This window comes from Copidosoma floridanum, unplaced genomic scaffold (assembly GCF_036245765.1).
Source record: "Copidosoma floridanum isolate Cflo_tuat_1 unplaced genomic scaffold, Cflo_Japanese_pri ptg000019l, whole genome shotgun sequence".
NCBI classification, from domain to species: Eukaryota; Metazoa; Arthropoda; class Insecta; order Hymenoptera; family Encyrtidae; genus Copidosoma; species Copidosoma floridanum.
In genome coordinates, this window is record NW_028321896.1 from 11,425,359 (window position 1) to 11,568,372 (window position 143,014).

General features: G+C 39.0%; 7 protein-coding genes and 1 non-coding gene across 12 annotated transcripts; 5 read left to right on the forward strand and 3 right to left on the reverse strand.

Moving 5' to 3' along the window:
- The first annotated feature begins 363 nt into the window (after nt 1-363).
- Nucleotides 364-7,942, forward strand: SdhA (succinate dehydrogenase, subunit A (flavoprotein)). Of its 2 annotated transcripts, XM_014355156.3 has the most exons (10): nt 364-844; nt 935-1,082; nt 2,475-2,898; nt 4,935-5,333; nt 5,400-5,568; nt 5,644-5,810; nt 5,883-6,109; nt 6,185-6,329; nt 6,390-6,694; nt 6,770-7,942. In XM_014355156.3, exons 2-10 carry the CDS (start codon nt 1,023-1,025, stop codon nt 6,854-6,856), a joined length of 1,983 nt encoding a protein of 660 aa, XP_014210642.2. In that variant the 5' UTR covers nt 364-844; nt 935-1,022; the 3' UTR covers nt 6,857-7,942. The 2 variants fall into 2 exon arrangements, with proteins under 2 accessions (XP_014210642.2, XP_023247259.2); XM_023391491.2 differs by having other exon boundaries at nt 364-1,082.
- LOC149374540 (uncharacterized) lies at nt 3,289-4,574 on the reverse strand. The gene is made up of 5 exons (XM_089593514.1): nt 4,330-4,574; nt 4,192-4,269; nt 4,000-4,123; nt 3,661-3,918; nt 3,289-3,390 (listed from the first exon to the last, which is right to left on the reverse strand). Exons 1-5 carry the CDS (start codon nt 4,572-4,574, stop codon nt 3,289-3,291), a joined length of 807 nt encoding a protein of 268 aa, XP_089449640.1.
- A 203-nt stretch (nt 7,943-8,145) lies between the features above and the next one.
- Nucleotides 8,146-70,090, reverse strand: Pino (protein pinocchio). 2 transcript variants are annotated; one of them, XM_014355200.2, is made up of 6 exons: nt 69,739-70,090; nt 66,605-66,781; nt 16,841-16,907; nt 13,057-13,185; nt 11,147-11,276; nt 8,146-10,800 (listed from the first exon to the last, which is right to left on the reverse strand). In XM_014355200.2, the coding sequence occupies exons 2-6, from the start codon at nt 66,753-66,755 to the stop codon at nt 10,690-10,692; spliced, it is 588 nt and encodes a 195-aa protein (XP_014210686.1). In that variant the 5' UTR covers nt 66,756-66,781; nt 69,739-70,090; the 3' UTR covers nt 8,146-10,689. The 2 variants fall into 2 exon arrangements, with proteins under 2 accessions (XP_014210686.1, XP_089449610.1); XM_089593484.1 differs by lacking the exons at nt 66,605-66,781; nt 69,739-70,090 and adding an exon at nt 29,376-29,957.
- On the forward strand, nt 43,622-45,684 carry LOC149374541 (odorant receptor 46a-like). The gene is made up of 5 exons (XM_089593483.1): nt 43,622-43,992; nt 44,655-45,044; nt 45,121-45,325; nt 45,408-45,563; nt 45,631-45,684. Exons 1-5 carry the CDS (start codon nt 43,622-43,624, stop codon nt 45,682-45,684), a joined length of 1,176 nt encoding a protein of 391 aa, XP_089449609.1.
- Nucleotides 47,391-51,911, forward strand: LOC149374542 (uncharacterized). Its single transcript, XM_089593515.1, has 7 exons — nt 47,391-47,396; nt 47,526-47,549; nt 47,594-47,601; nt 47,669-48,018; nt 51,381-51,481; nt 51,592-51,747; nt 51,858-51,911. The coding sequence occupies exons 1-7, from the start codon at nt 47,391-47,393 to the stop codon at nt 51,909-51,911; spliced, it is 699 nt and encodes a 232-aa protein (XP_089449641.1).
- On the forward strand, nt 54,024-54,094 carry TRNAG-GCC (transfer RNA glycine (anticodon GCC)). Its single transcript has one exon. It is a non-coding gene; the product is annotated as a tRNA-Gly (tRNA).
- An 11,701-nt stretch (nt 70,091-81,791) lies between the features above and the next one.
- Nucleotides 81,792-87,500, forward strand: Mvb12 (multivesicular body subunit 12-like Mvb12). Of its 3 annotated transcripts, none has more exons than XM_014355177.2 (9): nt 81,792-82,245; nt 82,317-82,542; nt 84,500-84,634; nt 84,750-84,948; nt 85,028-85,169; nt 86,194-86,277; nt 86,375-86,723; nt 86,822-86,872; nt 86,953-87,500. In XM_014355177.2, the coding sequence occupies exons 3-9, from the start codon at nt 84,509-84,511 to the stop codon at nt 86,986-86,988; spliced, it is 987 nt and encodes a 328-aa protein (XP_014210663.1). In that variant the 5' UTR covers nt 81,792-82,245; nt 82,317-82,542; nt 84,500-84,508; the 3' UTR covers nt 86,989-87,500. The 3 variants fall into 3 exon arrangements, with proteins under 3 accessions (XP_014210663.1, XP_014210662.1, XP_089448897.1); XM_014355176.2 differs by having other exon boundaries at nt 81,792-82,204; XM_089592771.1 differs by having other exon boundaries at nt 81,792-82,204; nt 86,825-86,872.
- Nucleotides 87,501-88,295: 795 nt separating this feature from the next.
- LOC106640981 (uncharacterized) lies at nt 88,296-101,998 on the reverse strand. The gene is made up of 6 exons (XM_089592743.1): nt 101,620-101,998; nt 91,112-91,495; nt 90,511-91,022; nt 90,073-90,442; nt 89,806-90,008; nt 88,296-89,646 (listed from the first exon to the last, which is right to left on the reverse strand). Exons 2-6 carry the CDS (start codon nt 91,493-91,495, stop codon nt 88,503-88,505), a joined length of 2,613 nt encoding a protein of 870 aa, XP_089448869.1. The 5' UTR covers nt 101,620-101,998; the 3' UTR covers nt 88,296-88,502.
- Nucleotides 101,999-143,014: the final 41,016 nt, after the last annotated feature.

Sequence of the window (143,014 nt, forward strand, 5' to 3'; positions counted from 1 at the left end):
TGAATTTCCCGCTTTGAGCGTCGCAGTAGTAGCACTTGCAGCATATGACATATCAACCGTACTCTAACCTCTTTGATAAGGCAAAAGAATAAACTTACCTAATTTATTTCCTCGAAAGCAGATTGTTGCACACTAAATCAAACCGTGTAACTGGATGCTCGATCAGCTGAATAAAACTTAACACTAATTACGTTTAAAAACAACAATGACGAGATAGACGAACGAACAAGTATCTTCAAGTAGAGAGACACACTGTCACGAATTCTTCTAAAAAGTAATTTGAAGATTGGCAGAATTGGATTGTCTGCTTCTTTTGGTGGACGCGGGTGATGCGTGTACGCGGCGAGTTTCGTTATCACAGAGCATCACTGCTGCAGGTATATATCTGTTCTGCTCACGAGTAATATAAGCTGGAAAAAAAGAGCAGCAAAGCAATTAGCGCGTATACTAAGCACAAACAAGAAAAATTGACAAATTGTATCAGTGATCAGTATTTCTTCTATAGCAACGTTACTCTATAAATTTCATTGACTATCCGACAAAAATACTCACTAAGATAGTAGGTGTGTATAAATTTATTTGGCGCAAGTCCGCTGCGGGGGCTGCGGGTGGCGTCAAAAACATATACATATATACAACTTTTACCACGAAGAATATACGACGTCGTAGTATAGTATACAGCACGTAGTCCACTCTATTATACGTCGCCGAGGCGTATAGAGACTTGGAATAAAAAGCTCAACGTCACACACGTTGCCGTGCGAGAAGTGCGCGAGGTGTGTGCACGTTCTTCCGGCTTGTGCCCGCTTTTCCCTTTTCCTTCGTTAATGTTATCGTCGTTGCAGTGAGTGTGCACTATCTTTGACTGTGCGTGTGTGTTTTCGTTTTTTTATTTTTTTTTTTTTTTAACGCAAAAGCCCGAAATACATTGTAGTTTGTCTCATCGAGAAATTCCCGAGCAACAATAACAGCTGAAGAAACCCAGGTAGTTTACCTCAAGCCAAGGAGGGACGAGGGGCAAGATGAACGGATTGCTGAGGATCTCGAACGTCCTGACCAAGGGCTTACCCTCGACGACGCTGGTAAACCTTTTTTGCACTTATTTCAAGTATATATCGTGCAATTACGTAATTTCCTCGTGCGTCCACGGGGAGCCTCTCTTCGCCTCCCACACGAATGCCGCCGTCTCTCTCTCACTCCCACATTCCCTGTTATTTTTTTACAACATCACCTTCATTGTTTTCCACTTTGCCACGTTCCATTTAACAGTTGCTTACATCTATATGCCGATTAATTCCGCAAGGGAGTTACGTAAGGTATACATACAGGTACATCCAAATGCAAAAGCAAAAAGGCCCGTTTGACATCATAGCGTGCGCCAAAATTGTTATTCATGCAAAAAATCTGATTACTGGTCTTTTTTTTATCATGCATCCGTCACGTCGTCAGCCGATAATCGGTAGAATTGACCTGATGTTTTTGTATTCTCAATAATGACACGAAATAGATGAGGGGTGTGTGAGTGTACTTGTTTACAATCCTCGCGCGTCCCATGATTATTTTTTTCTTTTTCAAGAGACCAGCTGCTCTGCTGCTGGCTGGTTAAGTACATACACGTATGTGTACTTGGCTATGATTTCAGTTGCCTTCAATTTTCGGAGTTTTTTTTTTCTCTTTTTACCATTTTTGTTTTATTGAACACATTTATAAAGCAAAACTGACAGTTTTTCGGCAATAAGTATATATGTAATATATGGTTAGTGTATTCACGAGGAATTTACATCTATTAGTACCTATGTGACGATTAGATAAACGAATTAGCATTTAAATTTCAAACCAAGTATCGTGTATTGTGCAATATTGTGAAAATTTATGCAACAAATCTTTCAATGTTATTATTTGACAAACTTATATTATGTAAAATTATATAATAGTTATTTCACAAGCTCTACAATTTAAACAACAAAGTATCACTGATCAAATAATGTAGTTGTCTTGTTATTAAACTCTAAAATGTAAATTGATTTACATGATTGATAATTATGATTTAAAAGTACTCTTGAAACACTTTATGTAATAGCTACTTTACTATCAGTTGTCAGGAGTTGCTCAATGTATTCCGTGTTTATTTATGTAGTCGATTATATTTTCTTAACTCATCCGATACTCTCAAAGACTATGATAAGAACTAACCGACAGCTATTCAATTTAAGCTCTTCCCTTTCAACAACTTTTCCTTCAATTTATCTCCAAGAAACAACTGATTTAATTCAGTTTATCCATAATTGATTTTCTTTCAATTAAATTGAAAAGAATCCTTATTGCCATTCCTATCAACAACAACAATCATTCTTGACAAAATATTTGGAATTCCAGAAACAATGTAATATTTACACACAAAAGTTTTGGATTTGAGATGTGGTCCAAAAGACCAACTGTTTTCTAATGTATGGGGAAAAAAATTTTGTTTATAGAACAAACTAGGCCTACCTATAATCAGTCAGCGTTCTCTACACTACACACCAAATAGTAGTGCTAAGGTATCCGATGGAGTTTCCAAAAATTACCCCCTAGTCGAACATACTTACGATGCAGTGGTTGTGGGTGCTGGTGGTGCTGGTCTGCGAGCGGCTTATGGCCTTGTCGAGGAAGGTTTCAGAACAGCTGTCATCACAAAATTGTTTCCTACAAGATCACATACGGTCGCCGCTCAGGGAGGCATTAACGCGGCGCTTGGTAATATGGAGGATGACAATTGGCAGTGGCACATGTACGACACTGTCAAGGGCTCGGATTGGCTTGGCGATCAAGATGCCATCCACTACATGACCCGAGAGGCCCCCAAAGCTGTCATTGAATTGGAAAATTGCGGCATGCCGTTCAGTCGCACGCAGGACGGTAAGTTAATCAAGAATTTAATGTCGTTGCGGCTTGTAGAGAGCTGTCATCGGCCATTAAGACTTTATTCAATCTCATCGTTGAGTGATTTATTACCTATCAAAGGAAGATACGAATGATCTTTGATCTTTCATTCAAAACAATAATGCGCTTTTATTAATTTTTTGCTCCAAGCTATCAGCGTAATTGGTATGCATATAAAAAAAGTACTTTGCATCTCACGAGCTTCAACATCAAACGTATCTCCCTTTCAAAAGCCAAGAAGATAATTACGAGTCGGTAAAGAAAAAAAAAAATAAAATAAAAAAGAAACATAATTTCTGAGAGCAAAAAATGTTTGTACACAAAACACTTTGGACAGAGTAGTCGAATTTTTTTGTTTTATTATGCTTAAAAACTCTCGGCATCGCTCATCGGGGCAGTGGTCGCAGTATCGGTATCCGAGTCGCTCGTTACTTGAACGAAATAACTATCTGAAGTAGTAGAAGAAGCCTTGACAAGCAAAAAAAAAAAAAAATAATAATAAGAGTAAACAACGGTGATCAAGAAAAAATGATGAAAAAAAAAAATAAACAAAAAAAAAAAAAAAAACAAGAACAAGCCATGCATCACTCACAAGAACAACAGTTTGGTTTGGTTATTTTTTTTTACCGGACACAATATAGTAGCAATACTCGTAGTGGTGTTTTATATTATGGTCTTGGGTTATTTTATGAAATTTTTAAACATTATATAGCCAAGGATTAATAGGGTGATCACAACCTGGGTCGTCTTCTGGTAGATTTGCTTGCGCTTCGTCTCTGCTTTTCTCTTCGAGACGCGATGCATCCCCGACTTTCTCTGTGTCTGCTGCTGCGACGACTGCGTCGACTCGCCGGATTGACCGATTTTCTGTTGCTTCAAGTGCTTAACCGTATTCGCGGCCTCGACGTACGGCTGCTTCTCCTCGGCCGTCATGGTTTTCCAACGCTGGCCGCAGTATTTGAACAAATTTCTACCCACCAGCCCTCTCGTCTGATCCTGAAATTATTATTATTATTTATTTTTTTTTTTCTCTTCACATTGTACCACGAAAGTTGCGCATTCTATGGTGACACGTACCTTTCTCGTGTCTTGCATAAAGTTCACGAACGCGTTCGCACTTCGCCAACTCTGTTTCGACCGAGGAGGCTTCTTCTGCGTCTCGTGGGCCGGACTCTTGGTGGGCTCCGTGTTTGGCAGGTTTCTAAAACCAGCGAAGGATAAGGCCAATCTCGCGAACCGTGGTCCCTCGGCGAAACGCCATCAACTCACCTGCTCAGCGATTTCCGAGATCTCGTGCCCGGTCGACTGCTCTCTTGCCGATTTTCCTCTTGGCTGTCGACGGCAGTGCTGAAACGAAACACCGGCTCTCAAATGAATCGCGTCGAGGCGACCGGTGATGAAAATTACCTGTTCTGCGACCTCCGGCTCTTCGTGCCGGGACGATTTTCTTGTGGATTTTGCTCGCGATTTCCCTCGTGGTTATCGACGTCCGTGCTAACCTGGGGCATCGCGTCCCTCCGATTTTCGGCCTGATTTTTATACCCGAGGCCCGCCGCATTTGCGTTACTCTCATCCTCATCTTCGTCCGCGTCCTGGTACTCCTGCTCGTCCTCTTGCTCGTCGTCGCTGTCCCTCAAGCCGTCCACGTTCATGTTTCGTCGTGCGTCGTTTCAAGTGTCAAAGTCAATAATGTGTCGAGGTCTCCGGGAATTTTTATCTTTTTGTTTCTTCACGTCATTGGTAATTAATTGGTCCCGTGGTAATTTTAAGCCGGTGCAGTTTGGTTGGGTACTTGAGTGTCTTTGATGTGGAATTTTGAAGTTGAGGAGAAACCAAGAGAAAGAAAGTGCTGATGTAACGAATTTTTTTTCACATATGTACACACTCGCTGTTGGCACGCTGTGCTTTTCTTTTGTCACCGAGACTTTTGAAGTTGGCTACCATCGCCCAAACCCTACAATATACCGCCACGCTAGTTTCAAACAAGTAAGGACATTCGATCTTTGTTGCAGGTAAAATCTATCAGCGAGCCTTTGGCGGCCAGTCCCTGAAATTCGGCAAAGGTGGCCAGGCCCATCGGTGCTGTTGCGTGGCCGATCGTACCGGTCACTCGCTCCTCCACACGCTCTACGGGAAATCCCTGAGTTACGACTGCAACTACTTCGTCGAGTACTTTGCCCTCGACTTGATCATGGAGGAAGGCGAGTGCCGGGGTGTGCTTGCCCTGTGTCTGGAGGACGGCACGCTTCACCGGTTCCACGCCAAGAACACCGTCCTCGCGACTGGAGGCTACGGTCGCGCTTACTTCTCGTGTACGTCGGCGCACACCTGCACCGGCGACGGCACTGCCATGGTCTCAAGGGCTGGACTGCCCAATCAGGACCTCGAGTTTGTACAATTCCATCCGACCGGTGAGCCATTTTTTTTTTTTTCTACTTGTCCATTTCGTTGGAGCATTTTGATAATCGATTGGGCAGGTATTTACGGCGCTGGCTGTCTAATTACCGAGGGGAGCCGAGGCGAGGGTGGCTACTTGGTCAATAGCGAGGGCGAAAGGTTCATGGAACGCTACGCTCCGGTGGCGAAGGATCTCGCGTCGCGAGACGTAGTTTCGAGATCTATGACCATCGAGATTCGAGAGGGCAGGTAGGCAACACGGATTGGCTTTTTTCGTTTTTGCTTTGAAAGACAAAAAAGTGAATGACGATGAACATTTCGCAGAGGAGTAGGACCAGAGAAAGACCACATCTACCTTCAGCTGCACCATTTGCCACCGGAGCAGTTGGCTGCCAGGCTCCCAGGTATTTCGGAAACTGCTATGATCTTTGCTGGTGTCGACGTCACGCGCGAGCCCATACCTGTGATCCCAACTGTTCACTATAACATGGGTAAGTGGCAATAACGCTCTTCTTGTTGTTCGTCGACTGTTTTTCTTATTTAGTTTATGCGTGATGTCTAAGGTGGTGTACCCACAAACTACAGAGGACAAGTTCTGACATCCAAGAACAACCAAGACGTTGTTGTTCCTGGCTTGTATGCATGCGGGGAGTCTGCTTGCGCGTCTGTCCACGGGGCTAATCGACTGGGTGCTAACTCGCTACTCGATTTGGTCGTGTTCGGCAGAGCTTGCGCCAAAACGATCGCCGAAGAGAATAAGCCCGGCGAAAAGATCGGTACCATTAGACCTGTTAGTTTGATTTGAATACGTTCTTACCGAATTATTGTGAAATCTTTGTGAAACGCATATAATTATTTTTTCAAGGACGCTGGAGAGGAATCGGTGGCGAATCTTGATCGAATAAGGTATGCGAACGGAAACGTTACAACTGCTGAATTAAGACTGAACATGCAGAAGACCATGCAAACTCATGCCGCGGTCTTTAGGCAGGCTGATACTTTACAAGAAGGTAACGAGTATTTTTCATCATTTTTAAGAGCTTGGTTTAGAACTTTTATTAATGTTTTAGGGTGCAAAAAGATGTCGTCTTTGTACAAAAAATTGGATGACTTGATGGTCGTTGACAGATCGATGATTTGGAATTCAGATTTAGTTGAAACCCTCGAGCTGCAAAATTTGATGCTCAACGCGATGCAAACCATCTACGCGGCCGAAAATCGTAAAGAGAGTCGTGGGGCTCATGCCCGGGAGGACTTTAAAGATCGAATTGACGAATACGACTACAGCAAACCCCTTGAGGGGCAGGTAGCGAAACCTGTGGATCAACACTGGCGAAAGCATACTCTCACAGATATTGACATCAAGACTGGAGATGTTAGTTTTAATTTCTAATGAATGAAATCTTTCATCTATCCATTGTACAAATCTAACAAACATTTTATTTTTCAGGTTAAAATCCACTACAGGGGTGTCATTGACCACACTCTTGACTCTAAGGAATGTGCCACTGTACCACCCGCGATTCGTTCCTATTAAGCTAATTATGTGAGGATTATCTTGAATGTAGTTTTTCACTTTCACGAGCTGGTAATTTGGTTAAGTAATTAAAAAAAAAAAAAAAAAAAAAAAATATCGAAAGAAAAATAAGAAAAAAGATGGGAATGAGTCTCGATAGTTACCCAATTATTTACAAAATAATTTATCCCAGTAAACAGATTCTAATCAAATAATCCAAATCTATAAAAACCTATCTATGCCCCTCTCAACTAAGATGTCACGTTAACCATTAATTGTTTTCCTTTGCTGGTGCTGAGAGAAATACTCGCGGCGATAGACACCAAAATTCGGTGCAAAGTCGAACGATTATTTATACACATCTTTGAAATCTAGCCTTACTTTACCAGATAATAATAGAATAATATTACAGCAATCTTATAAGGAATTTGATATGAAGCTTTATATCTTATATAGATATTGAATTTTGAAGTCAAAGTAAAATCTGAAAATTTGTAAATCGTTAAATCCATGTAAATTAAGTAGAAACCCCTTAAAAGATTGTCAGTAAGATGCACAACTTGTAATGCATTAAGCAGAGCGGCTTTTACTTAAATGTCTCCAAGAAAGTAATCTAAAAGATCGTGAAAAGTATGGAAGGATCTATATTAATAAAAAAAAAATATTGTTTTGGCTGCAACGTTTACTGCAACCATTGTAAATAAATATTTGTAATTCATGAGGAATTTTTTTTTTATGTGTCAAAGAAGTCACAAGTTTTTAAAAATTTTTATGAAATTGTCACTATTGTCATCAAATTTTATTTATTTTACTTTATCAATCATTGTAAAAGCCAATTATATGAGCCAATATTAGAAATATAATAATCACTGTAAGCGCTCATAGGCAATATTTTTAAGTTTTATTTTACTTTTCAAACATTTTGAATTTTTACCTGTAATAAGTCGTAAAAAGAAACGAAGAACACATCGATATTTCCTAACATCCCACAACTTAAATCTGCATGTATTTTATGCAGCTAGTTATTATGTGTTAAAAAAATGTATAATAAATTATTTTCGTTGCAACCTTCTTGTTAATTGAATAAAACTTAAGTGACGACATAAACACGAACTTAGTTTTCATTCATATATACTTTTGAACCATCATCTTTGATAGTATGAACAGATTACAGTGTATCATGAAATACGTGCATATGTGATAAAAAATTTTGTTGATAATGAAAAACAAGACAAAATAATTTCCTCATTCACTTATTTTTTTTTGAAATGTAATTGAATAAAAAAAATAATAATAAAGAGTACACATGATTTAAAATGTACTTTAGACAAGTAGGATTTATTGAGCCCAATTTTCAATAGTATTCGGTTATAAATAAAATCTTACAACTGTATTTAATGGTAAAAATTACAATCAGAAATACATTTTTCATAGCATCAAATTAAAATTCGCTTCAAGAGTTAATACTTCAGGAAACTTTTTTTTTTTTTTACAACAATAAAATTCTGTTTAAAACTAAAATGACGAACGAGATGAACGACTACATATATGAATCTATGAGGTAAATAATATGTACGAAAGAAAAACGCTTTTTTTACGTAATAAAAAAAAAAAAAAAAAAAAATGACATGGATAAATTACAATAAGATACATGTGTTCATGATACCTCGGGTTTTCTTCCATCAAAAAATTGTGCACGAAGGCTTCACGATGACATAAATGCTTTCCTTTTAAGTCATTTCTTTAATAATTCTGTTTGTTTGTTTGTTTTTTTTTTTCGCTCGATGAACTACACACAACACTTAAGTCGACATTTCGTTATAGGTTTTTACGTTATTAATTTTTTTCTAGATGCTCAAGAGGTCCAACAATCTCGTAACCAATGCGTTTCGGAAAAACAGAAAAGTGTTTGTACTTTGTACACTATTTTACAATTGGTTTCGCCTCTTTACATATCCTTTTTTTCAAACATATATACGTATATTTCGTACAAAAATTTCCAGGAAGTACATTTACATGATGAGGTACAACGGATCAGCCGAAAAAACATTATTAAAAAATCGTCAGAAACAGCATATCAGTGTTATCGGGAAAACAAACCTCTGTATTAGCAGATATTAGTCTTATCGGTTTCAATTAGCCTAATAATGTATATTCACATAACATACAAACGAGTCCCGTCTCCGCAGCGTCCGCGTCGATGAAATCGATTCTCGCTCGAAGTGTAAGTCTCTTACTTTATTTTTATTTATTTACTTCTTATTATTACTAAAACGCGCTACTATAGATTTTAATATTGATTTTTTTTTTCTTTCTTTTTTTTTTTTTTTTTTCAGTGGACACGATTTAAAACAGCCAGTTTTCCATTTCCTTCCAACTGCAGGTGCTGTACGTTTGTTTTTCATTCAAAAATATAAGCAGTTGAATGAAAAAAAAAAAAAAAAAAAAATTTCTCTTGAATCTACACCTATTGTAGTACAATAACAATAATAATAATAATTTAAAAAACAAAACCGTTTCTCGAGACATGCGAATTTCATCTTCCGTGTGAACTTAATTGACTATCGTCGATCGAGAGTATCAGCAACCGCACAACCCTTGGGTTTTTTTGACTGTTTGGAGAACGAAATTCTCAAGAGTTTTTTTGTTTTGCTCCTGTGTCCTCTCTTTTCAAAAACGCTGTTGCACGCGACGTAGGAGTATTTTCGATTTTGTTGCGCAAAAGATGAAAGGGAAAGGAGAGTAGAAACGAAGGTAGAGGAGTGAAGTTAAAAAAAATTAAAAATCAATCAACCATCGAACGGGTGTTGACGCTGTGACGCAAACCGAATTGACTACAAGGAAATTGTACAGTCACGCGGTCTCTTTTTTAAAAATCTTTTCTTCAAGGTACGCAAGTTCAACTCCTATACGCATCTGTAAAAAAAGTTTCGAATGGCGAATATGAGATGTAATTTAAAGCTCACTTTTTCGGGCGTCAAAACAAAATCTAGCAGTTATTTTCCACACATTTCAGCCAACGGTACGAAGATCGACTTTTACAATTATTTCACACAATGCGAGCTCCTCACTGTCCCCATGGACGAAGCAAACTCGCGCAGCTTTTGATTTTTTTCTTTCTTTATTGATACTTTGTAAATATAACGCGGTAAACATCATTAACAATATATACGTAATAACGATGACGGTACAGTTGTTTTTCTCGAATAAAAAAAAAAAAAAAAAAAAAGACCGCGGGTGACGATATGCTTTATTATACAATACGAGCGCGTGCTTGTAGGTTTTTTTTTTCCAATTATTTGAACGAAAAATGAAAATTGCACCACACGACAATCCCTCTTTCTTTGAACTTGTTGGCCAGTAATTACTTTTATTCGAGAGAAAAAATTCTCAGCCAAACTTTCGACGAAAAAGAAAGAGAGAGAGAGAGAGAGAGAGAGAGAGAGAGAGAGAAAACACAATCACTCGCACGACCCGCCAAACATACATTTTACACGATACGGTGAAGATGCAGTTTTGCGTAACATAATGCACAACGTACGCATTTTACCAGTACATATTTATAATATATGAATATATAATAAGTATACGTGTAATGATGACAACGATGATAAAACATAATCTGAACGGCCTGTATGTATATGAACGTATTGTGATATAATATATTATTAAGTCTTGTGCACGGTTTAGCTGCTGCTGGCACCTGTACTCCTCCCGATGGTCATCCTCTACGACGACGGCGACGCGGACGCGGGCGTGACAAATGTCGACGTGGCCGACGACTGCTGCTCCTTAGTGATCGATGAGCCGGGGTCGTCGGCGGCAATGTTGTCGCGGGTGGGTTCCGGGCTCACTCACGAGGTTGCCCTCAGCTTTTCGAGGGCCGGTACCAATGACTCCTCGAGCGCGGGACCGCAACTCAGGCCACACTCACCGATCCATCTGGCCTTGCCGCTCGCGTGGGACTGCAAAATTCATGATTGTTATTATTACCATTATCGTTGTATCGACAAATGAGCCAATTGGAGCGCAATGGAAGGGGCTCATCTATTTATATTTTGTTGTTGTTGTGTATTGCCCCTTTCACGGGATTATCGGTAAAGTTCGAGGTCAGCCCGTGCATTCATAGGTATACATACTTATTTAATCAAGCGCTCGAAACTGAAGTGATACCAATTACAGTATAGGTATCATCAAAGCTTAGACCTTCAACTGTACCGATTTCCCAAGAGCCGGCTTATCGGGAGACTATATGTATATAATGTCGCTCCCGTGTGTGTGTGTGTGTCCAGTGCAAATAAATTTACTGACCATCGTAATGTCTCGCTTCCAGACGGTGTGGCAGCGGCCATCGCAGAGCGGACAGGGCCGCTGAAGGGAGTAACCACCGCACTCGCTGCAGTCCAACGACACGTGCTCCTCGCTCCACGAGACTCCGCATCTATGGACAGAAAAACAAAAAAAATAAATAAATAACCGGATGTCGTTAAACGCGAATCACCTTTATTTAAAGCGCAAAAGTATACATACATTGGAGGGATGTGGGGGGGCATTGGGAATGATAATTACGGGCGAGAAGGATTTTCCGTTTCAACGATCGATCGGCGTTTGTTTTACATTATGTATATTTCTTACTACACCGGGAACTGCCGCGACGCGATTGATCGCTGGTTTCACGTAACAATGGTCTCTTACGCGCACGGGTTTTTTCAAGCTTTCCGAGGTAAAAGTGTCCCTGTACATCGGTTGGGCGTCACAGGTGTGGGAGGTGGTGATTTTTACCCGGTCAAACCGCGGTTCGAGTCACTTTTGCGCTTCTGGTGACTATTTTGCATCTGTACATGCTCCACTAAGGCTTTTTTTCTTTTTTCAAGTTGCAATGTCCAAAACGCGATTTAATGACCATGACGTCAACGGCACAATGACGGAAGAAGGAGGAGAAGGGAAAAAAACGCTGGGGGGAAAAAGCTTCGAAAGAAAACAGTGTACCGGATCACGCCGGTTTCGATTGTCGCTTCGAAGCCCGTGTGTGTATACGCGTGTACCAAAGAGAGGCGCCAACGAATTGCGTAATTACAGAGGGAAAGATGTATGCCCCGACATCAAAGTGGAACGAAGACGCCGGCTGTGTATACCGTATAGACACGAGAGCTATTCGTCATTCGATCGCGTCTGTATGGCCATCAAACGCATTCCTGACCCTTTTTTTTTTCTACTTCTTACTCGTTGGTCTATAATGTATGGTTTGTCATCTTGGAAAAACACATCGGCCACCAGCAGATACATTTTTTGGTATGCAGGAGCTCATCTCGATTTGCATCTCTAAGTGAGCCAAAAAATTGACTCCACATATCATAAAAAAAAAAAAAGTACAACAATGGATTCTCGAAGAAAATCGGACCCCTTACGAAGACGGAGGAGCTGCAATATTCTCGGAATCTTTGATTGCAAAGTGAAAATGGAGCATCTTTACCTCGAAAAGAGCCCAGTTGCGATTTAATTACCCGCGCAAAGTTTACCAGCTCCAACGTAGGAGGAAGGCCATACTATTATCCGTTGGTATACTCTCATCTCCCTCCTTGGCTTTTGGGTTCTAGGAAGCGAAGAAGACAGCAAACAATGTTGTACGCGTATATCCATGTCTTTATGTAATAACACGCTACGAAAACGTGCGACCATTACACGTATATACAATAATGTGTGTATCGCATGGAATAAGAATTAGAATAATTCTAATTAAGACTTGAAAAGGACTGCCTTAAGTGCAGTCGAAACGTTGTCAACTGAATAAAAGACTGAACAGTAAGCCCTTGGAGTTTATTAATTTTTCGTATCATTTTCACTGTTCTTGGAGTCCTATTATTAAGAATTAGAATGTTGTTTGATCCACGATGGACTTGTAAACGAGATTAAACAACAAGTGAAAGACAAAAATAAACGTGATGTTGAACAACAATATACCGTCCCCCTTGAAGGTGGAGTGTGACACGTATAGGTACATTTAATAAGCACAATTTGAAAGTATCGCGTGTCTCATGTAGCGCATTGGAAGCTGTAGTGTGGGTCGTTGAGCCCACGCTCGTTTCGCGAAAACAACTTGAATTGAATTGTTAAGCGTGGGTGCGTGGCATGTGTGTCCGCGTTTCTGGTTTCGGGGAAATGTCTTTTTTTTTTTTTTTTTTTTTATCCCTGGGTTCGACATACAACAAGCATATACTCACGAGAAGCAAGAGTTGAGCTGGGCGCGCAGTTCCTCGATCGTCATGATTGTGTCCTGGTACTGAGGATGCGAGCCTAACGATTCCTCGATGCTGCCGCAGGTACTGTGGCAGGAGAGGGAGATGTTGCTCCTGAAATCAAAAGGAAAACCTCGTGTTGATTCTTCGCCTCGTTTTGGTTTATACGATCATTCGCCAACAACGACAAAAAAAGGTAACATCGGCGACGAGCCTATCCTTGTACTCTGATGCACGGCTCAACCGATTGTCACGTTGTTACCGAACCACGTACGTCAGATACCAACAAAATCACTCCTGACGCTTATATACATGTTTATATACACACCCGATAACGACTCAACTATTGTTTGTACATGTATACCTTTTTTCCCCCTTCTTTTTCTCTTGAAACTCAAAATATACCATAGGATTCTAATCGGTATCAATTTATCGCCCCTCTAATGAGCCTCATCATCGCGATCGCGATCTTAGCTCATTAAAAAAAAAAAGAATAGAAGATCCAGCAGGTGCAAAATGCAAAAAAAAAAAAAAAACAGTGGTACATGATATCATGTTGCAAAAAAAAAAAAAAAAAAAAAAAATCCACACACATTGCGTTACGTAAACTAACTGGTTCTTTTCGGCGATCGATCGTTTAGTCACTCATCTTATAAGGTAAGTGCAGTTTTTAAAATCTATTTGGGTGAATATTTCCATGTCCATATAGCGATAAACCCGCGAAATTCGGGGTATTGCGCGAAATTTCGAAATCGAATATTAGAGCTCTAAGCTATTTTAAAGTGAAACGCGTAGGTAAAGTGGATTAATTGCCGTTCTTGGTCATCCGTCATCCCGACGGCAGCGGCGCGATACAAGCAGCTGTCGTGTCTTTTGCCCGCCCGTGGCTGTACGCGACGTGTGTATGTGTGTAGATGCTTTTTTACTATTGTCACGTGTACCTGTACTCGACGTATGTATATACATATTTTATTTACCCGCAAAGACCAAGGTTACCCGGAAAATTTAGTGAAAACCAAATGAGTGTATTATATATCGTATCAAATTTACATTCAGAGGGTCCGTTTGTGCAATTAGTTTTAGTTTTGCAACAACGAACAATTGAAAATCTCCAATAAATCATCCCATCCGATTCACCCTCATTGTACACGCAAACCCGAGTATATAGGGGGTTGGGCCACGGACCTTCTTGTGTGTGCACCCAGCCAACAACGGCGTCACACTTTGCATCATGTGGATATCGTCATGCATCAAGCCTTGAACTTGGAAAGGAGGTGGAGGAGAAATCGAGAATCTTCTCCCGCGAGACACACTACTACACAGCTGTACACGTGAAAATGCAAATTTCAAGCGTCAGCTTCGTGCATGTACCCTTGTATAGAACCAAACCTCTTGCACGCAAAACTACTTACGTTACGTATATGTACGTGTATTCGTATTACGCTCCAACACGCGGTCACGTGCATGTGGCTTAACTAGGATAGCGTAAAGTCGTTACACGTGCCACTTGCGTTGAAGAAAAAAAAAAAAAAAAAAAAAAAAAGTGTCTAGTGTATGTATGAGAAGAAAAGAAAAAAAAGGTAGAGATAAAAGAGTGACAAGACAATCTTTCCTGCACCCGTGATCTGTGCATACTTATACTGTTCTTAAACTTATACTTATCCGAGATACACATGTAACGTGAATTATCATGCGATCGGACGATTTTTGTCGAATCCGTGATGCTTTCCCCCTCCCCTATATCGTGAAAACCGATCTGCCGATTTTCCGCGTTGCAATACAGACTAAGATCTATTTTTTTTTTTTTTTTTTTTTTTGTTAACTGAAAATATCGCCGATAACTGCAAAAGTCTGGTGCAAAGGAGAAAGGATTCTTGTCTTTGACGTATACATTCATTTTCTAATCCCCGTCGCGGCGCGAAAATCGTTTGTAATCGGATAACGTCGGGGCATTTTGGCACGTGTACTGTGCCCCACGTACCTACCTACATACATGTAACCCTCGCAAAATAAATTGGTGTTTCGGGTGCTCTTGAACCTGACATTCAAACGAACGTACATACACGTGTCTTTATCCTCTTCTTATTTTTATTGTGTCATTATGCAACTAACCAAGTAACAAGCCGCGATTTATTAACGATTTTTTTTTTCTTTTTTTTTTTTTCCTTCGGTAATGTTTGTTCACGTCTCTTTGATTTTCAAGCGGGTCCCGATGTAAAAAACCGTAGTACATAAATGTGCACGATTTTGGTGAACTCAATCAATCGACTGCGATCGGTACTGATTCAATCATGGGTACCTATTGGATGCCATCGCAACTCTAATCTTTCCAAAGCGATAAGGTTATCTATCAGTGTACCGCCCGCCTTGACAGATACACCGTATGAATAAATAAATCACAATAAATCGCGCTCGACGCGTCTACTTGCAAGTTACACGTATAGCGTCGACGTAACTGCAGCCGATCCGCACACGATCTTTCGTAACTTCGTCGTTGCGAAACGCGCGTACAGCGAGTGACAAAAATCTCTCGCGTGGCGGGGTATGTTGAGCGGTTTCGTTGGCAATTTTTATGATATCCTCGGGATTGCTCGACCTTGTCGTTTTTAGTGGCCGGAAGTGGATTTGTTTGTTTGTTTGTATTCGTTGCAAGTAGATCCTTTAGCACGGTAGGAAGCAGCGCAACAACGAAAAATCCCCCGGTGACATCTATTCTGTACGATTCATTTCCGCGTAATGCAGAAAAAAAAACGAAGATTCAAGATTCACTTCCTGCGAATCGTTGAGTAGAAAAAAAAAAAAAAAAAAAAAAAAGAAAAAAATGTGCTTTTCATTGTTCTTTTTCTCCTTGTACTTCCACGCTCTGTCGCGGATATGTTATTTCACGGATACGCAGATGCATCCCTTGTCTTTCCAATCGATTCCTGATGGGAATTAATAATTAATAATCGATTTTCTATATGTATATACTAGCAAACAAATATATGCAATTTGCGCTGTTCTGATTTTAAAATCAAAGAGAGAGATGGAGCATGTCGCGCACAAGCATCGCATTTGCAAACGGCACTTAGTCATCCGCGTGCATTTATACACCTGTGTACAATAGTGCGAGCGAATCATCCTGAAAAAAGACCCGATTGAAATTTCAAACGCGTCGTGCGCTTGTATCCCCGTATATATAAGTGTAACAAAGTAAAGCGCACCTACTACTCGGATGTTTATATATGTATATAACTATATACGCGTATACACTTTTTTGTTCGTCCTCTATTGTTAGTCCAAGATATACTGCGTGGCTTGATTTAGAAATAATATAATATGCTTATACTCGAGTATAGCGCGCGTTTCAGTTGAACATGAGTTTCTATATTTAGGCACCCGCGAGGTGCAGAATTGTATGGGTAAAGGTTGAAAAGGAAACGGTTCTATTTTAACGGTGCGTAGTCGTATACGTCTATTAAATAAAAGGGTTACTATCGCACACGAGTTGAAATGACGTTTTTTTTTTTTTTTTTTTTTTTTTTAAATACATCAATTCATCGCATGTTCATCATATGTATGTTCAATTTCAAAGCAAGAAATTCAATTTCATTGCCAACAGCGAGAAAGACTGTAATAATTCAAATATACGTGTATACACACATATACATGTATATAGCAGCATCAGCAGCGTAGGTAACTATACAGTACGGATGGCAGCTCACGAACTGCGTGTAATAGATTGAGGAAAAGATAGTAATCGGCGTAATTAGTTTCGTGTGAAACTTACCCGTGACGAGAGAGATTTTCAGTGGTCGTTTGAAAGGTCGTGGCCGACATGTTGTTTCCGCGTGCGCCTGTAACATAAACAACAATACGAACAAACATTAATCATATTTTCTTAATAATAATTATCCTTATTCTTAATAATAATTATATAATAATTATCTATATTATGTGCTTGATAAAAAACAAAAATTGTAACTACACACTTTAAACCGTGTAACTTAGCATTGCTTGGATTTACGGTGTGGTAGAAAATATATTTCAAAAGTTACAATTCTTTATTGAACAAAGAAATCACGTGAGCTTCCGTTATCAGAACTTTCATGCGTTTTTCTATTTTTTGTGTGGCTCCATCTCAATTCCCTCAAAAATAAGATAATGCTGGTGCCTCTGGCCATTTTACACGCCGGTGAGCTTATCAGGGGACACTATACATGCCGATAAAAGTTATCTCTGATGCGCTAGACGATCGGTCGAAGGTCGTCGAGCAAGGACCAGCTATTCCGAGAAAAAAGGCAAAGTCCTGCTCGCGGCTAAATCAGACAGCCGAAGACAGCGTCGAAGCTTTTATTTTTATCATGATGGGACTTGGCACCGGTGGGGAGACTCGCGGCCGGAAACGGTGTTTTTTGTACTTGAATTACATATACTTACTTACCCAATCCCGAAAGAAAAGTGTACCAGAGGCCCGCGAATTCGTACTCGGATAGTACGGAAGAATTAGTCAAAATGAATGGCATTTTAGATAGTTGTAGAGTAGATATAGACGAAGCGAAATACGTTTCAAAAATGTACCTATGTTGGCTAACAACTTTTTTATGACCATTTTTCGAGAGGACATTTTTTCGCGAAAAGTTTAAAGCCGATTAAGTTGAAATTTTGTGTGTATGGTAAGGGCTATGATATCTGTCTTGTATTAAAATTTTAGCTCTAAATATTTTATAGAATGCAAGTTATTGAATTTCGAAAAAATGGCTCAAAGTGACAGTTTTTTGCGATTTGTGAAAAAACGGCTAAATCCAACTGAACCCAACGCGGCTCATTTTGTTCGTCTTAAAATTGTACATCTTTTTCACACAACACTTTTTTATGTACGATCCTTCGGTTTCCTTCTAGACGTGAAAAACATGTTTTGGCCATTTTTTGGGGGGCTTTTGCTGATATTTCTACTTGTTAAATTCCATTTGAAACTACTACCCAATGTTTTTTCGAGCTAGTCAGAATTTCAGGAATATCGTTATGCTTTTTAGCTAATTCTACCATACTAAGACCCTCGAACGTCATTTTTGTATGCGTGCGTACGCGCATATACACGCCAATATATATAATGTAGTATCTGTACGATGTGACGTGCAATCGAGCCTTTGAAAGGAAGAGAGAGAGAGAAAGGTCATCGATTTTACGCGAAAATATAAGAGGTAGCCCCTTTCGGGTCGACGTGCATATATATAGTATGACAAGGAGAAGAAGAACTGATGCATCAAGGTCATCGTACATATACATACGCTGTTTTCTTTTGTCCATTGGCGTGCCGACTGGAGTTGAGACGCGATTTATTACACACGATATCACCGTCATCTTTGCCGATGATGCGAGTTATGGGCCAACTCATAAGTTAAATGGGCACCTGAATGGGCGCGCGAATTCGGTATATTTCACAAGTGTCGATATAATATATGTACACAAATTATACCCGAGTCCTTGGCCAAGAAATTCATTCTCGGTAGGTATAAATGCAGAATATAAGCGTTGCCGCAGCATCGAGTCGCAAACAGTTTGTGCGTTGCATGTATACGTATACACAAGGAACTTGCTCAGGTATACTTTCTCTCCACGATCAAAACGAAAGATGCTGGCCTGGCGCTCTCTCGTATGGGTTTCCCATCGGCCAAGATACAACGCGTTACACCTTTTGCCCGTGAAAGTTCGAGGTATGCGCGCACTCAAGTGCAAAAACAACGTACGTGTGAAGAGAGGCCTCTGGGTTTATTATGCCACGCACCCTCAAAACCGAGGGACATTGGACGTTTTTGTTTGTTTCTGTCGAGCCATTGTGATTTATTGCAACTTTGCGGGTACGATAGGGTCGTTAAATATATTTGACTCCCGGCCAACCCTTGGAACCGAATAAAAAGAAAATCCCCTTTCCTCCGAGCACTCGTATACGTATATATAGTTATTGGAAACAAATGGGGCCCCTCCCGATAACCCTCCGAGATAAATATTGCATTTTTCAAGCGCAAGGGACAAACAAAATTTCGCCACGAGCGATGAAAAAAGAAGAAGAAAAAAAAAAAAGTTGTCCACCGATGCGTTGGATATTTACATAAGAGGAAGAGAGGATGTACCAGCTTGCAGTGACTCTTAGTGGCTCTCCAAGTTCCTCGACCCTGAGCCCGAATCCGAGCGCGGCCGCGTCTATTTTTAGCTGTAACCACGGCAGATAAGTATATATATATATATTATATGTATATACACATGTATGTGCCGACGGCTCTTTTGGATCATAATAGCGGGTGATTATAAATGACGGTCACTCATATCCGAGAGGATACAAGCGGAGGAAAAAACAAAAAAAAAAAAAAGCAAACTTACTGTTGGTCGTATTGGATACCCCGTGATATTGTAAGATAAAAAGAAAAGAGAAATAAGTATGTAGGTACATCAAAACTGTTATTTGTACAGTTTAGAAAGTACGCGAACGCCTGTATGGTATATGTAACGCGTGCGTAAACGCATAGACCAGAAAACCAAGTGGGCATGTATATATATGTTTTATTTTTTTCCACTATCTCTTTCCAAAGAGGCGTCGGGCTGGCGCCACCGGCAAGGCCCCTCGTTGGGTAATCGTGAAAAATGCGGCCACTGACAAGCACGAATATCATATAGATATACATACACAGGCGCGCTCTCAATCCAGCACTTGTGTGCAAAAAAAAAGAAAAAAAAAAAAAAAAAAGAGGAGGAGGCCTCTTCCCTTCAACAAACGTTATTAGCGGTGGCAATATAATGATTACGATGGCCAAGAGGGAAAATAACAAGTATTTGTTTCTTACACCTGCGCGTCGCGTGTAAATACAACGCGAGAAAAGGAGGTCAGCGCGATGTGCGTTTCAATCGAGGATAATCAGTATATATACACATACGCACTGGCAAATGAAGCAGAGTTACTTGCCTCGGCACCTATACATCATTTATGTATACAGCAATAACATTGAGCAGAGAGAGAGAGAGAGCCTCTGCAGCAACATAACGGCACCAATGGCAAAACGGTTACGACGAGACCGCAGAGGAGAGAGACGCGAGATAGAATGTCAAGGACTTCTTCTTCTTTTCTTGAAGTGCGGAGGTACTCTTACTACAGGTATCGGCGGTACATACATCGCAGGAAACCAATGGAGTTTTACTGCGCGTCGGGGGTGCTGTTTTTAAAATCATCCCTTTGTATCCTTTCCTATATTATTAGTGTACCTCTGTGATCCTGTTTCTTTCTGTAAATCCCTACAATATTCTCACTCAAACACCAACAGCCACAAGGTGCAACTAGAATAAATATATCTGTATTATCTCCTCCTCCGAATGACAAGGGAGGCTTTCGCTTGACAACGAACGGTTTGTTTTATTCGTTGAATTTTCGATGAAATCCTGGCTCGTATATATATATATATATATATATATTGTACACTGCGCGGGATAAGCGTTGCTGCTAAATATCAAATGGAGCTTCTGCGATCGTTCTTCGCGCGTGGGTGTAGGTAAAAAATCGATTGGCGCGAGTATAGGCATCGGAGAAAAGAAAAAGGGAAAGTGAAAGTCATCAGACACTCCACGTAAACACAAACAAGCGTATGACGCAAATTACGAGATAATCTATACATACAACAACTGTAAACGAGTTGCGTTGGGAAAATTTTTCCCCGCATCTCCATTGAAGCACTTGCCGAAAGCTTACGGGATCGTCTTCGCGTTGCAGGGATGACGATCGACAGGTGCATATAGCGGGTGTGTGTAATACCCTGCACTTGGCTTCCCGAAATTTTCCTCGTCATTAGCTCCCGTATCGACCAATCGGCTGACGTCAATCGCAACGCATTACCGGTCGATTGTTTTGTGTGCACACAATGCTCTTTTTCAACAATAAGCGCTTCAAGGAAGAGGAGAAGCAGAGCCGATAATTGCGTCACTGCGCGCGCGACAACGATATATTATTGTGTTGTATACATGCACAAGTACATCGTTTTACGCGTATGGAAAAACTGTAACTTCGATACGACATTTGGTGGCAATCGTTGCATCGAAGGCGCATAACTTTTGTGCAATGACCTCACGCATTTCGTGTGAAATCGTTAAGGACAACGATAATTACTCGACCAAGGATGGCGGTGCAAAGCGTCGCGTGTTTTATATACGGTACATCATCGAGAGAGATGTGTGTACGAGGTATATGGAATCCGATCAGCGATACGTTGCATATCAGCTATAGTGTATACGAGTACGGTGTGACAATACACGTGTAAAACGCAAAAAAAAAGAAGAAAGAAAAAAAAGTGAAACAATGGACAAGTCAGAGCCAGGTGATTTGTGTATTACACGCATAATACGTGTGTGCATACACGCGTTCCTCATAATCTACATGATAAGAGGTTGCGCGTACTGAATCAACGATGAGTTTTTTCGCGCGAAAAGTGTACCTATATGTAACTCAACTGCGCCTATTATAGGAGACACCGAAATGATATTTGCTCCGATTCAACCACATCGCGTTGACAGAAAAATACGGCAACGAGACTGCACGCGCAGAGTTTACGTAATTACCATGATTTTCTCACCTTGTCGCGTGTGCTTGCAACTATATATTTCCGTTCGAAGAAAAATCAATGTGTCCCATGGCGCGCGTGTCAATTAGCGTCTTTTTTTTTACTCCTACATGGAACAGTGATAAAGAATACCAGAGAAAAAAAAAAAAAAAAAAAAAAACTCGTCACGACTCGCGCGAGCAGCAATTGTTGAGCAAGTGAAACCGATCGTACATACAATATACACGTACGAGCGTGAAAACGTTTCCCTTCCATGCGCGCGAGGAAAGTTAAAAAAAAACTTGCACAACTTGCCTCCTGCACTCACAGCTCTCTCGTCTTTCTATCGATTTGTGCCCCCCCCCCCTATTGGTCTGTTTTATCCCCCTTTTTCAATTTATTACGAAAAATTACCAAGTACCATCGCCAGCGAAAATTAAAATCAAGCCGAGTCACAACTTCCCGAAGAGTTCGATTTCCCGCGAGTCGTGCGAGATTGAAATTGTCGAGCTGCCTCTCGAAGCGAGGGCCAATTAAAATTAACGCTCGCGGTTCAATCAGGAGCAAGAGAAAATATAAAACGAAGCTGTTTCCGTGGACTCGCGTAAAACGGCCGGGGCGTACGTGCTTTTAACGATTTCAACGTAACGTGCAAGCTCTCACCCGTTGGAGATGGAGAAGTTGGGAAGAAAAAAAAAAAAAGCTTCGGCCATACATCGAGGTTCCGATCCATCGCTAAAGCGCGTGCCACACTTTGTAAGCAAAAGCTCGACGGAGACGTCATACCGGAGGGAGCTTTTCTGCCGCGGTGATGAATATTACATCCACCAAACCTCGTGACGTCGTCGATTCACGCGCTTCAAGCTCGTTCCTTTTTTTTTTTTCTTTACTTTTTCGTTGCATAATCAAAAGCGCTCGGAGTCTTTTTTTTTTTTTTTTTCTCGTACTCGCTGAACGCGTCTCCCTGCGGTTACTTGGTTTACGAGGATTGGTATAGTCATAACAGAGCGGTGACCCGTCAACTCATTTTTATACGCCAATCGGCCTCGTTATCTACCCATCGAAACGACGATTTTATCGTTATGCATGTACATATTTATATACACCTATACCCTCGGGTATAATCGCGGTAAACACAGCCGGGCGTGCGGATTACGAAAGTTTTGTGTGAAAAAAGCAAAAAGTTGCAGTTTGTCAAGCTCAAGGTGGACTCCTGCGGCGAGTGCGAGATAGCAGCCAAGTTGCTTGGCGCCAACGGAATCGCCACTATAGGGGACCCGCGCGTGTGGCTCCGTTTCAACGGAGTATAACTTCAAGAGCGCGTTGTATATATAACGTGTGCCCAAGGTAACCAGAAGGAGGAGGCGGTGCATTTGCAATGTATATATATATATATATATTTATATATATTTATACTCTGCACACCTACCGAGCTAAGATTAGCCGGTACACCCGGTGATGATGATGATGAAGATACGTATATTTGGCGCACGGAATTTTCGCGTGCCTGTGTATAACGATACACTGTACCGATCGTAAGCCGATCTATAAATATGATTGTTCACGTAGTTATTCTTAGCTATACGTATTATAAAGTATACAACTGAAGATCAAATCAGAGGGTACATTGGTTGTACACCGATAGTCTTCGTGAAGCTCGACAGAAAAAAAAAAAAACAAACAAGTAGCGGGGACTCAAAGTTTTTAATCGTCCACCCCCTCAACCTCCAGTAGCTGTCCAGTAGCAAAAAGGTTCGAGGAACGTAATGTTTATTATTCGCTTGTGTGGCCTGTAGAACCGAAACATCGCACTTTCGATCGGTAACATAATATATTATAATATTTATATAAATGCCGAAGAATTTAAAGATTATTCCTGCTAAAAGCCGCTTGGTACACCAAAGTCGTCACCTGCACCCACTCGCAAGTCTCGGCACGTAGGATGTGGATGGATCTTGTGTTTTTCCATCGTAAGCCGGGAGAATTGAAATACACACGGCACAACATTATAGACAAGATGTCCCGAAAGAAGAGAGAAGAATCGATTCGCTCGTGGTGATGCACTTGCGGGCGAAAAATGATGTTAATACAGGTGCGAGAGCCCATTGAAATATTGTAATGTTCCGAATTCCCAGTAGGAAGAAGCGATAAAATATACGGATAAAAGTATCGGGAAAGAAAAGCTTGAGAAAATGCATACACTTTTGCGTAGAAATTTCACGTTCTTTCGCACAAAGTATCTATCTACAGGTGTACATACACACATATATATATATACACACACGAGCAAAGAGGAGAGGAAATTTTTTCCCTCTCAGCTTCTTTCGCTCTCGACATGCGTGTGGTAGTGCATAGGTATATATAGATAGTACTAGTCAACGTATAGTCAGACGAAGGGGGTGGGGGGAGGGAGTGGCTCTTCTCTCCGCCGAAGGGTGGAAATGGGGTCGACAACCTTCGGAAACCACGGCGACGGAAAAAGCTCATGGGGATTCGCAATGGCTTGGTATATGTATATATGGGGCTACTGCAGGTGGTGGTGGTGGAGGTAACGGTGGTAACGTCCGTCGAGCTGTAAGTAACTTTTGCGTCTGCAGAGTGTATTACACGTATAGGTATACACAAGTAAGTAGCCTGCATCCAGCACATACGTATTGACTTATAACCAACGACGGCACATAATAATAATAATAATAATCTACATCTCCCTTTCTCGTAAAATAATGTACAAAAGTACCTATCCCATGGGTAAACGTGAAACGAGAAAGTCGTCGAGGGCGAGTGATGTGGGTACACAATAAATATATACTTACGGGGTAATGAAAGGACTTGTTTTTTTGTGGATGGCTTTCTTCGTCTGGATACGCTGTACCTGCGGCCTCTGTAGTCTGCCGGCCACGAGCTTTTATTTAATTTTTACTCCTCAATTGGGGTTTTATTGTCATTAAAGTTTACCTGCTTGTGGCTAATAAATCAATTGAACCTTTTTTTTTAACGGTAAAACGCGAGCTTTTTGTCTGGGAGCTTTGTACCTCTCGTACTGTGATGCGTCTACGTTTGACGTGTAGTGAAAATCGAAGGAAAAAACAAACGAGGCGGAAAACGATCACATACCTGCACGAGTTCGAAATTACCAAGTAGAGATGTGTATGTATTGAGACCTTGCAGGGACAGCGTTGAATTAATGCGCGCGTGTGGCCAAGGTGGATGGCTGCTAAGGTCTCCTTTCGTTAAAAATAAAGGCACAGTATGGGGAAATCGTTTTTTTTGTCACTGCTCTTCAGATTTTTTTTTTTTTTTCCCCCCCCGGTTCATTAATAATACATATTGATCGGAGTCTAGCGTGCGTGCCTCTCGATGAATATTAAGGACGAGTCCTGGGAAAAGGCCTCAAAAGCAGTACCACGTGGCCAACTAAATTTAGACGCACTTTTTTTGTTTACTCCACGGACTACACGTTATTAACTTTCACTTTGTTCCCTGTGTACGATGTAGATATGTAGATACATATATGCAAATAGCATACGCATATAAAGCTGAAATGTAGCTGAATCACGTTTATTTGTTTTTTTTTTTTTTTTTTTTATCGATGCATCAGAACGCGTTGAATACGTTTACTAAGTTTATTTTGTGTATAGGTAGACGCGTCATTGACTACACCTCCTCCTCCTTCTCTTTTATAAAAAAAAAAGCTCATAAATCGTGTGTCTTTCTCGTGAACACACCTGCACAACAATAAGCTCAACAAACCCCGATGAAAACAAACAATTTCTTTTATTACCAATCCCTCCGTAATCTGACAGTGCGTCTGACGTTTGCTTATACAGAGACTTTGTAAGTGGACGGAGGCGCGTACCGGATGCCGGCGACAACAACGGAAGCTCTTTTATCCGGAGATACGTATTCTTCTTCCTTCCGCCCTCATTCAATGCAACTGCGTACATATAACGAAAAGAAACTTTGGATGGTTTAGGGCTTGCAACTGTGATGACTCGATTGATAAGAGGGTCTTAATCACATAGACCTGATGGGCTTCCTACTTGAAATTATTCGTTGTACCCAAGAAGTCGATGTTGCAAACTATTGTGCTCCACACGACAAAATTTGGGGTTTTCATTGTGTCATCGAATTTCTGTCACGTTCAATTAGTTCCGAAGAGATGAATCATAAGCGTATATGTATATTTTTTCCATCCCTTTTTTCAATTTCATTAGGCGTCCGAAATCCAAAGCGCCAGGACATAGGAGTTGAAAAGAGAACAACAATAACAACGTTCGTCGCACAAGACGAGCGTGTGATTTACCTATTTCGTGAAGTTTCACCAGAGCGATCTTGCGCACAATCCAACGCATAAAAATCAACGGAATCGTTAAGTTGTTTAATTTGATATAGTCAAGAGATAACAAAAACAACAACAGTAGTGGTGGTATCAACAAACACACGTTTCTCCACGCGTGCGGTCATCAAAGATAAAAAAAAAAAAAAAAAAAACCTCCGAGCGACCACGTAAACACACATACCTCAGAGAGAGAACCGCGATATACTTTTGAACGACTGCAAGTTCTAGAGAATAACGATTTTTTTTTCGTTCATCGTTCGGTGGAAAGCGTAAATGCTACGATACGACCGTTGCTCATCGAAGGCTATAATATGTCTCCACGTAAACACTACACGTGATTTTCCGTTGGGCAATTCATCAGCGGTTACTCGTTCGTATTTACGATTCCGAAAAGTCGGAAAAGCCGCTAACTGTGATTCATAGCGATAAATCTGGGGGAGTTGTCAATAAAATATATATATATAGGCACAGCAGCATCGAGATGACGAGAAGAAGTTTGCGTACCCTGTACTACGTTTGTACTACGCTCTCGTAGCCCGATTTTTCCCCGCTGGTCATCGATTTTTCCCGCCCGCGCGTGCACGTATATACACAATACAGAGCATGTGTGTATGCATTTTCGCGCTTTTTATCTCTCTCTCTCTCTCGGGTGTCACACATTTATGTAGAGTTGTTTTGAACGATTGCGCAACTTTGTAATACGCGCATGGGGTACACACAAATAAATGCGTACTCGTTTGATAGTGGCTCGGGGTTTCGCTCGAGTTCACAATGATCATGGTGCATGATTCATTTGCCAAAGTGCATTTTACACAAATATACTCATTTTCTCCAAGCGTAGGTACCAGTTGGATATTGCGTGGTTCACGTAGGGAGTTTTGTTGTTCGGCAGCTCCTTGGGAACCTTTTACAATGTCAACGCCCACAAGTCCAACTTATAAGGCTGGTTTTTTTTTTTTTCGTTTGCACGTGCAAGATGAAGCTATTTTTATCGTACCAAAGTTGGCAAGCAGTATCGACACGGGCTTTTGTAATTGTAGAGCGTCCGAACCTTACTTTATCTTGAAATTCCAAACGACTCGGGCCGTTTTGCCTATCGATCGAATCGACACGACAGTCCATCGTATATCTTTTACTTTGAATCGCTGATTGATCGAAATCGGAGTTTCAAATCAAGTATGTCATCGTTTTGAACAAACAAACAATTGATGCATTATCTCTATCTCTCTTTTTGTGGTTGCAACAATGACATAGTCGGTAAAATTTACCACCGTTTCATCAAAATGTTACGTGCAAGCGTTTTTATCAACAAAAACCAGACATCGGAAAAAATTCACAGGTACGTTGGTGTATATGTATTTGCACGCTGGGGTATCGTAAAAAAGCGCGAGAGTGTATACACACACATAACTCGAGGCAACCCACCGCATTGCGCTACCTGCAGCCATGTACGCAGTCATCAGTGAGAAATTCGCGCAGCGCAATAATATCTTGTGTACCCATACACTTGTACCGTATAAGTGCACTGTTCGCAGAACCAATTTAGTTGTGTACGTATATATATATATCCGATGGGCAGAGCGAAAGGGGCCATAAAAACTCGAAGGTAGGCAATGATCGCCCGAGAGAGGAACAATGCGCGCAGTTTCGACTTTACGACAAAGGTGAGGGAGGGAGGTGTTGTTGTGACAGCTTGAGCTTTGCAGCGTGGAAAAATTCAATCTCACTAGAAGGCAAGGATTCTTCCGAGGAAAAATCTATCTCTCTCTCTCTCTCTCTCTCTGTCTCCCGAAAGGCCGAGCACCCGAAATGCCCGATACACCCAAACGACTCGGTATCGATACATCTTTTATTTTGCTAGCCAAAAATGCGAGAATCTCCAACGATATAATATACATACTCGCAAATGCAATCCAAAAGCTCACAGGTATGTATAGGTACACACGCACACCCTGTACGGAACCTCCGGCAGGGTTCTATATTGTACTTTGCGGCCCCGCGGCGACCTCCTTTCGCATCACGAGAGAGAGAGAGAGAGAGAGACGCAATAATCGTTACAAGAGAAGCGCGCGGTTCATCGCTGTGTTTTACACGACACGAGTGTACGTATGGATTTTGAAATTAAAAAAAAAAAAAAAAAAAAAAAAAAAAAATACGACAAAAAGTAGCCCAGTATCAAGGGTGAAAGGGGTGGGGTTCATAAACACTGCCACGCGGTGCTCGTCGATGTTAGTTATCACGACGATGGTATACGTACAGGGTAGGTATAAAAGGGTTGGGGGGGAGGGGAGAAAATGTGCTCTTAGGCTGGTCAGGGTCTGGGACGAAGGGAGGAGGAGGAGGAGGAGAAGACAGGTATGTACAATGTTGTAAGGGGTCGCACGCTACGCGAGGGGTTGAACTTTAGTGCTCGTAGCCAACAGAGCGCATGCGCCTGTTGTTGGTGCAGTGCATGATTATACATCATATTTGTCTCGATATTTGTAGTCGTAGAAAACGATGTGTTTGTGTGCACGTATACATATACAGTGTAGCCTATGGTCGTGCTCCGATGAACTTGGACCGGTTTGGTTTATTATTACTATTATTTTTTTTTATTTTTTATTCATTATTATTGTTATTTAAACGATTTTAAAGATTGGGAAATACTATGGGGGATACATCCGGTACACGTAGAGCAGAGTTTAGTCATCAGTTGCTATGAGAAAACGCGTAATTGTTATTACAACATCATAGTTCGTTTAGCCCGTGAATCACCGTTTGATGAGCTTCATTTGCTAACTGTTGTTTGTAGGTGTAATATCCTTCCCCGAACCCTTTTGTTTTATTCTTTTTTTTTTTACCATAAAAAGCCTCTCTCGGTGCATCCGCAGACTCCGTTAGCTGATGATGCTGCAGCCATAGGGGCACTCGTGCAAATCGATAGCGCGTCCCCGTTTTGGTCTCCCGTTGTTTCTATATACCGTAGGGAGTGACCTTTTTTTACGGTGTCACGTATATACACGCGCGCAAATCGTACACATCATATTATTATACACGATAGGGTTGTAAAACGTGTATGTTATATAAATTTATGAACGAGCTACGGGTCGAGGAGAGGGTTTTTCTCTCGTGCATCCGAGAATACAGGCGGATCGATTTTGGCGCGCGATTTCCCTCGTGTGTCCGTCTCTACAACGTGTGTGCGTGCGTGTGCTATTTTCGTCCACCTATACTATATATAATAACAAGAAAATGTATACTTGGACGAGCAAACGAGCATACCGTTTATTCGTTTTCTCTTTTGGGTTACGCATGCGTGCACGATTGTACACATTGAAAAAGTGATGAAAAGAAGAAAAAAAACATTCCAGAGCTTTTTTTCTATAAAAAAAAAAAAAAAAAAAGTAATATTTCAAACTTACGATGATTCGAGGAACAAGTACTTGGTTGTTCAATGTCCCAGATTTCTCTGCGATCTGGACGATCAACACTTGATAAACTCCGAGGATTATTTTTTATTTTTATTTGTTTTTATTCGCTGCAAGTAAGTTTGCAACTGCTGTGCACACCACACTGTATACGGCCACACGAATTGTCCCACTGTTGTATATTCTATGCGAGTTGTAAATTGTCACGATGAACTCGATGAAATGGATACTTGATGTTTTTTTTTTCCCCCCCTCAATTTTCCAATGTAATCATTCGGAAAAGAGGCTTGGAAAAAAAGAAAAGAAAAAGGAAACTGACGTTTATAGTACGAGGATAATAACGTGTGCGAGCCTCAAAGTTGTACTGAAGCTGGCGCGGCGGCGTCGCTTGGCTTTTATAAGAGAGGTCGGACCGAGTGGGAAAAAGATAGCGAGCAGGAGACGCGCGGGTGGGGCAGCGCGCACACGGAGAGTCGCTCTCGGTGTTGGAAAGCCAGGGTGTACCCACACACCCGAAGAGAGAGTGGAGGAGGAGGAGGGAGCAAAGAGATATAAAAGCGGAGATACAGAAGAGAGAGAGAGCGCGGGGGGGCCGACGGAGACGGCGCCGTCTAGGAGTCCGTGTGTGTGTGGGTTCGGGGGGACTCTCTCGCTCTTGGGCTTCTGTCTCCGTTTCGTTTTATAATACGGCAACGGACAAAAATTCAAACGAGGACGGGGGGAAAAACAAGGAAGGGGAGATGTGTGTGTGGGGGGATCAGATCATCGAGGTGAGAAAGAGAGAGAGAGAGAGAGAGATAGCACGACAGGCTGTCGTTAACATACATATAAAGCGCCTTTGCTCGTGCCCCGAAATGACTTATCACTTCTGTACATATTTTGTTGTGTTTTACACTAAATTTCCATGTTTTTTTTTTTTTTTTTTTTTTTTTTTTTGTTATCCCACACGGTTTTTTCTCTTTTCTTTAAATGTCAATTTAATGAAGCGCGATCGGGTGATAAGTAGACCTTTTGATATACCTACTCGTTGTACCAAATACTCACTTATCATTTACATGCGCGAGTGTTTTAATTTCAGGTTTTATTTTTAGCTCTGGGGTTTTTTTTTAGCGTCAATTTGATCAAACGTACAGCACGAAGAATCATCGTTGCGGGAGAAAGTTCGGGTTTTTGTAACTTTTTCAACATTATTTCATGGCTTTTCGTTCTTTTCTGCATTTCACACTTTGTCGGGTGATAAGTGGCAATTATTTTCTCAAGCAAATAACGTAAAAATATAATTTTACACTCCAAACCAGTTGAAATAATATGGTTCTATTTTTAAAACCACATTGTGGGTACAGTTGAAGTTACTGTTGATATAATGAGTAACTCTAGTTGGCAGTTTCAAGATGTGTTTTTTTTTTCTTTTTCAATACTATCATACGTTTGATCGTCAAACTGAAATCTGAAATCTGTTTTATTTCGACACGTGATGATGATAAGATTGTGTACCAAAACGTAGCCCAGATAAAAAAAATCATCAACTCACGCTTTAACAGCCTTACACGAGCATAACACATTTCCAACTTACCCAACGATGGCCCCACACTTGGGGAAAAAAAAAAAAAAAAAAAAAAAACAGTTAAGGTCAAAAACAATACCTCTCAAATTCAACGAGTGCAAAAAATATCGAACAATTCGCGCGTCATTACAGTTTGAATCGCATTATCCTACCAGAGTCGGACAAATCGACCCCATCCGCACAAATGTTCCCCAGGAAGAACACGCTCCCTCCTAAATACACGATCACTATACTAGCTATCAAAGTAGCCCACATACGGCACTTTAAGCATCAGCTATACGCCGTACAGTCGTGAAAAGAACTAGGCCACGTACATACATTATTGCGTAACTATACGGAGAATAATATCCAACTTTGTGTCCATGCTATATATATATATATATATATATATATATATATTCATGCCCATTACCACTATACACTGGCATGCATCCACGATATGTACTTACTCGTGGATGGCAGTGTGGACATGGACATACATTCGGGGGGCTTTTAATCCAGTACCTACACGGTGCCATTGACCCGAGCGTAGGCTGTTGTGATGGACATTTGTTTAAAAAACACAAAATTTCGCGAGCAGAGAAAACAAGTGCTCTTGTGCCTGTCGATCAAACATACATTTACCACGCAATCGGGCTTTTTTTTTTTTCCTTTTCGTAATGGGACGCTTTTAGCAACTCTAGTGAACCCCCGACACGGTTAACTCGGGGCTTTTTTTCTTTAATGGCACGCGAACGTAACAGCTATGCGTAACGGGAGGGGAAAGACAAAAAAACGCTCGGACAACCGATAAGCTGCTCGTTTGGTGTATATTTATAAAGTTGGAATTGAAATTCGCAGCCAAACGACGTATGCATAAACGCTCACGCGTCCGACACGTGCAAACACAATCGGTTGGCAAGTTTTAATCCATTGATGTGTATATGTATATATATATGGAGACGAAACCACTTTCCTTCCTAAATGCGTCAGATACAATCATTTGCTTACACGCATTCATTGATGATACTTTTACGTGGGAGGTACCGAATATAGTTATTTACTAAATATATGGCCAGAAAAGTTATAGATTTTATAAAATTACAACTCTGTTGTATTATAACTCAGATTTCATTGGAGCAAAGTAAAAAAAATGTTAACATTCATGCTCTGAATGTTGATTAAAGTGTTGTTGAGAAAGTCAACAGATCTTCAAAAAATGTACAAACCTTCAATACGGTTGCTTGACATAAAGAAAAACAAAAAATGTAAATTGATAAAAAATTACCAATGTGTTGGAGTAAAATAACATTTGAAAGTGCATTGGTCGGATTTTGCATGATGTATCATACTTTGTTTGCATTAACCAAACTACTTGTTTCACTTTGAGATAGTTGCACATTTACCTGCATACTTATACGAGCGGCGTTGCAAAACGAGTCCAAAATGCTGATATTTGTATACATCGTGCCTTAAGCCTAGGATCAAGTTATAAGAGCTTCCTATGGTAAATTATGCAAAGAAGCAGATGAGCATCAAGCGAAACTAAAAATAATTGGCCCAATCGTATTATTGGAGTCTGCGAGCATCGTTAAACATACCAGTTAACTCGTACTCGTTACTCCTACACGGGCAGAAACATTTGGGTACTTGAGTATTATGATCCCAAGCTCTGATGTGATGTAGGACAAAAACAGCTTTTACGTTACATTCGACCTCGTTTTGGACCCCTCGACTCTCGGCTGAATTGAAAAATTGCTGATTGAGAACCCTCACTTTTTTCGTGTTAAATGCAAAACTGTAACATAATCAAACAATTTGAGCTTCGGCTTTGTTTTCAGGGACAAAACAACGGGACCTTTTATGCCGTTTATCATAGATATTTAGACATATAGATACTTGATTATCACATAAGAGCCAATAAAAAAACCAGCTGATGAGCCATTACTTGTAAAAACGATTCACATGGTAATTTATTTTATACAGATTTGTGGACAAACGGTTGTTTATCTGTATAAATAAATTAGAATCAACAATTGTACACATCATTTGTGCAATGATGTTTGCGAATACGCACATTGAAGTCTCGCAATGTGCATACCTTCCTGCGTGTATGACAAACTGCGAATATCCAATTCTCTGGCGTATATATGTATGTACAATAGATAACGAAATGTCGGTTGTTTCCTTAATACAATAGCCTTGAGTTGAGGTTATTAATATACCAGCACTTTTTCTCCTTTGCTCTTCCTTATTTATGAAAATCGTGCTTTGTAACTGTATTCGCATTGGAAAAAAGAAAAAGATGAAATATTCTATACGGTCGCTAATTGAAAATTGGTTATTCTTGACAAAATACGGTAGCTTTGATTTTGTCTGGGTTGCATCACGTGATTCAAATAACAAAATTTCTTACCAAAACTGCAGTCTGTCTCTAAACATTGGCTAATTCAATGGAAATTAAGTCGCGGACTCGGAGATATTTAAAAAAAATTTTAATTCATTGCTTCCTTTCTAAAATTAGACTCTGCCATCGAAAACAGCAAAACGTACAAAAGTATTCTAAAAATATTCCATTATACAAAGATAACTCGTCTGGAAGACGGAAATAATTTTTCAATTCTGTATACCGGTATATATTACGTCAACCTCTCTTTTACGAGAACATGGATTAATGTGACAATTTGTTGCTTCTTGGAAAACATCAACGCAACGCCATCGTTAGCGCAATGATGTGGATTAAAATTCAATGGATAACAAAAGTGAAGTTATGTATTATGTAGATCAAAGTACATAAATACATCGATGAAAAAAAAAAAAAAAAAAAAAAAAAAAAACTACGATATAACGACGAATTTGTTGTTAAGGAACTGGTCTTTGTAATTTTCTTCAAAAATATAATTATAAAAAATTCTTTAATTTTCTGTAACGAATATCCGTCCGAAGAAAAATATAAAAACAAAAAAAAATTATAATTGGCATGAAATTCAAGACGGAACGAAAACATTCGAAATCTGGGTCACTGATGAGATGACAAATTATTCCTACATAAATCATCCATGAGTAAAACGGCAGCAGCTGTGAAAATCACGGCATTGATCGATATACCGATTTAAATCCAAATTCTGTATGTTTATATTAAAATTTGTTTGTATTATCTTCTCGCGTTGATTCCCATTAATGTGGAAAAGAAAATTAAATAAGTAACCAAACCATCTCCAGTAAAAACACACGGAACCCACGTGTTCACAGTGTCACGTTAAAGAAGAAAATCAGCCACTCATTAGAATATCAGAGCGTTGTAACGGTGCCCCACCGTTAGGCCACATTAGTAGGCTATAGGGCAGGTAGGGAAGCAGGGAAAGGGGGAAAGAGTGTTAAAGGGCCTAAGTGGGAAAGTGGGAGAACGGGAGAAAGGGTCGAGAGAGCGGTAGATTAGCTTGGGCCAGCGAACGCGCGTGAGGTGTTTTTCTGCCGTCTCCCCTTGTTTCCGTTTGTTTTGGTGCGTAAATTTTGTGTTCGAGTGATTGGGTGATCCGCCGATAACGTTCGAGATCATTCGACGTCGCGGTACAGTGTTGGTGCCGTGACCCGGCTCCTGAACCAGTTGACAAGGTCGAACCAAGGCAGGGACGCCTACTGGCCTCTGCGTACTCACTCCAACAACGACTAGTTTCCGCCTATTCAAGGCACCGACGAGGAGCGACCCCCCGTATCGCTGTAAGTATAACCTGCCAATAGGCAGTCTATTGTAAAGGGCAGCGGCCCTAGATTAGCCCGCGTAGGTCTGCCCGGTTTGCGTTTTCGCGCCGCGAACACGTCGAGCAATCGTGTCTTAGAGAGCGGTTATTGGAGGTGTCGCCGAGGGTACCCGGGCAACACAGAGGCATGAGAGTGAGTGAACGAAAACTCTCTCGAAAAAAATTGCATGTATGTGCAATATATAAATATAACAAATTATTCACATGGTGGTTCGCTTCGACTTCACTTTTACTGCAACGCTTGTTCATTCACACCTACACTGAAAACAACATTTCTTGGAATTAAGAAAAAATTTATTAGATTAGTTCCAAAGAATTTGTCTTTTGAAGCATAATAATATTTTTTTACACCAAAAATATTTGTTTAATTAACATAAATTTTTTCTCAAAGAACGAAAATTGAATCTTATTCCAAGAGATTATTCCGCTATAAACTATTAAATGTTTTCTAGTTTCTAAGGTGTACAAATAGTAAAAAATAGAAAAAAAAGTATCTTGATAAATATATTAAAAAATAATAATAAAAATTATAATAATAATAATTGAATACACACCTAAAAGTCAGTTGTTCAATTATCGTGGAAAGCAGTTGCTAATGACACATATCGCATCATGATAAATAGTACTTTGAAGGCTTGTTTGACAATAAAACTATTTATGAACGCCATTCGCTCGAATATTGAAGTTTTGTGCAAACCTCTCGTTTGATGCAGTAAACGCGAACTCGCCAATATTTTTCCTTATTTATGACAGGAATTGCGGTAATAAATAAAAAATCACGAAAGTAAAATTCACTTATACTATAAATTTTCCCCACTCCGGGGTAACGTATCGATTTCTTGTCGATTATTAGGTACATATATGTCTCTTGCTTAGGCCCATCTTATGGATGCGATGTACATATAAACGAAATATGTCAAACGTACCATTTTTCGAATAAACATCTTTTAAAAACAAAAAATTGCTTGAATAACCTCTACATTTACTTAATTGAAATTAGAGACACGACATGTGCTTGCGACGATTAAAATATTCGTTTTGACTTTCGACTGATAGTAGACGCCAGAGCGGCGCGGCGCCTCCACCTTATCGCGCCGAATTTCTTAAAACACATGATTTTTTTTTTTCTCAACACTAACCGTACGCAGTAAAAACAGCTAACGAGTCTCCGCAGCACGTGGCGCGGTGTATTCAATTTACGTGGCTTCGATCGCAAACGGCCACACACATCACGATGATAATGTGCTTTGTTCGTCGCGATAAAGAAAATGTTTGATCTTGCATCAAATGGTGATGGGATGATTTATTGGTTTGAATTTTTGAGCTCCAGCCAGCCAACGTGTAAGTGTATTTTGTGACGTAGACTAACTGCGTACAAACGTGTTTTTATTGGCATGGACAAGTTTTTTGGCTTCATTTTTTTCAAGATGAAAAGACAAGAGTTAACATAAATTTAGTTGAAGAGTTTTTTAAGCGGAACGAACTTCTCGATTAAAAAAAGTATGAAAGATCCCAGAGCAAAAAGAGTACCATAATTTTAAATGTATCGCGTGGTCAATTTCTAAACTACGGAGTTAAAACAGCAAACAACACGAATAATACATTACGAAACACCAAAGTGTCGATGAAACAAGTATGGAGGAGTTGAGTGATGAATCATAAGATCACATTCGTTAGGAAAGTGTGCCTACAATGTGATGTATTTCTGATCAAATTCTTTGATTACCTGATCAGAAGTTAATGTACCACATGTTTACAAGAATTTTTAAAATATTTGTCCTGACTTTTGGTCAACATAGAAAAACAAACTATGACAACAAATCATTTCATGCATTTTAAGTAGTACTTTCTAAACCGCTGCTGTTAACATTTGACTTTAGGCTGATAAATCGATACCTTGGGGTAAGAAAGTGTTGTCTTTTTTTCAAAATTTCACAGAATCACCACTACCATTCTTTTTGAAAAAAAAAATATGTTTGAAATACATCAAATTTTTTGCCGTAGCATCAGAAATTGCTAGAGTAGTAATCCCCAACAAACTTGAAATAATTCATCAATAAGAATAAAATCCTGGAATCTTACGCTTTTCCCATTCACAATATGTAATCATGAAAGTTGAAGCACCAGTAGAGAAGATCGACGACCAGCTAATCAATAAATAAATACGCATGCCGGCAATACCCTCGTCGATCAGCGCCAGTAGTCAACATATGTCGAAGCCACGAATTGGATTGAATCGAATTGACCTGTTGGACGCGCGCTTTCGAATCTTCTCACCGAACCTTTATCGGTAAAGCACGTGAGAACTGCCTGGGACATGTTTTGAAGAGATATAAAAAAAAAAAAAGTTCTCCACCCATTCGTATTAATCTTGGGTTGTACGAGTGCTCAGAAAATGGTTGGTTTTAACGACTCTGATGTGCACCTACGCAAGGTCGTCAAACAAAAATATCGAGCTAACAATTAAAAAAAAAAGAAAAAAAAAAAGTCATGCAAATTCCACTTGATCGACGATAATGACCCATGCGTTTTTTTTGATTGGCCAGTCTCGCAAGAGGAGCGCAGTCAACATGCAAGTCTCGTCACAATTCGGTCCATTGGCATAATGCCGTGGTGAAACAATCGACCATATAAAGATTTTAATGACTCTTGCAAAAGGCTCGTGTGTGCATATCCGAGAGACCGATTGCCCCTCGTTTCCAAAGAAATTCTTCTCTACACTATCAATCGATAAAAGAATACGAAAAAAAAAAAAAAAAAAGAGGAGAGCTTTTGCGCCAGCCCCGATATCTCGTGAATTCTCGTTTACACGAGAGAAACACGAGATAAAATCACGCGAGGGTCGTGGCGGAGTCTCGTGCCGCACGCGTGACTTTTTCTCTTATTATTCGCTTCGAGTGGAATCCCATCAGCAATACACGATAAGGGTTACAATGGGAGCTGAGCAGCGGAAACTTTCTTCGCTACGAGAGTAAAGGAAAGCGACGCGAAGGGTCTTTTTTTTTTCTCTCGATTCACACCCCGTTTGTTAGGTATTCTTAAACAATCACTGGAACAATAAGTTCGCTCAATCGGTACATTTTTACGTATATGTTTGACTCTTGGTCAAATCGTACGATGAACCGTGCGATGAATCGGAGAAAAGTAGTAATTGCGCCCGATCAGATAAACCAGATTGCACTGGTTCGTTCATTGTCCATCGTGAGCGCGATTGGAATGAACAATTGATTTTTAACGCTTTTTCTCCTTCAAATGAATTCCCCCCCCTCCCCCACCGCGCTTCTGTTACGTTTTATTGGATTGGAATTGTCGAGAGTGAAATACCGTTTTCCGCCTGAAAGTCCACACTCCCTTTCCACAGCTAAGCGATTTTTCCATCATCCACAGAATGGCCAAACAAAAGAATCGACCGCGATACGTCAACGCAAAAACGAACGAGTCCTTATCGATAGTCTCGTCCCCTCTTTTTTTCACCCCGATACTCGCAAACTATAATTATACGTTCGATAAAAGAATACAATAACCCAAGCGCGGTTCAGAGGGTCACGTAAACTGTGATGTACACGCACCGCGGACCCATCGGACGAAAAGTTTCCGAGCAGCTCGACGATTGGCTCAACGGCAGACCCTCGACACTATACATAAAATTTGCGTTTCGCTCCAACACCGGTCGGGCAGCATATACTTATCCGTCATCGTGTCCAAACGAGACTCGCTCATCGTTGGGGTTTTTCTTCTTCACGCGCCGTGTCACATCAACACTCTCGAGTCGGCGGTTCCTTCCACTTTGGCAAATCCCGCAATTGGTACCTCAAAAGACGAGAAAATAAGTAAGCGTTTAAAGAGCTCAGTCAACCTCGATCGAAGCACATGGAAAATGTATAGAACCCTCAAGACTTTCTCCTGCTCGGCACGCGCACCGTCGTGCGATCCCTCGCTCCCAAGGTCTAGTTCGTTTGCAGGACCTTGGTTCGGACGGTGAGAGGTAAAGATTGCCCATACACGTATCGCGACAGATCCTCGATTTAACTCGAGCGAAATCCCTCCTGCAGTGTACATATAGATCACGTGGTTGTGCACGGGTGATGGCCGTGAATCGAAGAGCGCGCTTTTCGCGAAAGATTGAGGTTTCATCGCTATAAGAAATGAATTTTTTTTTTCTCCCCAAATCCACCGACCTTGCGAAGGAAAAAAAAAAAAAGATTTTCATGGTGCTATGTTTACGTATAGTATAGATACAGTCGGCGCGAAAAAATAAATAACCGCCGTAATCGCTCGACTATATGTGCGCGCACGGTAATTACGTAAGCCGCGTGTACAAGTGTGCATCCGGGAGGATCGGTAACCAATGGCACGGAATCGAATGGCCATTGTGGCGAAGCAAGAGGGGGAAAGACGATGCGAAGTTTAAAACGGAAGCTGTGCACGGGCGTAGGAAAAAAAAAAAAAAACTAGTCTGGCGTGAAACAACCAAGGAGGAGAGCGTGCCACGGCCGAATCCTATATTCCCCTCCCCCTCTTGCCGCGAGTTCTCGCACCCGCCCACACACACATATATATATATAGCTCGGTGCGCGTGCAGCCGAAGGTCTCCCCAGTGTACATACGTCTTACCGCTGTTGCCAGTCATTTTTATTTTACTGCATTGCAATGGAAAAGACAATAACTAATGGTTTCTTTAATGCCGTTGTTTGTAAATATATCTCTGCCTTGTCGAACGTGTAATTGTATATGCTGTTTAAATGAAAGCTTGCAAGCTCCGTCTATGTAGTCCTGCGCGTCCCAATGGAATGGTGATGTTAAGGGAAGAAAAAGCTTGTATTTCAACATTGGATTTAATGCTTGATATTTTTAGCTACGTCCACTTAAAAAGCAGCACAAAGTCATTCCTCCAAACGAACATTGGAATGATGAAATTTGACGTGAAAAAAAAAAAAAAAAAAAAAAGGAAAGGTCAAACTTTTCCAACACACGCATGTGGGACCACTCAAAAGTGAACGACTAATCGTTGGAGGCCGTGGCACGAGGAAAAAAAAGCCCCGGCGTTGGTACCGGAAAGTACGTGTATATATATACACTGTATACTACAAACATCCCTCGCTCCCTCCTCTCCGCCTGTTGTATAATAATCGTCTGGAGTTGATACAGGCGTGTTGTGACGGCGCAGTGAAAATTTAGCGCTTTTGAAATGTATTACACGCCCAAACGATGAAAACAGTTGCGGGACGACTGGCACCCTATCGGAGGTAGGTATATATTTCGAAATCATGAAGCCTCTGACGAGCTTTTTTTCCCGCGAACGTCGACACACGCGTCTTTCGAGTTCGAGGGGGATAGTGATCAACGGCACACCAGCACGTGGCTGAGCGAAAGCTCACCTACACCTATACGAATGGTGTAAAAATAAATGTTTTTACGTAACGAAACGAATGAAAATATGGAAAAACGTCAAGGCTTCTTCGTACTCTGTGCTGTTTTTAACGATCATCCGCGTGGCATTGTATAATAATGATATCTTCTTAGTCGTTTGTGTCGATGTGAAACCTGTCTGTGCATGGATCGATCATGATGAGCTTCATTCTCTGGTTTGAAGGGAAATTTTATAAACTTGCGCAAGGAATCACTAGTTGGAGTGTAAACTCTCCATTTGCCGATAACACAAAAAATACGCGGTATAGTATCATCGTATCTGATTATTTTTATTTTTTTTATTTTTTGAATTCAAGATAAAGAGGATGGCACACTGGGTCAATTGAGAAAAAAAAAAACAGCTGTATTTTTCAATGGGAAAATAAGTTATCGCTTGTAAATCCGTGCGTAAATAGGCATTCAACTCTGCGAGAGACTAGAGTACAACCGATCTAGTTTCCGGGAAGCCCATAATATATAGTGTGTTCCGAGGAAGTAGGTTTGATCCATAACATGTAGCAAAATGCGCACTAAAATCAAAATTAGGTTAGTAGAGCGGAGGATTGGTGTATGAAATCGCTCGTCTGCACCTTTGTGTGGCGTGGCGTTCAAATTCTATTGTTTCGTGGTCTAGTGCGCAGTTCGCTCGATGGATCGGGTAATCTGTTTTTGAGAAGCTAACGGAGTGAAATCTGTTTAAAAAGAAACGCAAGATCATCACTATGTAACATAAAGTTCCTATACACGCACATTCAAAGTATTGTTATTTACCGATTTACGTGTCCAGGGCAATTGCGCCGATAGTGCAAACAATTACATGAGCATCGATTGTTTTTTTTTATTGGGTATAAAAAAAAAGTAATGAAACAAAACAGTTGTGTAACTCGTGGAAAAAAATATTTAAAAAAAACTTACATTGGCTACTTTTGCGTCTTTGAAGACGTTTGTGGAAGCGCAACAATGAAAAGCTCGAGTTGAAAATAAGTGGAAGAAAACAATTAGACGGTCAACGCACGAGAGTCACCCAAGAAGCTCTGACGCACGAAAATTTCAAGTGAAAGGCACGAGAAACTTACTGTATTTGGTTTTAAAAGCCTCATCGGTTTTCCACCGAGGGTTAAAATACGAAGACAAAAAAGCTCGAGGAGAAGGGAAAGGGAGCTTTTCGTGCGGTATATACCAATTTCTGAGAGAGGAACGAACTTTAAATGTACGCGTGCACGGCAAGGTCAGTCAAAACTGAGTGTGCGCCGATGAACTTTGTTCGAAAGTCATTGAGCGATTTAGCAGAGGGCCATTCTCTCAGATGTTGTTTGTATGCACGCCTGCATGAACAATTAGGGTCAATGCGATCGTCTCGCGGGATAACAATGAAAGCGATTGAAATTGAGTTTTCTCCGCATCAAGTAAGCGCCCCATCTGTTTAATTACCGATGCTCATGTTTTGCATTCGGTTTTCTCAGCGTCACAGATGCCGATCGATCCTTCACGCGTGTCGATTTCATGCAAAAGTAAAAAAAATACAATCATTACAAAATCATAAAAGTGCGATGGTTACAACGCAAAATATTGAGAACGTGAATTTTTTAACAAAATAACCTGCGGAATATTTTAGATCTGCAGTTTTGCGTCTGTTTACTTTTATCTTTATCAAGATGAAAAGCGTCGACTGTTGATCTTTCAAGTCTGGAAGTGCAAATGTTTATTTTCTTGACTAAAAATGTGTTGAAATAACTATGGCTTCCATTGCAATGATCTAGATGACGCGACTGCATCTTTTATATAAAAATTTAAAAGAAATACATACTATATATTTCTGTTTACATTATTTGAGAATTTCGCATATATTTTAGAACATTTAAAATTTAAATTTTTCGACATAAACATAAACTTTTTTTCCCATGTCAGTTTTAACGTTACATCGAATCTGACGACACAGCGACTTTTAAATTCAGTCTTTGGATGGCATTTATTTTCGAGTGAATTTCGAATAAAAACACAAGTCAAGGTCAGTTGAATGCACTCTTCACTCCTCAAATTATACCGGATTCCACCTGTTCTGCGTTCTTTTGGGTTTTTTTTTTTAAATTTATTTATTTTTAGGATTACGTCCCGATAAAAAAAGAAAAGAAAAATGTATACAACTTATAAGTATAAAAGAAATAATTATGCTGCGAAACAAATATTAATCGTTTTAATACTACATGAAATATCGCTCGTAGAAAAAAAAAACATTGATTGCATTATTATTTAAACTTTACCGTCAACTTATACACAGGGTCGAAGATAATTACATACAGGGATACGCAGCTTTACCACTTGTAGAAAAATTACTCGTGCATGTCACAAGAGTTTATAGATTATTCACAGCAGCGGTGCAATGTAGCGGAAACGATACATTTTCTCCCTCTGTGAATAATATTTTTCTATACCTTGGGAACAGACTCTAGCGAAGCGAAAATCATAGAAAAATGGTTCGCTTTCCAAGGAAAGTCATACATCATTGCAATAATTCAACTGGTAGGTAATGCGTTGCGGAAAAGAGTTTCTCTTGGCACTATTATTATTTGTAATCTTGACGTCAAAGGTGCCAAGCTAAGGGGAGAAAAGCTGACGTAGCAACGTCTGCGTACCTAATCAGTGATGCAGACTACGATATTTTTTTTTCTGTAGCTATTATATGAACATATGATATCTGAAAATTTATGTGTACTTCAGAAAAATACCATGCGTGTTTACTTATTATCTGAAATAAATAATACGAAATTTTCGTACAGCGTTGACTATTGTAGGATTCTGTAAAAGCACCACAATAGTGTTATCAAATATAATTTCACATCCTCACTTTAATCGATGAATATCATTTGAGTGAAATTAAAATTCTTTAAACTTAAAATGATGAATTTAGAACACTTTGAGTTACTTTAAATTATATTGAGATTAGTGCTACGATTCCTCGAATCCCTTATACATAACTAAGCAGTCTACTTTTTCCTCTTCAAAACATTAGCATAACATAATCGAGATTACTCCCATTGTTTTGAATATAAAGACTATGCACTAAAAAAACAATTTTTTTTGCAAGTTGCAATACACCTCTAGAGAAAAGAACTATTTTAAGAAAAAAATTGACTTGTACGTAGTACACTGACGTGATACATCACAAGACGGTTGGATGTTAAAATTTTCGTAATGAATTCTTACAAGGAAACGAAGCTATATGAAGTTATTAATTTAAAGACCGTTTTTATAAGCAAAATGTCGTGACGGTTCATCTAATGGAGCTATCGGTATTATGTATGAGGTGAGACATTGTCACACTGGAATGAATAATTTTCAGCTCTCGACGAAAGACTTTCTTCCTATGAATTATTAAGTCAAGCATAAGGTGAAGGAATGGAAAAAAAGTTGCAATGGCACTTGCTCTTATTAAACGTATCTTTGTGCTTGATTCAAGTAAAATGATATTAACAGTAGTGCGTAATAAAAACTTACAATTTTGAATATCAAAGAAAAACAAGAATAAAATGATCGAAGAAATAGCACCGATACCTTTTAAAATTCTCGAGTTTTGCGGTTTTTGGATACCCTTAAATTGGTCATCATCATGGAAAAAGTCAACTTACGCCTTTTACACCACCTTGATGCTAACAATTTTAATAACCATTGCTTTGCTTGTTCTATTAGCAGTCTGTCAGATGCCCTTCACAGATGATCTTTTCGCCGAGAGTGTGTTCCTCATGTTTGCTCTTATCAATTCCATCTTTAAAGCTATGAACGTGTTACTCTCACGCGGCAAGTTTATCAAGATGCTGACTATGGTCCAGGATGATAAGTGGCGCAAGCTCGACAACTTAAAGGACTCGGAGATTCGTGGCAGATACAACAAAACAATAAGGTTTGTGTGTTATTACAAACTTGTAAAAGCTTATAAAGCACGACTGATTCATTTAGTCCTCAAAGATAAAAGTTATTAGAACATTTACAATATTCTGTACAACGAAGTAGTATTTTTTTATCTCACAAGATTTTGTGATTGATACATTGTCTTGAACGTCAAGAAAAACCGTTATCTGCTTTGAAAAGATCTTCATCGTTCAAAGGGTTGGGATGGCATTGTAGAAATAAATGTACTCTACCAAAAAGTTGTATTATTCAATATTTACAGTACCTTTATTGGATGTCAAATAAAATATTTGGACCACACTTTTGGTCAATTCAAAGTAATTTTCGACATTTGAAGCATTGGCGTGTTATTGTAAGATCGGTACACTCATTATAAATTTTCACAAATGCTTCTGGTGAATTTAAAAAGCCAAATAATTCTGGAACACAAATCTAAAACTCGATTATGTGCATGTTATGTTGTTAACGTGATTTTTGTTGTTTGAAAATATTGGGTTCAAAATTCGATCGACACCCATTGAATGAACTGATGTTCAATGGGTGATTGTATTTTTTGCTCTAGTAAAAGTACATGTATTTTAGAATGGTGCACCAGGCGTGGATGCGTGCAAAAATAGAATATAATGAAGGATAAAGGTGGCGTTTTTTTTTTAGAAAAATCAGTATATACTTCACAACAGCGGTTTTCATCGCCATAGTTCTGCGCATCGTGGCACCTTTTCTTGACACTAGCGGCGAAATCCTGTTGCCAGTTAACGCTTATCAGCCCTGTAACATCAAAGAACCTCGTTGTTACTGGTTATTGTACTGGCATCAGGCTATAGGCACTAGCGTGGCTACTCTGATTCACTCAGCCAAGGATTGTTTGATATCCGCCCTTCTGCTGCAAACTTGCTCCCAGCTGGAGGTTTTGAAAAATCGGCTGCTCAGTATTACGGATTTGTGCGACGAAGCTAGAAATAAAAAAGAGACATCTGGACGCATTGCTCTTTTAGAGAAGAGGTTGTTGCAGGAGTGCATTCGGCAACATGATAACATATTCAAGTAAACTGCGTAGTTTAGAGAACAGTGAGACAGTATTGTATCATTAAATCTATGAGACTTACATTTTTACCTGTAGGTTTGCTAAAATTTTAAATGAAAGCCTCAGCGTTATGCTGTTCGGGCAAATAGCTGTCACCATACCGAATTTATGTTTGAGCATTTATCTGCTGTCGAAACAGAGAATTGGAAGTATGGAGTTCATGATGACTACTCAGTTCTTCTCAGCCGTTGTTATTGAATTGTTCTTCTTTTGTTGGTATGGTAACGAAGTAACTTTTCATGTAAAGTTCCACTTTCTTCTTGAATGTAAAACTGAGTTATCAGGGACATTGGATGACTCAATATTTTTTTTCTCTTTTTTAGAGTCTTGATATAGAAAATGTAGTTCATGAAATAGATTGGATAGCATTGAGTACAAGTTCTAAAAAAGATTTGTTAATGATATTAGTTCGATCGTCTAAACCGATACTTTTTAGAGTTGGACCTATTATGAATATGAATATAGACTCATTCCTAAGTGTAAGTTAAATATTATTTCACGCTTCCCTGTTTTCATGTGTATTATATGTAAATGTATATTTTTCAGATAATGAAAACCTCTTATTCTGCATTCAGCGTTTTACAGTCCACTGGAGAATGAGTTTAAATTGATCAACGTTATTGTTATCACCATTTAAAGGTTGAATATATTCTTATAAAAAGATGTGTCGTAATAGATTATGTCAATGTAAATGATAAAACGTACCTGAGTAAATAAAGTATTTTAAAGAAAACATACGATGGTTCTACAAGTAACGATTGTTTCAAAAATTTTAGTAACTGCATTTTTAGTATAAAAGTTTTAAATTAATGAAATAAAAATTTTCTGAGAGAGCTGATATAAATTTTAAATCATACATGGGGAGAGAGGGAAAAATAGTAAAGCGAGTGTTTTGTTTTTTTCATTTTTCATGCCTTATTGGTGCATAAAATTTTTTTCCTTACCCATGATTAAAATAACAGGAGGGATACAATAAGCAAATAGAGTTAACGTCATTACAAATTGCAGTTATCCCGTTTGCAACATGATATCTTTTAACATCTCAGTACTATGCGAAAAGACTCGAAATTAAGAAAAAAATATTTAGAAAATATACGATTTGTCCAGATGTTATTTACTAACAAAGAATAAGACAAAAAATTCAATAACGATGACTCCGTATTTTCTAAAGCTGTTTTTCCATGTATTTTTAATAATTTTGTAAATTCAAGTGGGCAACAGAATAGCAAAACACTCCATAGAGTTGTATAATAAATTTACGACTGAAAAGAGAGCAATTTTATACATACTTCGTTTTGATGTTGCATACAAGTGGGTTAATATAGTAATTTTTCCTATGAGTCTTAAATTTTTTTTTTTCTTGTCTATTTTTTACGTAAATACATGTAATATTTTCTTATATCACACTTAAGCTTTTTATAAAAATCTTCCACTCTTATACGAAACATCACAAAAGATGGATTTCCACTGTTTATAGCGTCCGAAAACTATGGTAAATTCCCCAGCCTTACACAAGACCAACATGTAACAAAGCCGTAGTAAACATAATTTATTCATTACACAATAAGAGACACGTTTTCTTCGTAGAAGAGATGAAATGTTTTATGCATCCAAGTGGAGAGCAAGAACTATATAAACGTCAACACAGGAAAATTTGCTTCAATTTGACATAGTCTTGTCATTATTCGTATAAGTAATTTATAACTTTGATGTAAGAAAATATTGATTGAATTATGGTGAGAGAGGCATTGCATACAACTTAGGTGTAGTTATTTTGTTGACTAGATGAGTTGACTATTTTGTTATGGACATCTACATCGCTATGATGCATAAAAAATTGAATAACATTGTAAAAAACAATATTGAGTATCAACTTTTGCCCATACATTTTTTTTTACTAACATTTTGGGGTGTTTGGCAACCAAAAGAGTGGTCTTATCAATTAAAATATATTCACGGGATATTTTTCATAATCCTTTTAGTATCAAATTTTATTTTATGCGTAGAAATGTGTATTTTTATTATATTAACATTTGGTACAGACAAGTTCAAACTAACAAATGTATTTTTTGCAAGTTCTTGTATCCAAGGAATTTTCAAGTTTTTAAATATAGCTAAAAATCGCAAGCCAATTTTAAACTTTATAACAAAGTATTTTAAATATAAGTGGACAAAGCCCCTAAATCTCAATGAAAAATATATACACAAACGCACTAACCTAAGAATTAAGTGAGTATAGTGTTTAAAAAATTAATATTTGAAGGAAGTTTGTACCTATTATAAATTGAGTACCAATGGGCTGAAAAATGGAGGTATGATTAATTAGATTTTTAAGAATCAGCAACAATTAATTCTGTTTCTTTTTTTTTTTTTTTTTTTTTTTTTTTTTTTTCTTTTTTTTTCATTGTGTGACTTTTGTGTTCTAAACTTTTTTTTACTAGTATTTAACAAATTTAAGTGCAATGGTGAGTTTTGATGAAGTTTTATCAATCCGTCTCTCATATGACAGAGATTCAGGTATAAGCTTCCTTAAATATGAATTTATTTGAAAAGTTTTACTTAAAATGTTTTTTTCTTCCCATAGCAATACAATAAGAATCTACTTTGCTCTACTTTTCTTAATTGCTTTAATAAAAGTCATAACGCCGATTACTGAGTCTAAAAATCTTGTAGAACTACCAGTAGAAGCTTGGTATCCATATTCTATTAAGAGTCCACTTTTATTTTGGATAACGTATTTTCAGCAGATAATACTTGGTTATTCTGTAATAACAGCTCATACAAGTGTAGATACACTTTTTGTTGCGTTGTTAATAAAAATATTATGTCAAATTCACATTTTGAGATATAGATTTAAAAATTTAACAACTCCACTTAGAAATCAAGAGAGCCTTAAAGATACTAAAGATACACACAGAATATTATTTTTTCAGTGTATACGACATCATCAATTAATTTACAAGTACTAAAAACATACATAAAGTATTTTTATGATGGATACAGAAGATAATTTTCAAAAATTCTTAAAAATAATAGCTAATAGACTATAATCAAGTTTGAACTTTTTAGATGTGCAGAGGATTTAAACAAAATGTATCAAGATAACCTTATTCTTCTTGTTTTGTTTTCATTACCGAATATCACTATTAGTATTTATACAACATCTTCTAATTTAAATGACATAAATGCAGATTACATTACAACCATATGTTGTTCTATAGCGGTATTAATACAGTTTTTTATTGCTTGTTGGTATGGAAATGAAATAACTTTGAATGTATGTTGAAAAAACATAATATCTAGAATTGCTTAGCTTGTATTGTACAAATTAACAATTTGCTGCCTTTTAGAGTATGGAAATAAAAAATGCAATTTATGAAATGGACTGGACTAATTTAACTACATCAAATAAAAAAATACTTCTCATTGTCATGAATAGATCTTCAAAAATCATAGAATTCACAGTGGGCTATGTTTTTCCAATGAATGTCAACTTTTTTTTTAAAGTTAGTACGCTCGCAATTCATTAAAACTTACTTTAGATTACAGTTTGTTACTTTACAGATTTTGAAAGCCTCATACAGTGCCTTTAATATTCTTCAGAAGACATCAAAATAAATATCACGTTTGTAAAAGCTCTCTTTAGCTCACTTACATCTATTATGACAAAATGGAGATTTAGATACTAGTAAAGTGACCCTCTTAACTATGTATTTTACCTCAAACTCCTGAACAGAAAATAAAATAAAATTACGATGAGAAACTAATTAGGCTGTCTTTTATTATAAACATACCCCAATAAGTTTGTTTGATCAGACTCTGAAAACGTGGCTGTATGTATTAATTTTTACTTCAAATGATAAGAATTAGCGTTGTATCACCACTAAATATTTTTATACATATTAAATTTTACAAAAATTTTTATAAACGAGCTATTTGAAAATTAATTTCTCAACACGGACTTTTATGACAAACACAAAGATCTCTGCGTGGGTCTTTTTTAACATATGGGTTTTTCAAAAAATTAAAGTCACTCATAGTCAAATATGTTTACAAGAACACAAACAGTATTTTTTGCTTGAACTTGTAACTTATACTTTATATAAGTTTGTAAAGATGTAATAATAGTAGGTAGCGGAAGAACGGTGTATTTCCTGAATTCTGGCCAAGTGTTAACGCCAAGACTAACTTCTGTACACTCCAGCTCATGTTGTCCAAAATAATAGAAAATTACTTAATTGACCTTCAAAATCAACAACAAAGGTGAAACGACGGAACTTGAAAAGTCACCTATCCAAGTTATAATAAATACGTTACTGCTCTGAATATAATTATTTTTGGTAACGTTATTTTTAGACACAAATATACATTTTGCCTCAATAATGTTCATAATTACGTGTTAAACTGATAGTATCAAGTTGCACCTCACTCCAGTGCTTGGTACAAAAACAAATCGTTACTTAATTTTAGTACTTGATACAGGTATGTAGAGCTAAATAAAGAAGTTTATTTTTAAATACGATAATTATAACGATTAATATTAAAAAAAAAAGCAAATCAGAATTTAAATGTCATTAACAGTTACCTTGAAATTCTGTTTAAAAAAAAAAGTTTATGGAATTTGTATTTTTTTATTATTGTATCAGAGTCTGTTCCATACGCACTAAGCAAAGTACATACAGAAACTAGTTAAAATGACAAAATTTTATGAAATTTAGAAGCGTAAAAAAAGTTAGTTTCTTCAAAATGAACAACTTTTCGCGTTAAAGAGTACTACATATTGTAATAAAACGAATGATAAGCCACAGCGAAAAGTGCACAACTGCAACTGTGTTAATAAACAATTCTTAACTTGACGTAACGTGGGTAAAAAATAACAACGAAGTAGTATTGTATGATGGCAAACAACAAAAGAGGCTTTACAATGAAACTGTAAAGAATGCGTTGTTGTCTTTCATTCTACTATAGAAAGGGCTCAATTATTTTCTTAATAATTCATACTTTACTACAAAGCTGTATAGAATATGACATATAGCAAGGGGTTCTAAATCAACTTAGTTTCAAGACTACTTTACACGAGTCAACATTTTCTATTCAAGAAAATGAAATATTACCTACATTTCTTCATTAAATTGTTTTAAAAAATTTAAACCGTACTTTATAATAAATACTTTATCACTAACAAATAAGCTGTCATGTTGCATAGCAAATAAATCACGACATTACAGAATTATTTATTTATGTATTATAAATTACTCTACTTTATCAGTTAACTTTTATAAAAATATCACATTTAAAAAAAATGATATTTAATTTCAATAAAATTCTGCAAACCAATACAGAATATAGAGTTTTACCGTATCAATTTTTTTTACTAACGTTATGGGGCGTATGGTATCCTAAAAACTGGTCTCCAAGAACAAAAAACGTAATGAGAAAATATTCTATTTTGATTTTCTCTCTTGACATTATAATTTGGATAGAAATGACCATACATTTTTTGAGTTCTGTGGGAACTGATAAATTTAAACTGATAAATTTGTTTCTTGTAAGCGCTAATATATCTGGAGTTTATAAAGGAGTTGCGTTAATGCAAGACCGTAAAAATGTAAGATTGTTTGTCAGATTTTATTTTAATCATCAGTGGACACGAGCTCGAGACATAAAGGAAGAATACATTCACGAAAAGATTAACTCTATAGCGAAGTGAGTATTATGTTTAGATTTGCATCATCTAAAACGTGAATCATGTCGTTGTCTTTTGTAGATACGTAACCTTTACTTATGCCATATCTATGCTAAGTATTGTATTTTTGAAAGCTATGTCGCCGATTATGGAGTCAAGCGACCTACTACTACCTGTTGATGCATGGTACCCATACTCTGTCGAAAAATTTAAGTGGTTTTGGATTACTTACATACATCAAGTGATTCTTGGCTCTTCCGCCGTGAGCGTACATATTGGCATTGATACTCTGATTGTTGGGCTGTTACTGAAAATCTTGTGTCAATTGAATATTTTAAAACATCGTCTCCAACAATTACATGACACTGAATGTTTAAATGTAAATAATAAAAAAATATTTATAGAATGCATTCGTCATCATCAACGTATATACAGGTACTGTAAATTCATAAACAATATTTAATTGAAACTTGATCATGTGAGTATTAACCATATGTATTTAGTTTCGGAAATGACTTAAATATGAAATTTCGGAAAATACTTATTATTCTAGTAGTATCATCGTTACCAAACATTTGTATCAACGTCTACACTTTATCAGCATACTCAGACCACATAGATATTCAATATTTGTCCACTATATTTTGCACTACTTCATCTTTCTTACAGTTTTTTATTATTTGTTGGTTCGGAAACGAAGTATCAGTGAATGTGAGAATATAATTAAATTAAATAATTACATTATAAAAAAGACTGTTAAATTGGCTCGTTTAAATTATTTATTTATTTTGTAGTAAGATTGCATATATCATTATTTTTAGAGTGTACGGATTAAGCAATTTATTTATAGCATCAACTGGACTATTTTAGACATTTCTAATCAAAAATTATTAATCATCATTATGATAAGATCATCTAGGCCTATTCAATTATCATTTTCTAACGTGATTCCCATGAATCTGGATTCGTTTTTAAAAGTTTGTATGATAATCTAATCACTTTTTAAAAAACTTTAAAGAAGTTTATCTAATAACTAAAGACAATTTATTTAATGTCTTTAAAAATACATGAAATTTGTTGTTTTTAGATTATAAAAGCATCGTATACTACATTTAATTTACTTCAACGTTCTTCAAATTAACTTATCACGTAAAATAGAGTTTAGAAAGTACACGTAGAAAACATTTTATATTCTATCTAGAGTATACAAATAATAATAATATAATTTATGTAATTAACAAACTCATCTAAAATTCCTAAAAAACCAAAAATACGATAAATAAAAGAAAAAACTGTATTTAATGAGATCCACTGTGAATTTTTTATTACATATATATGGATAGTGAAAATTTATGATCTGCAGGGATGCGTTTTGTCATAAATAGTACATTTAAATAGATAGTACGTGAAACAAACACACTTCGGCTTGATAGGAAAATCAATAAGCGAATAGTTGAAGTTGAAAAATTTTATGCAAAACAAGTAAACCATAAAAAGGGTAACTTTCTTATGTTGGTATAGTTTAATTGATATTATATGAAAAATGTATCCAAAAAATTATAATCTACTTGTTTTGTACATTCACAATTGAAAATGAAACTGTTTGAGAGATTTGAATATAAAATATTATCCATACAATTTAGTATATTAACTGTTTCTGGAAAGTGGTGCCTGAAATATTGAAATCCATTGTCTAAAACTTTCTACAGTATATGAACAGTCCATGTAGTTGCTGTTACTTTATTTTGGTGAAAATTTTTGATAAATTTATTTGTTACAATAATTAAAAGAGAGGTACGAAAATTTTTTTATGTAACTAGTTGCACTTGTACTAAGTTTGAAAAACAAAAAATTATTCTTAAGTAAAAATTAGGTTTTCGACCTTGAAAAATACATTTTTATTAATTTCAATAGTTATTTATCATTATGTATAAAATATGTATGAAAGAAAAGAAAGAGAATTGACTGAACAAAAGTTAAGGTTGTGCTCTTACGAGGCGTTCACCTACAGAATAAGTGGAAGAGGAGAAAAAGAAAGGCAAGTAAAAAGGACGAATACTCTCTCTCTCTCTCTTGAGCAACATACTATACTATCGCACTCGCTTTTGCATTTGTTGAGAAGCAGCAGATATTGATCAAAGAATACCGATATTTAACTGCTGCTGCAGGTTCGATGCGCCTTTTGGATGTACGGTGCATACTTGAAAGAAATATGAACCCAAAGAAATGAACTTTAGAAAGGAGTTTCTGAATATGAGAGAGATGATATTACAATTTTTTTTAAAAGTTTGTTCGTGGCAATGAGGAATACTTGTGGTACATGTATTATACTGTTCTGGAATCGATTCATTTTTTTTGTTTTAATGAATCACGGTACGATTTCTTTACTTGTATACCTAATTGATTCTCATTCTCATGTATATTATTAATGCTGTCATCTATTATTAGGGCATACAGTTTTTGAATATTTTTTATCAAAACAAGAAAGAATAAAAAATTATAAAGGAGGAGGCCGTCGATCTGTTGGGGTATTATGTTACTACAAATATTCTTAGTAAAACAAGTCGTTGACATTTTGCAATGCTGTATTGATGACTACTCACATGTACGTATATTCATATGTATGTATTACTGTAATTTTCCAAACTTTTTTCATGCACTTTAAATAAATCTTATGTTTTATTTACTGATTACTTTTACATAAGATAAAAACGTAGTATAATGAGTAATGTACGGGGTACGATAAAAGCTAGATCCAGAGAGCGCCACGTCCCACGAGTCCTGATACTCCTGATTTGGATGTATTACTGTATTCGTGTGTTTCATACTATATATTATCAATCGGTAACGTGGATCATCCAGTTTATCGACTGTGTCGCCATACACACAGTAACACACACTAATACATCCATAAATCAGAACTAGCGGGTGCGGGCCCTATCGCTCGCTGGATTTAGCTTTCACCGTAAACTCCTCATTTTACTTTCAGAGTGTTTTCGCCGTGGATATCTTGAGTCGGTAAGAAAAATGTCTACATTACCTCTTATTGCTAATATTTTATACCTCTCTGTATCCATTTATTAAAATTACTTCATTTTACGTTAATATCTGTACTTGAGGCTTAAAATGTAAGATTAAATTTTCATTAACACAAATGGATACCTGGTTTTTTTTGTAGAACAATCTCAAGTTATTGATGTTTTGTACCCTAAACAAGTATGGCCCAGCAGGCCTAAAAAGTCGAAGTTTTCAAGCATCGGTGGTTCAGTGGTAGAATGCTCGCCTGCCACGCGGGCGGCCCGGGTTCGATTCCCGGCCGATGCATTTTGGCAATTTTTGATATTTTTGTATGAGTGCCTCAGTCTTGATATAATTTTGATTGTGTGGTGCTATATTAACACAGAATCAAAATCATATCAAGACTGAGGCACTCATAACGTCACTAGGGCACAAAGTACAAACATGAGCACCCGAAGGGCGCAGTTGTTATATGTTCGTGCTCGAGTCACGTACATTTTTTTTACCGAAGGCCAAAGTAAAATTTTGCGCCCATTGGCACACTTTGCGCCCAGTAAATCACTTTAGGCTCTAGGGCAGAAAAGTACTTTGGGCCCGGAACGTAAAAAACTATTCTACCCATGGGTGGGCCCAAAGTGATTACAAGGGAGCAGTGTAAGTTGTCCGAGGGCGCAAAGTGGCAGCTACACTTTGTTACCATGCTAAGAAATAAGAGCAAATAATATAATTGTTATAAGCGTCAATTTTTTTTTCTTTTCCTTGAAAGAATATTTGATCGTTTAAATTTAATTCATAAGAATGATTAAAATATTAATATTTTTACAGTCAGTCTCCTAGTTAACCAAAAACATAAGCTTTAGTTTTCCTACAACAGTATTAATTAAAACTGACCGGATAGTCTTTTGGAAGGCGGAACTTCTATTGTCACGAAAATTTACTAGGTCATATTAACTTTTTGTTTTTAGTAATAAGCATCATGAAGAAGTGTTCTCTTCAAGAGATTAAACTAATATTTATCGCTCGTTATGCTATCCATTCCGATGAAAATTTTTTCCATCACATCTCACATCTATTTTGGTCTCATGTAACTTCATAAACCGAATCTGTGAAGCGGATCTGCGCGTGGATGCGTGTAAGATCCTGCTAGGCTATAAATGTTTTCGGCATTACATTAGATAGCGCAGTAGAGGATTGAAACCGTGAGGAAGAGTTACGTGACTCTTTTTAGGCTTTTTAAGCGCAGTGATTCCCTGATACCAGAGGTAAGCCTCTGCTTCTAGTTAGATTACTGATTTTTCCGTATTGCGACTACCCGAATGACCCGGCAAAAGTGTCCCTCCTGGTATTTAAACTTAGAACTACCAAAGCTTAGACAAAAACTAGCAGACAAAAAAAAATCAAATTGATTTAATTGGTTGTTCAAATTGAAATGCTCTGTAAGCTTTACACCGTAGTCCGAATATCCTTAATTTCTTTTTGGCACCCACAGCTTTATTTTGCAGACGTGTGATGACAACCATTAATGCGTCATTGCGTCATTGGCCAGACCTTTAAGTACCACATTTTTTATCTCTATTCTTGTATTAAATAGTGTAAATAAAGTACTATTGGGAATATGGCTGTACCATGTGACATGGCGATATATACTACACTGAGAGGAAAAGTAGTACAGGCCTTATGGGAGACAATAAGCTTTTATTTTTTTTCGTGGTAGAAACAGTGTTCAACACATAAAGTTATTCGAATTTATATTTTTGACATTATCAGAGGTAAGTTGATACTTTTTTCATGTAAGAAAATCGTTTAAGGCCGAAAACATTTTTTTAAATGTACGAAGTACAGTTTAACCTAACATCAAGCTGCTTGTTTACCTCTGAGCAGGCGCAACAGCGACAGCAGCAGTAGCTCAATGTAGGGTTAACTGTACTTCGTACTTTTAAAACGCCGTTTACGGCCTTAAAAAACGATTTCATCGTATGAAAAAAATAACAACCTAACTCTCATAATGTTAAAAATAAGTAATCCAATAACTTTTTGTATTTAACACCTTTTCCACCACGAAAAACAATAAAAACTAAATGTCTCCCATAAGGCCTATACTACTTTTCCTCTCAGTGTGATATATATATATCGCCATGTCACGTGGTACAAGCATATTCCCAATATCCTTTTTCTGAAGTAATGCAACACTTTATATACAGCAAACCGAGATAAAAACTTTATCATTCTTAGTTTACACTATATATATTATGCTAACGGTATCGTAAAAAAAAATTTTACTTATACACATTTTCTCACAGTCATGTATTTACACAGAATAACACGTATACCACTACCACTACCTCATGCCCAAGGTTTTTAATGCACGAAACACTAGATTTGTTCGATTAAGAGGTTCCGAGCGCTCGGAGCGCTCGGAGTGCTCCGAACTCTAGCCCAAACACGCGTTCTTGCTCCGAGTGCTCCGAGCGCTCCAAGTGCACGTGACTCAGGCCGCCTGTGGATAGCCGTGTAAGATCCAGCTCAACGTAATCGCGAGTAAACAAACCATTTTTTTGTTTTGATTGCATTGTTGGATCTTACACGGCTACCCACAGGCGGCCTGAGTCACGTGCACTTGGAGCGCTCGGAGCACTCGGAGCAAGAACGCGTGTTCGGGCTAGAGTTCGGAGCACTCCGAGCGCTCCGAGCGCTCGGAACCTCTTAATCGAACAAATCTACTAAACAGGGACCAGATCCTCAATGCGTATCATTTAGTGAATCGCATGAAGGATAGCCTTAAAGAAATAATTGTACCGCAAGAAATACGAAAACAATCAAAAAACACTATAGGCATTCACTATAATTCCTCTAGATTGTATTTTGATGCTTATCAACAGCATCTTCACGATCTGATCGCCATCCTCACTTTTTTTTTAACCTCTTAACAGGCCATTGTGATGCTAGGAGACATCCTATGAGTACTTGATTACTAGGGGCCACTAGGGCAGCTAGACTATAGCGATACGACATGCACTCTCTCTAAGTCTATTCTTAATTTCTAACACATCGCAAAAAAAATGTTTATACTTACTTACGTACAGCAACACCCACTCATCAGGCTCTGGATCTGGAATGCTGATTCACTCAGACTGCACGCGTGCTCTTGCTCGCACCGCCGTTAAGTACTTCTCTCTCTTTTTCTCACAAAACACTGAGTTTGCTGCTGCACTTCCCGCTCCCTGCCCCTGACTATGATGGCCACGTGCTTAGTGCTCACTCGTTTTCTTCAGTTCGTCGCTGCGCCACGTCTAGTCCAATTCTTTATCAGCCTGCATGCATTTCTACACCTCGTCAGGCCCGTAATTCACAATCTTTTCAGGCCAGCGTAACGTTGCATTTGCGTAAAATCACAATAATTACACGTATAGGTATAGGCGTATACTTTCACGAGTTAAAACTATATATACTTAGTATTGGTGGTGTGGCGACTGCAACGGGCTGCTCTGCAAGTCTGCACTTAGCGGCCTTAGCGCGCGAATGCATACGAGAATAAAAGGAGGGGGAGGGTCAAATCAGTTATATGTGATATATATAGTACACGAGCCGCCATATTTTGGAATCTTGAAAAAAGGCGCGTGGTATTTAAAAATAAGAAAACGTATAAAAACGTATAAAGTATTAAGGATATAATATATCTGGAAAAATGTTTTTAAAAAATATACAATTTAATGTATACAAAAAAAAAAACATCAATATATGGCAGTGCCAATCGGCCCAGGGTAATCGAATTTGCCACTCTCTTTTAATTTTCTCTCTAGACCGACTAACTAAGATGTATACGTATATACCGATACGTGCGTGTGGATTAACCGTCTAAAAAATAACAGATTAACAGTTTTTGTTATCTTTGAGGTTTTAAAAAACCATCAGGTTCTAATCGCTTATGATGGATGAATAGACGTCAAATGTCGTCAGGAAAATAAACGGTCATTGCTCAAGTTATTTATTTTATAGCATGTTTTTTTAAAGAAAAGAATACTTGTAATATGAATATTAAGAACCACTTTTTAAACAATCTGTCGTAACTACGATGATGCATATTGTATTTAAATAAATTATATTTGCATTGTGAAAATCGTAAAAATTTTAATGGCACAAATCTTAAAAGCTTGCATAGTCCATGTATATAATAGGTTATTTTTTAGTATTTTTTTTTGTAACTAATGCCGAAAAGCCACCCAAATTACGACCTCGTAAACTATACGTAGTAAATGATTTTCGTTTCCGTAAACTCGAGAATGATCGATAACATGTAGATAAGAAATTTTCCAATGCATATTACGAGTACGAGATAGAATTTTGAGCGGCCGATGAAGTCTACTGAGGATTTTTCTGGATACCAAAAAGTAATTACACGTCAATTTGTTTTATTTGATCGTTAATACTTATAGAATATTTTTGTACGATTTTTTCCAAATCCACCAGACGAAACGAAACGGAAATATTAAAATTTATGTTAGCCTCGAGTACATCTAGAGTCTCGAGTCAACTGCAGAGCTTTCAAGGCTTCACAGAAATAGCCTGTGACTGGATATCCGCTGCGGTTAGCAAGCTCTAGCTATTTAAAATGCATACTCTGATTAAAAATGCCGTCTCAGATGCGTCTAGACAAGAAAAAAAAAAAAAAAAAACGAATAACTGCTTTAAAAAAAAGAAACTTTAAAATTGCATCGATAGATAACCGTAAAAATCTTGTCCAGATATCAATTGGGAGATTATTTGCATCAGCGTAATATGTTCCAGTAAAGCAAAACTGAGAAACACGTGCGAATTTCTTTGCTTTCTCGTGCAATTATGAGAGTGGAAAATTTATTTGAAAAAATGTATGAAAAAAGATATATACATATATCTTGCGTAATATTGTTGTATCAAGTTAATTTTATTGTCACAGAGAATCTAACGCAGTAAAAAAAAAAAAAAAAAAAAAAATTGGTTGACAGGAAAACGGCTTACACAACTGCTTTTAATTAGCGGTAGCAAAATACAAATAAATTAATAAACAATCGGATCCATTGATTACGCAACGTTTATTGTATGCTAATGAAAAGTTTGGAAAAAAACACAAACCGCACAGTTGTTTTTTTTTTTTTTTTTTTACTTCCATTGCCTCGGTAAAGAGGCGATCTTATCTATTCGACTATTTCCTTGTCCCATCGATATTTTAATCCACGTAACGACATTACTATTAATGACAATTTTTTTCGACATCTAATTTGAACTTTGATAAAATATCCAGTGAACTTTGAACACTAAACATGAAAAAAAAAAAAAAAAATCTGATGAGATCCAGCCGACGCATTATACAATTGATAAGTATCGTACGACGCAAGCAGTGCAATATCAACATCAGTACACAAAGTACTTCAAGGGCATCGCAGAAATGAAAAGAGCCAAGATAGATCGGGAGTCATGCTCATCGTCGGATACCGACTATTTAAACAAAAGCTCGTACACATGCGTGTGTAAAATGAGAAACAAAAGAAAGAGGGACCGCCAGTGCTTATTTTGGGATACAAAAGTGCAGGCAGTGATTCTTTTCTCGCGCACCATGCAGTTAATGATAAGTAATCGGACCCCCAACGGGCTTTGTATTTATTCATTTATCATTATATATTATTTCATTGATGAAATAAAAATGCTTGATGATGTCTTGGTGCAAAAATCATCCTCATTTTCAATGCGATGGTAACGGTGATATAATATCGTTACCATCGTTTAAATATACGTTTTCCCGTAAGCCTTATGACTTTAAAACATTAGCGAGCAAACCACAAGTACCGCTCATTTCAGATACAGTATTTGGAGTAATGTAAAATTAATTTTTTCCATGTAGGTATGTGTTACTTTTTTTCTTAATGAATACATGGTTTGGGTGGTCATAAACGTATACATAGGTATAAATAAATGATATAAGCAAACAGAAACAGAGAGCCTTAAAGTTATTACTACTTGGACGAGTGTTGACGAGTGTTGCCATTGCGTCAACGAATATGCAAATAATCTCTCTGGACAGCGCCAATATTTTGTTTAAAATTTTCCTCGTGTCAATAATCTAAGGAGAAACATGCGCGTGTAGCTGTGGCAAGCGTTGATTTCATCAAAAACTTTGAAACAAAGTGCCACTGCACGTGGAATACGCCAAAGCAAAAACAAAATGCGTAAAAAGACACAAGTGCGCAAGTGACCTTGTCTCGGGACATTCGCATCTCCCGGGAGTTTTTGCCTATACTTGTGCGTGCACTTGACATTGCCCAACGCGCGAACCAAGGCTGATGCAAGTGTATCCGTCGCGTATATAATAACACACCACTGCGGCACTTCTTAAATTTTCTTTTGATGAGAGAAATCACGTGAGCAGGTGCCATGATCAAACAGGCCCAACAACTACATGCTTATTTACATGCCCCTATGAATAAATATTGTTTTGTTTGGTTAACAAATTTTAATTTATCGATCTAACATTTAGTATTATTACATCATAGGATTTCCAGAGTAACAAATTTAACATCTAATGAAATAAGTATAAAATACGTAAATCATCCACTTAGTTGGTCCCATGAATAATTTATAACACTATTGTTCTGGTTAAAAATCCAGCAATTGTAATATTTAACAGTTACAAATAGAGAGAAAGCTTCAGACTCTTCGAGTACTTGAATGAAAAAGAGTTACCTAGAAGCTGATACTTGTACTTCGAAATTCGTTGCTTCAACAGCTAAGTTGATTATATATATTTGACAAAATAATTAATTGGAGAAATTAACAAATAAAAAGTTTAATGACGCTTGAAAACCTGTATTACACACAACAGTACCAACTAAAAAAAAAAAAATTATGAACAAATAACCACACAATTTGCATTTGGAAAACGAGTTTGATATCGTCCGACAAAGTTTCAGATAGGTGTTGACAACTGGGGGTGCGCGATAAATGCTGCTTATCTGTTTTGCTCGGAAAATTTTGCTGGCGCTAATGATTAATAGAAATTCGTCAACGGCGCGGAATATTTCAAACTTTTTTCATTGTACGGTAAACTTTCCATGTTTCGTCACGAATTGAAGAAACACTTACGTCAAATAAATCATTTTTTAACGAATATTCTTGATTTCTGACTTGAAACTATTACATTGAGACGCACATATTGAACAGTTAATGGATGGTTTTTCTTTTGTTCATATCTTTTTTTTTTTTTTATAATTATCAATACTAACCTATTATTAATAATTACTAATTAGCAGACCCTGGATGCTTTCGTAATTAAAAAGAAAAATAATAATACCAGCAGATTCATACATCTAAGAGCAAATTAAAAAAAACGTTAGATGTTAACTAAGAAGCGCTTTTTTTCATCAGCTCAAACAATTTTTTTGTTTTTCTTTTCAAAAGACGAAAGCTTTGATCGTATTCAAAATTGCAATATATTATTTAAAAAATGTATGGAACATTAAAAAAAATTAATAAGCAGGCAAGGTCTTACGGCTGCCACAGCGACCACGTACTGTATGTGCATACTGTATGGCCTTTGACGATAGCGCCACCGAATTGCGGAAAGCTGTTTTACATTGTTCATGGACGCGCATTTCATGATGCACGCGCTTTCATTGTTCACAATATTTATTCCTCGTTGGAATCAGCAGGGAATAGACAAACGTACAATTAATTGAAGTATCGACATTATTTAACGCTTTTTTTTTTTTTTAAATGCATCAGATAAATATTACTGTAAAAATAACTACTTTCGGTGATGAGAAAAAAAAAAAAAAAAGATGATTAAAAACAAGTATGAAAAATTAGTTTCTGCTAAATAATACACCCATTAACTTCCGTCCAGATAAGTTTTTTCAATGCAAGCTCATAATATTTACAACGCAACGACATCTTTTGAGTTTCTATCTGTATAAGCCCTGTAAATTAAAAATTTGCTATGTATATACTGAAACCAAAGTATATTCAACTCTGAGCTAATGTACAATTGTATAAAATTAAAATACGTATAAACAGAAAAATTATTTAAAAGTGTTTATTTCTTGTTACATTTATACACTCCTTGAAAATTCGTAAAAACCCACATAATTCAAATAAAACATTTATTTTTCAATACAATAATTCTCTCTTAGGTTTTTTTTAATCCACTTAAACAATGGCACTTCACGATAATGCCGAAAGCTTTAATTTGGAGATTTTCTAATAACCACAATACCTCATGTGATTTTACGTGGGTTTTGATTCTGGTAGAGCTGTTCAGACTAAAATACTTTACAATCAACAGGATTTTGAAATTAATTGGTTTTCGTTAATTATGAGGCAGCGCGATCGGCTCGTGCAGTCATCTATCGGCAAAACAAGTAACTTGTCAATCTCGTTTACCACCAGCTGATTGACATCGTGATTTTTTTTTATAGTCATAGTGAATCGGAATATTTGATTTTGTTCTCCTAGTTCTCAGAAAAAAAATCTTTATACTGAGTGGGATAATAGTGGGGTTCAATTACTCTGCAGGATAAATACGTCATTTCTCTTGTCTTTCTGCGTAATAACCATCATTCAGATGGCACAAAAAAATTACTTAACGCAACCAAATAATTTTAGTGAAATTGACAACTAAATTCGAAACTATATGACCAATACTATTACAATTTTTAGGTATAGATTTGTTTTTATCTCACAACCTGATGACTTATCGAGCAAGTTTTAATGAAAGGAAAACCACTAATTATTCCATAAACAATTTTTAACCCGTTACATAGAAAAGCAAAGTAATTTTTTTCAGGCTCATGAAATGTGCAAAAAATTCAAAGAATACAGTTCTGTACGTAAATAGGCTGTAGGTACATGTAAATCACCCGGCCATACGCGTATGATCGTCGTATATCACTTACTAAGATTTTTCACCGCAGTTGTACAGTAGAAATAACGGCAGTTTTTCTTTTCTCTGTGTGCACATGATGGGTAACTGATAAATTATCTCACGGAGAACAGGGTATCACATGGATGATAGTCCACAGAGTTTGAGGGAAATAAGTAGAGATCCCAAGTGGCAGCCTTGCACGCGGGGTGTAAACGTCCGAAGGAGCGGTCGAAGGTCAGGCGCCTGGAGGTAAATAGAAAAAAAAAAAAAGAGTCCAGAGAAGCAGGAGCGCAAAAAAAACCAGATCGACCTCTCTCCGACTAAGAAAAAAAAAGGCTCGTAGGTACGAGGCATACATGTGTATAAAAGAGGCGAGCAATAAGAAAAGAGATTTATCGTGCGTGTCCTTTTTGCGCGCGTGCGTTCGCCGGAAGAAAGCCGAGCTAGCCATAGTCGAGATCCAATTCCCATATAGATATCACCCCTGCACGCGCTATTTTCCTGTATTTTTACCCACTTGCATACTATACGCAAATGATGCCACTGTTGATGCACCGGGGCTATTTTATCCGCAAGACAAAGCAAGAGCTTTTGGTGGGGGCGCACATGACTTCGATTAGATAGTTGGGCACGTACCTATATATGTATGCACGCGCCAGGTACGATGAACTTTGCGCGTGACGCTCGATCGGATATATTTGCAAATGGTCTCTTGGTATCTTTTTTTTTTTTTTTTTTTTTTTTTTTTAAGCATCACCGATTACGATTGCCCACCGTATGATCTTTCAATCGCATATACTTTACACCATTTTCCACGCGCATTCTACGTATTGTCAAATAAAATTAAGGAAAAAAAACAACCCTTTTTAGGTGTCATTGAGCTTCTTGTACGATTGTGTGCTTATATTGTGACACATCTCGGTTGCTCCGTCTTTACCATGTAGCACATGCAGTCTCCATCAGCTGTATACTACAATTATTGCATTCGTTTTGCTCTACCCCCCACAAAATAAATTTAATTTTTTCTCAAGCGTAAACTGCTTTTTCAAGAAATAACGGACGCGAGACGGATTTTCGTGCAAACTCTCGCTTTTCCGCACCTCCGCCCGTTTATGGTATCATTAAAGTGTAGCCTATATACATCGGTATATATACCCGTGAAAGAGCTCCCCGTCGAGATTCGCATCCCTCGAAAGCGGCGCGGCACGTTGTTATTGTCATGGGCCGGCCAGCTATTTTGCGGGGCTTTCTAATATTAGCGTTGAACGCAACGTTAGCGTGGCGCCGGTTCTTTTTACCCATCGTCGCCGTCCCTGCCATCACTCGAGTTCAAAAGAAGAGTATACCGGCCTATATTTAACTTTGGGGACGGATATTGTTAGAATCGGGGAGACCACGTACCTGTATACACACACATACGTATATATACGTATGCGCGATCGTGGTGATGGACAGGTTTTGCATGTGCGAATTTTTGATCCATCATCGGAGGACGTTTGTTGATATTTCGATGTAAAATCGGTGCTTTTTGCATCATTATTTGCCGTGCTCAACACTTTGTGATACTTTTTTTTTTTTTTCGGTACGTCAGTGATAACTGATAACGGGGTTGGAAATAAATTTAAAAAAAAATATCTTTTACTCAACAGTTTGAAGATACGCTGAAAAATCGATACTTTGCGTAACAGCACTACGCTCAAACTGAAGTATCGTACTTGGAAAAAAAAAAAATAAATAAAAAATGTAACGTGATTTTGTTTTGGGCTAAGTTGCGTAACGTATTATGGATGTCCTCTGTAATGGGACACGTGAAATTTCAAGTTCCCTTTGTGTCTACTGAAGCACGACAATCACAGGTAAATTTCAACTATACCCAGTATTTTTTCATTTTCATTAATAATTATATTTTCATTATCATCACTATTATTATTGTAAATACCATAAGATTATTTTTACTACGATCGATTTCGATAAAATATAAGAAAAATTGGAGTCCACAGTTCCCCCACGCGAAGGAATGTAAATTGCTATCGGTCGTTGAATGTGACAAAGACCTGAAAAAGTTGGACGCGATGCGCGTGCGCCTATACATATAATATACCTTGACTAAACAAAAGATCGTGATAAAATGCGAGATAAGCAAAGAACGAGAGATACAATGAATGTTGTCGTTGTTGAAAATAATAACATTATGAAAGTTAATCGAAACAACGTCACCGAAAGTGCGAAGCAGAAGTGTCATCGCGTTTTGTCACCGATGGGCGAAACGTCAAACGGCTGACAAAAAGCCCATCGTTGGGCGCGTTAAAATTGCCGGAAATTTTATTAACTGCCCTCGTCCCTCGTTTCGCGTGTATATAAGTATAGAAAAAGGTATACGCACACGTGCAAGCAAATATCTTTGTGTGCTTGACACCGAACATCGGCGAGTCAACGGGAATTCGTATATTACACGTTAAAGGTGTGCACTAGCGTAAGAATGCATAATTAAGCAACATATGGTCGATTGTTGGCTCAATCTGCGTCATCGAGTTGTCGAACAATCGAATTGAACGGACGGCCCAAGCAATGTGGCATACGTCCCTAATAGTAATGGGACACGGGCTACTTTATATTGAGTTTACGTTGTAAAAATTTATAATTTTTTTTTTTTTTTTATAGTCCAACCCATACGTCAAAAATAATCAAATCCACACATCACTTTATTTTTTGTCCCTCCGTAAGTTAAGTATGTGTCGGTTAATTTCACAACAAGAATGTATTAACAAAGGTCATGTGGCAGCATTTACGTCGCTTGACAATTACCTTAATAACAAATTAACTGTACGTCATTTTAAGTAAAGGTTTCATTCGTATGATTATACTAGCCGATTATAATTTAACGAGGAAATTCAGTAAAAACAATAACTCCATTATTGTAGAGCGAAGACAGAGCAGACCTAGTAGCCTCTCGTACTGAAACGAGGAAAAAAAAGAGGGACTGTTGAATTTTTCCTGCTGAATGAGTTTTCTTCGCTTATGAATAAAATTCAGCGCCATGACGTATACGTATATCTGAAAGCTTCGATGCCAGACCAAAACCGCATAAGGAAATACGCGAGAAACGGAAAAAAAAAAAAAAAATTAATTAAAAAATTTGTTAACGTGTGCATGTTCCACCTTCAAAACGTGATACAGTCCATTTTCTGCACTTCCCTCGAGTTATGACTTTTCTTTTTTAATCTATTCGACATACGATGCAATGGGCTGTCATGTCATTGCCACATTACACTCGATTCTTTTAACGATCGTAACTTACCTTGACAAATTAATAAATTAATCGCGTATAATAAACTTCAAACCCTCGATCGACCTGTTGAAGAGCACCGCGGTCAGCTCGACATTGAAAAAATAAGAAAAATAAAACACCCCCTTCCCTAAATGGAAGAGTTAATGACCTCGTTTATTGGCACGTTCGTTCATTTCGTTCCAAATGTATTTGATTTAAAAAAGCGATGGACACAGTCTCAATCAATACTCGTATTGTATGATATTATAATATTTGTTCAGTCAGTCACTGTTATTGTATTAAAATTTTTTTTTTCACATTATCAGTTCGGAGCTTCACAAGAGGCAGCTATAACCTTGGTACTGTATATTTATTACGACAATATTTGACTTTTGAACTGCAAAGAGATTTGAAAATTGACCAAAAATATTCTCAGGTATCATTGACAGACGAATAAAGATGGTATACCATAAGATTAGAAATATAGAGCAAAGTCACATATGAACTTTTCAGTATTGAAAAATAGTTATCTCAAGATTCGTATCGAGGATGAAAATTTTTGTAACAAATTGGTGACATTTTTTATGATTACCGTAGAGACAAGAGATTGATGGTAAAATTAATAAAAAGTATGTATTTGACGTAACGTATTGCTTACATTTGTTGACGTTTAGAGCGATCTCCGCGGCAAATTTCATTCCATGAAAGACACCGTGAGCTGTCTTCAACGCCACTTGGGGTGGAAAATCGGGGTCATCGAGATCAAAGGACACGCTTTCCTCGAACTCCGTGAGGGTAGCCATTTGCATTGATCGTTTGCTTGAGTAATTTCCACCTGCGCAACAGACAAAAAATATTTGGCTTGTTGCATTAAAATATTACAAGATTAAACAAAACTTTGATACCTTTCTACATACATATATTTGAAATAACAAACAGCGCTGTGTAGACGCAAACTTTTTTTTAAATTGTATGGGGCGCAAAAAAAAAAAAAAAAAAAAAAAAGAAAAAAGTCGAAAAGTCACGTAAATTCACACATTTAACTCTCCAAAGCAGCAGAGCTTTGTAATGTTTAATTCATTTGTGCTTGGTTAATGAACCAAACGATTCGTTTCATGCAGTATACTTGTGGAAGTGTATGCGAGCCACGTGCAACAACATACCAGTTAATTATCTTACGTACACAGAAGCACGAGAATGACAAAGCATGCGGTGGTATGGTATAGTGCCCTTTTCATCGAGAAATAAATTAAATGGACGTGGGAACCGTAAAGTTCCCCACGGGGTGGGAGTGCCTCTGCAAGTAAATTTTTGAGAAATCTCATTTCATATTTTTCTTAATGGTCGTACAATTTTTTTTTTTTCCAATAAATGTCAAGAATTTATAGTCGTGATGAGTTTGACCTTTCACGGTTATTGTTCAATAAAAACTATTATTCCAAAGCCCAATTTTGTCATACTTTAATATTTTATGTCCGTCTAAGCTTTCAAAAACTAAAATTACAGTCATTGAGCTCACTGTCAGGGACGACGATTAGCATTTTATCATACAACTTGGTAATAAAATATTAGTTATAATTGATACTAATATTTTAGAAATTACTTGATGATAAAAATAATATTAAAAAGTCTATGTTACTAATAAAAGTGTTTTTTCAAGGTCAATTTATTAATTAACCGAACGCAGACTTAAATAATGAGATTTAAGTTATAAAGATAACCTTGAGTTACCCGGCATTTAAAATTAGAAATAAAATTAAAATTTTAATATTATTAATTTATAAATTCAAATGCAACTATTAGTGGTTTCAAGAACTAATTTTTAAATAATAAAATAAAATTTTCACTGTTTTTTTTTTTCTTGAAAAAATATCAAAAAATTCATAAATGCTATTTAAAAAATAAAGAATGAAGTTAAACGATCTACGAAATGATTTTTCACTAATGATTTTAAGTAGAGTTTTCAATTAAACACATTTGATTGTTCAATTATGCTTTGAAATGAAAGCTTTATTGATTGACTAAAATTAAACTATTTATTAAATAAATAAATACTCTCGTGCATTGACTGTTCAAAGAAACTACCAATAACCCAAAAATATTTTAAAAGAGCTACTACATTAAATGCAAAAGCTTATTAAATAGTTAATATTGTAAAAAAAATAAAATAAAATAAATAATGAATTAAGTACTTTTTTTTGTCAATTGTACGGAACTTTGGAGGCGCGAAACATTCGGGACGCTAAAAGGTGAGCTAGACTTAAAATGACGACACTTCAGCACGTGAGTGTGTGTTTATTATATTTGCGGTGAGCAGTGAGCTGCGAGTGTCCAGCAACACCAAGGCCACAGGTATAATTGTGGAAATCGCTGCTGCTCTGCTCCGTCAATTACCGAACCCCACTAAACTCTCTCTCCCTCTTTACAATTGCAAAGTGCCACACGGTGTTGCTCAGGGTTTCAACGACATGGATAGGCACATACTTCTAGATTACGGTGATGTATTCATTGAAGTTATTTAATCACCCACGACTATTGTAAAAGGACGAGATAGTTGGCGATTGACGAAAAAAAAAACTTATTACACGTACTTTTATAGCGAAATTACCTCGATATCGGTGAAAACCATTCGATCGATTACTTCAATTAACGAAAACGGATTTTCAGCTCAACTTCGCGTTGAGTGTGCGGCACTAAAAAGTAAGTGGAGCCAGTCGACTCGATAAAATTAAATTTGTTTCCGAGAAGCATAAAAGAGCAATAAGAGCGATCTTCGTAGGGATCGAGTTTAAAGTCCACTCTCGGCTAGCCGCGACCAGATGTATTATGTTTCACGTACCTCCTATACATATATCGCCTCGGAAACTTTGAAACCACACTCGTACAAACCACAGGCACCGAATGAATAAACATGGAACAAAAAAAAAAAAAAAAAACATCAAGTCGAGCTTGTAAATCTACCCGAGCAATCGCATTAAACACCAGCTGTTTACATTAAAAAAAAAAAAAAAATCCATTCAACAACAAAAGTAAAAGCCAAAAAAGCAGCCGGAGAGCGCGCACACACTGGCGAGGGAAAGGGACAGCGAGAGGAGGGTGGCAGAAGAACCGGTTGCTCTCACGCGACAACAGGAAAAAAAAGCGCCTGCTCCAGCCTTTGGAAAAATCTGAAAGCGCCTCGCTTGCTTTTCCCTTGCTCTTGTCTTGGGAGAAAAAAAAAAAAAAAAAGTAAATAAACAAATAAATAAAAAGCCATGCGTCAACATCGAGATAAGCGAGAGGATGACAATCGCGAGCTATTGCCGATGGCCCCATGATTTGTGAGGGTACTTGTAAACTTTGACACGAGCGCAAGCAGACACTGATTTGTTGATGAGCACGAAATAAGCGAAACGCGTAATAATTACAACGAAAATTATGTTCCTCGTGGGTACTTCAAAGATTTTTTTACTCAAAATTTTGAGATAATATGTCACCATTTGCTTGTTAAAAATAGTATTATTGTACTTTACCGTTTATAGAAAGAGTAGCTGTATCAGTTTTCTATTAGTTTGATCTCTCCTTTTACTGTAAAATTTCAGTGGAAAGTAAGTAAAAATTACCAAACAAAACTCACGCGCAAGTGATCGGTTCGAATCGGCATTCGCATTACTGAATAACAAGTTTCAAACGCTCGTACCACTAATTATTTACTACAGTACTAATGCAATTCTCACCGAATAGAAAAACAAAATACCTACAGTTTTCCATGTAACGGATGGTTGGGAGTTGACAAAAACACAAAATACTTACTGGAAAATCGTCAAGGGAGGGCTCCTGGTGCTACGAGGCACTACGTATTACACCCGAGATTCTCGAAAATTCCCGAGGATTAAGCCCTTGGCTTATTTCCACCAAAATCTCACTTGCGAGGCAGGTATACGCGACCGTTTATCTCTTCCAAGCCAACACCAACACAGCGACACTTGGGGAAAAAAGACCCAAAAACACTTTAAGGAAAAAACAAGGTTTTTTTTTTGTTGTTTTGGCCCAGTGTAAACTTTGGCTGGGCAAAAACTCGAGCGAGAATGAACGACAAATCCTCCCTGTATATATATATATATATATATAAATATACAGAGGAGTGTAAAAGACCCGACGAGCGTAAGAATCGCGCGGGGACTGCGTGCCGAGCGCGCCTGTTGCAGCCGACAGCGCGCCACGCGTGTTTTTGTCCCCCTTTGCCCCGCCCCGGCTCGCCGCCCTCGGCCCCCATCCGGCCGAGAATGTGCATGTTGGATTTCTCTTTCTCTCTTGTTTGATGACAACGACGCCAGCGGACCCTCCTCTGCGGGCACACGGAATCAGCTCGGTTGGGGCCCTCGCCGACGGGAAAAAACGAGGCAGCAGGAATGCGCGGTTTTCCTCTTCGAGGCAAGTGCCGGAGAGGATGTCGATGGGTTCACTCAAAAGAGAGAAATTTATGGGGGAGGAGGTGCCGTCAACGATACCTGCTTCGTTGCTACCGATTTTTTCATTTTCATTACCGATTTTATGCAGTTCAAAAATTATTTTGCGACAGCGATTTTTCAAAAGAAATTATTTAATTTTTATTGAATCTTTTTCACACACCCGTTATTTAAAATTAACGTACGCGTGACGCAACATGTCAAAAGAGAAGTAAAAAGTTATAGCCACGCACTCTACAGGTCTGCGAAGATATTTATACGAGTGGACGAAGAAAAATGTGTAAAGTACTCGGTTGACTCGAGAGAGAAGTGTTTCCGGATTCCGCGTCAAATGCATGACACATGGCAATTTTACTTAATTCACGGTATACCTACACTTCATGCGAGAGCTCTCTTTTTAACCATGTATACACAAGGTAAACGGAGGAATCGTTTTGATACTTTTTTTAATATACTATTTTATATCTATACTTGTAAAAATAAAAAAAAATTAAAAAAAATGTATATGTAATTCGGGCCCTTGGATAATCACGTGCATAAAAAAATTCTAGCAAAGATGGACAATCAACGATTTTGTACGAATTTCCTGCTCCTTGGAAAAATTCCAAATACAACATGTTAAACGATTCGATTACGAAATCACTTTAATAAACGCACACTCGATCAATTAACATTATAATCAACGTAAGCGTATCTTCTATTTTGCGTATCTTATCTTGGTGTATTAATTTACAACGCCGAGATCGCTATCTGTTGTCGATATGTACCGTAAGCAAACGAATTTATTAATTAAATATTACCAAGTTTGTAGCGATCCTTACTCGTACGTAAATACAAGATTAAACATATGTATAAATACCGTACTACATACATACAGGTATGTTTGGTGTACCACCGGTGCAGACTCCAAGTATTTGATTACGTCGTGAAAATATAAATATTGTTACCCGCAAAATAAATTATCCGAGCCTTGCAATAAGTTAAAAGGGACCGCAGTATATGCATAAACACACGATACGATACGCAAACAAGCCACCATTGCAATTACGAATGCATCGAGTACTCAACCATCGGTATGTATAGACTCGGTATTTTCCTGAACATCGAAAAAATTTATTGAGATAAGCGTAGATCTGTAATAAAAAAAAACTTAATCGTTACATATATGTTGCAAATGAAGAATGAGCTACGGCGAATGTCGTTAACACTTGGAAAAAAAAAAAAAAAAACAAAAAAAACAACAACAACAACATTCAGAATCGATACTTGATTGATTTCTCTTGAAAAAAAAGTCGATGCCTTGAGCTCGAGGATTTTCCTGGTGTCGATGATCTAATGTGGAGCAGTTCTCATGAGCGCATTGCTGGATACCCTTCCTCGGGCTGGGTTTCCTTGAAAAGATCGATCGATCGGACGTCAATGCGAGCAGGAAGCGCGTGACCAAACAAAAAGGATTCGGCTTCAGCCAACAGTTGGATCGTCGCGTTGATCAAAATTTTAATTTTCAATTTTTCCAAACGCCTGGTTTGTTTATCAAAGAGTACAGTAATGGGGAACCTTATATCCTAGTGGATGGGTATAGTATTCGAGAACTCTGCAAAAAAAAAAAAAAAAAAAAAAAAAATACGCCTTTCGCAAGATCGTATATCTTCATGTGGGTACAAATCTGTCTTCCTATATTGTATACTCGGTTTTGCAATGTAATACAAATATACAGGTAACGGCATCGCGACGTGAATCGTTTTTTGTTTTCCTTCTTCGATTTTTGCTCGCCTGCAGCAACAAAAAAGTGACAGGCGACAATTCCACCTTTGAAACTGTAACGAGATATTATTAGCAAAGTCCAAAGAGCCGAGAACGGAAGCTCGGAGGCGTGGAGCTTTCGCGGTAGTGGTGACGAATGGACCTGATGTCTAGCGCTCTTGTGGTGACGGTCGTTGCCTTTTTCCAGGATGACCGTGAAACAGAAGAATAAGGCATTCGTTAGAGTCACTGGCCGGAAATACCGAAAAATCTCCCTTTAGGCGTCTACAGAATATTCAAAACAGTGAACAAGTTTGATATAATTTAGTGACGAAAAAATAAAACAATATTTAAAAAATATTTCGTTAGTTTAGTAAAAAAAACAATTTTTTCCGATTTTTCTTATCATTTGCGAAGTAAATTCAGTTTCAATAAAGTTTTGTTTTTCATACAAATATAATTTTTCAAAAATTACTTTTCTTTTCAATCGATTGCCTCACACATCCCTCGAACAAATTTTTTATCAGTTCTCGCGCAATAATTAACCTTTACATATGAATCATAAAAAAATTTTTTCTAATAAACCTTTGGGGTAAAAAATACTGTATAAAATCGAAGTGAGATGGAAAAAATAAAAAAGACCATCGTTAAACAATTTTTTTTATAACCAACAACATCTTACTGAACAAAGATGTATTTCTGACAAAACAAATATTTTCTTCGATACAACGGTATCTTTTTGTTATTGTTCACTTGAAGCTTTATTAATTTTACTAATTAAAATATTTTTTTTTAATAACATTCCTCCACAAGTTGACTACACACATGCAACTAGGTGAATCAGTAGTTTATGCCGCTCATTTTTTTCTGCGTATTTATATACGTGTGGCGTGTCTTGCATTTTATTCATGCACACATAATATACATACATACCCATAAATGTAAAGCTTTATCGCTCATACGCATCAAGATTTGGAACAAGGTCTTACTTATTGCGGTGCGGATTTTTACTGCTCCCTTTCCTACGGACTTTTCATTATCCGTCCTGTTGTTGTCAATATATTTCTTCAGTGACGTGACCTTATATGGGGAATACAAAAAAAAAGTATCATCGACACTGGGAAAAAAATTGGTATACCCATCGTTTTCATTGGCCCTGTAATCAAATATCGTTACTTTACACCATGTGTTACTTTATTAACCAATGTGGTGAACCGGGACTCAATAACGGACTGTTTTTTACGTATAATGTATGAACCAATAAATTATTGGTAAGCAATTTAAAACAATTTTAATTATTCACGGTGCATAATTATAATTTTAATTCATGTATTCAATTAAAAATAAATTTATCTGTAATATGCTTCCAAAAACTGATATTTTGTGAAACATTTTTTTATCGAATATTTGGAATTTCAGTGGGAGTCGTTTTACACCTTGAGAACAGTCGTAGTCACTAGACAATCATACTGATGCTATATGGATTTTAAAAAAGACTTTGTAATAAACCTACGTAACTTTACAGCCTCTGATTTTATCATTCTGGTAAAGAGAGCACGGTGTAAGATGTACGTGAAGTTATGTGTAGTAATTAAAGAAACTACTACTAAGTAATGCCATATGGTCGATTTTATTAAACCATATGAATATCTCTATTTTTAGAGGTCAACTATAGATTGTAAACTTGCCGCAAACAGCACAAACTACGTCAACTTTTTATTATCTATCTATAAAATTAGTTGCGGCTGGTTTGTAATTATCAAAGTGACTTTGCTGTAAATAGCAATAGTTATTTGGATCAGCGCCATCTAGCGGTCTTAATTTTTTGGCCATTGGTGGCTCCTAAAATTCTCAATCAGAGCAATTTGGATTAGAGCCATTTAGTCAATTATAAACCAGCCGCAACTCATGGTAATGCTATAAAATGAAAAAATAACGATACATGTGTTTTAGGCGGCGAGTTAACAATTTATTTTCTACCAAAAAATCGACCTCCTATGTGTTTGTACTTTTGAAGATATATTTTCAAGCATAAGATAAATTGTTAACTTGCCGCCAAAAACACACGTATAGTTATTTTTTTATTTTATAGCTTCATCATGAGTTGCGGCTGGTTTATAATTGACTAAATAGCTCTAATCCTGAATGCTCTGATTGAGAATTTTAGGAGCCACTTTTGGCCAAAAAATTAAGACCGCTAGATGGCGCTGATCCAAATAACTATTGCTATTTACAGCAAAGTCACTTTGATAATTATAAACCAGCCGCAAATAATCTTATAAATAGACGATAAATAGTTGACATTTTTTATGCTACTTGCGGCAATTTTCTACATCAATATTCTACATATCTTATATGGCTCATAAAATCGACAATATTTACAAAATTACAATACTCTTGACCTTTTACCATTATAACTCATGTAAGCACAAATTAATCAGTCCATTAAAGAGACAACCGAAGAAAAAAGGCCTGAGAAAGAAGCACAGTCACACGAAAAGTCTCATACAAGAATGGAGCATTGGATCTCACTTGATCAGAGAGAAGATTGGGTTCTTTGTTTACTTATAACACTTAAAATTTTCATCTCTGTAATGAATGTATTTTTCAATTAGTGAGATCCAATGCTCCATTCCTAGGAGACTCTTCGTGTGGCTGCTTCTTTTTAAGACCTTTTTTCTTCAGTTGTCTCTTTTCGACTGATTAATTTACGTGTATATTTGATCGTGATTTACGATTTCTGTAACACAAATTTTGTTATGTACATATTATATAAGTTAACTGTTTATTGGAAATCTAAAGTTGAAGGGCTGTTCTTTCATTAGTTAATGGTAAAAGGTCTAAGGTATTGTAATTTTATAAATATTGTCGATTTTATGAGCCATATAAGATAAGTAGAATGTTGATAGTTTTGGAGGTCGATTTTAAGGTAAAAGATAAATTGTAAAGTAATTTAAATTAAGTGAGATCCAATGCTCCATTTTTAGGAGACCGAGACCCTCCCTGTGTAACTGGACTTCTTTTTTAAACTTTTTTTCTTTAGTTGTCTCTTTTGGACTTATTACTTTACGTATCTATTTAATCATTGTTCAAGATTTCTGTAACACAAATCTTGGTATGTACATATTATATAAGTTAGCTGTTTATTTAAACTAGAAAGTTAAAGGGCTGTGCTTCCGCGAGTTAATGATAAAAGGTCTAAAGTATTTTAATTTTGTAAATATGGTAGATTTTATGAGCCGTATAAGATAAGTGGAATATTTATACTTTTTAGGGTCCATTTACAGATAAAAGACATATTGTAAACTTGCCGCAAGTAGCATAAAAAATGTCAACTATTTATCGTCTATTTATATGATTATTTGCGGCTGGTTTATAATTATCAAAGTGACTTTGCTGTAAATAGCAATAGTTATTTGGATCAGCGCCATCTAGCGGTCTTAATTTTTTGGCCATTGGTGGCTCCTAAAATTCTCAATCAGAGCAATTTGGATTAGAGCCATTTAATCAATTATAAACCAGCCGCAACTTATGATGAAGCTATAGAATAAAAAAATAACTATACGTGTGTTTTTGGCGGCAAGTTAACAATTTATCTTATGCTTGAAAATATATCTTCAAAAGTACAAACACATAGGAGGTCGATTTTTTGGTAGAAAATAAATTGTTAACTCGCCGCCTAAAACACATGTATCGTTATTTTTTCATTTTATAGCATTACCATGAGTTGCGGCTGGTTTATAATTGACTAAATGGCTCTAATCCAAATTGCTCTGATTGAGAATTTTAGGAGCCACCAATGGCCAAAAAATTAAGACCGCTAGATGGCGCTGATCCAAATAACTATTGCTATTTACAGCAAAGTCACTTTGATAATTACAAACCAGCCGCAACTAATTTTATAGATAGATAATAAAAAGTTGACGTAGTTTGTGCTGTTTGCGGCAAGTTTACAATCTATAGTTGACCTCTAAAAATAGAGATATTCATATGGTTTAATAAAATCGACCATATGGCATTACTTAGTAGTAATTTCTTTAATTACTACACATAACTTTACGTACATCTTACACCGTGCTCTCTTTACCAGAATGATAAAATCAGAGGCTGTAAAGTTACGTACACTCGCCGTACTTTGATTCGCAAACCGCGAAGTTTAAATTCTTAAATTTTTTAATGACAAATAAACATAAAGTATGATTTTAAGATTGTTCAATAGTTGTTAATATGATAGTTGTTTATCATTATATTTTTATTTTATGGTTATGGTTGTTCCTCGTGTTTTAATACGATAAATTACTTCAAGAATTCAAACTTCGCGGTTTGCGAATCAAGGTACGGTGAGTGTAGGTCGTGGTGGTAACGCCGCTTGGGGTGTTTTCCGCAATCGTCGTCACCAGCAAGTAATTTAAATTTGCGCTCTATATATACGTTACCGTCAGGTCAGTAAGTCAACAAATATATTCGGTAATCTGCAAGTTAAAACAGCAGACGACGTGAAAGTCGAGAAAAAAGTGAAGATTTCATCGCTGTTGACTGTCGTCTGCTATTTTAACTGGCCAGATTACGGAACAGAGCGCCAGTTAATTCAAGGTAGTTGACTTATCGACCTGATGGTAGCGTAGAGCGCAACCTTAAATTACTTGCTGGTGACGATTGCGGAAAACACCCACTGCTCGTTAACTGTAAATCATATATGTATATCATCTAACGAAGCATATAAATTTCTCAAACCCAGAGTAAAGAAAGAAAAAAAAGCTTATTTTCTTACTCGAATCCTCGAGCTTAAAAAGAAAATTAAAAAAAAAAAAAAAAAAAAGTTATAAAATACAAGAACATGCAGAACTAAACGTTTTAACCTGTAAAAAGCCAAAGAGAGCGAATTTTGATGAGATCGCATATCGCTCTGGTATGTAAATACTTACTATGGCAGCTGACGTTTTCACGCCTCCTGCAAAAACGACACGCGCGCGCTGACTCGGCTCCAATGAAATTGAAGAAATAGTGTACCAATTGTATGTAATCATCGTTGCTGCATAAGCGAAAAGAAGGAGAATAAAGAGAAAAGACAATATAATATGTATTTTATGCAAGTATGTATAGTGAGTGCAGTGCCGTGGCCGATTAAATTGTGGTATCATCTCTGGATGAGGAGGAGACGAAGCTCAATTAACGGGTCTTCGGGGAGCCGGAGCTTGCACCATGTACATACACCGAGACATACACTCCGTCCATCGCCGGATGATCATAATAGTCATCGTTTGGACTTTTTTTTTTTCTTCGTGTTGTCTTCAATTGCATTCTGTATAGACGCTTGGTATTATTAATATCCGCAGCCCCGTTTCGTACCACTACACGTTGCAAGGTTTTTTTCCTTTTTTACCTGTGGTTCCACAACAACCGCCAAATGATGAGTCTTTGTGAAGCACTTTTTTTCTATATTGGTATATAATTATATCATCTCTCTAAATTTGAAGTAGTGAAAAATTTGCGCAAGTGAACAAGATTTTCACTATCGAAATAGTGAAGAATCAGGGATGTTGATTCGCACCCCGTTGATACAATTAAACAACCCAAATACACGTTATTTCAAGCGATATCAACAAGTTAACCAACTGATTAAAGTAGGGAAACGTTAAATTGGTAAAAATAGTGAATATTCACTAGTTCCATTAAGTTTTTAGGATACAACATTGAGATAGTAAAATCGAACATTTAACTGTTTAAATAGCGTGTATTTTCACTATTTTACAGTGTAAGTATATGCACTATTTAGAAAAAAGTTGTGTACTTATCACTATTTCAAATTTAGAGAGTAGCGAAACGATCAATTAAATTGAGCTCAAATGTATGTAGGTATACACAAACAAGCGGTACAACCAATTTGAACCTCATTAGAAACGTAAATCGCGCTTCCGAACCATTTTACTCTCACACCCGAATCGGTACCGCTGCAGATCTTTCGTTCCACGGGAAAAACATTACACGCGTGCCATTTAATTCCACAGATGGACCCCAGTCGGTGGGATCGACAACAAAGGGACAATGCGAGTATTTGAGGAAGCAAATCGACGAGTTGAGGAGGAAAGTGGACGAGCTCGAGCGCCACATCATCGACCGGTTGAGATGCCGATCCAAGCGCCGAACTGCCAATTATTTTTCCTTTTGTTCGCCAAAAGAGTTGCCGGAATCGATGGTCATAAAAAACAAAAGACCTGTAAATCCAAATTACTGTGCATTATACGGATCTTCATTTAAAAAATCGTGTATGAAAATTTAAAAAAAAAAAAAAAAAAAAACGAGTAATCCTGCACCTGCGTAGCCTTTGAGGGTAAGTTGTATACGTACCTTTCATTCATCGACTAACGGTAGGAAGAAAAAGAAAAAAAAAAAAAAAGAAAGGAAACAAAGAGCGTGGGAAGCATCGAAACGAAAAACTCGCCAACCTTTTCTTGGCGTATAACGGTGACATGTTATGTATGTGACGCGTATGCAGTCGCACTTTGCGGATACCTGAGTCAGACGGAGGGGAAAAAAAAAAAGAAAGAAAGAAAAAAAAAACCCCACCCCGATGAAATCGTAATGTTCATTCGCGCGAAGAAAGATGTGGGAGCGCTCGGAGAGGAAAAGGCGCTCGGGCTGCGAAAAAAGGGCACGATATGTGTCGGACCTGGTGCTCGTTGTGCAAAAGAAAGCGAAAACCGCGCATCAGCGAAAGGGAATGCGCGCGTATAGCGAGGAAGAGTACACATTGCAGCAGCAGGTAATATCCTATATATGTGGAAAGAAAAACGGGTATATCGAGACAATGCGCCGTATGTACATATACACACGCAAAAGAGTGCAAACACGCGTTGATTCCGCACTGCACCGCAGCTCGCGTACATATATACTTACGCATGAGTAAGAGGAAAAAAAAAAAAAAAAAAAAAAAAAAACCGAGTGAAAGAAGAATGCGTAATGAGGAAAGAGACCGAGATCGCGCGTGTCCACGTCGCTGGGGTGGGGACAAAGACGTCCTGGGCACTGCAGTGCTGATGGGCTTTGCAGCGACTTTTTTCTTCTCTTTAGTATGAATGAGCCTGCGTTTTTCATACTTGGAGTGCAACGCCAGAAATAGAGATTATCTCGTTGAATGGCGTATATATATATATGAACGGGTACATTCAACTTGCGGGGCGTGTAATCATTTCGCCAACCCGTTTTTGCAACTTTGTGGAAGAGCGTATGGACACAAACAAGCGCCACGCGGGCTACGTCTTGGACACCGTGCGAATGGTAAAAAAAAGAAGGAGAAGAAATCGAGACGGAGCCGAAGTGCTCCTAATCCACGCTCGGTCCTTTTTCTCTCCGTCGACCTTCCCTGTCCCTGGCCGCCAACAAAAAAAAGCAACTGCGTCTTTCCCAACACTCTTTCTCCGCATCAGAAAGGGCAGCGCTATATCTCCACCGACTAATCATTCAACCGGGAGCGACAAAAAAAAAAAAAAAAAAAATTACCACCCATATCATACCTATACGGCTTTCTCCGAGGGTTTCTCCGTTTTTTTCAGATTTACGTACCTCTTTTATGGTGCTTTGCGCTCACGCCGGCGTCTGGGCTTTTCTCGGGACCTCCTCGAGTTTTACTCGTTTTTATACGTTTATATATATATTTACTTCGCATTTTGTGACGCTTCTCCACCTACCTCTGCCATCGTCATCTTCTTGTGTGTTGAGATCGTCTTTAGAAATTTTATTTTTAGCCCACGGATTATTGATTGGGTCAAGCGAGAAAGATACAGTATATATGTAGTAATTTTTTTTTTTTTTTTTATTTTTTTTTTATTTCAGTAGCCTCTCTATTTGCGTGACGTTAAACTGTAAGGGAAAATTGTCAAGATTTGGTGGTGTACTTTTTTATTTTACTCGGAACAAGCATATATTTAAACTAGATAAATTGCTACGCTTTTCCAGCTTTTCGATGGCCCTGAAGTGTCCAGGATTAGAGTATAAAAGACGCTATGATGTGTAGTGTCCTTCGTTTAGGGGAGTTTTTTTCCTCGAGGCGCATAAAAAAGAGTATACGGAATATTGAATAATGTTGGCTGGGGTGAAAAAACAATGAAAAAAAAAATGCCAGTGTGAAAGAGAGAGAATTTGGCTGAATAAGCTTTGCACGCGTGCCAAATCATACAAAGCTGTGGCTCCGGCTTGGCGATGGACGGCCGTTGGGTGTTATGGATGCATATAAAATTACGGATCGCGTTTATCTTTCCTGGAAATGCAGATTTGCTTTGATTTTATATGGGTGATTCCACCGCAACTGACTTAATATGACTCAAGTAATTTGATCGGAAAACACAATTAGTCAATTTTTTACGTCTATTTCCGGTACGTGTGAATAAGCTGCTATAGTGTATAATTCGATTGGTCTCACCTACAGCTGAAACTTGGAACAAAACCTATCAATTAGAAAAAAAAAAATACGAGCGTTTAAAAAAAATAAATAAATGGCTATGGATAAAAAGGCTTTTTTTAACACAAATGGCGAGAGGCACGTGTCTATGATGTTCTAGCCCGGCAGTAATGGAAAAAAAAGTTTGGTGATAGTTCGTAGCTCCAAAGTGAGAAAAAGAGTCAGTTATGGTGAAATCACCCGTATAAATATTACATAAAAAAAAGGAAAGTGCGCGTGACAACGATAGATTAACATGAATTTAATCCGGTTGAAGATATTCAGATTTGGGTTTCTGTTTCAACAATCGTGCATCAATGAAGGTCATAAAAAAATGTCCTCATTTTCATTTTATTGCACCTAAAGTGATGACAGAAAAGAAGAAATCATCAATTGTTCCCGTCATATAGTTGGCCAGTCATTTCTTAAAATGAACATATGTAATTAAAATTCGTGTTATCAACAACAACAAAATTCTTCGTACCTATACGTATTAATCTTATCACCGAAGTTTTATCCTCCGATTAAACGTAGCTGAATATCAATTATTGGGTAACATAAGTTCCAAATAAAGATATTAGGTTCAACGCGTTGGGAAAATTTGAAATTATTATAAAGGTGATTGTCTCCAACGTCAAGTCAGCATTTTTTCCAATATTTTTTTGTTACTACCAAACATGGAAAATTTCGGTTCATCGAAAGATCATCAGTTACACAATATATCTTCTAAAAAAAAAAGGGAAAAAAAATGAGTACTTATAGACCCAAACTTTTTATCAAAATACAATAACTCCGTTCTCGAGACGAACAAATATATATTTACTTGTAAAAACAAGGATTGGAAAAAAACGATAATACTTGGCTCATCTCTGATGATTTTGTGTAGCTATACGTGGACGTTTGTGTTGCAATTTCTGATGTAAAAACTATGTGTCTAGCATTTGACGTAAGGTAACTCGGTAACATTGCACAGATTGAGCATAAACGAAAAAGTACGAATAAAATTGCGCCAACGTCAAAAATACGACTTTTTTAATTGCAAAACGACAAAGTGTGTAATATATTATGCGCTCCGAAACTCCGAAACAAGAAAGATAAGGTGGAGAAGCAGCTTAACCGAGGAAAAGCGTCAGAGCTTGGAGTACGGCCCGCGGAGGGCGCTGCATTCGCTTTTAGACAACCAGCCGGCGGCATCAGGCATCAGCAAAAGCGAGATAAAGACAGTACAGCCAAAGCAAGAGAAGCAGCTGAAGAAAAACGATCGACCTCGTATAACGAATCACGAGTTTTAGTGCCCAGAAGATAGTGTGGGAGCAATGATCAGGTGGCACAGAGGGAAGGCTGTTTTGCTCTTCTCTTTCTCCTTGTCTTCGTGTTCGTGAATGTACAGCTATATACTTACTTAGTTTATAGTTCTAAAAAGTGTTCGTCGTCGTCGGTCGTCGCCGGGGCGTATACCGTGTTGTGTGTGTGCGTTTGTTTGCTTTTCTACTACTTACATTGTGAGAGTTGTGAGTATATATGTGTAAGTGCGTAGCCCATTTAAGAGGTCGACGACTGTGGAATGTCACAACACTCCATAGCAAAAACACTAGTGTGACAACTCTAAAGTCCGAGGAACGCCCAGGAGGTACGACGAGCTGCTCTCCGCACCATATACCTACTTAAGACGTATATATTTATACGTAACTGTTGAAAAAAATTTGCCTAACCTAAAAGTTAACAATAACAAATTTTTACAGCATGTTCTGTTGAAGAAACATCTCGCTGAATCTTACCACAAAACCTGCATTATATACCATACGATGCGCTGCTAGCAGGCAGCAGCAAAACCGTAACGACGACGACGATCTGTAGGGAGTGTGCATCGGTGCAGTCTGCTGGAACTGCAGCTGGACGACGACAACAGCGGTGGCGGTGGTGGTAAACGGGCGAGGACGAATATAACTTGCAAGAACAACTTTTAAGGTAACCATATACCGGAAATTTAACTAGCCCCCAAGTATTGCAGCCTATTTAGATTACCCATCGGTATAATATACTTGAGTAATACTTGCCATGCTTGGAGTATACAGGATTCCCGAGATGTGTGTCCCCCTATATTGTATGTGCTTTCTATTTGACGTATAGTTGTTGCTAGCTCCGTTTTTCGTAGTTTATTAATAGGCCGAATAGGCGGTGTTAATTTCACTTTGCATCATTAATAAAATACGCGCGTGTGCGTGTTGTATGTGTAGTATGCTTCGTTTCGTTTCCTCTACTTACGTCTCTCTTTCTCTCTCTCGGTTTTGCACGCCGTTCGCGCGAATCGCGGCCAAAGTCATCGCGATACTTGAACACTGGCCAGCAAAGCTAGAGGATATTAATGCGTATGTAACGTGAATGTACATAATATATACTACGTATTTATAAAGTATTATTATACTCATTTGAAGCCGGAACCGGCTCTCTAAAAACGAATTCCGTGAAAAAGCTCTTTCGCATAATTATGTGCGTACAGTCATTGCTATAATTAAAGTACGCGTTTATTCTCTCGCATCTGTCTTAGTTGGTAAGAAGGAGGAGGAGGAGGAGGAGGAGGGCAATTTACCCGATGGAACAGCAGGAGCAGGAGGGCATTGAACGGCCCGTGGGAGTCAAAGGTCGACGTGCGCCGGGGCGACGTCGAGACCAAGACTTATACGAGTCCACTTGCTCCTGTGCGACATACACCCTTATACTTGTAACACACATGCACTCTGTTTTCCTCCCTCCAACCCCTTTTCCGTCACTCCTCCCGATTTTTCTTCCTTTCTTTCGTGATCTAAACGCGCACGCTCCGCCCTTCTGCAGGTTTTTTTTTTCCACCAGCAGAACAACCATAGAAATGTCGAGTGTTCGCGAATAAAGGACGAAAGGGAGAGAGACGTTTTGCGAGCTTGATGGATAGAGGCTCCTATTGCGCTGCTTTGAAATCGATTTCGGAGCTGCAGTTGGTCTGCTGCAGTAGCAGAAACAGCAGGAGTAAAGAAAGAGAAAGAGGATCAAATACCATACTCTGTATGCATTCCCATCATGTGTGTTGCGCGTCTGTGCAGTGTCTTGTTTACTCCCAAGATGTGTACATTTTTTTTCTCCTTTCTTTGCTTTCATTCTGCTTGCTATACCTTTTTTTAGCTGCATACCGAACAATTGTTTTCTAGAAACAGAACTTTCTTAGATAATTTATTTTAAAGCTCGTCCTTCTTTATAATTTTCAACTAAGTTCTTGCGTTAATTTGTGTAAACGATTTCTCTTTGAACGTTATCGCGATAAACGAGTATAGAGTTGTCATGACTAATTTGAAAATTAGTTTCATACGAACAATCACACGTTTCTTCTCGACGTTTTTTTTCTTACTAACAACCGTGTGTTTCCTTGCTGGACAGTCGATGTGGAAAAATCGTTATTTGCAGTTTTTAAATTTTTCGTCTTGCATGAGTAGCATTAAATATCGTCGCGTAAGTGATAATGATGGCTATAGAAATCGAGTAGGCGAGTGCAAAAGAGCATATTGAGGACGCAGCCTTCGGCGTAACAACAAGTGTAAAGTTGTTGTTTTTTTTTTTAAATATTCATTGATTAGGACTGATTGCTCTAAATGAGACCGGTTTCGTTCTGGGTCTGTACGTTGCCGTTACGTCACAAGTGTTGTACTTGTACGTTAGTTAAATGTTATAAACTCTTCATAAATGTTCTTGCCCAATTTATTAATAAACACATCAGCAATTGTGCACGTGATTATATTTAAAATGCTCGTCACTCACAGAGAATTGTGAAATCTCATGCCATTTGTGGGTGAAGGGAGAGAATGCACTTCATTTGTACACTCAGCATGAGCTCCTTAATTTTTCATGCTCGTCAGGTCGTTGGTACTCAATGGAATTTTCTCTTTCTTTTTTGCAGGCACGCAAAATGTCGAAAAAAGATGGGAACAAAATGCTGGTTCACCAGTTGTCATCTGTGTTGCCAGATGACAGGCCTATTACAGCAATAAACATCATAGAGGACATAGACAAGTGTCCACCGAATTTCACTGTTGTAAGTATTGATAATGTAAAGCAATGCAGAAAATTCGTGCTTCCTGCTTAAGTTTTTTTGGCAAGTTAAATACAAATTTAATAATCGCGTTAAATTTGATTCATCACGATTCCAGGTATCCAGAACCTATGATCTAGATGCAGACGCGGACCTATGGCGAGAAAGTGGTTTGTTTATAAAGAAAAAATCCAGATACCTATGTTTCTCAAAGACTGAAGGACTGCCACACTCTGTGATTGAAAAAATATCGATTGTTGACGAAAGAGAGCCGCCTCCCGAAGGATTCAGCATGATATCTCACACTGTAGACACGAGTAAATAACACGATTTCGTAATTTTTCTCAGCATTGTTCAAGGCTGACGAAACTAATTACTTCTTTTCACTTGTTACAGTGCAAAAAGCATGGCGAAAACGACAACTGTGTTATAAAATTAGAAATAAGGATTTGTGCACATGTGCGGTATCAGATATTATTATTTGCAGTAGGATTGGCAAGGGATCGAAAATGGCACCTAATGAATTTACTTTTGCTGGGTAAGTTTAAAAAAAATTTTTATTTAAAATGAAGCTTGAATAGTTTTTTTACAATTCAGTATTTTTAATACGTCATACTTTCATGTTGTACATTATAAATATTCCATACTTGAGTCCACCTGCGCTTGCGACGTCCATTCTCTTTTTATATCACCTTTGCTTTTTTTGTCACCCTTTTAATACTGCACTAACCCCTTTTTACTTTTAACACTGGATTTATTTTAATAAAAAAACCATACTCTGTTATAATAGTCATTTTTTTTATTCTATCCGATTTTTATGTTTTAGATTATAAATATTTATTATGACTCCCACTTAAGCCCACCTGCGCTTGCGATATCCCTTCTCTTTTTGTTTTGCGTTTACTTTTAATTACGCTGTTAATTTGGCATTCACGCACATTACTTAATTCTTGATTATTTTAATCTAAAACTTTTTTTAATAATTATACTATACACCATATCATACTTTACATTCTACAACGTTTTTATTTGCTGTATTTCTTCTCCTTTTTTTGTTCACTGTTTCACCTTTAAACTTTCCTACTCTTGCACTAGAGCTTTTTTGTAACTCTGGAAGAGGTAATACTGCACCTTTTTTTTTAAATATATTTTCTGAAGTTACTTGAACTTGCACTTGCTTGAAAAATAATCTGCTTTGTGGTTCAGCACATTTCTAACGTATTGCGCTAACACTTATTATTAAGATACATCCGCATAAATACAGTTTGGAGTGAATATTTCCAAATTGTGAATGTATGTGTACAATGAAATTCTTTTCTATGATGAAAAACTTTTCCGAAAAATATGCAATAAAGTGTAAACATAAATTTGTTTTTATTTGAAAAAGTCAACTTACTGTTTGAGTTTTCTATTGGAAAATTTTTTGGACTTTTTGAAAAATCACTGGAAGAGAGAAGAAGGATATTTTTTTACGATCATAGAAGTAGTGAAGTAGAAAAAAAAAATTATCATAAATATCTTATCAATGTTAAAAATCTTGATAACTGTATACTTCGTTTTAGCGTTATAAATGGAGTTTACCTTTGTTATAAAACCGTTCCACTGTCAGCGGCATCGTTGACCGCTCAGCCATATGCCAACATAGAGTAAGTGTCTCAATTGGAAAATCTGTTGATTAATTTTTGCAAACAAAGAAAAATGCCAACGTCATAATAATTAAAAAAAAAAAAAAATAAATAAAAGATTGTTCCAAACGTCGTCGCCAACACCGTCAAACGGTACGCCGCACAGGCCAGCCCCAGAACGGCCGCCAAAACCGAAATTCACATCAAAGCAGCAGCAGTCACCCGCGACAAACGGCCTATATCCGCAAATAAGCCCGGCAAAGTCCGAAGAGGCGGATCAAGACTACGAGGTGCTGAGCACAAGTGCAAGAGTAAAGCCAACGCGACCCGCGCCAAGGCCGCCGCCTAACAAATCACCCCAGGTCAGCTCCGTGCCATACGGTACACTCTCAGGCTCGTCAGATCTCGATGGAGTTCCTTTTGCTCTTAATCCTCAACTCAGCTTTGATACACCGAGTTTGCTTGATGTGAGTCGATCTATTTTTCTGTGGCTTGATTGAAATTACGTTATTATTTTGATAAATTGTTGAACAATCGGAAATTTACGTGATTTATGTCGTTGCAGAAGAACTTTCCTGTGATTAGTATCCGAACTCAGAAGGAGCTGGATAAAGAGGTATGTGTTTTGAAAGAATAACCAGCATCAGACACGTTTAATGGTTTCGTTGTTAATGAGGTTTATCGATTTTATTACAGTATTTCTACGACTTTCGGACTGAGAGGGAAACTTGAAGTCATATCGTGCCAATTGAATTGCTTGAAATGTACGGATTTTCAGCTATATGTATACATCTGTATCGGATAATATGATATAGCTCTAGCCATGTGTAAGAGTGCCTGAACGTGAATGATTCATAACGTGAAATAATCAGTTCAAAACGAGACAAACAAAACACAAGCAATCCTTTCATCGTCTCGTTGAGTGATAAAGAAATGTGGAGTACTAATAAATTTAAGTGGTGTCGTTATGCTCGTTCTGCTCGCTAATATAATTTTCACCCCACAACACGACTTCCACATTTCTCATTTCGAATGTCTATAATAGTAGTCACCATGAGGATTGTATTTTTATAGACCTGCGTTATTTTATTGTTCGTAGGAGTTACATAAATATATATATATATTTAAACCTTGTACGATATGTTTTAGTTAATTATAAAAAAAAAGGAAAAAAAAAAAAAAAAAACGAGAAACAAATACAGAAATATTTAACAACACTTTACACTACTGCGTCAAGAGCTTATAAATATTGAGTAAGAAATTTTTTTAATAAAAAAAAAATACTTTTTTTCTAAAACAATACTGTTTGCAACTTCTTACACATCCTTTTATTTCCAGCTCCAACGGGGTCGTAAAATAATCAAAATAATGTTGATAATACATATTTTTTAATAAAATAAAATAAATACATTACATCATCATCATCATTATTATTATTAATTCATTTTACAATTTCATTTTTTTTTTAACTTGTACTTTTTTTAAAGCTATATTTACACGAGTAACATTTTACATGCAGCTGAATTATCGGTGCAAGTGATATACGTGTAACATCACACGTAACTTGTTAAAAATCTTTTATCCAACAATTGTACAAAATACTATGAAAAACTACAACGCCATAACGAATAACGTATTTATATTTTCATTTTTACGCTCATTGCAAACACAATCACAAAATAATTCACATACATATGTATTTGCACATTATTAATCACTGCTTCCTCGACTTGTGTTATTTACATCATTCGAATTTTCTATTGCATACGACAAAGTCTACCTCAAGGAATATGCAATGGTGACAATTGGTTTATGATTGCACCTACACTTTCGAAGCGCACGCAACTAATTATTTAATTTACAAGTACTCCCACACAGCGATTGAAATAAATTACAGTTTCGCGGAAACGTTCGGCCGGGAACGATGACTATTTAATTTGCGCGCATTAGGACACACACGCAACAATACAACGAAATGACATTCGCACTGTCGACTACGGTGATAATTATGCCTGCAAAAGTGGAGAGAGAAGAAAAAAAAAAAAACTATTTACAATCGACGGTTTATAAAAATACGATTAGGTATCGTTCATCACACATTTAATACACTTGACGACACGCATGTGGTCCTGGTGTAGTAACTTTGCCCTTACAGCTGGTCAACCTCGGCCCCCTCCCCGCGTGGAGGAGGAGGAGGAGGAGGCCCACCGAAGCGCGCTACGAGACACGACACGCTCGGCCAGTCGTCAAACGAACGGCCCGGTCCAGTGCTTCGTTAACGTCGTCGTCGACGGAGCCGAGCCCACCGCGCCAGGGGTACTCATGGTAATGCCGTGCCTCTCCATAACGGCGCTCGCCTTGATCTTACTCTTGTACTTGACGTCCTTGGGCTTGAGCATGCTCTTGTGGTTGCTCAGCAGCCGCGAGGGCGTCAGGATCGACTTGGTACTGAGGCCCGTGGCCTCGAGAAAGCTGTCGTAATTGCCGACGTTGCCGTTGTTCACCTGCTGCGAAATATCCGTCGTGGCAGCGGTACTGTTGCCGTCGTCGTTGTTGTTGTTGTTGTTGTTGTTGGTCTCGGCGCTACTGTCTGGGCTGGCGACAATGACGTTGACCAGTTGGGCAACGTAGGTCTTGGAGCCGTCGGTCTCCACCCGGTCCAGCTCGTCCGACAGGTCGCACTCGTCCAGGTTGAACTCCTCAAAGTTCTCCTTGATGTCCCCCAGCTCGTTCTCGGCCACTAGGGGCATCGATGGCTTCTTTGGCGCCTCGCCTTGTTCCCGGCCACTGTCGCCTTCGATCTTAAACTCCTCGAACTGCTTGACGATGTTTGTGACCTTGGGCAGGGGCCGGGAGGTCGGTTCGGGCGACCCCCTGGGCGAGACCTCGGGCTGCTGCTGGCGTATCTGGAAGGACGAGCGCACGTTGTTGAAGCGGTTCTTCCAGAAACTCGTGGACTCGCTGCTGTTGTTGTTGGTTGGGTCGCTGGTCCTTCTGGCAGAGACGATACCGTCAAACTTGAGGCTGCGCGCTATCGTCGTCGTTACGGGAAGGGACTTGTTGCCGCTGGCGATCTTGCCGAGATCGCTGTTGTTGTTGTTGTTCTGGTGTTTCTTGCGCGCCGTCGTCTCGTCGATGAGAAAAGACGGGCTCGGGATTTTCTTGAGGATCAGCGTGTTGTGGAACTGGGGCTTCGGGGGTAGCGCCGGGGGCAGCTTGGGCGCCGTGGGGGGGATCATCATTTCCGGCAGGGACTCGATCTCCTCGTAGTCGAGGTTGTTCTTGGCTATCGACAACCCCATTTTTGGGAATTGCAGGCACGTCTTCTCGACGAGCTTCTCCAGGCGCAGTTGATTCGGCAGATGTCTGCCTGTCTCCGTTGGTAGAGGCCTGGCGGAAGAAAGTTGAATTTCTAATAGGCCTTAAAGAATATAATCCTACTCCGCTATTTTTAAAGACATTAATTTAAAAAAAATCTAATTTTTATATTTATTTTTCCAGGTGATTTTCGTGTAATATTGCCCATATCCGGATAACTCGCCAACTTACCGCAACAAGTCGGCAGGACTCTTGCGCAGCTCCTCGACTTTGACGACAGGCTCTATGATGACGATCGGCCGAGCCTTGCTCTCGTCCACGTCCTCCTCGAGTCCCGACTCTGGATCCACGGTTGGCAGAATCCTCACGCCGTACTCGTCCTCGGAGATGGACGCGTCGAAGCCGTCTATCGATGGCGCCTCCTCGTTGTCCCCCTACAATACCAATCGTCAAAAAAAAGAAAAATATCGATAAAAAAAAGAAACCACGACTCCGTACCTCCTTCATGTCCCCCTCGTCCGTGGTAATGGTAGCTGGTACCGCGGTGACAGTCTGTCCAGGTTCCTCGGAGTTCCGCCTCTCCATTTCCGAGCCCACGGACTCAATGTCCGACAGTCTAGCCGGCTGGAACCTGACGATCTTGCCCCTGTGCTTGAACCTCCGTGGTGCCGACATCACGTTGTTCTCCTCGTCCTCCATGTCGCGCAACAGTATCTGGTTGACGCTCTCGAGGACGCTGTTGTGGTTCCCGTTCGGCCTGTACACGCTGTGTCGCAGTATCTCGTCATTGGGCAGTCGGTCCTCGTCCGGGTCGCTGTACCAGTTGACCGACGGCGACTCGTCGAGATGCCCCGTCCTCCCTATCGTCCTGTGGAAAGTAATCCCAAAGTTAGTACCCGCGTTCAAGCTTGTTTAACCCCCATCTCCCGCACTTGCCTGTTGTTGTTGTTGTTGCCGCATTCGTTTCCGGCCAAGGTCGTCTCGTTCCGGAGATTCCTCGCGTTGTTCTCGTACAAGGGCTCGTCGTCGTCCCCCGACACGTAATTGCAGTCCAAGCCGTCGTCCTTGCTCTCCGACCTGGCCATCTTTGCGTTGCCAGGCTTCTCGTCCATCATCTTGACCTCGTTCTCGCTGTCGGTCGTCACGATGGTCGGCGTGCAACGGCTCGACGACTTGTTCAAGGTGGAACCGGGCGACACGTCCGTCGACTCGCCCTCGCAAAAGCCCTCGGTGCTCAACAACGACGGACTCCCCTCGGTCGTCGTCGTGATTATCGATGCGTCCGTGTTCTCGCTCGACGTCAGGCTCGCCTTCGATATGTCGCTACCCGCAAAACTGTGCGTCTTGCGTATGTTGCTCGCGCACGCCCCGTCCTCGTCGCTCAGCTTCGTCATTATCTCGCACTTGAGCTTCTGGATGTCCTTGCTCAGGCCACTGTCGTTCAGGTCCTGCAACCAAAATTACCACTCGTTCAACAATATATACGCACGCGGTGGTGTTTGTATATGGTGTTTGTGGAGGGAGTGAAGCAAAGTACCTGGAAATCCGAGGGGTCGAGAGACGCGAGATTACCGATACTCGTGGCCTCGAGTTTGCCGCAACTGTAATCCTTGCTCGGGCAATTGTTCGCCCACCGGCTGCTCAGCCTGGCGATCTCAAGCTGTTGGTTCCGGATGATCGCGTCCTTCTCGCCGAGCAGGGCCCTGATGGTTTTTTGCTCCTGCTTGAGCCGCGACTCGAGCACCAGCAGGGCCCTTATGATACGCGACAGCTGCTGGTCCCTCAGGGAGCGCTCGCGTTCGCGTTTCGCGCTCTGGCTGTCGAGTTCGCGGGATAGCTCGCGGCAGCGCTTCGTCGACGCGCGCAGCGAGTCCTGGGCGCGGGCGACCTCCTGGCGCAGGTTCCGCACCTCCGACTCCATCTGAAAGACATCAAAACGGACATGTTCTCTCTTTCTTTTTACGTACACGTGCGTATACATTTGTGTGAAAAAAGAATAGATGAATAAACGAAAGCAACGTTAATGTAGCTCGAGCGAGCTAAATTATAGTGGTATGACCAAATTGCCCCGTCAATTTGATTATCCCGTCACTGCAAGTCAGCTGTTTATTAGACCAACCGACTGAAAATATTTACAAGGCCCGGCTAATTGTCCTCGACCAATGACCCGTTGCTCGTTTTTTTTCAACCGGGCAGTGATGTCATGTCCCTCGAGGGACCATTGGTACATTATACAATAGCCGCACGAATCGCCGCAACGAATGAAAATCCACACCAAAATTTAAATAACAATACAACGCATCATGTATTGCGTAAAGGGGCAGTGCGAAGAAAGTTTTGTCATGCAGAGGCGCGCTTCGTCGCGTGAGCTCTGAATTCCATTGCTCCCCGAAAGGGATACCGTAAACTGCACAAAAAAAAACGAATTTTGTACCTGATGTCAGTTTAATTTCTTTGGATGTATAATACACTGACGCGCGCAGTGCGCAAAAAAAAAAATAAAAAAAAAAATAAAGTAGAAGGCAATCAGGCAAATCGTTTGTGCGAATAAAAATGATGAAAAATGTTTTAGAAACAGCACTCATTTTATGCAACGTTCTGCGGCTCGCTATGACCTCCTATTGATGCACGGTGGCGGTGTGTATATACCTACGCTTGTACATAGCGAAAGCGCGCGCACGAAAAAACCGTTGGTCAAGAAAGTCTCTCTGTGTTGCTCGTTGCTTGGGGCCCGATGCTGGTTGACCAACAGCACGGTATACGGGCACACTTTTCGATGCCCGCGTGCGCCACTTTGTTCGTGCATATATACATATACACGTATACAATGGTCGCGCAGCCGTGACGTGGGTGTATCTATGCCGTGGTAAAATAACCGATGCCCATATAGTGTGCTACCGTATGTGCACAATGTGCAATTCTGTCTTTCCGTGCTCCTTCTTCTCCTCTACTATACTTATGAGTATTGTAATGATAAAACACGTGCAAGGATTAGATGTAGAGGAGGCGTAGCAATGAGGCAAGAAGAAAGGGAACTTATGTACACTGATTGGTTTGGGTTTCGATATCGTAGAGCTGGACGCCTTGCGCGTTTTTTTAATTATTTTGTCTAAAGCATCTAGTTTATAATTATATGTAATACTCTACGAATTTCGCGTGAGAAATGAAACTCGATTTTCTTCTTCTCGAGGTAAATATATTTTTTCAACATTTGTAAGAAATGATGTACCCCTTGGTCCAATCGCGTGTAAATTTTATCATCATATCAGATCTGATATGTTTTTACATAACAGTCCTAGCTTTTTTTTCCTTCGCCAAATATACAGTTCAGTTATCCCATTCTCCAACGCAGCTCCAGCTTGTCTTATTGTTCACCTGAGCTATATCCTTGTTTCTGAGGAAATAAGCTATAGATTTCTTTCTATGATGACCTGTCTATTTAAAAATAAAACTTACACTCACATAATTGACAAATAATAATGGTGATTACAAACTTTTTTTTTATGCGTATTTCTACTAAAATAAGAGGTCATTTTGTATATTTCTACTTATTGGTACATTTTGCAGATCATCCCTATACAAGAAATATTACAAGTGGAACCGACCTACCCATCTACATCGAACTATTTGTTATGTTATGAGATATTCCGTGTTGTATTCTGTCAACCAAATGAAAAATAAAAATTTTGTACAGTAATTTTTATCGTACAATCAACAAATTATCATGGAGTATCGCCAGTTTGTTTTTTTATTCTACTTCTCTGAATGTTGCAACAAAATTCGCAGGCGGTGGGCTCATGGGCTCCCTATAAAGGTACATGCAACCTTGAAGATCGGTGGCGGAAAAAAAAGGAAAAAAAAAGGAAAAAGAGGAAAAGCAGTTTACGCGAGAGTAAGTCTCAAAGGGGGCGCGGGACAACCTTTGACCAGCAGAAACGGCAACATGTACAGGTATACAAGCAGAGGACAGGCAGGCAGGTATCTAGTGAGCTACGGTCGTCGAGGCGTGCTTGGTATCCCCCCTATATATGTACAAAATTGTCTTTTGACCTGCTATTATGTACTGATGTTACAAACATTATATAGGTACATGTTACCACGATGACGAAAATTATTTTTACCCATCTCAGCAATTTACGTAATAAATACCCCCCACCGACATTTTTGGGATCCCCGTTGTTTCGAAAAATTGCTAGTTTTTATGTAAATCGAATTATTTCGATGGTCAAAAAGAATTTAACATTCAAATTATTTCTGCATTTTCAAAATGATAAACACGAGTGCCACGCGCTTCGCCTCACGTAGCTCACTCCCGCTTTAGTATTGCGGAAACAAAAAATTTTTATCTCCGAGATAGTATTTTCCTTAGCGACAAAAGACCACGTTTATTTTTATAACAAGACTAGCCGGTTATCTTGAAAATTATTTTTCCAACGCAAACAAGCTATCTAATGCATAAAAAAAAAAAAAAAAAAAAAAAAGAAAAAAATATGCAGTACGCGAGTGAAAAAACCCCAAACACTCAAATCGCGTAACAACACACGTTCTTGTCGTTCATCTTGTAATGTGCGAATCCTCAATGTATTTTTCAACGATGTACCCTCGGACACGCTCGAGAGAAACAAGCCGCAAATTTTCGAGAGAGAGAGCGAGCTGCAATTATTGGCCGACTGTGTAAGTATACACGTGGCCATCAGCCAAGACATGCGTATTTTCGAAATTACGAAAATCGCCGGGGAGGAAGACGGAGACGACGCGTGCGTGAATTAACGACCACGAGGAAGTGCGCTGTACGAGCGGCCTTGAACTTGAACGTGACTTCTCGGACGTCAAGTTTTTACTGATATATTTTTTTTAATTTATTTATTTTTTTCTTTTCAGCTGCTTTTTCCTCCTGAAATTTGCCTTACCGGTGACGTGTTATATGTTGTAAGTAAGACTATTATATTGAGAAAGGTTTGCTCAAAAAGATATGAGCTTGAATTTATAGTTGTACATCCCCATGAGCGACGAGCGAGAAATATGTTATAATGTACTGAAACATTAATGACAAAAGCCTATCACGTTGTGTTGGGCTTTGTGTTTATAGGGTACCATTTATTTGTTGATGGCACTGCCGTCGAAAAGACATTTATTGAGTGGCCATTCATCATACGACGAAATTTCAAGCGCGTACTTTTATACATATACGCTTACGTATGGACGAATTTGACAAATGTAATTGCGGTTACGACGCGACGAGGATGACTCCGTTTACTCTGTTGCAATGGTAATTGTTTGTGCTCGTAATAATACCACGTAAAAGAGAAAGTCGACCGCCGCGTGGCCAAAAATAACAAAGCCGAGCTCGTAACACGTAAGTGCAGCGTAATTCGCAATTTTTTTTTCTTTTTTCTTCTCGAAAAGAGAAAGTACGACCTCCTTCGTATGCGAGAGCACTTTGTTGTTATTTAAATGGAACTGTTTCGAGCTTTTAAAATGTTACTACATCGAATTTCATGAGTATACTGCTACTATGCACTTTACAATGAAACATTTTCGAGCACACAATGTATCGTGTGACCCTTTTTTTTTAAGTTTGAAGTAAGACCAGAGCAAAAAATTCAAGTATCCGGAAATACCCGAACGTTGTTTCTCAGAAAAATAAGGGCACTCTAACGTAACAAATGAGTATGTCCTTGGCGATTTTTAGCGGGACCGATCTATTTTTAGGAGCACATCAAAAGTAGCAAGGACACACCGCTGTATTGACCTCAACTAAAAAATCGATCAAATTTTAATCTAAAGAGCATTATGTACAAATCATTTTTTCGTTTAAAAAATGAATTCATTGAATAAACATAAATTGTTGAAAAAAAAACTTTTTTTACTTGACACTCGGCTTTCTGATAGTTCATTTTTAATGGTAGAGCTATCGTTTACCAATCGAGAAAAAAATATGTTCCAAGACTATCGCCCTTCCAACAAAACATTGAAATAACTTTTACCGAACTTCTTCCTATGAATAACTTTAATAAAAATAGTTAATACCAACCAGGAATATTTTAAAGTTAGACATGACTCTGAAGTTGAAAATTTCCGCGGTTTACTGTCAACTAGCCCATACTTTTTAATCGACGAAACGTCCCTTGATAACTACATATATGTAGTTACATGTGTATACACTATTGCACGAGGCATCTAATCACCTCCGTTAAAAGTTTTCTTTTACATATGTCATGAAATAAAAATTTTGCATCCAGCCGACAAAAACTCAATGAATCATTCCCTCGGCAACCTATCTCCACTGCCTATCTGCTGCAGTACGAGCTCTTCATTTTTTTTATCCTACACGTGAAACAGCGATTTCATGGGTGTCCACAACGCGACAACAAAGTCAACGCGTCCAGCGGCATCAAAACCAACAAACAAAAATCGCGAGAAAACGAAACCTTATACAGCGGACCCGTGAAATGTCCATCGAATCGACCTTGACTATCTGGAGAAAAAAAAAAAAAAAAAAAAAAAAAAGAACCTCCCGCACGTTCACCGATGATGTCAGTGTGTACACGCATTTTACACGTACACAACACGCAGTATATAATGTAGTATACAATGGCACGCGTACGCGCACAATCCACCAACTTTCTCCGTTGGTTCTCCATATTATAACGTAAGTAAGTATGCATCAAAAGGACAAGAAAAAGAAGAGAGAAAAAAAAAACGGCCCTCTCTCTTTTCCCGGAATACGTTTGTTGCGCTGCTGCAAAAGCATTTTCATCGTTTGTCGTTGCGCAAAGCGCACTGCAGCCGCATTTTTTAGCCACCGTACACATTTATATATATATGTATGAGCACACACGTGCGCACCGTCGCGGATTTATATTCATTGTTCTGCCAAACGAGCAAGTATAAGTATAATATACAGTACATCGTATACGTGTCGCCTTTGCTCGGGCTCCGGTTTCCCCGCACGACCCAGAGACTCCGAGCGTTCTACCATAACGTGTACCTACGGTGGCCTTCTGACTTTTTTATACTACATATACACCTACTCGCTCACTTTTTTCCTTCCCTCAACTCTGGTAATACATGGTTACACACGTGTCGATCGCCTCAATTTCTCCCGCTTTGTATACATAATACGCCCGCGCTTAATGAAATTACTGCCGCTCCGAATTGAAGTTAATTACCATCACTGCTGAATCGAGCTGGCACGTTGCTGGCTGATGGTGTAATTGTGGATGATATAATATATACCCACGTGGCGGGTGAAAAGCGCGATTAAACGGTGCGCTTGTACCTATACGTTCCGAAGTTTATTTAAATTCCTTTCTGCGGGAACAGGACGATGTGGGCAACGCTACGATCGCACTTTGATCTCTCGGCGAGAGCGCGTGCACAAAAACGTACAAGATAAGTACCTTCATCGCATGATTATGAAAAAAAAAAAATTATCTGATGGGAAAAACGCGAGCGCGCCTCCTGTCTGGCCGCGTTACACATTTTATAATTTCTATTAATGACACCTCTTGGCGTGTACAGAGATACATAAATGTATATGCAGTGGCACACACAAACACGAGCGTATATCTCTTCACGTGATCCGCGGTCATTTCTGATGGCATTTTTCTCTAATTCATCGGCACGAATAAATTACGTAAAAAAAAAAAAAGCACGAGTTCGCTCATTTGTGCAACCGTGGCATCATACGGAGAAATCGGCGGCGCGTGAAATCAAAAACATTTCAGTATAGGTATTATAATAACAATATACTACCTCTCCATATCGCATACCCCATGCAACAATGGTTTCATAACGATGTACGCGTATAAGGTGAACTTGCCATATTATCACCCGTTATGGTACACCTATATGATTGTAACGATGCATCATATGTAGAGGTGCACATTATTAAATAGCAGTTCTCGTCGGGCATGAAATATTTAGGGCAGCGATGTATAAATCTAACACAGTTGGGGAGGCAGCGAACCGTAAAAACGACTCAATCAGAGGTACGATACGTCGCGTTTCTGGCGTTCTCCTTTTTTTTTTTTTTCATGCAGATTCGCGTTTAAATTACTCACAAACTCGAGTCTCTTCATTGTACTTCAAAACATCCGATCGCGAGCGAAGGACGAGCAGCAACGCGAACAATATAGTATGTGTGGAATGTGGGTACAGAGCAAAGTTTTTTTTTTTTTTTTTTATTCTTTCTAACTGGTCTCACTAAAAGTGTCCCGCGTGTACTTGCGCTCTTGTAATCGTATGCGAGCACACGCGCCTCGACAAACGGATGGGCGTTCCACTTTTTCACACCTATCATGTAGGCACCCGTCCGAGTCACAGCTGTTGCCGCTGTCTCGAGCGCGTGCACGCGTATGAATATTATGTCGTCAGGTGGTCGTAATAGTAAGAGTTGACGGAGAGCGCCCCGGTCTTCTTCTTGTTCTCCTCCTCTGTTTGTGTTTCGAGTTTTTTAAGCTGATTAGCCGAGATAAGGATGGAGCTTTGGCTCGTTTGAAAATTTTTATGTGGTGGCAAGCGAGAGAGGACGGTTAGTGAACTCGTTAGAGTGTCTTGTTAGGCCCAAAGAGAAATTTTATTTTGGTAATCGTGAGTGTACTTATTCTTAAATATCTGTTTGTTTTTGTTGAAAGGAGTGTTGTCGCACTTGAAGGAGGATCCGGCAAAAAATAAAAAATGTTAGAAAACGCTGAAAAAAATTACGATCTTTTTAAGAATATTGTATGTGCTTATAAATTTTTTCAATTTTTTTTTCAGACGTATTTTCGAGAAAAAAAAAATCATTAATTATGGGTATCAAGTTATTAAATTGTATTCAAGCTACCATTTCAAGTAATCAAAACTTTTTTTTTATTTCTCCCAGTTAAAATAAAGTTACTTATAAATAAGCTGTCTTTTAAATTAAAATAAACGAATAATAAAAAAAAATTACACAAGTAATCTTCAAAAAAGTTATAATTAATAAAATTGAATTAGTTGAGCCTCCTAAGAGCCTATGTTAAATTGTGGAACTGAATGACTTTATATCTGAACAATACGTCTGAAAAAAAAAATTTTTTTAATTCATTCGCACATACGTTCTGAAGAACGCAATTATTTTTCAGTGTTACCTAACGCTTTTTATTTTTTTGCCGAAAACTCTTAAGATGGGTAACGTTGCCTTTCAGCTATAAATTGGTACATTGAGAAAAAAAAAACGATGATTGGTTTCTTGGTTGGAATCGTCGAAGATGAACAAAAGTATTGGAAAAAATTTACCAACGAACAAAATAAATCAAGCCATAATATTTTGCATGTCATTTCGAGAAAAGCGTTTAATTTTGAATTTGAAAGTATGCTCGAGGCACAGTTAGGAGGTATTAGGTAATAGTCTAAGCTTCGAAGGAAAGATCTTTATTGCACGAAAATTGATGTACATTTTTTCCAAGTTAAATTTAGATACTGTGTGTGTTTTCTTGGCATTCCTAATGTACCGGGAGGTCTCTGCAACTTTCGGATCCATCTTATTTTCGGAACGATTACAACACAATTTTACGGATCACATTTCACAAGAGATTGTATATATGCTTGTTTACGGTGATTTTTCATGCTAGAAAAAATGCCAATTTGTCACTGATTTTACTATTTTTCTCACTTCGAAGATTCTCAGAAATCTTACTTTTCCATATCATTGTAAAAAATCATAATAAGAAGATACATCAAAACACATCTATTTGATATAAAAAAAAAAAAAAAATTGATGATTAAGAACGATTTGTCGACGAATATTTTATACATGATTTTTCGTTCATTCATGAACAATCATTTTATTCTCGTTGATGTTTGTATTATTAACTGATATAGTTGATTGTTATATTCAAAAGATTAAAACCAAACAAGAAACACTTTTTTCTAAATGCATATCCATTTTTTTGCTACTACAAGTACTTCAAACACGATGCCCAACAATGTTCTTTTTCAGTAAAATTCAATACGTCACATTTGTAGATAATACAGTTTCTTCTCAAGTGGACGAAATATTTTTCTCTTTTAAAAAATATAATGTACAATTTTTTGTATCAGTTTTTTTTTTCGCAAAGCTTCATCGTACTTTACGTATAACCCACTTGCCTGATGTGGATTTGTAGCGAGAACCCGGGTTTTTGATAAACATTGAGTTACACAAGCACCATAAACCGTATGCACGTGTGTAAGCGCGCATCAAAGTCCAGAAGGACGTCGAACAAAGGGCAGGCATTAAAGAGCGAAATAGAAGAGTTCACCGATCGCATTACGCCACCATCCCGACAGAAGAACCTCGAATTCGCGCATATACACACGTGTATCGCAATTACACGCGCTTGATGCCTCCTCTCTCTCTCTTGTGTACCTATCTGCTGTATAAGTATACGTGTATATAAGCTGCACAGGCAGCTCTTGGGAACGTGCAATTTTCGCAGTCGAGTTACATCAGGCCCCACACAACACGTCAATCGCCTATACAGCGATTTAAATGCCCCTCTTTCCACCGAGAAAAGCTCGCTTCTTTTGGCCTCGTGCCGAGATTATTATGCCCCGGTGTACGTATGCACCCACCATGAGCTGTAAGATCGTCGCTGACTATCTTTTTTTTTTTTTTTTCATTCCTCATCATCTCGGAGTTTAACCGAGAAAGGGGAGAAGCTCCTTGCAATTGTAGGTGCCGATGCGATTGTTGGGGAGAAAAATCACGGATCACAAGTAACACCATCGAGCTGCAGGCCTTTTGCAATAATAATCGGTGAAACACCATCGATTTGAGGATAGACATACCCCCGATGGATGATTAAATTGCTGTTTCGATTTTGGATGTGTTTATTTTTATTATCTTCTCAACGGGTCAAACCTGATAATTGTGATTTCAAGTGTATGAAATACATATGCTTCGATAATTTTGCACGGCAAACAAAAAGTTTTTACTTTATGGTGAAGTAAACGACTTTGGATTTTAAATTCCAAACAGTCGCACTATGGTAGTGTATCATTGGCCTGCTAACACGCGCTCTAACGGTATCCGCGTGTCCATTTCTGAAACCCATGAATATTCATGGCATCGGGTCTCGTTGGAGGAAGTAATCACACATTTTGCAAATAAAAAAAAAATTGAGTATATCATGATATCGTCTATGCATCCAACTGGCTACGACGTTTTACAAAAAAATAAAATAAAATAAAATAAATGAATAAACAAATAAACAGTACGAAGGTGCACGTTGCATATAAAAACGGGAGCAGCTGTGAAACGTTGCATGGATAGGTATTATATAAAATACACGAGCAAAATGTTTGGTGATCGACTCCACAGATAAGACCTTTCCATCTTTCGTCGTGATACGTGAACAATTTTTTTAACAAGTTCTCGTAACTGCACAGCCGCGTAACGCGTTTTTACCGAGGTTTTTACAGTAACGTTCGTGGAGGCAAAAATTTAATAATAAAATTAAAAGAGACGAGACAACCCACAAAAAGTAAATGCCACGATAACCCGTTTTCCGCGAAATTAGGTATAATCACGTAGGTGAAGGAAACAGTTGTACCATTTTTACAAGCTTAATGTAAAAATACATCGTGTAACAGAAAAGGTAGAGCTAGGCTTTTCAAAGATTTTTTTTTTCTACCACACAATACCGATTTCTTATATACACTGCATGGTATAGCAGATAAAATTACCCAGTACATGATGTGTTGTATGTTTTGAAAGACCAAAATAATATTCTATTTATTGATAACAGAATAAATCGAATAACAATCACGTGATTGTGACAATTTGAATCGGTGAAAGTTTACCGATTGACGTAAATACCGAAGATCATCCAGTCGCAGCGAAACCACGAATACAGTCGGCGCAGGAGAAAGGAATGAAAATCAAACCCTGTTGGATAAATCGGTAAAGATGTGTATTGGTAGATCAATGAATTTGGTTCCCAACAACTGATTTCACCGAGAAAACAAGTAGCGTCCGTCAGTTTCCTTGCCGATTCGGTTCAAGGGGTCATACGTATACAATGTATAGGCAGATACCTTGAATTAGCTCCCAACAAAAGTGCAATCCTCCGTGTCGTCCAGCTCCACCAGGCAAGAGAAAGAGAGTAAGAAACGAGTGTCTTTCAGTTCATCTTCGCAGCCTCCACGTGCATGGGTTACCACGACTCGCTCACTTTGCCCATACACAGATTATCAACACACGTAAGCGCAGATACGCGTTCGCAGCATCCGATCGACTCTTTGTTTCACTCGGGTGTGAAAATAATACCGTGAAACAATTGCAAAAAGGGCAGTTTGACGTTCAAAGGGAGGTAAGTATTGGGTATCGTATTGAGGGAGCGTGTGTGGCAAGGAAGAGGGACGCGACAGTGGGGTATGCGCAATGTAGCCATAGGATATACAACCGCCAACGCGACGGTGTTGTCCGGGAGGTTCAAGAGCAGACTGGTCAGTCTGGTATACGGGAAGCGAGCGCTCGGCCAAGTTGGATCTGTGTTCGTATACGTGTTACACACACACACACACACACACACGTGCATCCCGATCCAAAGGAGCGCACGAGTAGGAGGAGTGTATGTACGTGTGTGTGTGTGTGTATAATATCGTGAGAAGGGGAGCCAGTCCAGCTAGCCAGTATACCACGTCTTTGCTGCTTTTGCGCGCGGGACCCTATCTACTTATACAGGCTCTCTTTTAACGGCTCTTGCGTGTATGCGATGCTGCTGTGTGTTAAGAGGGAGGAAGAGGGACACGTTGAAAGAGAGGGGCTCCTTTTACGTTGAAAATTTGATTTTTTTTTTTTTTTTTTTTTTTTTAATACTTTACATGGGCTGTAGGATATCAATTGGAGGGTGCAAGAGGGAGGATTATCATCACGGGAGGGTCGATTATTTGGCCACAGTTTCTGAGCACGTGATTCCTTGGGTAGATTTTGTAAATAATATTAAATATGCTTTGCTCTAGTTTTGTATTGATTAAACGTTTGCCCGTTGATTTCGCATTGTTATATCAAACAAACTCATGTTTTTTTATTTTGTTTTTTTTTTTTTCGTTATCTATGAGTGAGGCACGTTTGACTTGTATTTTAATTTTAAAAGACTAAAATAAGAGATGAAGTCATTGTTAATAGAAATAATGTTTTTAAAGACAAAATTGTAGTTCACACGTAGTTTAACGCTGACAAAAAACATGACAGATAATGAGCGTGAAATTTTTAAATATCTTGAATGGAAGATTCAAAATTTTTTAAATTATCATCTTGTGTAGAAGTAAATTTATAGATAGACACTTTTTTATTAAAATTATTTTTGTTTTATTTTAACTGCTTCATTGAAATACCAAACATAATTGTTAATTTAATTTTCAATAGCTTTTATTTTATGTTATCTATTATAAAATTTGTTTATGTAAAATAATTTTTTTATTTATTTACTCATTAAGTTTTCGATAAGTCAAAAATGAATCAATCACAACCAGCTTAATCAATTCGTATTATTAGAGCACAAAAAAATATTGTCTGGTGTAAAACATTCCAAATAATTTTATTTAGTTCATCTACCGAGTTTTTATTACAGCATAAAAGACGCTTTTCCTTAATTTTTAACATATTTTGACTGAGTCGTAAATTATGAGTTGACAAATAATTTTATTTTTAAAAAGTATAATTCATAATTTTAACAAATGCAAGAAATATATTAATTAAAATAATTTCATAACATGCTTATTAACAATTTTACATTAGTAGTATATCATGAACAAATTAACACGTGACATAAGTACAATAATTCTACATTAAAATGAAGATTATCGCCTCGTGATAGCGTTAAACTTCAGCTTCTTATCTAATACATAAAATAAAATATTTCAAAAATAATGCATACTTGAAAAAAAAACACAAAATTAAACTATACAGATATGACTAGAAGGCGAGTAATATGTGTGTGTGTGTGTGTGTGTGTGTGTGTGTGTAAATAATACACAGAGATACACAGAAGAACCAGTGACGCTCCATACCATGTGTTAACTTGGACGCACATGCGGGCTCGGCGAAAGAGAGAAAACAGAGCAAGTCCTTGCCCATACCTATGCAACATGGAAAGGAACGGATCGAAAAATGCATGCCAGCCTCGTTGCTGTTGTTGTTGCATGCATATATATACAAATACATATACACGCAGGGACGACCAGGGACGGAAAATAATGTTCGAGGCGGAGAAAAGGAAGTGTTCGAGCGCATTGCGATGGAGAAACAGGAGGAGGAGGAGGAGGAAAAAGGATACGAATGGGAGTAGATGCTGCGAAAGAGGAAGAGGAGGATAAAAGGGAGACACTCCGGGAGCAGGAAGAAAGAAAGAGTCGCCTTTCACGCTGCGGGACCCGTCACAATGGGACTTGTCGCGTAACTCTGAGCGTAGGGCACGTCAGCTCATTAAACAGGTGAAAAATGAGGGACCTGATCTGCATGAGATCCTTGGTTCGAGATATGCTGAAGATGGACATGTAAGTTTCTTGCACGTGTACTTGTTTACGATATTGAAATAATAATAACATTTTTCCATGCGATTCTCTTGACTACGAAAGGTTTCAATAATTTATGCAAATCAAACTCGCATGGAATAGGACAAAAATCATTCGTTGAGGCACTGATGACAAAAATTTTTCGCAAATGTTGAAAAAAAAAAAAAAATAAATAAACAAGTCGATGCAGTGCATAAACACTATCATTTTAATTATTCTTTATTGGTGCAACTAAAAAAGTGTAATCCAATAAGTCGAAGTCTCCTTCTTGTGTTGACAAAACTATAATTTGCTCTTAAATCTTCGTTTTTCTTTCAAAGGCTGCAAAGAGAAAGGGGCATCAGTGAACACATGGATATATAACATTTGAACAGAAAAATAAAGGGTACCCAAAAAAGAGCAACGAGAAGAAAGGATGAAAAATGGGGGCGCAAATTTTGGCTTTTTTATGTATAGCGTTAGTGTATCATCGCTCGCGCCGTCTAGACGCAGATTAAGATAATACAAAATGGACTTTGCCGGCCGGTAAACGGCGCGCGTATATATCTCCTTTTCGCTGACTTTTATGCCGGGATGGGCCCTTCTTAATTATTTCTTTTTGATTTATTTTATTTTATTTTTTTTTTTTTAACGTGGCAATGTATTGGCACAATTAAAACATCTCTGCGATAATCCTGTTGACTTTAACTAAAATCCAAAGTAAGGATTTCAAAAGAAGTCTACACGTGAACAAGATTTTTGTACCTACGCGTACCAGAAGAGTTAAGAAATATTGTTTGTTTGTTATGGGCCGGCTAATGGTATAGGTCCCTCCCAACTTTTCAGTCGTTTCAACAAAATTTTTCTCTATATAAAAGATAGGATCCTATCGGCAAGTGAAAATTACAGAGTAGCAGGAATAATTGTATGACTTTGTGCGGAGTGACTTTTCTATGGATGACTCTGCATGGCTTCGTGTTTAATGATGTGGGAAACAAAGAGGAAATTTATAACAGAAAGCATTTTCAATGCTGGCGATGTTTCGGCTCTTCACGTGTATTTCCTCGACCCGCTTAATTACTATTATTATTAATGGTACATTGTTTTTGAAGCCAGGACGTTTTTTGAACCTGAGTTTATTTATACAACATTACATTGATCGGTTGAGTGGAGTTATCATATTAATATTTATAAAGTACTTCATTTCCCAAAATATTGAATGACTTTTATATATGTTTAGGTTACGTAAGGACAAATAAAAAATAATCCGAACAATGAAAAGTATAAAAGTCTTGGATAACAAAACAAAAATACGTCCTTGTGGGAAAAAAAAGACACGGAACTTTTGGCAGGTTGCCGACGTCGTTGGAGAAGCAGAAAAAAAAAACTGAGGGAGAGAAGACGAAGAAGAAGAGCTCTGGAGAACAAGTGCCGAAGAGGAGAAGGAATATAATACTTGGGCGCAGGTAGAGGGATTAGAGGGTCCCAGCATTTGGATGCTCCACTCGATGCTCGGCCCACCCGAAGAACAGGTATCGTTTTTCGTCCTCTTCTCTTTCTCTTCCTTTTCTCGTACACTGTATATATAATACATTACACGCGGCAGGTAGAGAGCATTCGCTTCTCCTCCTCCTCCTCCTCATTCTCCATCCTCGTTGTAGCGCACAACGAAACGTGGGCGAGCCATACACCCCTGATCTTCGTTTCTTGTATTCTGTTTGGCAATTCGCAATCCACGGGTCAGTCTGTACTTAAATATCGACGCAGCCAATGGAAAATTTGCCAAACCCTGCATCAGATACTTTGGCGACTATTTGTCGCTATAAAGTTCCTTTCGATGTCTTACTTTTGAATGTCATTTCTCTTGTTTTTTTTTTTTTTGTCCATGTCAATTATTTATCTGTCTGCCTCTATAAATCGCCAAATGGTTGTTAACAGCAAAAAAACCTAACAATCGATAGTGATCCAAGTAAATGTTAAGAATAGTTACACGTTCATTCGGAAAAGTTATTTAACGATGGTTAAGTGGAAGATGTATATTTTGACTGACCTTTTATCCTTTTTTTAAGATTCTATTGATGCGAGGGGCTTCTCCATTATTAAATATTTGTGATAGCTACAAGGATAAACAAAATTAGAAGCAAGAGGCACCAATTCAGCTAAAATAGAAGCTGCCACAATGTCCAATCAAATAAGAAACATTTCTAGGCCAATCCTTTTATCGGAAATGACTTGTACAACTACACCAAATTCCAAGGCAGTACTTAATAGTGGAGGTACACCTAATTGACGCAATAACAAAATTAGATATTTCTACATCACTAGGCATTGTAATTACTAAGTTACAAAAATTTGAAGTCAAGAGCGACAGGTACCCCAATAAAGCTTATAAAAAGAAGCTGCTATGATGGATCAAGCAACAATACATTTGGGTACATTCTTTACTCAATGACTTTTTTAAAGATTCTATGAGATTCTCAACTGACAGAGGATATGCTTGTGAAACAGGTTACCCAAAAAATTTTTGTGTTATCGAACATTGAAATTAGTAAAAACTGCAGCTTCCAAGTCAAAAGATACGGCATGAATGATGCTTGATTAAATGCTGTACTACAAATTTATTTAGATCAATCCTTTTATGAAAGCTCTGAACGTGTAGATTTATAACTGACTTTAAATATTACATAGGAGGTGGTCCCAAAAGTATCTATATTATGGTATAAATTGTAATAAGTAAAGTACTGAGCAAATCAGGAGAGATGGATGAGAATAATTTTGAAATTAATAAGAAAATGGATTCAAAGTCAATTATAGCAGACATCAATAAAGCTTACAAATGTATTACGTGCTGTTGAATCTGTCAGATTTTAAAGTGGATCGATTTAAAATTAATAAGCAAAGTTGTAATGGATCGATCCAAAGAGAAACCAGATTTTTCTGTATTGCGAAATATTGTAATTAGAGGAGTTGGGGCTACAGCTACATGTAATTCCATTTTCAGCACAAGAGGGTCATCTATATATATATGCATATGGGAAGGTCATTAAAAAAGTCGACGGTGATGTCGAATCAGTATGGATAGATTCATAATTCTAACGACGTACATCGAACATCAAGTCCATCAAGGATTCATTGAGGACAGAATTAAACCTGCAGCGCCAAAACTACCAATCAATAATATAATAATAATAATAATAAATAACTTTATTTACTCGTAATACCCCATAGCTAAGGAATAAACATCAGATCATAAAAATAAACCATCCCCGCTGTATAAAAATGTTTTGATACCAATAGGAGCATTCCCGAAGACAACGTATGCATGTAGTAAATTCCAAAGACGTACATTTCACATGCAAAAGCAATATATATTCAGAGGTCAAAAATCCTATAAAGAAAAAAAAAAAAAAAGAAAGATCGTGTTTTTTTGGAACACTAATTTTACGGTCCACTTTATTGAACCGTTTTCGATGAATTTTAAGTTAATGCCATTGAAATTCAGATCCGACCTGATGGTCAAGTTCCGTCCGAGATACTGTACGGAACTTTGGTCTGGTCCCCCAAAACGACATCACTTACTTTAGCGATCAACAATCCACGCAAAGCGAAAATATACACTTACCAATGAAACAACGCTACACTAACGCAGCCGTAGTAGTTGTCTTCCCTTTAGCTATAGGATTTTCCGCGCAAAGTCGAATCTAAGCTCAAATCGCGAGCCATTAACGTATACAAAGGCCTCTGCGTGTGCACGTAACGACCGACTCCTCCGTAAAATATCGATCCCATAGCCACGACCTCAAGTGAGACCCCCCCCTCTCACCCTTTTCTCTTGTTTTACAACAACCACGGCGTGCGCACGTAACATGTTGGTTTACGTTCCCTCGTCTCGGAATATATTCATGCGAGTGTATAATTTTAGGTCTCGCGTGAGCTGGAGGGGAAAGAAAATGAGGTGCAAGCGAGGGAAACTCTAACTCGTATACATAATCATGTACCTGTGTGGCGAAAAAAAAAAAAAAATTAATAACGTGATGACGAGAATTTGTGTCGGGTGTATTTATACCCATATCTATAGAGAGAAAGGAGGAGGTTTGGCGATGCGAAAAGTTCGGTAACGCGCTTTTGTCCCGTGCACGTGAGAAGGAAACAATCCAATTGGTGTGTACACGGGGCATATGGGTGTTGCGCGCGGATGGGAAACCCGAGATGATTTATAAAGCGCAAAGCGTTAATATCATACATATACAGTGTGCTGATGGTCTTTTTGTTTTCCAGTACTGTTGTTATTGTTCCATCTATGCCACATCGTATGAAACCGTGCTCGGAAGTTCTGGGGAGTCCAGATTGATCCCCAACACTCTAATTTCATTCGGATTAATCTTCAAAGTAACAAACGATGGCAATAAAGTAAATTACAAGAGATCCGAAAGGATAAATGTGTTTGTTTGCACGTGTACTATACGACGCCATCGGAGTCGTTTGTAAAAATGTCGAGCGATGAAGATTATTGCGATCCGCTTGAGAAATATGAAAAAGACGAAATTAATGAGTTTCTCCGGTCGCGGGGGGAGCCGAGAGGCGCCAGGTATTCTCGGCATCGGTTGGGGCATAAATAATCCTATGGAGGTGATACTGTATCCCTTTCTACGTGGCGATTCGATAAATTAACACCAGCCCGTCTCTTTGAGCGAAACAAAAACAAAAAAAAAACCGGGCCTCGCGCGAGAGCGATGTAATGGTCGACAACAATGGTTTAACGTTTGCTTCGGCTCGGCAGTGCCCGCTCACTCTCTCTCTCTCTCGGTTTTTCGATCTCCTCTTCTTGATCTTGTCCCGTGAATGTTTACGCGTGTATACTCTGGCCTCGAGAAAGGTAGGGACAACAAAAAAAATCAATGTTTGTACACTACACGTGTGGCACATTATAAGTGTATACGTGCGATAAAAAAGCGCTCTTGCGAGCCAACGATTTTCATTTTTTTCGAGCTGACTGGACATGTGCAGGTAAATGCAGTATAAGCTTGGCGTCGCTCTCGGGGTATACATACATGTATATAAATACCTATACAAGCACGTGCAACTATTGTGCAACGACGTGGTGTCCACCTCCACCCACCGCATATTTTTATAATAAAAGAGTGTATTATATGCCTACATCATCCGAACGAACGATCATGTTGGCCCGATATAAGTATAGGTAAGGTATGTAGAAAATATATACATAACATCCCCCTCACTGGATGCGACCTTGTGGTACATATACATGCACATGCTATGTATGTTTTTTGCTTTTCGAGTGCGCCAATGTCGTTTAAGGGATCATGGAAAATGAAAGAAGCGCGACACAAGATTCTTTGATAACCTGATATAATATGTGGTGATTAAAATATAGAGAGTACCATTGCACTTTATGCACTTGTAGATATTATTACCTAACCGCTAAGGAGAGGGTGGCGAATTGGCACTACGATGTAAAAAAAAATGTCAACTCGACTTTTTGAGACAAACAGGAGAGGTGAACTGTACATGGAGGGTATTAAATTAAAATGGAAATGGGGTGTGACCATCATCCGAGTTGAAACTTATTTTTTATGTCGCAGCCCCACTGACCTGCTGTATCCGCGTTCGAAAAAATGGCCAACGAACTTTTTCACGGGTATACACCTTTGTCATTTCGCAATCGTACAAATGAAATATACATTTCGAACCGGCTTTAGCCGAGCTGAGCATAATCTATTCGTCGTTGTGTTCAAAAAAGAGTGTCACGGACTCTGTTTACTCAATCTAGCTGTTCCCTCTGCGCTATTCATGCGCGTTCTCCTTCTGTTCTGTAAGTGCACATGATGTCGTGCACAAGTATAGGCGATTGTGCACCGACTGAGCGCTCAAAAGAACCAGAAGTCGGTGCAAGTGCAATGGTGATTCAATGGAGCAAAAGATTGCCTCTCAACGGTACAATCATCGCCGTCCGACGAGTCAAACGCCCAGTCTACAGTTTATCTCCTGGAGTGACATCGAAACATATTAGTAGCAGAGTAAAAACAATGCCCGGTTCAATTGGAATTCAAAAAAAGTATGAAAATTGCGGTTAAAACAAGGGTGTGACTCATTTACAAAAAAAAAAAAAAATAAAAATCTGTCGATCGCTTATCTTTTTAACCCAGTGCCGCCGGTGTCTAAATTGCCATTCAGGTATCAACAATATTTCTTAATAAACAGTAAATTTCAATCCAAAAATAATTCCGAAGAAAAAAGCCTGACGGATATTTTAGTTTTTACAGTTTCAACACGTCTTTGATTGAGCTATGTACAACTATACCGTTCAGATATACATACATATGGAAAAGAACACTAAAGTGATTCAAGGTATAAATCAACAGTAAATGAAAACTTTGTCACGTGCTATTTTGTAATTTCAATGTTTTTATTTCGGTACGTTACAATTATTCCTGTGTAACCAAAATTTTTTTAGACTTTCAGTAAAGACTGCAAATAACTAGGCGAATGAAATGTTAGATTATAAAATTAAAAAAAAAACTACTCAATTTGAATAAAACTTAATTCTCCTGCGTAATCATATTCACTATCGGATTACACCTTCATTTCGAAATTTGGAGCAACCCTCTCTTATAAATCTATGGAGCTTGGCTCGAAATTCTTCGCAGCGCATGTAACATGTGTAACTAAAAACAACGACAGAGAGAGACGAAAAAAAAAAAGAAAAAACTTACCGTCTGCGTGTACTCGGCCCACTCGTTCCATATCTTGGAATCAATTTTTTTCCTACACGACATCTTCCCGACTCTCCCATACGTCGCACAAAGTGTCACACCATGCATATATATATAGTATAAGCCTATAACTTGCATAGGTACATGTATAACATAAAACACAAAATCTGTCAACAGCGGCGAGTGTAACTGCATATACAATAAACTAATCACTATCAACCTCGTGCACCTCGTCCTTTCACGTTCCAGCAGTGTTTATTACACATTCTGCATCTGCCTCCCTCATAACTCACGCCCCATTATCACCGCGAGCCGGACCCCACGACTCTCCTTCGATCGGAAGTTCCTCTCTCGTTTCCCCGGCATAATCCGACCACTCGATCTCACACTCGCGCCTCGAATATTAATATAACACACTGCTCGTACATATACACATATAAAAGTCGTGATGGCCGTGCTCCCTTCTTTTCACGCCTCGCGCGGATAGATCGGCAGATATGGGCGTGAAGATATAGAGAGAGGCGCCGGGCAGTCGATCGGACCTTGCCGATATATACCGTCCTCTCGTGCGCTGATACACGCCACTTGTGCACACCGCGAACAATATATTATACAATCTACACGTATGATACACAAGTGCCCTCTTTCCCTTCTTGTTTTAGCTCTTGTTGATGCTGCTGCTCCTTCGGCTCTCTCGTACTATAACCCATTGTCGTATACAGTGGGGCAATCGCTCTTCTCCCTTTGCGAGAGCTCTGTTTCTTTTGTGCTCGGGGAGTAAGTGCTGCTGCTGCGCCCTTACCAACTATACACCGCGAGGAGCAGCTTGTTCCGGTGCTGGAGGCCGGGTAGAGAAAGAAAATCGTCGAGCGGGACTCTCGATTTTTTACTCTCCTCTCCCGTGTGTTGTATGCGGGCTCGGTTATTCTTTCCAGCCTGGAAGGATTCAGGTTTGTTTGTAAATTGCAGTACGGAAGTAGCTCTCTGCTCGCGACCCAAGATCTGTGGATTTTTCTTTTGTTTACCTCTCGCAAAATAAGACCATTATATTTGTACAATATACGCAAAGTAGGAACAAATAAAGCCAGCCAGTTCATTTTTGCGCGAATACTCTCGAGCGAAACGAGCAATATTATATAAGAGGAAGAAATCGCGTAAAATGTCGCCAATATAGAGAGATGCCCCCCGTTACATTGAGCCGCTTCCCGTGGCTGTAATACATCCAATCGAAAGAGCAAGGACTGATTGCGAAGATTTTGCCAAGATTGAGGCTTGATTTTCATCGCGTATGTATAACCATCACGTAATGAGTCCATATACCTATATATATAATCAAAGAGTTTCCCCGTGCATTGTTTTTATCTGCAGTTACACTAGTCAGGTACAACACCGCTTGTACTTAACGCGTAAAACGCAACGTTATCTTTCGCAACTCAAAGGTATACCTCCTCGTTGTTACATATCATTTATACATGTATACCTATGTATGCGCGTTGATTAACTCATTTACGCTTCGATCCCCAGCTAACTCTGCAATCAAGTTTTTCTTTCGTAATAACAGCTGCCCCCAACTCGAGTATTTTTTTTTTGTGTGCGCGTGCTCCAATTAAAATCCCTATGTCTTCTTTGTACATGGATCATGGGAAGGGCGGCCACCGCGAGGATTTTCGCGAAAGACTCGCGTTTTATTTATAGTCCTCCCCCTTTCGAAGAATAATTGCCGACAGCGCGGCTCCGCGTTATCTTCTCTCCTCCCTCGTAAACCGGCGCGCAGTTGGCGAAGGGACGCTAGTGGTAATGAAGATGCTTGGGGACCCGACCTGTCCCGAGTCACGACACTGTACATGGTTACATCCGCGTGATTACAGTGATTTCGAAGTTGGCCCAAATCTACGTACGTGTGGACGGTGTCCTTCACGGTATACTTCAGCAATGGGGGGGTAAAGGACGCGGTAGCCTGTGATTAACCGCGTACTTGTTGCTCCGCGCGACAGCTATACATACGAACAATTTAGGATGAAACGCGTCGTGTGCTCCTCCTTTTTTTTCATCCCATTGATTGCTTCGAGTGCCCCGATATGACCGATTCCCCGATGGCTTTTGAGATCACGGAGATGCGACGAGCGATTAATTTGCAAGGGGATCAGAAATATCGTCCATCTATCGGTACAATATTATTTTCACCTCGTGATGTCACTTGATCGTGACATTTAGCACGTGCGGGATCGCCGATAGTCATTAAGATTATCCAATCTGTGCATATATAGGTGTATACTTATCGCTTCGACAACAATATATTATACACTCATTTTGATCGGTCACGTCTATATTGGGCCGTGCTCTCTTTACACGCGAACACATATACGCGCTTTTTTAATCTTAAATTGTTTCACGTAGATCGGCTAACGATTATTCATTGAAATAACATCTCGGAGTCCAGGAGGGTCATGTTAAGATGAAACATGTTACACGTACTACGCGTGTACACCCGTACCGCGGTAAAATTAATTTCAATCGGTTACAGTCCGATTCAAAATCTAATAGTCAGCCGGGGAGGCTTGGCGTCTTGCAAAAATCGAGGAGAACCGCAAGTTTTTAATACCAAATTCAGCCGGCAAACGCTCGTATCAATATTTGTATTGGAGCAATCGTTTTCGTTCCAAGGCTACGCGGTGTGGTATGCTTACGTATAATTATACTTCATCCCATTTGGGAAATGACAGAGCGCGTCGACGGTGTACACGAGCGGCGGGGGTTAACGGTATAGACCAGCGCTAACGAGCCGAGCGTGTAATTTTCGCGAAATCACGGGCAGTAGTGTAGGTACCCCCTCGCGCACAATGTCGATTCTTTTTTATTCCTTACTCTTCCTCCTTGTCTTTTTTTTTTCTCCTTTGATTACTTACTCATGCGCTTGTGCGCACCGTTGTACACATCCATTTTGCTCGACGCTCAAATTATATCCGTTGGCTGGCTTTTTTGTTCCTACTTTTTTATTTCGTGCAATGGAATCGATGGGTCCTTAATTTCGATCGAAATTGTACTATTCGATGGTCAAATCGGTGATGGACTCTCGTGTGTGTAAAATAGTTGGTATTTTGTCGTATACAGGTGTAGAACTTTGCGAGGTACCGGGAGTATATTTGCCATACAATAATCGAAACGGGAAGAAATATTTCGAAGCTTTGAGACAATGCTAATAAGAACACTGTGGCCTTGTCAAATTTTTTTTATTTTTTATATAGTTTATCACAATTAAATTGACTTGTCTAATTACTTGTGTTCGTCAGCATTCACGAGGTCTTTTTTTTATAACTAATCCTTGAAGTATATAAACCAAAACGGTAATAATAGATATTAAAATTAAAACAAAAATCTTACCAAAGAAAATTAGATACAAAAGCGCATGTTAATTAAACAGATTGCATTATCTTCCATATTCGCAATTAAATTAATATGTTTTTCTAAAATTAAAATGTAAGAGAGTAATTTGTGACATAATCGCGGATAGATAAGATTACAGATGCGTTACGGAACGTATAATAAGAATTGATTTTTAAATACTTTTAAGTGATCAACGTAATGTCTTTGGCCCGTCTCGCAAAGTCCCATACGCGTAACGACGAGGCGCACCAAAAATCCACGTGGCTCGGCGGCGACAGATCGATATAGGTGCAAAATTGAAAATAAGAGGTACACAGGTTCCTGTGCCTCTATAATTTTTGAACGCGAAGATAACGAAGAGGAATATTAATGTTGAAAACGAAAATTTCGTTAAAACTGCGGTACACGTACACGATGTCGAGTGTTTATCTCGAGATATACGTGGAATTCCAGAACCTCTCCTGGAATGTCACGAGACAAAAGCCGAAAAGCTCCGAGCAAACACTCGCCTTCGGTATATCTTACGCAAACATCGAATTTTAAAATTTAGATCACATCAAACCCCCTCGAATTCCAATCTTCGACCATCAGCGAGTATTTATAGATGCATGGCGCATACACACGAGTACTGAAAAAACTCGCGATAACATTATTTTTGTACCCGTGGTCAAAGCGAAAAAAGTTCGCAGTTCCCTTAGAAAGGAAAGGAAAAAAAAAAAAAAAAAACAATTCGTCAACGCGAGCTCGTCCATACACCTTATCGCAAAATTTTTCCGTAAAACAATATGTATATACTCCGCTTCGTTATCTCCTGCACGTAGATGCACACGCATTGGCAAAGCCACCGAGACGACTAACAGCTTCGCCGAACAAAGAAATCGTCTATCGCGGCAGCAAAACGTTTATTGCACTCGATAAAAAAAAAAAATAAATAAAAAAAAAAAAAAAATTCCATCCACCTTGTAATACACATTGAACACCCACGCAAGCAACGACAAGAGGCTCCGCGGTTTTTGGCCCGAGCGGCGACGAAGAACCGACTGGCCACCGCGGACTGGCTCGCGGGACTACACTTCGTATACACTTCCGGCTTCTATACCCTTTCCTCTCTTCCTCTCCTACTCCTCCGCAACTACACACAACTATACCTCGCACACTCGCGGCAGAGAGCTTTTCGTCGTTTTCCCTCTCCCCACCCGCAGTGTATAGGTACACGCACTTTGTACAAAACCCGAGTTATATATATATATATATATTTACCTGTGGCACTCACATCAGGTCACCGGCGCGTCTTATCCACGACTGACGAGCTGCTCAGCCAGCCAAGTTCATTATCGCGTTTATCGCGACCTGCTATCACCTCCCGATAAGCAAACGCCCGATTTTTTTATTCTTTTTCTTTCCTTTCGCTGATTTCTCGGCGGGAAAAGGGCCCATTTTCATTTCCCTTGAAAGCCGATCTCTTGTGCATGAATATATAGTTTTCGCGTGGACATTAATCAAGTTCGACGGTGCGTAGGTATACCAATAACCCATGGATATTCGAATTAAGCGCGCATTAAATCGTCAAGCAGTTTAATACACGAAAGTTTACGAGATTTGCAAAATCAATACGTTATTTATTGACGGCAACTCTCTATCCCGGCACTGCTCTAATTCAATCCCGATGATTTTTGCCGGGCTCGGAAAGTTTATCTGATCGTGTTAAACGCTCATGTGGATTTTCTCCCATCGATCCTACACACACGTGCAACGTAAACATATATGTTATGTAAATCAGCGCAAAGTGATGGTGGAGTATCGCGGATAGTTCCTAATTTCACCCGGATCTCGTAATAATTTCAATTTCCATCGAAAACACATCTGAAATAATTCATAAAACCAGACGCTGGATACAGTAGCCAATGCGAGTGATAATTAATCGTCGCTGTACCGATCGAAAGCTCCAATCAATGCGATATGTAGAGTGACACTCAACCGGCCCGGTGCACGTAGCTGCTAATGTACTTCCGATATCCTTGTAGACCACCGCGCGTTTTTCGATGCCCAAAGGCGCTTCCGATTTCTCGATTTCTCCAACTGGGGCAGATCGGCCGGTTTTTCACGTCCGAGCGCATAACCGCGTGTGCGAGAAATCGCAGTGCACAGCGTGTATACCTCGAGAACTTCCTGTGTTTCAATTGCGTAAGGCTTACTCACTCGCTGCATGGATTTTCTCTCCTGCTCTATCCTTTTTTTTTCTCTGTCCAAAACTGTTTTTTTTTTTTTTTTTTTATTTAATCCGGGATGTGTTTGCGCTTGTAACCCGTTAAAGCTCAAGGAACAAAGAGACGCTGATGATAGTTGTACGGCACATGCAAGTGGGTAATAGTGTAACGATAATGGGGCGCTCGCAAGGATTACGTATATGTTGGTGATGGTTGGAAGTGCTCGGGAAGGAAAGCGTGTGTGTATAATAGCACTCGGAGCTTTTCGCAACGAAGCGAAACGACGACAACGGCGGAAAGGATGAGGGCATTGTCTATATGTATACATACTTGGGCTCGCAACGGGTCTTCTTTTGGGCCGTACATGTATAACCTGCAAGATATGTACAAACCTTTGCTCTGTCTTTCGAAGGTACACACACTTACACCCAATATGAAATGTCAAGGTGCAGTATATGTCTCGTTTTATTACGTGCACGCGCCGATGTCTCTTTTCTCAAATATTTGTTCTTACGTTTAGCGTTACAGTACATATTATATATATTATAGGTATACGCATTGCGTCGTGTCCAGCACCGTTTTGTCTTTCCGTTCCTCTTTTTTTTCTCTCTTTCTTTTCTTACGGAGCCGTCAGCGCGGCGAGGCGTGCATTAACGGTTACATACTTATTTGCGTTTTTTATCGCTCTGTTTGCTTATACGGAGCAACAAAAATTACCGGTCTTTGTACAGGTTGACTTTGACGCCACGCGGACCTGTTATTCGCGAAAAAGAACCTTTTTTTCTTTCTTTTTTCGGATTACAGGTGGTACTTTTGTTCACTAATATGTCCAAGCATTTTTAACCACCAAAATTTCTTTAGTCTTGTTACTTTGCCAAACAGAGATTTGAATACCTGATCTACATTAGCGCTGGATCGTTAATCCGTCTCTAACCATCTGACAAAATTATATAATTACGTTATCGAATATTTGTAACGTCACATAAGCTATAAGAGAGCTTGGCGTACAAGTACATACTGTATGTAGGTATAGATCCGTCATTGGGGCTTATTTGCGCGATAAATTCAAACAAACGTAACGTGGTTATAATTGTATAGCTGAATCAGCTTAGAGAGGAAAGCCACGTGACGACAGACACCACATAGTTGGACGCGGAATAAAAAGGCTGGTCGTCATCCTCTCATGGTTTTTTTTTTTTTTTTTTTTTTTTTTTTTTTTATGCTTAGATGCAAACAATGCAACAGCTTGTGTGACATGTGGCTTATGTGCACTGCGGAAGGAAATTCACGTGATGCATAATGTGTGCCAGCGCCGCAGTTGCTTTCTTGCGGTTATTTTCTTTCTTTTTTTTTTTCGTCGTTGATTTTTGTTTCCCTCTTATCTTTGACGGCATAAGCAACTTTCCTTACACTTCGTGCGGGGGAGCAATGTTTCATGCATGCGAAAACACGCGTTAACTGGCGTGTATGTGTGTACGCGATGCGTGAATTTCTTTTCTTTTTTTTTCCGGGCTAGCTCTCGGGTGTACACCCACACTTGCTGGCTGGCTGGTTTAGAAGCAAAATTTCGCGAGTAAAAGCCAGAGAATATATATGTATACGCGATTTCACTGATGATGTCGGGATAGGACTTTAATGAGTTTTCATGAAAGCAAAAGTTCGCACTCGTTAATTCATTTGTGTGTTCATACTTATATAAACGGTGGTGCCGAAACGTTAAAGATTTCTAAAGTACCTTAAAAGTGTTACGTTTTTCGTACCATAATAGGTACCAATCCCTATTTTTTTTTTTTTTTTTTTTTTTTACGTTTAATCCACTTTTTGTAAATACAAAATTGAGATTACGTAAATAAATGTATCTTAGACTTAAAAAAAACAATCACTACAGGTACACCGGTTGCACGTTGGGACGAGGACGAGGAGTTACTGGCTCCACGCGAGAGAAAATGTAATACATGCGTGTATCCACAAATGCACGTACATACAATGGATCGAGGAGGGAGAGTACGGATTTCATTGCCTGTTTCGTTGCGCAGGAAACGACGAAGTATTTGCAAGGACGTTTTCGCCCTCGAGACGCTCCATTGAGCCGCACTTGTATATATTGCACATGCGACACACGAGCCTTGTACTTACATCCCGTATCTCGGGACTAAATTATCTCATTCTTTCCGTACCTTTCTATGTAGAGCGAAATAATAAGCTTGGATTCTTTTCTCACCTCCATACGTGGGATCAGCATACCCCTTACACGCACAGTATACATAAAATGATGTGGGTCCAACAGTGTGTGTGTAGAGGCAGTAGTTTATCACGTTTTTACAAGTTTTCTATGTAACATATATATATACCTACCGTCGAATTGACGATTGCTCGTATCCCATACAACTTTACGGCCGAGATAAGAAAATTCACGCTCGCAAAGTGCTATACGTTTGCTCATCCAAACCTATTATACATGCACTCTCGTGGTAAGTAAATCTGTATGAGACGCGTCCCAAGTAAACCTTATGTACATGGTCCAATGTATGAGCACTTGCTCCAGATACATTTTTTAACGGGCCAATTAATTTGCAAACTAGTCTTGTCGTTTGTACGCGCTAACCCGATTTACCGATCAAGATATCGGTGCACCGATACACGCGATACACTTGAAACGAAAAACGAAAAGCTCATCTCTCTCGGGGAAATCGGTTTTTTCGAGCGTTGGTGTATATAAGTAACCACGCGATCAGGTGAGTATATGTATATTATGCCGTTTCCTCGTTTCTACACGGGCTTTTCCTCTGTATGTATAATATGTATAACATATCCGCGTGCACACACACACAGGTTGGCGCACGTGATCTAGGTTGAACGGTATATGTTTGTTTTTCATACCGCGGCACGAGGAGCTGGTTTCATCGACTCGATAAGAAGATAAGACCTAAGGATTTTTCTTCAAAATCAATGAGTAATGTGCAGCTCCACTTGATGCTTTTTGCACGCATTTATGAACACGTGTGTAATTAATACATATGCGTGGTCTACGCGGACGTGAAAAACTCGGGGCGACTTATTGTACACGTATATATTATACGCATATACAAGTGGGCTAATGAACTCGAGGAGGGATATAAAAAACATGTGGAAATAAGCCGGTCTTGGTATTAAATAGGAAAAGCGAAGAGGCTGCACGGAGCACACATCCAACATGTATACAATATGTACAATATACTTACTTATGCTGCAGCCCTCGCATAATAACCTTTCAGAGAGCATATATATATATATATTATACACGCGAGAACGAGGAGAGATGACCCTCTCGACTTATTTCCATTTTGGTGTGTGTGTACATGCACTCACGAGTATTACGCGTACAGGTACCGACAAAGAGTTGGTCGGGGTTTGTGTGCGTGTATATGTATACGTATACTCGTGTGTAGGGGTACTTTTGCGCTCTCATCTCTCGGCCGAGTATACACTCATCTCGGAAACTCTCGAAGAAGAGGTCCCCTCTCTCTCCGGGCCGTTTCCTCCGTTTATACGGTATGTTCGCTGTTATCTATGCACGGCGCGTCTCGTTTCATCCCGAGCTCCGCTTTTGTCATCCTCGTCGTTTGCTCCCCTCTTTTTTTTATACGTGCACAATACAACGTGATACATTATCTCCCTGGTGCGCGTGCCCTTGCCTTTTACAACAACTACAACACGCGGGGAACCGCAGCACTGGTAACTTTATTAATCTCTTTTTTTCTCTCTCTCTCTTTTTTTTTTTTTTTCTTTTTCCCTCAAACAACTTTTCGAGGTGCATTAAAAATAATGCAGCGGACGCGAGGTAAGTAGTTTTTCGGGGAAGAAACAAAAATTTCGTGCTGCCGATTTCGGGCCCAAAATCCTATATTTCCCCCACGTATATATCTATGTATGCACGTGATTGCACTCTCCGCACGGCCCATCGTTACACTTATACTCTCGTGAATATTGCACATTATGCACGCACCCCCGGGGCATATGCATATATACAGAGGCCCTTCGCTTCTCTATGTGTTTGTATCCTCGATTGGAGTCAAAAACCACTCGGGCACTAGAAGTGTGTGTAACTAACATGGTATACTTACGGAGGCGAGCGATTTCGTGAAAGTCTAGATCGGCACTTTACACCAATGACGGATGTTTGTTTGTTGTTTCTTTGCTTTTTTTTAGGGCCTGGACGAACCTTGCATTGGAAAACAATGGGAAATCGATACAGCGTATACGCAGTCTGGAGACTATTACGTTCCATCCCAACTCCATTGTCAGGGGTAATATAACATTATGGTGCTCTCGGAAAGATATACATATAATACGGGGGGAGCACCGATAGGTCAATCAATGGTATCGTATTGGGCATCGCTCAATTTCGCGGGCAAATTATATGGGGGGGGGGGGGGGATCGTTTATTGCGGCGCCGGTGAACGACCGTGCCGACAGTGCTCGTTACAACGTATACTTTGCCGATTTTTTTGTTTCATGATATATTCTTATAAGTAGGCTTTCGAAAATTTCAACTAAAATATTTCGAAAAAAAAATACACACGTATTGCTGTGACAAGAATTATATTTATTTTGACATTAAAAATTGTATCCACCCTTATGATTTTCATTAATCGTGTAAAGAAATGGGTATGCGTTCGTTCTTTTGAATAAAAATAACTTTCTCTATATGAGTAAAATTAAGACAAGCATATGAATTAAAGAATCGGACAAGTTGTAGAAAATTGTCTACAAGTAGAAACATCCCTAGTATGATCAGACGAGTTGTACATTGTGTTGGCGTATAAATTTTTTGTTCGTATGGTTAAAAAAAAAAAAAAAAAAAAATTGTGTCAATAAGACGAAATTTTCTAACGAAGCCATGCAAAATCCAAGTCAAGTCTATACCGAGTAGGTAAAGGTATACTATGTGTACGCACGGAGCGCGAGATAATGACAAATTGCCAGCTCCGGAATCACATATACGCACGACACGAAAGAACGAGCCCACCTTGCACCAGCCCATAGATTCGTCCAGTTCCCAATGTATAAACACAGTATATATAATATAAGGTACATGTTCCTCGAGTCGTAAAAGATGAGTCCACGCGCCGCCGAAAGTAATTGCCGGACCGTTCATCGGAGCCTTGTAATTGAGCTTCGCGCGTCGAGCGACTCGTTTTGCTCCTCCTCCTTTTGCCTCGTCTGATTTTACCAAAAGAGAAAAAAAAAAAAAAAGTCTCTACCTATACTCTCTCTCTCGCGGCTAACGGTACCAAACTAGCGACTGTGGTCCGGTAACCTTATATATATTGCTCCACCGACACACATGCACGCGCGACCGCTCTGGACATAAACAACGGAGACGAGAGAGTGGCGATGTGGAGAAAAAAAAAAAGGCGCAAAGAAACTTTATTAGCCTGCTGGTCGGCCAAGACGTTATAAGCCGAGTTCTAACATGTTTATGTGCACGGGCATACATATATACGTGTAGATGCACACGTGGGTCGGCCGATCGGCAAGCGTGACTTGTTAATCGGAGCGATTTGCGGTGGCGGCGACGACTCTTTCCTTGGACGCGAGTACTTATTGCACACAAAAGAGGTGGAGTACGAGAGAAAGGTCGCAGCAGTGGCGACAGGACGCGAGCCACCTATATATATACGTGCGTGCAGTTGCCGCTGTTGCCGATCGTATGAATAACATGTTCTATTTTGTGCACCACGTCTCGATGGAGTATAGGTATAATAATGTAGTGAAAGAAAAATTATTCAACGTCAATGAGATTCAATTGACGCGATCGAGGGAATGCGTGATAGTATTTTTGTTTTCTCCTCTACCGCACTTGTACATATTTTTTCGGGTCCGTCAAGTACACCATATATTATAGACAAATCAGCCTCCCCCGCGTTTGTATAATCGGTACATTTATACATTCGGACGCGTTCCCTTTCTTTTTTTTTTTTTTTGTTTTTCTGCCTGCGTGTCAGAGGGGTCGTCTATACGGAGAAATCGATTTGGCGATCGGTGAAACGAGTTTAACGGTGCATGCCTTTGTACCACGGCCTTTTCTTTTGCTTGCTCATCATCGCGCGGATCAACTGGAGAAGCGCGAAACCTGTTCACCACCCCGTGTACGTATAAATCGTGCTAAGGAATACGAAAATTCATACCGAATGATCGGTTACGGTGTGCCGAAGGAGTAAATATATTGTGGAACGATACATAATGTTGAAGCGCAAATGTGATATAATTATGTCCTCGATGGACGAAGGTGCGTTTAAAACTCTAAATTAAAGTGACAAACTCAAAAGATCTTTTATATTTTACATGCCGTGTGGTTAGAAAATAAGTTTCGTCCTTTTGAACTGTAAAATACATTGTAGACTATGTGTACCTACTTTAAATTTAAGATGCGAAAAGTTGGGCTCTTTTTTTTCATACAATATCATTCACTATTGTCCCATCAATTTTTTATCCAAAAAAATTGTAATCTACCAATTGGTTTACGTTAAAATTGAAGATACATGTGTATTAAAATTATAAGGACGAATTCCCATAAGGTAAGTACCTCAAATTAAAGATTTGGTATACTATAATCGACGGTCAAAAGAAGCTCGGAGGTAGAGATGAAAAAAAAAAGAGACACCAATCACGCGAGTTTGTTCTTGTTTGTTTTAATCAACCTCTGCGTGTAATACAAATGAATCGAGCAACAATAGGAAGTGGCTATTGTCTTCGACAGCAAGCAAACGTGGCAGTTACCGCGGTTTACACTAGTCAGCGATTTTTAATTTGTTTCATAAGTGGGTCAAAAGAAAAAAATTCCAAGCGAGCGCACCTAAAAAGAAAAAAAATAAAGGATTCGTTCAAACATAAATACACACAAGTAAGGACACGCTTGTTTCACACGTGCCTATATACAGGTAATCTCTGCGTCATTTTGTTGTGCCGGTGTAGCTCAGAAAGTTGTTTTTTTTTTTCAAAAGTAGCACTGCTCCGACTATAATGTTCAAATACTTGAAAACCCATAAATTATTACAGCTATTACGGCTTTTTTTTCTCTCTCACTCAAGTATCTACTGTATTGCTCTATTGTTCATATGACCCTAAACTGAATAGTATCGTAATAACGGCAAGTATATTTATATCGAAGATTAATTTTTGTGTTGACAAAAATAAGTGAAACCCTCCCCTCAAAGTCGACACTTTTTTGATAAAGCCAAAAAATGTAAAATAGTTTAGAAAAAAAAGCCATGGATGTCGATGATGAATTCCACAGTCTTGTCTACGTTTCGCAAGGACTAAAATGGTCGTCATGGCTTTGAAAAAAAAAAAAAGAAATAGTAACAAAAGTCCACTATATTCCAGTGCATACTTTTAAACGTATGTAGGTATACAGCATGCGACGTTCACTATCCGTTGTTGCAAATTACACAGCGCACACATATGTGTACACCTATACGTCACGAATCTCTCATCGACCCCCTTTGGCCGTCGACTTCCGAGAGATTGCGTTTTTTGTACATGTGTGACGTACATATATATATAAGCACCACTAGCCAGACAAACGGTTGCAATCCCGTGCATATGCCTCTGGGATATGTATAGGAGAAACTGTGTTTGCAAAGGATACAGAGGTGCATGTATACATGATACACGAGTACTTGTACGTATATATCTAGATACCTATACATCCCCGCTGTTTGCCAGGCTGTTGTTCTCTCGTGGGAAGATACTACCAGATAGTCGTCATTTTCTGCCGTTTCATAGAATAATCCGCGTGCCGTCGGCTCGTCTCTTTTGCCCCGTTTGCCTCCGAACGCCACGACCCATTGGTTTTCCGTTGTTTGCTGCCGTTGACGCGGCTTTGGGATACATTTATTCCGGCCGAGGAGTCGATTGTCACTTTATCCTATACAGCTTCCTGACACGTCAAATAATGAGATTTTTTTTTTTTTTTTTTTTTTTTTGAGGGTAGGTATACACACGGTGTTGTAAATTAGAACGAAAGATCTCCTGTTACGTCGCATCCGTTGTTGATATAATACAGTATAATTAAATAGTCTTCGATGCAATAAACAGCTTTTATAATTTTTCCTCCTCTAAGTGTGCAGAGGTGCAGTATCATCAGGTTACTGCAGCAAATAATATTGTCACCGGAGAAAAAGAGCTCGTTGTCGTCAACTTGTAACCCTCGTCCATATTGGTAGGATCCAGTTGGAAAAGTTGATGCGAAGTACCCGTTGACGTATTGTTGTTTGCGGACGCGAGGCCGGATGTGCTTCGCCTTATCATTTTTTGGACGATGACACAAAAGGAAAGAAACCACAGTCGCGCGCAGTTCTTCGCCCGACTCGACAAATTCTTTCACGAAGCGAAAAATATACGTACGTACTCACCGATATACAAGCGTGTAGGTATATATGTGTCGTTAAAAATTGAGGAATTTCACATTAAAACCGTCTAATGAGCACACACACACACACCATATAATGCACGAGTGGCCAAACGAGCGCTCTTTCTCCAAAAATCTCGAAAAATTGGCTTGTTTATGTCATTTGCTTTCTAAAGGAAAGGAAAAAAAAAAAAACTTAAAATAAAATAAAGAAAGAAAAGGAAGGACGTGCAGTTGACAAATACACAAGCGCAAAGGAGGCGGGTGCGGATGGCGGCTGTTCATCTGCGATATGTGTTATAATAACAACATTAATAATAATAATAATAATCATAGTAGTAGCAGCAATAACAATAACCTGGCACCCAAATAAGTGACAATAATATATATATAAGCCCGATAAATCACGGGGAGCGTCCCGGGCAAAACTCGTCCTTGGCCCCTCTTTACTTTGAAAAATAACACTTTCTAAAGACCCAACTCTCTCTTTCCCTCCCTCTCTCTGTCCCGATGCTGTGTATGTGTATATAATATACAGTACGAGGTATGCCTGTATACCAGGTGTAACGGAATGCGCCGAAAATCCCCGGGATTATGTTATGTGCGTATCTCCGTTTCGGCACAACGGGTAGGTGTAATAATACCACGCAGTCAGGGTAGGACCAGATCGCACGTGGTGGACGAAAGATTTATCATCATTCGGGGAAGAGGGAGAGACATTGCGGGGCAATCGAGAGGTAAACATGGAGGCTGTATATAGCGCGCGCGTGTATACATACGTACATAATATATATAGGTGTACAACCGGTGACGATTTGTCTTGCCGGTCACGCCGTCGAGGTGACCGGCGCGTGTCCGGGTTGCGTATCGGTGGAAAAGAGCCAGCCGGCCAAGTGTCGAGCTTCCTCGCGCTGAAAGTGATTATAGGAACGCAGCCGGATATCCCTTGCACTGGCGAGCCCGATGTTGAGTACGCGCGACGTGTGGTCTGCGATGCGTGAATCTGGGCCGAGGAGCTGTTGGATCGCGTTTTTCACGAGTGACCGTAAACGTACGAGCTCCTCCGGTGTTGCGTCGTTTTTTCACGCGGTATACGGGGGGTTGCGATCTTGGATGGCTCATTTTTAACAAATAATTTGAAGTTTGGAAAATTTCATCGATAAATATACAAACACGCCAAGGTAATCTCATCGAGTGACAAACGCGCGAGAAGCCTCCGAAGTGGCACAGGTGGCGGATGTATATATACCCGTGGCACGTGTGCGACAGGAACGTCTCGAGCAGCTGCAAAAAGAATGCGACGCATGTACGCTCGAGCGGCGATCGGAAATTCTAATTTAATAATGATTATTATCATTAGTGCAAGAGCCCCTTTCCCTCTAATATCCCTAAAATGTTGTTCCCGATTTCTCGTGCACTGTGCACTTGACTCTGCCAAATTTTGAATTTGCAGAGCTCATCGCGCATTGACAGATGAATTGAAGAAAAATATAAAAAATAATAAAAAAATACACCCAAAAAATTTACAACAGTATATACGTAACTGTATTCGTGATGTTGACTCCTGTATATACGGACGATGAATTATTAATTTTCCTCCATGCACAGCTGCTGTCGAGACAACGCTTACGTAAGCTTTACACTCCATACAAGAGGGTTAGCCGCGAGAAACTCTCGATTTTCCGTGTATAGTATCGAGCAACGCCTGGCACCATCGTAACAGGTAAACAATAACGCGAGAGATGAAAAATATCTTACGTGTTTGTATATATATGTAGGGTTCCTATGTAAGGTGTTACGTGTGTCCCAACGCGGATGGTAATGATCTCCTGCTCCGAGATGTATTATTGTATTATGAGCCTCATCTTCCATTATACAGAGAAAGTGGAAATCGGTAACGAATCCAGAGAGTCATATAACACGTGAGTGCATGTACTCCGGGTGAACCGATCGACAAAACCAATGGACAACAAAAAAAGTCGAGTCGGTAAATCCAACGCGCCATCCACATGGACCGAACGCAAAAGTATACAGAAGCTGTGTGCCCCCCCCCCTCATTCCCAATAAAGTTACTCTCACACGTGTCTGGGCCATTTTGTTATTTTTTCTTTCACCATACGCTCGTTAGCACTAAATTCCCCAAGAGGTATCTGTACGACTCGATACACCTAGCGACGCAAAAAAAAGAGGGGAAATCGACGGAGCTGGCAATAGGATCGCGAGATCGGTGTCCACACGGGTATATATAGGTCTGCTCGCACACGCGGCTCCAAGGCCATGGAGGGCGGTTCGACGACCGAAATCTCGCGTTGTCTGTATACATTGTAATGGCCCGCACGGCCCATCGGGGGATTTCCCGCGTCGCTGATGCGGTGGCTCTTTTGTGGCGAGAGAAGCGCGCAGGCGAATAAAAATAACGTGGCGACGACGTCTCGGGAGACAATGAGAGAGCACTCGGTGGCCCGAAGAAGGTGGGGCGCCTCGGAGGAATCGATCAGATCGTTTTGCGACTATATACGCGTAACATACAAAATACCCACTGCTTGTGCATTATACTTTTAAAATCGAAATGCTGTTTCAGATTGGCTCGTCGATACCATTGTTCATACGTACATACGTGTACGCTTGTTGGGACACACTGTCGCGAAATCGGGTTCGCGATCGGTACTGGCCAAACCTTCGCTCGTATATGTATATATATACAACTAGATAATTTTAGCTATCGAGTTGGACTGCACCTATACCGTAACATTTCGTCGCGTTTTATATATATATGTGTATAGGTACGTGCCAACGCGCGAAGTAAAAATCGGAACCTAATAATTCATTGGTGCAGGGCCCGATCGACGCCTCTTGGGCAAACTTATACGCGCGACAAACGGTGAACAGAACGCAAAAAAAGAAAAGAGAGAGAGAGAGCGGACAATTTATTCTTTGACCGAAAAAGCTTCGATCCCACGAAAAATCGGCGTGTACGGATTACCGATCTTTGCGAGCGCTTCTTTCGGGGTCGGCTATTATACCCATTAGATTGCGGTAAGTGTACCTATATATACATACAGGTATATTGAGATATAGTCGCAATACTGTTATATTATCCTCGCAGACCCGCGCACGAGATTATCGAGTGATAGATGGATGTATCGGTATTGAGGATTGCCGTATACGCGCTGGTATGTGTTCAACAATCCGCGATCGTGAACCGGGACCTCTTGGAGTCCGATCGCATTGTACCGATGCAACGAAAATTATATTTGAAATCCTCCCATGGCGCTCATATTCCCTCGTACCGAGAATAACTCAACCGATTGTACCGTACACGGTATGATTTAACGAGCCTAATAAATTAATTATTCCTATTACGTGCGATACTCCATTTGCGGGACGAGTAAAAAAAATACTGCTTTAAGCAAAACGGGTGGACGGGGGAAACGACGCCGATTAAAATATTTCACAGGCAAAGGCGCGCAATCAATTTCCATACAATTAAACGAGTTGGGGCAAAAAGTAGCTACACACATGGGAAGAACATAATAAGTACGCATCCCGCGCTTTTTCTTCCACGCGCACATCCCTCTAACGTAAGCGCGTGCGCGATCTACTGACGCATCGCGTCGGAGGAAGAAAAAAAAAAGGACGGAGGAGAAAGAGGACGAAGGAAGAAAGTGCGTGAATCGGTCCCTCTTTTTTTTTTTTTTTTTTTTTATTAGGCAAGTATGGGTATTTTAGCTCTCCTTTCTGGCTCGTCGTTCTTTTTCGCGGTCCACGGTAGGCGTATTGTATTATACATCCCGCGCCCACTGCCGAGGAGCCGGTCAACCGGTTTATCGCCGTCGCGCGCGCCATCAATTCCGCGAAACCGATCTTGAGACCGAGTTTCAAAGGGACGGTGCCCGATTTTTGTTTTTCACTTCTTTATCTTCCTTCGGTCTCCTGTATACTGTAAGTATGGTGGCCGCCAAACTCAATCGGGGAGGCACAGTGACACACGTACGCGACTCGATATTAAAATCAAAACGCTGCGAGTGACGAGGGGACTTTGCTGTAGTTGCAGTGCCGATTTGACGAAATTCCGTGTTCCTTCCGCCTCATTAAAAGTCGAGAGATCGCTCGACCGGTTTGGTCCACGATCGCGGCGTCTCGTCGCCACCTCGCGCCGATCTCTCTCTCTCTCTCTGTTTCTTCGTTCGGAGACTGCAGTACAAGTTATATATACATACCAACTGCGGCCGTTACTCGGACTTGGGGGACTGCCGCCTCGATTCGACTATTCTCACGTTCTGTCTCTCCTCTGTTCCGTGTGTATACTATACGCCGCTGCCGAGTCTCCTCTTTTTCGAAGACGCGATTTTTTTTTTTCTTCTTTACTTGAACCCGCCGATCGATTGGGTCATACGTACCCCCCCCCCCTCTATAGACCGCACTCCTTTTGTCGAGCTTGTTGTTTTGCTATTTCTGTGGAACACGGTTTTCTTGGCGGTGGGATAATTTATGCAAACCTGCAGCGCAATCATCTGTTTTATTGCGATGATTCAATTTTACATCCAACCATATATAAGCGCGTGTTTGTGTTTCTTCAGCTATATATACCAACGGATTATAGCGTAATAGTGTATGCAAATAGCGATGAATAATTTTAGAGTGATCTTTATACACGTGAATTAACGTTTATATGGATTATTCATACGTTGGTGAAATTCAGGTGCTTAATACGTATATGGAGAGAACCCGATACATTTGTAGGATAATTTTCACAAACGTGTATGCGTACGGTAGCACCCACACGTGGCATAAAACAACTATACTTTTTTTACGATCTTGAGAGATGGGTGTCAAATAGTGCCATTTTCGACATTTCCATAAATTTTGCGTCCTTTTTGATAAAACACCGTAAAGTATTGAGTTTACGGTGTACTACTGTTAGAAATTTGGTCTCGCAAAGTTTTAAAAGTGCCATCCATTATACGGTGTAAAATTTCAAAATCCCTTAACCGCGTATACATCTTGTAATGAGTCTGGATGCGCTTTTGATTTAATTAAAATGTCCCTGTTCGCGCAACGATGTTGGCTCGCTCACACGCTCTGGTGCAACGAGCGGCCCCCCGAGGAAAATAATATTACGCAAATGAATGGGCGCGCGCCAGTAAAGTGCGCACCATGGGCATGTCATTATGTGGATTACTCGGAACACGGACTCAAATACATAATCCATCGAAATAGCGCAATTCCTTGTGGTTGGCATGCACGTCGTGTGGGAGAAATTTTTCACCGCGATGATAATTAAACGCCGAAGAAGAGAACTCGTGCGGTGGCACAGAAATACACTGTCAATTAGTCTCGAGAAGATTTTTATAAGAAAATGAATTGAGAGATAATATTTTCGTATGGTGCGGCTCACGATGCAACCTTTTGTCCGTTTGTACATCGACATATCATGTTCCGCAACAGCGTTGGCGCACTGCAGTTATGGAATGCAAGTATAAGTACCAGCTATGCATAAAACGCGATCCACTGAACTACAATACAGTTACGTGTAGTACAGGTTCCCACGTCGTAGTTACATACGTATAAAACCAGACTGCTGTGCCTTTGCCTCTTCTTCGACAGCGTCTGTGTTTGCTTTTCAAATTCCTTTTTTATTTACTCTGTGTCAGGTTGCCCCAAACAATTTTTTTTTTTTTTTTTTTTTTTCACTCTCTATAGTCATTGAAATGAGATACCTCGTTTTTTTCATTCATTATCTCTTTGTTCAAACTGCGTAAAATCCAAGGGTATAAGATTCGAGGCAGCGTCTTTTGTGGCATTCTCTCTGTTTGCTCTGTATAGGTGATACTTTTACTCTGTCGAAGCCGAAAACAATTCCCGAGCGAAGGTAAAAGTACGTACCCTCACCTCAAACGCAAAATCCATTCACTTGCAGACCCCACGCGAGCCAAATCGGCTGCCGATCCCCAACCGATCTTTCGATCGCGTGAGCCTCGGATTATTTTTGATAGGAAAAAAAAAAAAAGAAATACTACTTACAGCGAGGTAGAGAGAGTCGCAGGAGTTGGACTCAAGACTCCTGCGTTGTTTCTGCTGTTGCTGCTGCTGCTGCTGCAGAAGCAAGAGCTGCTGCTGGCGATAAACAAAGCGCGGTCGTCTGATCGGTAACACGGGGGCCTCGCGGCGCAACAGTACCGCCTCGCCACCTACGCCGCTCTCCTCGTGCATCGTCTCCATGTACATACTGTCGAGCCTTTTTTTTTTTCTCTTCTCCTTTCAACAACAATAACAATAACAGCAGGAGCAACAAGCAATCAACACTGCACCGCGGCGGCACCGATACGACGATCCGGCTGGCGGGCACATGGCCCCCTTTTTCGAACGAACGGGATCGGCGACGAGAACTGAAAAGCTGCGGGTATGTATATAATATAATATGTATATGTACGTGTGTATATTATATGGTTGTACACGTTACAAAAAGGTATGCATACTCGCGGCGAGGAGCGCGCGCGCTCGAGGCACACCTGTCCGAGCCTCGAATGGAACTGAACAGCCGGAGACCGGAGAACTGTGCCGCGCGCGGCCGATCGTACAATGTGTATATAATATACCATAGCCACCGCTCTGCTACTACCACGATGCTGATCTGTGTATGTGTATTATATATTTTTTTCTATTACGCTGTGTAAGTTGTACGTATATGTAGGTACACGTAAAGCGAAGGGAGGACTTTTCCAGGTCCCCATGTGGCTGGTGGAGGAATAAATCCTTACCGATTTTTGTGTCTTTAAAAATATCAGTACATGGCATTTCTTTTTGTTTTTTATGACGAAAAAGGTGATTGCGATCACGACTTTTGGCGAATCAGGTGTTGGGACGTTCGGTATGATTTTCATTGTATGGAATACGTCATGGTGTTAATAATAAATATATGAACAATGGAATCCAAGGAATGACGAAGCATCTTTCTCGCGTGTGCCCGCGACCATCGAAGGGCTTTTTCTTGAAATCGGCCAAAGGCATCTTTATGGTAGATGATAGGGACTAGTATATGCTGTGAGAGTATGTACCTATGTATATATAATATCCTTTGACGCGCAAAAGGGAAAGAAAAACTTGTGCAGTGCACCAGCGGACTTTTTCCACGCCTCTTCATCCGTGGAAACAGAAACGGCCTACCCGGAACAATAAAGATGAGCTTCGCCTGCAGCGGCGGCCAAGACTCTCGTTCGATTTTTGCGCGAGTATCCCGGGGTTTCTCGAAAAATAAAACAAAATGAAATAAAAAATGATAAAACGAGGGAGAAGTCCGACGTAAAAAGAGGCCTTGGAGTCGTCCAGAGGCGCCAGGGGATTAACCACCATCAGATGTCGGGGCCCGTCCGTCAATGAGGAGCGGCATGGAGGCGACGCCCTCGGTTTTAAGCGCACATAATCATTATCTCTCCTCGCTCTGCTCACCAACAAGTAAATCCCATAACTGATGAATTATGATTTTTACACCACGTGATCTTTTTTAAAAATACATCGTGGAGAATCGGCACATCCAACCATATACTATACACCTAATGGGTACACAGAGTAATTTTTTTTTTTTTTTTTTTTTTTCTTCCGCAGGGAACTCGTGGTTATTTGATGGATGATTGATTTTTGCACGGACATATATCCGTAAGGTGCGGTGTTGAACGTGTAAAAATTTTACCTCCAAAAGCCAAGGTGCGTATACCGGGTGAAAGCAATTACCGATGCAATGAATAATTATGGTCAAACGGAAAATTTTCATTACGTCGACAAGTTGTAGCAACTAATTAATTCATAAGTGCCGAAACCTGTAGTTCATCGTTTCGAAAGTTGAGTGCAGAATTTTCTGTTCACCGAGGCAGGAATAATTTTGTTTTTTTTACAAGTGTACCTATTTGTGTAAAGTTATATTAAATAAGCTTCGAAAGAAGGTACGCAGGTACTGCAGCCGTAGAACAAGATTATCGATTAGCAAACTTTGTTTCCACGAAGAGTCCCGCGAAGGTCGGGGTCAACGTCACCCTTTACATAAGTATTTTCTCCACTGCTACGGACTTTGACTTTACTCCCTTCTCTCATTCATCTGTAAGTGAACGTGTCATTGCATCGGTCAACCAACACACCGTATACCAGCACTACTTACTCGTGAGACCCAGATACGCGCGTGTGTACCTATAAGTATATTATATACATAAGTAATGCGCGTACGCAAGTGTATACACATATAAATGGTCGAGGTAACCGTCTCTCGCTCATTGTGTCCTGATACAAGTGAGGAACGAGACGCAGATTTCTGCGCATTTGCTATTTATATACGGCGCGCGCGCCCTGTCTCGCGTGCATGCGCGATTCGTTTTTGCTGATATACACGCATGTATATTATATAGCTTCCTTGGTGAAGAAAAAAAATTACATCGAGCACTTGTAGTTGTATAAACCTTACGAAATTTTATTCCGAATAAGAGGACGATTGTAGATAATCAATATCTACAGGAGCTATAGAGCTTTTTTTTTTCAATTGCTCGCTTCATAAAATCACGGGATAGCCCATCGGGTGACGAAAAGCGCGATCGGACCATATCACTAGTTGGTATGGGTCGAGCAAATGCACTTTTACATTTAAGTGCCTGATAATTAGAGAGCATACGGAAAGACGCACAGAGCTTTTATATAGTTATACGTCCGAAAGCTCAGAGTGTACAGGACTCGAATGTCGTGCGCGCGATCGAGGCGAAATTTTTGTTGTTACCGGTCTCGTGAAAATCGGTGATAATTTGTATATACGACACGCGCCGAATACCTTTTTATTTCGCCTTGGTGACGCACGTGGCTTAAAAGAAGGATCACCTCTGGTTTTACGTATCAGTTTATCGAGGTGCTGGAGGAGAAGGAAAAAAAAGAACCGAACGAAGATGCTCGGAAGAAAGTTGGATTTTTGTGGGCTTATACGCCTGCAAAAAAAAAAAAAAAAAAAAAAAGTAATAATAATAACGACGCTTGATTTATTCAAATGGCGAGCGTGAAAGGCGAAAGCTGTATCATGTGTGCATGCACGTGTGTGGCACCAATTCAAAACTTGTTAGAAAAAAAAAAAAAAAAAAGGTACCGGTACATACCATATGTGTATGTGGGTGAAATCGGCACCTCTCGTCGTTTCCTTTTTCTTCTCTTGTCAAGTACATAATATCAACGCGTACACACCACTCGATATACAATCGAGAGAAAGTAGCTTCTGTTGTACACATATACACCATATCGATTCCACACTCAGAGACTCCGTCCATACATACGTGCCATATACGTTTGCGTATGCATTTGCGGGGGATGCCGATCTTCTCCCGGTTTCGTTGTTACAGCGCGATCGACTTGATAACAAGTCAAGGTATTGAATTCATTTTAGATAAAATCCACGTTAAAAAAGAAAGTTTACAATTTGTTTCACCCCAACTAAATCGGCTGCTGCACCCAGCCAGGGAATTGGTATCCCAAAGAGGAAAGAGAGAAGGAGAGCAATCGCAGCCCGAGGGAGTAAAGCTGCACGTATATGGGTTTTTGCGTAACGAAGCCGCCACGCACTTGCGTGTGTATAACGCATGTAGACAGCAAAGGAGGGGGGCAGCGTTTTTTTTTCTCTCGGGATGCGAGATTGCGATTCCATCAGACTTCCTGACCCAGTGGCCTCGAGAGAAAAAGACGCGTGTATATACTAATAATTGCAGGCACACGCCCGTAACCGGCTCCTAAGTACTTTTGATACAAGTTTATCCAACTGACCACGAAATAATTGTTGGTTGAAATTGGTAAAAACAACGGTACAATCGTCGTTTGAATAAACAAAATAGTAGTTAAATTATAGTCCTACTATTGGCTACATGATCAATCATAGTCATTCCCATCGAACCAAGCAATGGCCTCACGGAAGTAGGGTTGATTTTTCCGAATGTTGGAAGAAATAACAATTTTATCGAAAATACAACCGATGCTTATACACTATAATCGTAAGTCTTCGTCTTTCCGTTTAACTCCCAGTGAGCCCCACACGGAGGTATAATTTGGGTTGAGAGGACAGTCTCGGAGGCTCACGGGCCTGACGATTAATATAGATATACACACAGACAGAAAAAGAGTCTGAGATGTGCAGACACATACGTATTATGTAACTGTATGTATAATACCTATATATGCGTATATTATGATACCTACGTACACAGCGACATGCATGGCTAAAAATTATTGAAAAACAATTATTTTAAATAAATAACATAAATTTTGAAGGAAAAATAATAACCTCAGTAAATTTGTATACAGTTATTATTTCTGTAAATTAAAAGAAAGATTCGTACAAAGATTTAATTAAACATTATATCTAGTTGCTACATACATTTCACCATTAAGTTTTACACATACGCAAGGCTCAATATTTAGTAACATTTTAAAACAACGTAACTGTTTCGTTTGTGTATTTATTGTCACTTCAAAAGTATAGTAGTGGTGTTTAAAATAATATAACATATCCATTTGCCGAAGTGAAAAGTAAATTTCACCAAAAAAATAATAAATTATCGTAATTATACTGAACTGAGGACCATCATCACTAACATTGCTAATAATTACACTAATACGTATAAACTACTTAATGAAAAACATTAACAAGCTATACAGCTGATGCGAGCCCATGATGCTTCGCACGTCGTATAAGAAAAAAGAAATGCAAACACATGCACATATATACAACATTAGTGTATAGCGCTGCACACCATTTTCCCTCTCTCTGACTATATCTATATGCATATATATACATCTATATTTATCATTAGGCTGTGAGCCTCCTAATGTCCCTGAGTAAGCTTGATGTTGTGTTGGACTCTGACTACACAACTTTTGCACTCTCTCAACAACCCAAATTATACCTCCGTGCACCTTGTCACATCGCATGCAACAACGGTCCACGCACCCAATGGACCCTGTCTCCGTTATCAGCCGTCAATCTTCGACGGCGGCCCATCTTCTCGAGTACAGATGGCCATTAGGTATATATGTACCACTTGAGCACTCGCTCCGCGTGACACATGTCCGCTCGAGCGACGCTTTGCGAAAAAAAAAAGCAACAAAATTTCGATATTGAGGGCCATTTACGGCCGGTGATAGATTACACTCTCCTCGTGCGCGCGAGCTTTAAAACTTATTATGCGTGTGCACATTGCACCGCGCGCACGCCCCTCCCGATAGTACAATACGGAACCAGTTTCCCTTATCGGGCCCTCATAATGTGAAGACAGGCCGGAAAAGAGCCTCCGTCCTTGAGACGTGGACGAGCATTACACGCGTTAATCTCCGCGTGTGCATAAGACAACGAGATGAGGCTCTTATGTGCCTGTATAATGCGAGACGACGAAAAATTTGAACAAAAAAGTCTCGGGATTATAATGTGATACTTGGGTGGAGGACGCGTGTGTGTATCGTAACAAGAGCTCTCCCGCGTCGCCCACGCGAAAACACTATCGTTACAAGTCAACGCCTCTCTCTCTTTCTCGTATACATATTATAATGTACTTAAATTATTTGCCCTAGCCCTCCTATACTCCTCTTCCTCCTCCTTCTTGATGTACCCTTCACTTTTCTTATCGAAGAAAAAGAAAAAACAGAGGTAATGCATATTGCGCGCGGTTTTATTATTATTATATATTATCATTATTGTATGCGTATATATAATTTTCGTACAAGAGTATACGGGGAACCACAAAGATGGAGGGACGTTTTTTTCATTTGCTTTAATAACGAGGCGGTACAATCTTAGTGGTACGTAAACCATTCATTGTTACTTTTTTTTGTTATCAAACATTAAAATTAGCATTTTTGTTTTCTACAAATCTTCTATCCACATGCAGACTATATATTATGTTGTTACTTATAGAATTTGAGATTTTTGGCTGATGATGAAATAGCCTGAACTTTAAACACCCGCATTCCCGTAAACAATAGAGATGTCGTGAAACAAGGGATTGATTCTGAATCATTGAAATTCTTAAAAATATTGATTTTAATTCGCGCACACCAGGCACTATGTGGCCATTGGTTTTACAATCATTTTAACAACAAAAAAAATACAAATAAATACGATACTTCTGACAAGATGAATCAGCGTCCCTTCAATCATTGCGTTGTACAAAACGGAGATAAAACTGATTCAAAGGACGTGGTGTGAAAAAAAAAAAAAAAAAAAATCACGGAAAGTGTGTCCACTATGATGGTGAGTGGGATGCACATAAATGTACTCGTGAATACCGTAAAGCGACGAAAGAAAAAAAAAAAAAAAAAAAAAAGAAAAAAAGGGTAAACCGCGTGAGCTCATATACTTACGCACTGGACAAACAGTACAAATGCAACGGGAACGGTGCATACTGCTCTTTTGTAACGCGAACGTAATGTATGTACTTATATGCACACGGATGCAATGGCGAGTTTTTTTAAAACGCCGCTCACGCCGCGCGCATCACCAGAAAAGGAGAAGAAAAGAACGCGCATGTACGCGGACACGGGAGGGAAACAAATTGGGAGCTCTCGGCACGAGGAGTCATTGGGCCTCTTTGAAAAGGGCTCCTTTATACACCCAATGTACCCCGAGGGGCCCACACGTATATAATGCACGTTTTTCTCGTGCGCGCGGGCTGTATCAACGCGTACATACTGACAAACGAGTACCTGAAACAACGTCCAGGTCGTCGCCGAGATCCAAAAGAGAGAACGAGACGTGATGCGAATGCGCGTCTTCTCCCCCTGCTGACAAGCATATATATGCACGTTACGCCGAGTTTTTCTATATCCAGCGTCTTTTGTTTTCCGTCGACGACAGTACCGTTGGCTATTGAACCTGCCGAGAGTACCGATGGCGCATCGCGATCGATTATTGTCCACGTGCTCCCTCGGATGACACGGGTACACATAATACACGGGAGTGCTTTGAGCCAAATGACGCGAGAACGCGTATGATTATGAAATTACCAGCGATTGGATATTTTGAGGAATTTCGAGTGGGGTGGTGGATAGACTTTTTTGTATAAATAACAAAATGTTACAGAGTCCTTATGGTTCACGGAAGGCTTTCGATGGAAATATACGTGTGGCTCTACGAAGACAATCCCATCACCATAAAGAGCAGATTCTCGAATGAGTAATCGAGTATAGAGAGTTTGATTAGTGATATTTTAAGTTATACGTGCACACCTGTGTGTATACACCGAGTACGTGAAGCTTTATAAGTGCGTGTGTATGAATCAAAAGAGGAGGATTCACTTGTACTGCACGTAAAGTCAGTGCTTGCGCGGACGAGAGTCGAGGACGCTGCATGTATAAAAATATAGAGTGTTGGTAAAATTGGATTGGTATATGCGTATAGAAGGGCAAAAAAAAAATGGTGCATGCACGCGTTGAAGGAGGACAATATCGGTATATTTCAAGTGATCGATCAATATTGGATGTCACCCCGTTGACGTTCATCAGCCATAATAGATGAAGTACTTTTTTAATATGCACACATCATGGTTACAACACATTAAATAAAATTTTAAAAAATATATAATAAAATAACAAAACCTTACTGTTATTGTAGTAAAGCATTTATCACGTACATTAAGTAAGTCTTTAAAGTATTTCTACTTGCAATATTTACTAAAACTGAGAAAACAATTCTTTGTGTGTGAAAAAAAAAATAAATAAATAAATAATAATGTTGCATGAACAAAAACACTTGCTGCCTCAAGATAAGTGTCGGTATGTGTTTTGAAGAAAAACCTCCTGATTTTTCAAAATTTCCTTATATCTATACAGTAAATAATTTTTAATCAATATAGTCCGGTAAAAATAAATGATTCATTAGTTTCTGATAAATTAGTACATCAGCGACAATCCTGCCCAATATTTATTTGATACGACTTATATATGTATACGAAAGTTATTTACTTAGCTGTGATACACTTAGGTGTACATGTATATAAGCGATGCAAAGTGCAATGTTTAATTTTGCGAGAGCAGCACCGTTAACGTGAGTGAAACAACAATTTTCACGCGCAAAATTTTAACTGAATGTAAAAGCATTCGTCAGATCTTCACTAATGGCTATGCGTGGTTATTACGTTATTGTTATTATATCACTAGCTGTGGCACTTTTGATTTAAATGCAGCAGAGCGCAGTAGCAGGGCATATATCAAAGCGATGCGAGTGAAGTGCGTGAAAACGAGATAATATGCGTATATTCTTGCGAAAGTAAGGGCGTGATGAAGAAACCCGCCCGTAATATAACGCCGATGGGAATTTTCGCGGATGTAACAGAGCACTTGATTGTTGCATCGGTATTCCATATCGTCTCGTGCGAAGATTCGGGGCTTTTCTACTATACTTTGTCGCGTGGAGGCAAAAAAAAAAAAAAAAAAAAAAAAACTGTACAGCCACTGTGGGAGTGTGTACATAAATGTATTATGTAAGAGAAAAAAGTGTGCAGCAGCACTGCTGTAATAACAATAACATATATATACACCGTGACGAGCAACTGGGAACGGAGGCCGGGACAACAATGCAAAGATTTTCGCAGTTGAAAGGGAAGAGAAAAGAAAAATAAAATAACAGCGAAGGTGGCGGCCTTAGCAAGTTATATGTATATGTATACCTGCGCTCGTAAATAATGCATTCGACTGCTTAAAACGAGCTCCCTCCCCGGATGGCACAAGAGGCATCAGGAAGGAGAGGAAAAGCTCAAAAGCCGCGCCGCGGTTCCATAGTTCCCCTGATATCGGCTCCTCTTCTCCGTTTGTCCTTTATACATATTTTTATTTTTTTTCTTCTCGAAAGCGTACATTATGTAACTATTGTATTTACATGTATATGAGTGTATGTATGTATGTATGTGCTTTAGCCACCACGAGGAGGGTATCGCTCCATTGTCTCTGAAGCGGCGCGGCGTCGTTTTAATGGTCGTGGTCGCGAGACTATTCACGAGGTATTGGTGCATAAATATACGTGTGTATATATATATATTATAAGTAGAAGCGTGATGTTTTACACAGCACGAGTGGTGTATATGTAACACCTATGGATGGGTAGTTGTTATCGCACTCGTGGGATGTATGTACCCACCTGGGAGCTGATAAGAGACGCTTTTGTGTCTACGTGTGCAAACAATAGTTGTAAATCAAGGGAAAAAATGTTGTAGGTAATTGATAAAAAATTTTTATTCAAATATTTATACAAAATAACCTTTCGTGGTTTCGTTTGAAACAATACATTCAATTATCATCATGTTGCAACATTTTTTTTGACATTGCAAACATTTAAATACATTTTATGATAAAATCAAAGAGTGTCATTGCTTTGACGTAGGATGAGGAGAAAAATCGGCTGAACTAGCAACGATCATCACGTATTTATTTTGAAAATACGACTTTTAGAAGTGTATAGTACCGTTGTATTATTTTTTATAAACAAATATATTATGAATAAAAAAAAAAAATTAATTTCTTTGAATTATTGATACGTGACAGTTTAGACGGTATCTATATGAATTGCGCACACGTCAAATTCTGTTACGGGATCGCATACGATCAACTCTTTGATACTCAAAATTAAAGCGTTTCGCATATATTTTATTATTTGTTTAATTATTTAATTTGAATCATGTATTCATTGGGTATATTAAATAATGATGATAATGAGCTCTTTACAAGAACATAGTGTCAATTGGTTTTTACAATTTTACGGTCTTTCCGATTTTTCATCCTGTAGTTCTGTCACGTCAAAATATTGAAAGGTGCCAAAGGTGAAAATACTTGGATCATATTTTATTAAATGCACGTGATCCCGATCTCCTACCTTGTTTTCTCATCTCCCTTGCAAAAGCCGAACAGCAAAGTATCACAGAGAAAGAGAGTAGGAAAAAAAAAAAATTAACACACAAAAGGCACTTTAGCACGCAAGTATGGTTGCACCCGACTCTTATAAATTCGATAGCTCATATCCAACTTCCGGGACGAAGTAATACGGCGAAAATAAAAGGAAAGCCCATCCTATGGATGAAAAACCGTAGAACGCATGCAACACGCATGACGCGTCCCGTTGAACGCTTTTCCACCGAGCTCTCGATCACGGGTTTCTCCATTAGCGAAAATCAAAGGCAGTGATATTAACAATGCGCGTAGCCAGTGAGCAGAGAATAAACAATGCGGCCACCCTCTCCGGCCGCTTGCATTTTACTCTGTGCACGCACTTTACTTATACTTTTTTTTTTTTTTTTTTTTTTTTTTTTCTTTTTCACCAAGGAAACGCGACAAGCCGTACTTACAGCCATTACACTTTCCCGGCACGAAGAAGAGGCAGTGTGTGGGTAGACACCGGATGTCCTTCTATCCTCGGATTATTGACTTGCATACTGGTTTTTTTTTTTTTTTTTTTTTTTTTTTTTTTTTTTTTTTTTTTTTTTTTTTTTTGTGTACAGAACGCACACGCACGTCTGTTCTCCTGTCTCCTATACCTTTTTTCTGCATGTGTGATTTTTTTCCCGAGTGATAAGGATAAGCTGCCGTGACGAGAAATTGTTCAAATGGTCAAGTGCGAAAAAAAGAGATATTTTCATTTTTCTTCGATGCAAAAAAAAAAAAAAAAATTAGTTTTTTTGATGAACAAAATTATGGAGGCATACTTCATAAGCCGTGCATGTACTCGGATGATCAATTTTTCACTCGGACATAAGCCACACTTGGGAAAATCTATATTGCAAGATCACGCTAATAGAATATATGTATACAACTGCAAATTTTCGTTACCACGACAAACGACATGTGAACCAGTTGTAAAGTGTTTTTATCAAGGTACAGTGATTTTTTTTTTTTATCACATATCTCGTTTTATGTAATTATTTTTTTGTACACGTTTTTACCAACAATCACTAGTCCACTTACGTATACACAATTGCTACGTAAAAACTGTCGAATGTGCCAATTTGATAACGAGTAGCTATATACTACTCATATTGTTTTTGTGTACGTAGCGCGTATAGTTGCTTAAAAAAAAAAAAAAAAAAAAAAAAAAAAGCCTCGTCGCGAAGCTGATCGGTATATCAATTGATATTTATGCAATGAAAAAAAAAAAACTTTGCAAAAATTTTCCAGCAAAACGTGTATACCTTTGAGTCGTTGGCGCTCGAGGACTCGAAATCCGAATCAATGTAAAAGACGGAGGAGCGTCTCTCCTGTTGTCCACCAAACCACATCTTTGTTCTGTATAACAACAATATATTACACAGTACTCCCGACGCGAAACCCGCACCCACTCGAGCACAATCACCCACGGCTGACACAAGAAAAAACCTCCACCTTTTTTTTTTTTTTTCCAACAGTTCAAAGACCCAAAAACCAATGGCAAACGCGCGCCAAAAGAACCGCAAATATTTCGCTCGGCCGACACACCGGCCTCGGGGTCACCGCCAACATAATATCGCCGTATATATATACACGATAATCACAACAATCGGCCCGAGCGTGATTCACGCGCTCCCCGCGATCTCTGCAGTATATATACTGCACCGACACCCACGCGCGCGCGAAAATCAATATACACAGCGGCGCTTATCGCCCTTGGCTCCAGCGTTTTGCCGAAAGCTCGGAAAATCGGGTGAAAAATCGTGTTGTATAACCACTCGATGTGTGCATCGCTGCTCACGGATGATCGTCAAACTAGACGAAGGGAAAAAGTGCGAAATCGGTGGTAAAAAAGAAAAAAAAAAAATCAAGAGCCGGCTTGCGCGCGTGTCGATGTCCCTCAGAAAACTGAAAACTCGGGTATGCTTGGCAACCCGCGTAAGTGTACACATAATGTATACACAAAGTAGCGAGAGCGCCTCAACGTGTGTGTATACGTATACGTGCACTGTACACACTCATCTCACCTGTATAATGTATACGTCAAAAAAAAAAACATCGCTATAGCTCGCTCTCGCGTTAAATATATATATATGTAGGCCTTCCCCGTAGGTATATACTTTTAGCTCTTTATTATTGACTCTCTTCTTTTTTACCATATGTACTTGGGTCACATCTTTTGTTGTAGCAACGCTCGTGTACATAGCGTGTACATGTCTCCTCTTCCTCCTCCACCGTCTTGTCACCCCTGCCGCTGCACCTGTTACGTGGTCTGTTATCACGACGTTGTAATTTTTTTT

Excerpts from the sequence above, each read along its gene's own strand:
- SdhA (XM_023391491.2), top strand. The coding sequence starts at position 1,023 with ATGAACGGATTGCTGAGGATCTCGAACGTCCTGACCAAGGGCTTACCC. Across the intron at positions 6,330-6,389 it reads GGCTGATACTTTACAAGAAG|GGTGCAAAAAGATGTCGTCT; the intron begins GTAACGAGTATT and ends TTAATGTTTTAG. Across the intron at positions 6,695-6,769 it reads TTGACATCAAGACTGGAGAT|GTTAAAATCCACTACAGGGG; the intron begins GTTAGTTTTAAT and ends TTTATTTTTCAG.
- LOC149374540 (XM_089593514.1), bottom strand. The coding sequence starts at position 4,574 with ATGAACGTGGACGGCTTGAGGGACAGCGACGACGAGCAAGAGGACGAG. Across the intron at positions 4,124-4,191 it reads TCTCGGAAATCGCTGAGCAG|AAACCTGCCAAACACGGAGC; the intron begins GTGAGTTGATGG and ends CGCTGGTTTTAG. Across the intron at positions 3,391-3,660 it reads TCTACCAGAAGACGACCCAG|GCTTCTTCTACTACTTCAGA; the intron begins GTTGTGATCACC and ends TTGCTTGTCAAG.
- LOC149374541 (XM_089593483.1), top strand. The coding sequence starts at position 43,622 with ATGATCGAAGAAATAGCACCGATACCTTTTAAAATTCTCGAGTTTTGC. Across the intron at positions 43,993-44,654 it reads AGATACAACAAAACAATAAG|AAAAATCAGTATATACTTCA; the intron begins GTTTGTGTGTTA and ends TTTTTTTTTTAG. Across the intron at positions 45,326-45,407 it reads GTAACGAAGTAACTTTTCAT|AGTCTTGATATAGAAAATGT; the intron begins GTAAAGTTCCAC and ends TCTCTTTTTTAG.
- LOC149374542 (XM_089593515.1), top strand. Across the intron at positions 51,482-51,591 it reads GAAACGAAGTATCAGTGAAT|AGTGTACGGATTAAGCAATT; the intron begins GTGAGAATATAA and ends CATTATTTTTAG. Across the intron at positions 51,748-51,857 it reads ATCTGGATTCGTTTTTAAAA|ATTATAAAAGCATCGTATAC; the intron begins GTTTGTATGATA and ends TGTTGTTTTTAG.
- Pino (XM_014355200.2), bottom strand. The coding sequence starts at position 66,755 with ATGCAAATGGCTACCCTCACGGAGTTCGAGGAAAGCGTGTCCTTTGAT. Across the intron at positions 16,908-66,604 it reads CGCTCTAAACGTCAACAAAT|GCGCACGCGGAAACAACATG; the intron begins GTAAGCAATACG and ends TTTATGTTACAG. Across the intron at positions 11,277-13,056 it reads CAGCTCAACTCTTGCTTCTC|ATGCGGAGTCTCGTGGAGCG; the intron begins GTGAGTATATGC and ends TTCTGTCCATAG.
- Mvb12 (XM_014355177.2), top strand. The coding sequence starts at position 84,509 with ATGTCGAAAAAAGATGGGAACAAAATGCTGGTTCACCAGTTGTCATCT. Across the intron at positions 84,949-85,027 it reads ATCTCACACTGTAGACACGA|TGCAAAAAGCATGGCGAAAA; the intron begins GTAAATAACACG and ends CACTTGTTACAG. Across the intron at positions 86,873-86,952 it reads AGAAGGAGCTGGATAAAGAG|TATTTCTACGACTTTCGGAC; the intron begins GTATGTGTTTTG and ends ATTTTATTACAG.
- LOC106640981 (XM_089592743.1), bottom strand. The coding sequence starts at position 91,495 with ATGGAGTCGGAGGTGCGGAACCTGCGCCAGGAGGTCGCCCGCGCCCAG. Across the intron at positions 90,009-90,072 it reads ACGAGGGGGACATGAAGGAG|GGGGACAACGAGGAGGCGCC; the intron begins GTACGGAGTCGT and ends TTGGTATTGTAG. Across the intron at positions 89,647-89,805 it reads AGTCCTGCCGACTTGTTGCG|GCCTCTACCAACGGAGACAG; the intron begins GTAAGTTGGCGA and ends TTCTTCCGCCAG.